General features: G+C 47.7%; 6 protein-coding genes across 18 annotated transcripts; 1 reads left to right on the top strand and 5 right to left on the bottom strand.

The window, feature by feature from the left end:
- Positions 1-1,226: 1,226 nt before the first annotated feature.
- Ubox5 (U-box domain containing 5) lies at positions 1,227-42,723 on the bottom strand. The gene is made up of 6 exons (NM_001033997.1): positions 42,633-42,723; positions 14,844-15,014; positions 12,907-13,001; positions 10,192-11,389; positions 7,350-7,508; positions 1,227-3,170 (listed from the first exon to the last, which is right to left on the bottom strand). Exons 3-6 carry the CDS (start codon positions 12,958-12,960, stop codon positions 2,965-2,967), a joined length of 1,617 nt encoding a protein of 538 aa, NP_001029169.1. The 5' UTR covers positions 12,961-13,001; positions 14,844-15,014; positions 42,633-42,723; the 3' UTR covers positions 1,227-2,964.
- On the bottom strand, positions 25,231-42,719 carry Fastkd5 (FAST kinase domains 5). Of its 4 annotated transcripts, none has more exons than NM_001399368.1 (3): positions 42,633-42,719; positions 41,387-41,533; positions 25,231-28,096 (listed from the first exon to the last, which is right to left on the bottom strand). In NM_001399368.1, the coding sequence occupies exon 3, from the start codon at positions 27,934-27,936 to the stop codon at positions 25,642-25,644; it is 2,295 nt and encodes a 764-aa protein (NP_001386297.1). In that variant the 5' UTR covers positions 27,937-28,096; positions 41,387-41,533; positions 42,633-42,719; the 3' UTR covers positions 25,231-25,641. The 4 variants fall into 4 exon arrangements, with proteins under 4 accessions (NP_001386297.1, NP_001386296.1, NP_001386299.1 ...); NM_001399367.1 differs by having other exon boundaries at positions 25,231-28,133; NM_001399370.1 differs by lacking the exon at positions 41,387-41,533.
- Positions 42,724-45,293: 2,570 nt separating the features above from the next.
- Positions 45,294-55,561, bottom strand: Lzts3 (leucine zipper tumor suppressor family member 3). Of its 7 annotated transcripts, none has more exons than XM_006235009.5 (6): positions 55,404-55,561; positions 50,423-50,585; positions 50,262-50,309; positions 49,346-49,828; positions 48,164-49,021; positions 45,294-47,871 (listed from the first exon to the last, which is right to left on the bottom strand). In XM_006235009.5, exons 2-6 carry the CDS (start codon positions 50,492-50,494, stop codon positions 47,173-47,175), a joined length of 2,160 nt encoding a protein of 719 aa, XP_006235071.1. In that variant the 5' UTR covers positions 50,495-50,585; positions 55,404-55,561; the 3' UTR covers positions 45,294-47,172. The 7 variants fall into 7 exon arrangements, with proteins under 7 accessions (XP_006235071.1, XP_008760371.1, NP_742019.3 ...); XM_008762149.4 differs by lacking the exon at positions 55,404-55,561 and adding an exon at positions 54,335-55,189 and having other exon boundaries at positions 48,227-49,021; NM_172022.3 differs by lacking the exon at positions 50,262-50,309 and having other exon boundaries at positions 55,404-55,527.
- Positions 55,562-56,921: 1,360 nt separating this feature from the next.
- On the bottom strand, positions 56,922-78,607 carry Ddrgk1 (DDRGK domain containing 1). Of its 2 annotated transcripts, none has more exons than XM_039104581.2 (9): positions 77,162-78,607; positions 75,988-76,194; positions 74,557-74,669; positions 74,218-74,319; positions 71,036-71,158; positions 70,694-70,732; positions 67,615-67,671; positions 67,150-67,198; positions 56,922-58,302 (listed from the first exon to the last, which is right to left on the bottom strand). In XM_039104581.2, the coding sequence occupies exons 1-9, from the start codon at positions 77,322-77,324 to the stop codon at positions 58,199-58,201; spliced, it is 957 nt and encodes a 318-aa protein (XP_038960509.1). In that variant the 5' UTR covers positions 77,325-78,607; the 3' UTR covers positions 56,922-58,198. The 2 variants fall into 2 exon arrangements, with proteins under 2 accessions (XP_038960509.1, NP_001099982.1); NM_001106512.1 differs by lacking the exon at positions 56,922-58,302 and adding an exon at positions 66,430-66,791 and having other exon boundaries at positions 77,162-77,682.
- Positions 78,608-80,464: 1,857 nt separating this feature from the next.
- Positions 80,465-92,245, top strand: Itpa (inosine triphosphatase). Its single transcript, NM_001107774.1, has 8 exons — positions 80,465-80,593; positions 83,269-83,326; positions 83,423-83,487; positions 83,962-84,035; positions 86,598-86,629; positions 87,585-87,700; positions 89,775-89,851; positions 91,613-92,245. The coding sequence occupies exons 1-8, from the start codon at positions 80,528-80,530 to the stop codon at positions 91,719-91,721; spliced, it is 597 nt and encodes a 198-aa protein (NP_001101244.1). The 5' UTR covers positions 80,465-80,527; the 3' UTR covers positions 91,722-92,245.
- A 2,975-nt stretch (positions 92,246-95,220) lies between these two features.
- Positions 95,221-107,899, bottom strand: Slc4a11 (solute carrier family 4 member 11). 3 transcript variants are annotated; one of them, NM_001107775.1, is given in 19 exon segments: positions 95,221-95,607; positions 95,716-95,885; positions 95,962-96,157; positions 96,336-96,509; positions 96,598-96,766; positions 96,852-96,958; positions 97,143-97,401; positions 97,953-98,026; positions 98,244-98,376; positions 98,452-98,565; positions 98,648-98,773; positions 98,868-98,961; positions 99,038-99,241; positions 101,481-101,604; positions 102,588-102,901; positions 103,154-103,203; positions 103,289-103,453; positions 106,188-106,250; positions 107,555-107,670. In NM_001107775.1, coding segments are annotated over 18 exon segments (2,589 nt in total). In that variant the 5' UTR covers positions 106,234-106,250; positions 107,555-107,670; the 3' UTR covers positions 95,221-95,537.
- Between the last annotated feature and the right edge of the window lie 1,867 nt (positions 107,900-109,766).

The raw sequence follows: 109,766 nt of genomic DNA on the forward strand, positions 1-109,766 counted from the left end.
CTTCTCTCCTAGGGAAGGTTTCCATGGGTGCAGCTACCTCACATTCGAACCTTGGCCTCCAATTGTGATCACGCTTAAGTGTGACAGTAAAGTTGGTCTGTACCTCACCTGTCCAGTCTAGTGGCCTCTATGAGATGTGGCTGGCTGGTGACAGTAGGAATGTAAATCTATGTACTTAATTTTGAGACAATACTTCTCTCTGTAGCCCAGGCTGGCCTCAAATGCATAAGGGTTGGAAGTACAATCACAAGACACGACACCCAGCTTTTGTTTTAATAGAATCACCTGGGAATGACTGTTTTGAACAGTATGGCTTTGGCTAGTTCCCAACCTGGCTCTCCCCTTTCCACTCAGAAACAGAGACGCTGCTGCACGTGCAAGTGGCCTGGAGGCCAGGTGAGACGACAGTGGGCCTGAATAGGGAGCAGAGTGGGGGAAGCTGTGGGCTAAGTCGTCCTTCAAGAATGCACAAGGGAGCTCTGTGGGAGAGGGCCAGCCCACAGGAACCCACTCCACCCCAGTGGCCATCACAATGGAATTCAGGTCTGCGTCACAATGCCACTGGCAGTGGGAGGCTGGTCTCTTTGTTTGGAGACCTAGTTACAGGAACTCTGCGTCAGAGGTCCCTGTTTCCTGGGGTATGGGAAGGGGCCCAGCTGCTGAGCGGCCTCAAAATGGAGAACTGTAGGAAGAGCAGGTGTGAGGTTGGGCAGTCCCACTCAGCCCCCGGACCTAGCGGCTGCAGGGCCCAGGTGACAGTCGGCAGGGAGCAGGGATTCTCCGTCAACAGTGAGCAGCTGCTGGTCTTCTTCCTGGCTATCTGGTTCTTCTATTTCTTCTACCTCCAGGACTAATTCTGACAGAGCCTCCTCTCCAGCAGCTCAGGGAGTGGCTGAGGGTCAGAGCCTTGGTCCTGTCAGGCCTCACTCACTCATTAACCTAGGGAATGAAGACCCAGAGCCTGGAGCTGCTGTGGACCTCTTGCCTCAAGCCATCATCTGTTCTCAGAAGACCCCAGTGCTACACGTCTTCAGTCTTGTGCCTCCATTGAGTACATGACCCACCACCAGGCAAAGGACACGTCACCTCTGGACGGCTGCCGGGTGGAGGCAAAGCTGTAGCTGCATCCTCTTGGTCAACAGTGTTGAGCTCTGCACATTTACTAGGAAGCTGTTTTGTGCCTGGCCCCAGGCCCTGTCTCTGATGAGAAATAAAATGTCCATGGGGCCAAATACATTTTTATTTCAGTGTCTTTGAGACAAGTGTTTGCTATGTAGCCCAGGCTGACCTTGAACTCACAGCAGTCCTTCAGATGTTACACCACACCCAGCTTTCACTCATGTATGCTAGGGAAAATCACAATGTTTCTGGTAGGGATGGAGAAAGAGCACTTCCATGCGGCTAGGGGTCTGATCTTTAAGAGAAAACGTAATCACATTTACGGTGAGGGGATGGCTCCCTGCCCCAGCCCCCAGGGCTTCTCCAGCCCACACCAGGGGCTCCCAGGCCTAGTTTTCCAGCAGAGTAGGCCAGGCACCTCTGGTAGAGCTGCAGAGAGGTAACTTGGGGGCTCTTGGGAGTGGAGGGCAGGGATGGCTCCCAGTACTCACACAGAGGAAAGTAGGCTACTCGGAGACCATGGCTGGCTATTCTGGACACCATGGCAGGTTATGGGTAGGGGCTGAGCCACAAACCACGCCCTCTGTAGTTGCACAAGCTAAGAACACACACCTAGAAGGGAGGCTGAGGCGTAGAGTGGGATGTGCAGGAGCCACCAGGCAAGGCGGGGTGGTCTGTCCATACAGACCCTGGTGTCACACAAAGCTGAAGAACAACAGGCACTGGTGGTGTGTAGGAGAGAGGAGTTGATGTCCCCACCGGCTACCTCTATGGACACATCTCCTGACATCTGAAAGCACATTCCCTAAATCTCAGGACTGAGTTCTGGGCAACCAGAGGAGACAACAAACATGTGGCTCAAGGGCTGAGTCACCTCAGAAACAGAGCAGACTGCCTGAAAGGGAGTGGGCCAGTGTGAGGACCACACAGGTGCCCTCCTCCTGGCTGGAAGCTCTTGACAGGGCCAACAGAGCTATATGCAGTCTATTTCTTTGAGACTCCATAAGGTTTAATTTTGAAAGGAAAAAACGTAGCCTAGGGATCCCAGGAGATGGTTCAGACAGTAGTCACAGCCACATCACTGATGTCCTGAGGTTTTGGGAGCCATACAGTTGGAAAGGGAGCTGATTCCTGGAGCACTGACTTCCATAGGCACACCATGTGTGCCCACACAGACAGACTTCATTAAAGACACTTCCCATTTTCCTCCCGCAGGCTCCATATGGAACAGGGATTCTCTCCCTTGGAGCAACTCTGGCACCTGGTCTGAAGGAAGCTACTTGCCCTCCACTGGCACTGACGCACCCACACTGGATAAATCTGAACCTCTGCCTACCCAGTGGCTGCAACTGCATGTGGCTGTCCTGTCCTGTGTCCAGGAGGAATCCTTGAACGTCAACTGTCACTTTATTAAGGCTGCAAGTGTCTGCAGGGGTGGGGGTACACACGGCTAAGTCATGTGCTTAACAGCCGCTACCATGGTCCACTTCTGAGTGACCCTGAGGCAGAGAAGGCTGTGTGAGGTCCCAAGTCACAAAACTCCATTAGAAGGTTGTATGCAGAAAACATGGGGACATCAGGGAGTGCTCCTGAACAGTTGGGGCTGGCTCTGGTTGGGTAGTGGCAAGGTAGGCCAAGGAGAAGAGGGTGTTTTCCCCAGCCCAGCCCTATGGCTTTGTCATCCTGTTGTTGCCTAAGCAGGAGTAGGGTGTCCCTACCCAGTCCCCATAACACACCATGAGGTATTCAAGCCCAGGAGAGAACAGAGGCACTGGGACCCTGTTCCTGCTTCCTTCATCTTCAGTCTCCCTCCCAAATGGGGTTTAATCAGTTGAGGCTCATCACTCAAAAATGGACCCGCAGCACATCCTGGCTGGTGACCGGCTGCTGGCAGGCTGTGCACATCATGGGCTGGGAACGTTGCTTCTCACTCAGGCAGGGTCGGCACAGAAGGTGGCCACAGGGCAGCTGGTACACAGGCTCATTGGTGGTGTAGGAAGAAAACACTCGTCTGCAGGAGGCACACTCTGGGCCAGCACTCCTTGGAAGCTCTAGTGAGTCAGAAAAGTGAGGCAGGGTTAAGTGAAGTTGTTCCTTGGCGTAAGCTTTGGTCCTGGAAGCTGGAACAAAGCAAGCCTCCCACCCGCCATCTTTATCTTGGTGCTGTGTTTAAGAACTGGCTTCTGAATGCAATGCACAGAACCAGGCTTGTGCCCCCCAGTCTCCAAAACAGTGTACAATCGCCCTGTCAAAGCTAGCACAGGGTATAAGCTTACCCTGCCAAGAGAACCTGTCAGGAAAGGGAAAAGCAGGATGTGGGCCAACTGCCAGGACAGTCAGAACAGTTGGGATGCAGGGATCATCAGAGAGACAACTTCCTCTCTCAGTGGCTGCCTTCAAACCCCTTGATCCCTTGAACTGCCCTGGCCTTGGGCAACCCCTCCACCCCACTACCAGATTCACTACAAGATTCCCTCAAGGCCTCTAAGTGAGGGCAGCTCTGATCCTGACCCCTGTGGCTCTTCCTTCCAGGTGGTTTTAGTTTGAAAAAGCTGTTCCTTCTCTCCAACTCTAGGAAATACAGAGGCCAGGCTGGCCTGATTTTAAAGCTCACTTGGGGGACCCCAAGTTACTTTACTATGCAAAAATTCCTTGTTTTTGTCTTTTTTTCAAGTTGATCCTGAACTAAGGATCTTCTTGCCTTAGCCCCTGTGCACCTGGGACTACAGCTGCAAGTCACTATTCCCGGCTTGGAAATTCTTTTTTTTTGGTTCTTTTTTTCGGAGCTGGGGATCGAACCCAGGGCCTTGCGCTTCCTAGGCAAGCGCTCTACCACTGAGCTAAAATCCCCAACCCCACTGGCTTGGAAATTCTTAACTCCAGCCTTGCTTTCTTTAAAAAACTTTTGGTTTTATGTGTAAGCTTTGGTCCTGGAAGCTGGAACAAAGCAAGCCTCCCACCTGAGTAAACACATATATTGCCTACATATATGTATTTGTACTATGTGAGTGCCTGATGCCCACAGAAGGCAGAAGGGGTATCAGATCCCCTGGAACCGGATGTACAGAAAGTTGTGAGCCATCATTCAGATGCTAGGACTTGAACTCAGGCTCTCTGCAAGAACAAGTACTCTTAACCACTGAACATCTCTCCAGCTCATCTTGATCTTTGAAATCTTTGTATGTGAGTCCTGGTATATGTGTGCCTTGGCAGGAGTGTGGAAGTCAGAGGACAACCTCAAGTGTTAGTCCTAGCCCTTCAACCTTTGACGCATGGTCTCCTGTTTGCCCCTGCATACATCAGGGTGTAAGTTCCCAAGGATCTCTGGGAATCGGGGTAGGTAGGCTGAAGTAGGAGGATTGCCTTTAAAGACAAGGACTACACAACACGTAACATACATACAGAGCTATGTAGTAAGACCCTGTCTCTGCTGCAAGACATGATAGGACATGTCTATCATCCTAGCACATGGGAAGCTGAGGCAGAAAAATCACTGCAAGTCCATAGTGAGACCCTGTGATGGTTTGAATATGCTTGGCCCAGGGAGTGGCACTATTAGGAAGTGTGGCCTTGTTGGAGTGGGTGTGTCACTGTGGATGTGGGTTTTAAAACCCTCATTCTAGCTCCCTGAGCTCCCTGGAAGTCAGTCTCCTATTTGCCTTTGAAATAAACTCTCAGCTCCTCCAGCACCAAGCCTGCCTGAATACTACAATACCCAACCACCCACACACCCCCCCACGCCTTGATAATGGACTGAACCTGTAAGCCAGCCCCAATTAAATGTTGTCTTTTCTAAAAGTTGTCTTGGTCATAGTGACTGTTCACAGCAGTAAAATCCTAACTAAGACAGATCCTGTCTCAAAAAAAAAAAAAAAAAAGGCTGGTTAAAAAATGAATTCTCGGGGTTGGGGATTTAGCTCAGCGGTAGAGCGCTTGCCTAAGAAGCGCAAGGCCCTGGGTTCGGTCCCCAGCTCTGAAAAAAAGAACCAAAAAAAAAAGAAAATGAATTCTCATGGTACCGATGACCTCAGAAGCATCCAGCATAGAGACTGCACAGGGGACAGGGTCATCTGTAAACAACAGGGTCTCCATTGGTGCTAGGACTGCAGGAATGGACCTCTTTGTCCATCTGTCTGTCTCTCTATCCCTCCCCTCCCTCCCTCCCTTCCCCTCCTCCTGGACTTAAGTATCTCAGGCTAATTTTAATGCCTGTACCAAGTGCTTATAGACACAAAGTGTCAAGTCTAGGTCAAGTGGTGCTAGACATTGAGCCTAGGGCTTTGTACACAGTGGGCAAGCACTCCATAAACTGAAGTACTTCCCTAGTCCTAACACATACCTGGACAGCACAGAAGGTCTGAGCAGAGGTGGTGCGTGCCTTTAATCACAAAACTTGGGAAGAAGAGGCATGGTGATCTCTGTGAGTTCGAGGCCTGCCTGGTCTACAGAGCTAGGTCAAGCACAACCCAGGCTACACAGAGAAATACACAAGGCTCCAACTGCCTTTACCACCAACAATAAACCCCATTAATAGGTCTCAGAGATCTAAAGGCTTGAACAATTTCAGAGACAGAAAACAAAGATCATTAAAGCAAACTAAATAATACATAAATAGCAGAAATGCTGGTGTGATCAAGAGGAAAGGAGATATGGGGCAGTGGGGCTTGGACTCGTGCCATGTGGATCTCAAGTGGGACAACATGCTCTATAACTGTAAAAGAACCTGACTCTGGAAGGTCAATGAGGCCATGGACAATGGGGATGGTGAGCAAGGTGGCTATGAGGAGCTGACAAGAGCATTGCATGGCTGGGAAAGGCTGCAGAGCTGGTAGCAGGGTGTCTCTCAGAACCACAGCAAAGAAAGCACAAAAGGGGCTGAAGAGCTGGCTCGGCCTGACAGCTGAGCTCCATCCCTGGAGTCCACAGGGACCAACTCCTTAAGGCTGCCTCTGACCTCCACATGTGTGTAAGAAGGACCAATAATGAATGCTGTCACAAAGAGGACAGTGAAGGACAAACTGACTACTTCCATGCTGAAGGCTGGACAAGTAGAGACGAGTCTCTTTACCAACATGGGCTGAGGGAGTGCTGGGGAGGAGAGCTCTGAAAGGCACTGCACAGTTCAGAGTTAGAGCAGGTGCTGGAGGTGCCAATGAGAGGGTCCCGGCAGCTGCCAGGGAGGGTGGGGTCTGAGTTCTGAATGGGAAGTGAGAAGAAAGGACTGAAGGCAGGAAAGGCTGGCCAATCACATCCCTGGACGCTGAGCTGCATTCTACTGGGCACTTTGAAAGACACGTTCTGGGAAATATGAAGAAACAGCCAGCATGGGCAGGAGTGAAATGGAGACCCAGAGGACAAAAGGAGGGACAGGCTTTGTGTCAGCAGGAGAGTCAAGTGCTTGCCCATCAGCCTCATAGCTCCGCCTTGTCCTTGGTTTAAAAGGTCATAGGGGAGGGACAGACGACTGGAGAGATGGCTCAGTGATTGACATCACTGGCTGTTCTTGCAAAGGACCTGGGTTTCGTTCCCAGCACCTACATGGTGGCTCACAACTACCTGTAACTCCAGTTCCAGGATTTGTTGAACTTTCTTTGGAACTCTACCTGGCACGGACATGGTGCACAGACATACACATAGCTAAAACATTCAGACACATAAAATAAAACAAATGAAAAAAGAGGAAAAGAAACCCAGTCAGTTCCTCACTTTGTATCTACCACACAAGTACAATACAACCCTAGGTTATTATGTTTTGAGGGGCAGGGAAGGCTGTTTCTCAGGAATTACTGCTGTGCTTGTCCAGTATAATGGACGATGACATCTGAGACCTCAACCTTTCCTCACATGTACATACAATACCCAGACATCAGATGAGGTTAGGAAACAGAAAAGGAGCATCCGTGTCCCAGGAGAGAACTATGCAGACCAGTGCAGCCAGGGGTGGTGGGCACCTCTGTAATCCCAGCACTAGGGAACTGGAAAGTTCAAGACTAGCAAAGATCCCATGTCAAAATAATCCAAACAAAAACCTGTAGCAAAGATGGCCAGGCCAGAGTGCACAGAATGACAGGGCTAACTAAAGGGCTTGTCCATGATGAGTCCGAGGCAGCCCTTCACCTCCTTGTGGAGAAGACAAGAGAGACCGGGAACTGGCTATGCAGGCCCACAGACCCTGAAAAGACTAGGTCTAGCACCGTTCACAGGCAGATGCTAGAGGCCCTGAGGATTACCGGAGCTGGTGGCTGGCCTCCTGCAAGCACTGCTCCCTCTTGTGCCCAGCTGGAGCTGCCCCTTGGTGAGCCGGGCAGTGAAGGAAGGCATGGAGCCAAGGGTGGAAGTCAGGGCAATTTCCAGACTTTGCGACAGCTTCTGCTCATGGGACACGGGACCTGTTGAGAGATACACACGCCATAATATCCAGGAAGACTCAGCAAAAGAGAAATTGCCACAAGTCCTTGGAGGCAGAAAATGACCCTTCCAAGTTCAGACAATGTCCCCAGGATGGTAATGACAGAACAAGGGAGTCAAGCCCTGGGAGCTTGACAACTCCTTTCCATCTCTGATGCAAAAGCTCGGGGCTTCTCTCGCAGCTCCCCAAAGTGCTGTGCAGGAGAGAGCCATCTTGAGGTTTCAAACAGAACTGCACCTGCCTCCTTTCTTCCCTCATTTATTTTGTGTGTGTGTTTGGGGGGTGAGGGGGTGGAGCCTCTTGTGCCTAGAAACTTGTGCCTTCTAGACAGTCACTCTACCACTCGCTCAGCTATACACCCCAAAGCCCAAGGAAACGACGAGACAAGCAGAGAGCAGCTCTGGACAGCCCTATCACACTCTATCCTCTGCCTCAGCTGACTTCTCTCCTGTTTTCCTCTTGGCTTTCTGAGATAAAGTTCTCACTACGCAGCTTAAGATGGCCTCAGACTCATGTTCACTCTTCAGCCTCCTACTCTCAAGTTCAAATGCTGGAATCACAAGCCTTTGCTACCATACCTTTCTTATTTAAAAAACAAAAGGCTCAAGTGCTGGGGAATTGGCTGTCAGTAAAGTACTTAGGGCAAAAGCATGCGGACCTGAGTTCACTGCCCAGAATCTGTGCCAAACCCCAGGTGCAGTGGAACCACCTCAACCCGGGCGCTGAGGAGGAGAGAAAGGCAGATGCCTTGAGCTCGCTAGCTGTAGTCCTCACAACCCAAGTTCAATCTTCAGAACCCACAGAGGAAGAGAATAACTAACCCTGAAAGCTGTGCTTTGGCCTACACACATGTGCATGACACATGAGTACACACAGAATAACACCAATAATAACAGTAATAATAAAATGTATAAAACCTTTTAAAAAGTGGAAAGTAGCTAAGAAAAAATTGTAAGGACTCTAACTTGCAGCCAGCAGACTGATGAAAGGAGGAGCATGTGTTTTACCCTCTATGGTAGCACATGCCCCTGATCCTAGTACTTGGGAGGTGGAGGGAGGAGGATTGGAGTGATACAAAGGCATCCTAGCAATACAGAGTTCCAGGCCAGCTTGGGTTGCACAAGACCTAGCTTAAAAGAAAGAAGTAATCTTCAAACTCTCAAGAGGGGCAGCACTGCTGCACATCTTTAATCCCAGCACCCAGGAGGCAGTGGATCTCCAAGTCTAAAGTAAACCTGGTCTACAGAACAAGTTCCAGGACAGCCAGAGTTACACAGAGAAACCCTGTCTCAAAGCCAAAACTCAACCAACAAACTAACCAACCAAATAAAAGTTTTGTTTTGTCGTCTTAAAAAGTGACATGGTTTGCCAGACATTTCCAAAGCAAGCCAGGGCTGCTCTGTTCACGTAGTGGTGGGGATGCTGATCCCAGAAGCCCCTGTGATGTCAGCAAGAAGAGGCAGGAAGCCAAGCAGCTAAAATCTCATACTCTGCTACAATACAGCTCACTCTCACATTTACCAACCATGTTTTCTTCCTGAGAGTCAGTTCTCCAACCTCACACTTTTCCACTTTCTTGTTGTTAGGTCTCCTCATGGATAAGTGAGGCAGGGGGAAGCACAATGCACTTCCACCCATCTCCTCTGGGAAGACAAGACATAGTACCCCAAAGGCATCCAGACACAAGAAATATAGACAGTTCCAGAAAAGAGGACATGGTCTGCTTTAAGGAATCTGTATTTCTCCTCCCAGCAGGTTTGAATGGAGGATTCAAGGCAGAGAAAAGCATCGCTCTTTCCAGAGCACAAAGGGATAACAAAGCAGGCAAGTTCACCATTAAGACAATCGATCACAAAACATGGTAACAAAACTCAGAATCAGTCAGGTATGGGGTCTTGACAGGAGCCTCAACACAGTTAACACAGTCAGGACTACACAGTTAACACAGTCAGGACTACACAGTTCAACTGAGTCAGGACTACACAGTTCAACAGAGTCAGGACTACACAGTTAACACAGTCAGGACTACACAGTTCAACACAGTCAGGACTACACAGTTAACACAGTCAGGACTACACAGTTCAACACAGTCAGGACTACACAGTTCAACACAGTCAGGACTACACAGTTCAACACAGTCAGGACTACACAGTTCAACACAGTCAGGACTACAGTGAGCTTCAGCCTGAGCTACAGGGCAGAGCCTTCTTTCCAAACAAACAAACAACAACAATAAAGAAACCTCAGAATAATAAGACAACACATGTATTCCTTTGGGGCTTCCAGGTTATCTATGGGCTGAAGACAAAACTGAGATGTCTTGGGGCCGGAGAGATGGCTCAAAGGTTTAGAACACTGGCTGCTCTTCCAGAAGTCTTGGGCTCAGTTCCCAGAACCAACATGGTAGCTCACAACTATATTTAATGGGATCTGATGCCGTCTTCTACTGTGTAGGTGTGCATGCAGCCAAAACACTCGTACTCATAAAATACATAAATAAATATATCTTAAAACAAAACTCATTTTCCCTACAAAAATGAGAAGGAAGGGGCATGGTTCTCAGCCTCCTAAATCTGACTAGTAAAACATGAAGTGGAGGACCGTGGCATTGTATCTGCAGGATGGGTAGGGATGACAGCCCTGACCACAGAAGAGTGAGTTACCTGCTGAACAGTCCATGTCTGTCAGGCCCAGTTCGCTGGCACCTTTCATCTTCTTGGCAGTCGGCTCTGAGGTAGTAGGTGAGAGTAAAGGGCTTGTGGCAGAGGAAGAAGCCTTCATGCCAAGACTATAGTCTGAGCTGTGCTCAGCCTGCCCTGTCTTCCTTTTCCTTGAGGGCAGAGTGATGATAGAAGGGGTCATTGCTGATGCAGTCTGTGCTCTCCCAAGCAGGTGGCAGCCTGAAATAGAGTGTTGGAGTAGGAAACGGTCGATCCGGGCCTTTAAGGAAGGATGAGGTAGGGGCTGGGACTGTGGAGTAAAGGCTAACCCTGTGAAAGGGTCACTGGGCACTCGGCCCCAAGCAGCTTCACTGAGGTTACACTTCTCCAGAGTGCTCTGGTCAATGACCTTGCCCGAGGGCAGAAGCATGGGGCACGGCATGATCTCCAGGGTGATAGGATCCAGGAACTCCTCTGGCACGTCTTGAACGACCTCAGACATGTCCTGTAAGGTACAGGGAGACTGCTGGCCCTCAGATTGACCCCCAGGGTCATAGTCACTCTCCATGGGCAAGGCTGGAGTGTGCAGACCCAAGTCCTGAGAAGGGCTTTCTGAGGCTGTCGACAAGATGCTATTTATCACCTCCTGAGAGCAGGTCCTGGCTGGCTGACCCCACACCTCTAAACGCTTGATGCAAGAGATGCCACTGCCTGTCACATGGGTGATGCCGATCTTGAGGTGGGCCACATGGCTGAGGGAAAAAGCCCCTTTATTCCAGAGATCCTGCGCTACAACAGCAGGAGAGAGGAGTGTGACTTCCATTGGACTGAAAGGTGGCCTGGCCTTGAAGCCCCTGTGACTGAACACTACATGGTTCTGGTTTTTCAGTAAGACTTTGCCTACCAAGGTGAAGGCCTCCTTGTCTGGGACAGATGTCTCGCTCAGACCTGTAGTCCAGCAGTCCTGTGCATCCTGAGGGGCTCTGCTAGATAAGGCAGAAGTATATAATTCCAGGCCAGTGACATTCTGACATCCCCCAGCTGTGAGATCTATGTTAACCCTACAGATCTCCACATTAAAGGGAAAGGAAACTGTCACGTAGATTGGAGGTCTAATGAAATATTCTGTCCTAAAGCCATGGCTTCTCTTTATGAGGTCTTCAGAGATGAGATTTTCTACTTCATAACCATCAGCTGACACCTAGATATAAAGACAAACAGGAGACACACTGATCCAAATGAAGACAACTGGCTTTCAAAACTTGTCACTTACAAAAATACATTCTTATGCATATTGGTATTTTCTCTGCTTGAAAGTTTATGCACTACATGCATGCATACCCACAGAGACCAGAAAGGGTGTCAGATCCCCTGGAACTTAAGTCCCAGATGGTTTTGAGTCTCCATGTGTGTGCTAAAAACTCATCTGGGTCCCCTGGAAGAATGGTTAGCACTCTTTAACTACTGAGCCGTCTTTCCAGCCCTGCAAAACTTGATTTTAAAGAAAACTTTAAATTCTTAAATTTTAAATTTTATCAGTTAAACTGAATTATCTCAAGTTTTTTGTTTTTTTTTTTTTTTTTGGTTCTTTTTTTCGGAGCTGGGGACCGAACCCAGGGCCTTGCGCTTCCTAGGAATCTCAAGTTTTTGAGTCATTCAATAATATCATGTCAAAGCCTGAAGGTAAATATCCCTGAGCACCACCCCCATTATTAAAAATATGAGCACAGAGCAAGACATCACGGTACATATTCATAATCCAGCTCTTGATAAAGCAGGATGACCAGGAATTCAAGATCTTTTGTCCCTTTACCTTCTTTCTCTGTGTAGTCCTGGCTGTCCTGGAACTCATTCTGTAGCCTAGGCTAGCCATAAAAAACTCAAGAGATCTGCCTGCCTCTGCCTCCATAGTGCTGTGTTTATGGGATTAAAGGCATAAACACCACCACTACTCAGCTCAAAATCATCTTATGCAACATGGCAAATCAGAGAGCAGCCAAGGTTACATCAAGTCCTTGACTCAAACAAGCAAAAACAACCAAAAACTACACTACATGATACAGTGTGTGGTGGTTCACACTGGTGAGTCCCACACTGGGGAGGGTGAGGAAGAAGGACCAGTTAAAGTCATCCTTGGTTACATAGTGATTTATAGGTGAGCCTGGGCTCTGCAGGTCAGCATGAGCCTCTGTCATAAAAACCAAAAACCAAAAACCAGGTCTGGAGGATTATCTAGTGGTTAAGAGCACTTGTGGTTCTTTCAGACAGAGCCCAGGTTCAGTTTCCAGCACCTGGCTGGCCTAGAACTCAGAGATTCTCCTGCCTTTCTGTCTCCCTCTTGCTAAGATTAAAGGTATGCACCACAACACCTGGAAAAAGCAAATGAATCTTAAAACAAAACAAAAACAAGTCAAGAACAACAAAACAACAAAAACAGAGAGGAAAGGGGAAAGGGAGGCAGGAGGGAGGGAAGAGTGCTCCTGAGTCATTAATTCTGCTGTGTGCCAACATGACATTACTCAGCCCAGAGGAAAGGGCGTGACTGAATGGTCTTCACAGACGAGTCACAGAGTGACAGTGCGGAGACTCTTGGGGACTGTCAATACCTGCCTGGATGCTGTGTAGTGGGATCTACAGGGGAGAGCACACAAGCCAGGAAATGGGGAAAAGTCTAAGGAATATATTATATTTTATATTTTATGTATTTGTCTGGCTTACCTTGTTGCAGTGAATTCTTGGTCTGAACTGAGGGAGGCAAAGATTTATTACCATCTTTGTGGATGAAAGAACAGCTTCCGAGCATCAGAAACAGCCTTTTAAAAAAGCGAAACTTAATATTAGCCAGACACATTAAAATTCAGTTTTAAACTGTCAGGAGTCGAATCTAGGAGAAGAGCAAATAGGCAGTTGCAGAACTTCTGGTACATTCCTGCAGTCTATACCACCTCCCTGTGTCCTACTGACGCTGGGAGAATTACTCACTGAAAAGCTAAGAAGGGAATTTTCTTTAAAAACAAACAAAAAACCCAAAACTTGTGTGTGTGTGTGTGTGTGTGTGTGTGTGTGTGTGTGTGTGTGTGTGTGCGTGCCTGAGTGTATGTCTGTGCACCAGGGGTATCAGGAAAAGCTTCAAGTACTAGACTAGAGTCACAGGTTTCGAGCCACCATGTAGGTGCTGATAATTAAACCCATGTCCCTTTAACTGCTGATCCGTGTCTCCAAACTTGAGAAGGTAAATTTCTAAAGTAAGTTCTACAGGTTGGCAAAGGCTGACAGGCTTCTAGCGGATGGCAAAACATGTCAGTTCTACAGCGTGTTCCCATCAAAGGAGACAGATACAAGCAACAGAACACAATAAAATGAAGGTGGGGTGCAGTTTGAACGGACAGGGTCACAGAAAACAATCACAGCAGTACTAGGTACTCTTGACCCTTGTCAGTGTAATTGTTTCCTTAAACAAAGCACCTGCAAGAGTCAAACTATCTTTGAGAAGGCTGTGGTACTTTTCTTGGCTTATAGAATCCGTGTAACGGCTGAGGCACCCTCATGGCATGAGAGCCTTCTGAGCATGGCACATATGCCCATTTATCTACGTATACCAGATTCCCTTTTCTAACTTCACTTTTAACAGTTGTTACTGTGTATGTATGCATATGGTGTGTGTGAGGTCACGTGTGCCACAGGCATGTGGAGGTTGGAGGACCACCCAGGACAGCCCTTTTCTCCTTTTACCTTTACATCAGTTCCAGGCATTTAACTCAGGTCACCAGAGTCTGTCACGTAAAGAACTTTTGTAAATTACATTTATGTGTGTATGTATGTATGTATGTATGTATGTATGTATGTATGTATGTATGTACTATGTGTGTACATGTGTGGCTCATGTATGCCACAGTATGTGAGGGAAAGACAGGACAACTTGGCAGGAGCTGGTTCTCTCATTCCTAGTACCCACATGATGGCTTTCAACCAACTGCAACTCAATCTGATGCCTTCTTCTGGCCTCTTTGGGCACCAAACATGCACGTGGTACAAAGACATACCATTCGGGCAAGAAAACCATACACATAAAATTGAAGGTCAGTGTATGATATAAAAATGTGGAAGTCCTTTTTTGTTTGTTTTATGTGTTTGAGATAAGGTCTCTAAGAGCCCAGGCTCCTCCTACCTCTACTTTCTAAGAGGTACTCGCCACCACACTCAGTTTATGTGATAATGAAGGTTAAATCAAGGATCTCCTACATGCCAGGCAAGCATTCTACCAAATGAGCTACACCCCTAGTCCCCAAACCAGGGCAGTCTTTTTTTTTTTTTTTTTTCTTTTTTTTTTTCTTTTTTTTTTTTCGGAGCTGGGGACCGAACCCAAGGCCTTGCGCTTGCTAGGCAAGCGCTCTACCACTGAGCCAAATCCCCAGCCCCCCAGGCAGTCTTAATTACCCTTTCCAACATCTCACATCGAGTCTCAAGGAAAACCTTACTGGGTCTGCCCATTGTCAGTGCCTTTTTAGACCCGTGTAAGGCCCTTCTCATCAAAAGTCTCCCTCAGCTCATAAACCTGCTCCAACTTGATCAGTGGTGGCCAATTCCATGAGTATATTACTGAAGCATGGGAGCCTAGAACAGGCAGACACAGACAACTCCCACCAAGCACTTACTGAGTTGAAAGGAATACATAGAGACTATTCACTTCATCTGCATTAAATTATCTTTGTCATCAGCCTCAGCGTCATTTCTTGCCTTCCATCTGGTATCTTTGGGGACTGCGGCAGGTCCTATCCCATACTACTACCCGATAGCTTTCTCAGAAGAGTAGATGGGATCCTCACCTGGAAGCAAAACAAGTGAAACACATTAATACAACTTTAGTGCTGCAGGTATAACGCATGGGTAGAACATTTGCCTAGCTAGCATGAGTGGGACTCTGGATTCAATCCAAAGCACCACAAATAACTTTAAAAAATACAAAATAGGGCTGGAAATATAGTTCAGTATTAGAGAGATTGACTAGTATTTGTAAAACTCTAGGTTCAATTCCCAGCACTAGGAAATTTAAAAAATATAATTTAGTTACTATATATAGTGGTTTGAATGAGAATGGCTCCCAAGGGCTCATTCATATGTTTGAACGATTGGTCCCCAGTTATTGGAACTGTTTAGGAAAAATTAGGTGTGGCCTTGGAGGTTTCAAAAGCTGACACCAGGCCCAGTCTGTCTCTACCTCTCTGCCTATAACTTGAACATCAGATGTGAACTCTTAGCTACTTCACTGCCATGCTCCCTTCTGTGATGACCACAGATGAGCCTCCCACCCCCTGCAATAGACCAGTGACTAGGACACTTTATTAGTGTGTGTTTTGTTGTTGGAGAAAAGTTTATTTGTCTTTACTTCCACACTGTGAGAAGTCAGGGCAGAAACTAAGCAGCAACCCAGAGGCAGGAACTGAAGCTGAGACCACAGCATAATGTAGCTTCCTAGAGTTCTCTTTAGGGCTTACTCTCCTAACATTTATTATATCCTCTAAGACAACATGCCCAGGGCTGGTACTGTCCACAGTGGGCTACACCCTCTCACATAATTATCAGTCAAGAAAATGATCCACAGACCCGATGGAGGCTTATTTTGTTTTTGTTTTTTGAGACAAGGTCTCTCTATGAAGGCTGTTCTGGAACTCCCTGTGTAGACCAGACTAGCCTAGAGTTCACAGAGATCTGCCTGCCTTTGCCTTTCAGTGCTGGGATTAAAGGTGTGTGCTACCACAACTGGCTAAAGATAGTTTTTGTTTTGTTTTGCCTATATGCATAACTGTGTGTGTGTATATGAATGTATGTATGTATGTATGTATGTATGTATGTATGTATGTATGCATGCATGCATGTCTGATGCCTATGAAAGCCAGAAGGTATGTCAGAGCCCCTGAGACTGGAGTTATAGATGGTTACAACCTGCCATATGGTAGGTTCTCTGGAAGAGCAGCTGGTACTGAGCCATTTCCCCAGCCCCCAGTTTTTTTCCCAAGTGAAGGTCTCCTCTCTTTCCAGATTACTCTGGCTTGTGTGAAGTTGACCAAAAACTAACCAGCACAGTGGGACGAGGTGGGACAGCACATTAGCTCACACCACAACACTTCTAAGATGTCTCTTTTCTCACGCTGACTCTCCGTCCAGATAGTGTCCTGCCCTGTCCTCAGACAGACCAGCCACTGTCAAGGCTGTGCTCCTTGCCATACAGCACACATGCACACACCTAACTGTTCTGTTAGAGACCAGTCTGTAAGGTGGGATGCTGCAGCTTTCCTAAGTTGTTAAATTGATTATTCTCTACTCTACCTGGAATGCCTTTTGAGACCCATGAGAAATTTTCCCTTTGTTCTCAATATTAAAATCAGTATTTCTCCCAAGCAGCTTGATGTCATTAAGGCACAACCAGGATTCTCTGCGTCTGCTGCTATAAATGGGAAATAAACCACCACATATGGTGATAGTGGCCCAGGCCTTTGATCTCAGAACTAGAGGCAGAGGCAAGCAGATCTCTGAGTTCCAAGGCAGCAAGTACTGTCTATGTAGGGAGACCATGCCTCAAAAAACATAAAAAGAAAGGAAGGAAGGAAGGAAGGAAGGAAGGAAGGAAGGAAGGAAGGGGGAAAGAAAGAGTGAGCAAGCAAGAGGTAATAAAAATCTCTAGTCTAGCACTTAAGTTTATTCGTCTAAAATATTTATGTCATAAAGTTGCTGTGAAATCATTTTCAAATAAGATGAGTAAAGCACAATTCAATAGTAAATAATCTAATTTTGTTGTCGGCCACAAGATCACTACACAGCGAAGGTACACCTGACTCCTGATCCTCCTGCCTCCAATTTCCAAACGCTGGGGTTACCCATGGCGCTGCCCCAGCAGTCCTGAGACCGACAGGCTGATTAGATTTGTCTTCCTTTCCCTTAGTCTTACTTCAGTTTACATTTTCAAATGAAATCTACATGTTTTTTTAAAGATTTCAATGAATAATAAATTAGATTTTCTTATTACATTAATTTTTGTTATTGTTTGAAGCAGGTTGGCAAGAACCCTAGGCTAGCTTTGAACTTATGACACAACCGAGGTTAACTGATCCTTCAGTCTCCATCTCCCTAGTGCTAAAGTTACAGGCATGTACTGACATACTGACTCGCATTAATTTTTGAGCCAGTTAATTCTACAAATAGGAAAATGCACATCTCGGGACCTTTACATGCAATGCTTGTTTATTTTTGGATTTTTGTTTTGGTGGTGCTAGTTGAGCTTTATGCATATTAAGCAATCTACTACTGACTTTAGGCTTGAACTCACTGACTTTAATAGATGTTGGGTTGGTTTTCTTGGATTTTATATCAGTAACAGTAAGCTTTCTGAAATGATACTTCTTATTGTCTTTTGTTTTAGTATATTAGCTAGAACTTTCAGATCTCTGTAACAGAATATCTGTCCTTATTTATTCTCATCAGAAAACACCTCTTTGGAAGAAATGAAAAAAAAAAAAAGATGCCTGTGAGATGCTCAGTGGATAAAGACAGGCACTTACTTTCTGCCAAGCCTGAGGAGCACAGGGTAGAAGCAGAGACCCTCACACATGCACTGTAGCAGGCACCTCCCAGGAAAGGCAGCACAATTGTTTTATTTTGTCTTTTCATGACAGGGTTTCTCTGTGTAACCCTGGCTGTCTTGGAACTTTGTAGACCAGGCTGGCCTCAAACTCGAGATCCACCTGCCTCTGCCTTAGTGGGTACATCTTCATTAGCTGCCTGCCTAGTTTCAGCACACTGATCTTTCAAGGTCAAGAGCCTCCCTCCTGTCCTTAATGCTTTACCCAGGAGAGAAGCAGGTGGGGCTCAACATAAAGAAAAGACAAAGCCTGGGGACGCAGCTTTCTAGCCCTGCCAAGAAAACGCCATTCAACCTAAAGTCACTGTAAATTCTGTCCGTAAAATGCTTACAAACCTAGACTCCTTTTCCAAATGTGGTGACAAGGTAAAAATTGGGGATCTCAGATCACAGCCAAAGTAATTGGCTGCTCAAAGAAAGTGCTTGAAGTCAGATGGCAGTGGAAGCCTGAGACTTGAGTTCAATCCCTGTGACCCAAATCATCCAAGAAGATACCTTCTATAAGTTGTCCTCTGATTTCCACACATGCACCATGGCATGTGTGCAAACCCTGCCCCCATGTTTAAAAAAGTAAAGATAACTGGAAGAAAAAAACAAAATCCTAGAAAATGGTTATGATGTCATAATGTGCCTCAAATCTGTGCAAATATAGTTAATACAGATACTTGCCAAACAAAACAAATTTCTTGTTGTGGCTCTGGATTTAAAAATAACAAACCTCTGGCCAAGTAGGGGATAGTGGTAATTCCAGCACTTAGAAGGTCGGGATAGACGGATCAGTAAGTAGTTCGAGGTTAGAACTTGGCAATCAGTGAGACTGAGGTTAGCCCAGACAATGAAACTCTGCAGTCTAATGTTTACTTGTTAAAAACAAATAAACAAAAATATAATTCTTGGGCAGTGAACATCTTTGGCCAGCTGGGGCTACATACTGAGATCTTGTCTCACCTATATGCATATACCCCGGAAAAAGAGAAAAAGAAGAGGAGGGAATATGGTCAGAACACTGAATAGAATTCTCAAAGAACTAGTAAAAACTGAAAAAGAGCCAGGCGCGACAGTGGTATGTGCATTTAATCCTAGCACTTGGGAGGCAGAAGCAGGTGGTTCTCTGTGAGTTCGAGGACAGCCTGGTCTACAGATGAGTTCTAGGACAGCCATGGTTATATAGTAAGACCCTGTGTCAAGCAAACAAACAAAACAGCAAGGCTTGAAGGTGGTGGTGGGGTGGCTAGAGAGATGATGGCTCAGTGGTTAAGAACACTGATTCTTTCTTTTAGAGCATGGTGATTTGATTCCCAGCATCCATATTAAGTGACTCAAAACCTTATGTAATTTCAGTTCCATGGTATCCAATGTCCCAGACACCAGTCATACACGTGGTCCATATTCACACATGTGCACTAAACACTCATACACATAAAAATAAAAAAATCTTTAAAGGGGCTAGAACACTGGCTCAGCAGTTTAGAGAATTTATTGCTTTTGCAAAGAACCTGGGTTTGATTCTTAGCACACACACAACCATTCTTAATTCCAGTTCCAGGGGATCCAACACCTTCTGACCTTTACAAGCACCAGACACACATGTGATTCACATACATATATGATGCAACATACATGCATAAATCATTCTTAAAAATAAAACCAAAAAACAAAACAAGAACCAAGAACAACACTCACTGAGTCAGAGTCAGTGTGCTGTACTAATTTAAACAAGGTCTCCCTCTACAGCCCAGGCCTCTATAGCCTCAATTTTATGGCCTCCTCCTTCTTCAGCCTCTTCAGTGCTAGGATTACAAATGCAGGCCACCACATCAGTGTTTCTTTTTAATTAGTTTAAAAATGAAACACCAGAATGTACCACATACAAGGGTAAACAGTGTTTTGTGAAACTTGTTTCAGATATGGTTATGTGTGTGTACATGTGTGTAAATATACAGACTTGAGTTAGGGAATGTAGTTCAGTTGGTAAAGTGCTTGCTTCACATGTATGAAGCCCTGGGTTTGATTACTAGCAACTGGCATAAACTGAACAGGTGGTACATACCTATAATCCTAGCATTGGAGAGACAGACAGGAGTTTCAAGAGTCAAAGATCCTATTTGTCTGCACAAAGAGTTTGAGGTCTTTTTTTTTTTTTTCTTTTTTTTCGGAGCTAGGGACCGAACCCAGGGCCTTGCGCTTGCTAGGCAAGCGCTCTACCGCTAAGCTAAATCCCCAACCTGAGTTTGAGGTCTTATGGATATGTAAGACTGTTTCAAGCCAACAAATACACAAGGCAGGTGAGGTGTCCCAGTGGGTAAAAGTATTTGCTATGCAAATCTTATAAACTGAGTTTGATTTATGGAATGGAAAGAGGGAGGAAAGAACTGACTCCCAAGAGTTGTTCTCTGACCTCTACATGTGCACTGTTGTAGGTGCACTCTAAACTCACACATACATATCACATATACACACTATATACAGTATAGTAATAAATGAAATTAAAAAAATTTAAAACCACATAACTCATCCATCCATCTACCCACTCCCCACCCTCCCATCCACCCACCCATCCACCTATCTATCCATTGTTTGTATATGAAAGTGATTGCTTCCTAAGGGCTGTGGTATGAACAATGGGCTGAGAAGTTGCTTAGTTGCTAAAGTGAGTCCAGCTCTTTAGTACACACATAAAAGGTGCGTAGCTATGTGCACCTGTAACACAGCCTTGTGCTGAGAAAGCAGATACAGGAGGTCTTGGGACATGCTAGCCAGCTAGTCTCATCAACTGGTGAGCTCCAGGTTCAGTGAGAGATACTGTCTTAAAAATAAAAGCGAGTGACTGAAGAAAACATCCTCGACCTTCTAGCCTTCACATACACCTAAAGTGCATCCATCTACATGTGCACATGTAGACACAGATACACAAAGCACTGGGAGTGTAACTCAGTTGTAAAGTGGGTAGCCTATCACTTACAAGGCTCTGTGATCCCTTTCCCTACATAAACCTGCAGTGGTGATGCACGCCTGTAATTCCAGTACTCAAGAGGCGAAGACAGGAATACCAGTACTTCAAAATCAGCCCTGGCTATAATTGTTCAAAGCCAGCCTAGACAACCTGTCTGTGATGGCCTATCTCAAAAAAAAGTTTGAAAGCTACTGGTCATAGGTAAGTCATTGAAGGCTTATAACAGAGAAAAATGACATTAATGAGGTTGTCCATTAACTTCCTAGATGACAAAGGCAATTCTGAACCACTTAGAAGCAATTCACCCTTCAAAGGGCCCCTTCTTCTTCTGGCTGAAGAGTTCTCACACTGTTCTACAGAAGGGGCTTGAAGACAGCAAAGATGCACACTAGGGTACAACTACTCAGAGAGAAAGCCTCGATTTTCAGGTTTCCCTTTGAATTTTTCTCCCTCTTGATTTTTTTGACAGAGGAATATTATTCAAAAGAGAAACAAGGAAAATGAACTGTGTCCCATGTGTTACTGAGTACACTGAAAAAACCTCAAAGCTTCTAAATTGGTTGGTTTTATTATTTTGCTTCCCCCCCACCCCCCAGACAGGGTCTTATTCTGCAGCTCAGACTGGCCTAGAACTATGTAGCTGAGGGTGGCCTGGAACACAAGGCAACCCTCCTAATTGCACCTACAGATTGCTACTACTACAGTATCCTCTACTATGGCTGTTACCGACTTTAAAATACTTATAGGCAGTCACACAACACACCAATACAGGTGTGGAGGTTCAAGGACAACTTGGGAAGCTGAAGCAGGGTACTTTAGAGTTCAAGGCCAGAATGGCTAGCACAGCTAGGCTGCCTCAAAAAAGTTAGGGATTGGAGAAAAGTGTTGAACATCTGCCTCAAATCTATAGACCTTGGGTTAGATGCCCAGCACCACAGTAACAAAACCCCTCCATCTAGGAATGCACATGCAGTCTAGAAAGTTATGGTGGGCAAGCAGACGTTAAAATTGACTACACTGGGGGTTGGGGATTTAGCTCAGTGGTAGAGCGCTTGCCTAGAAAGCGCAAGGCCCTGGGTTCGGTCCCCAGCTCCGAAAAAAAAGAACAAAAAAAAAAAAAATTGACTACACTGGACAGTCATGTTGGGGATTTTTTTTTCCTTTTTTGTGTTTAAAGTTGAGGTAACTGCCCGGATTCCTCAAGGCTCAGAGGCATAAGCAAGGATTAGCATCCACAGCCACACTCTGGGGAGGGATACATTTTTTTCTTCTGTGCTCAAGCTTAGGAAGAATCAAGAGGAATTATCTACTAGGTTCTAGTCTACCCAAGATTGAGGGACTTCCCAGAACACAAGACTTTGAATACTAAAGTGGACAAAGTCCTAGGCAAATGGGAGGAATTATCTTTTCTAAAAGGTAGCTGGCTGTGTGCTCCAGAGCTTGAAGCAACCAAGCTGACATTTTGTTGTTGAGATTCGAAATGTAGAGGTGGGGAGGTACAGAGAGCTACTTTGGAAGAGAATAGGGTGACCATGACACTCTGGGCATCAGCACCCATTTGGGGCATATCAAGAAGTTGTCATAGCTGAGTTACACAATCTGACTCTGAGTTTCACAAGAACATAATGGAAAGTAATTCTGGAAGATACATACATTCTAAAGAGTAGGTTCAAACAGGCTACTGGGGAGGTGGGGATTACCTGTCAAATACTGGAAAAGCATTTAACTTTAAAGAGGGGAGGAACAGCAATGCAGTGAGCAATTTTAGGAATTGGATACTTCAGCTTTTAAAACACATAGTACTTCTTATAATCTCTAAATAGAGTCACCTGTCCATCCAAGAAAAAATGTGCCTCGCAGCATTTTTCAGAGCTAGTTAAAACGAAAGACAGCTCTCCCAGCGATTTCCATGTGTGGTCACTGACACAAGAGGATTAAACACACGTGTGGGTCCAAGATGCCGGTAACATGATGCTGTGTGCAGGAAGTCACAGGTTCAGTGTCTGAGGCACTGTACAAGGCACATGTGAACAGTTTCATCTGCAGTGCTGTGGATCAAACCCAGCACCTCATACATGTGAGGCAGTCACACTGTAACTGACTCACATCCTTAGCCTTGCTTTTGCTCTAGTAAAAAAAGAGTGAATGGTTTTTTCCTTCAAGATGACTAAGATGTACCCAGTGCTTAGTAATGCTGTCTGAAAGTGTGTGGGATCCTGACCTTGTCCCTTTTCTTCAGAGCCTTCTTCTACCTGCTTTTCAGTTTCTCCTGGAATTCCAACTTAAATCTCTAACTACTGAACCTAACTCAACACAAACTCATTTGGATCTCTTCTGTGGCCCTAAAGCCCAAGATACTATCTATTGGCTGCCAGATTTACCAACTAGAGCTTACTTAAACTGCTTAAGCTAAACAATGAATTGTTTTTTCGGATATAAGACTGTCCTGGGCTGGAGAGATGGCTCAGTGGTTCAGAGCACTGACTGCTCTTCCAGAGGTCCTGAGTTCAAATCCCAGTAACCACATGGTGGCTCACAACCATCTGTAATGGGATCTAATGCCTCTTCAGCTACAGTATATCCATCATATATATAAAATAAATAAATTAAAAAAAAAAAGACTGTCCTATTTGGCTAAGTGTTATGGCACTGGCCTTTTAATTACAGTACTCAGGAGACAGCAGAAGGAAGGTATCTGTAACCAAGGCCAGCCTGGTCTACATAAAGAATTCCAAGATAACCAGGGCTACCTAGAGAGATCCTGTCTCAAAAACAAGAACAACAGAATAGTTATTGAGTATTTAATGAACTAGGAGCAAAAAGAAACTCCCTCAATGGTAAAGTGTATATGAAGACCCACAGCTGGCATCACACTCAATGGCACAAGGCCACAGTATCCCCCATAAGATCAGAAGACAAGGATGCTGACTTTCATCACTTCTCATCATACTTTACTAGAATTCTTGCCAGAGCTGATTAGGAAAGAGAAATAAAGAAAGCCAAAGTTGAAGGGAAACTAAAAGTTCTATGTACAGATATCTGAGCTAATATACAGAAAATCCTAAAGAATCCACATTACAACTAAAACCAGAGAGGAATTAAACACAATGACAGGTTTTGACAGATCATGATCAAAGACCAAAGGAGTAGTTTGAGTTGGCATGATCAGAAAAAGTTCAACACAGAAATGATCTTTAAAAGAAAATTCTGGGGGTTGGGGATTTAGCTCAGTGGTAGAGCGCTTGCCTAGCGAGCGCAAGGCCCTGGGTTTGGTCCCCAGCTCCGAAAAAAAGAAAAAAAAAAGAGAGAGAGAGAGAGAGAGAGAGAGAACAGAATGATGATGAGAGGTATTCCTTGTAGAATAAATTCTAACACCAAGTGTTTACCAGTGATTTGTTACTTACATGCACATAATCTCCCTATGTGGTTGGCTTTAACAACCAAACTCGAATCAGGCACATCACAAACTCACTGGACTGCGAAGCTTAAGAGCGAACACATCTCCTTCTCATCTGAGCTACTTGTCATATTTGGCAACCAGTTGCCCCAACCAGGACTTTCAAACCGTGTGTGAAAGAGTGCAGGTTCCTACAGAGGCCAGAAGATGGCGCTGGCTCCTCCAGAGCTGGAACGACAGAGGGATACTGAGACCTGAACTCCTGGTCCTCTGGAAGAGCAGTGCAAGCTGAGTTGTCTCTCCAGCCCTCTAACAAAGGGGCTTAGTAATTCTATACCATGTCTAAGGCTGTTTAGTTTGTTTGGGTTTTTTTTTTGTTTTTTTTTTAAAGATTTATTTATTTATTATATAGAGGGCATCAGATCCCATTACAGATGGTTGTGAGCCACCGTGTGGTTGCTGGGATTTGAACTCAGGACCTTGAGAAGAGCAGTCAGTGCTCTTAACCACTGAGCCATCTCTCCAGCCCCTTGTTTGGGTTTTTAATTCATTAACTAACTTTGGCTTTTTATTGATGTATTCGATTTTTTTTTTGGGGGGGGGGGGGAACAGGGCCTTACTATGTAGCCCTAACTAGGCTGGAATTCACTATCTAAACCAAGCTGGCCTCCATCTGATAGAGATCCACCTATCTTAACCTCCTGAGTGCTGAGATTAAAGGCTTGTAGCACAACACTAGACTATTCTTCTGGGTCTAGTTTTATGATGACGCTGATGATGAGCTCAGCGGTTAAGAGTGCTTGCTACGGGGTTGGGGATTTAGCTCAGTGGTAGAGCGCTTGCCTAGGAAGCACAAGGCCCTGGGTTCGGTCCCCAGCTCCGAAAAAAAGAACCAAAAAAAAAAAAAAAAAAAAAGAGTGCTTGCTACTCTTGCAGAAAACCCAAGTTTAGTTCCCAGCACACACATTAACAGTTATTTAAAAAACAAAACACCACCTCAAAATAACTGTAACGAGGCCAAGGCTAACAGATACAGAAAAAAAAATGCACTAAGACTTTGTGGATCAACCTCATTTTGAAGAAGCTTATTTATTCTGAGCAAAACATACAACTAGAGTATATAACACAACCTGCAGTAACATACAATTGCTACTGGCTCTGCAACAGAAGAGTACACCCATGGCTACTCAACAGATGGTTTTATTACCCACCTGCACTCTGGCTTTTAGAATTACTTGAAAGACAGCTTGAGCATCCCTGTATCAAATACTTGAGACTAGAGGTGTTTGAGATTTGAAGTCCAGGGTATCTGCATAGACTACCACTTGAATGTCCCTGATCTGAGATCAGTACTCAGTTCCAGATTTTAGGACATTTGACTTTGATTTTCTGGTTAAGGATCCTTAACCTACAGATATAGGGTATGCACCTGTTCCTTTTATGAGCATAAATGCCCATGAGTGCCCTTCAGAGAGCAGAGGTGAACACTTTCTCATGGAGGTATGCTAGCTTCTCTAAGCGAGTTCTTTTCAGTAATGGAAGCCATTCCCAGTGGGGTAATTCTACCACACGGTACCCAATTTGAACCAGCTGCCTTCTCTTCATATTGTGCAATCCAAGAAGATCCCTGGAACCATAGCAGTATTGGTTCTTGTTTGTAAACTGGATAGCTAGCTTTACTAGTGGGGTCTGCATGTGGGTGAGAGGGCACAAGCCAGCTATTCCCGTATCCCCCAATCTATCTGCTCCATTGCAATCAGAGTCCACCAAGGGTACAGTTGTCTTCTTTCTTAACTCGATGGATAGCTGGCCAGTCTCTAACTCAGTTTCCCCCTGGAAATACCTCTTGGCTTTTCCCTTTAGCAACTGATTCATCAAATCATCTGTAAGGCTGACTCCCACTTGCTTAAGTCGTAATTGGGCTACATCTTCAGTTGGTGTTGCTTCACTATTAAATGGTAATGGCTTCATGTTAGCATCAAGCTGAACCTCTAAGTCAGAAGATCGAGTATGAGGTAAAATCATATGGTGCTTGATGTACTGTGGGCCACCCAACATGGTCTCAAGTAAGTAGAGAGTTTCTAGGAATTCAGGCTTTGATCTCATGTCCTTGTTTGCTAAACTCCACAGATTTGCAGATGCTTCTTGCTGAAGGTGAGAATTAAGGCGGTTGCCCTTGTAATCTGGACATTCAATGGCAACTGTACCATCAAGAGTAAACAGTTCCTTAGTGAGTTCAAACTTACTTCTCATTTGAGCTAACTTGACAAACCCTGGGCTCAGAGCAACATTTATGAATTCAGCTGGAAAGTACTCAGAAAATGCCAAGCCAATCAGGCAGGTGAGAAGGTGCTCTGGGTACTGGTTGAATTCAGGCATCTTTCTGTGGATTTCATTTATCAGACTGGAATAAAATTCTTCTGTGTTCGGTGGCTTATAATTCAGAGTTCCAAACGACCACAGAATTTTGGCAACATCTTTACTTCGACAGTGTGCTACCCTTGGAGGCAAAGAGGCAGCTACTGCATTCATTACTCTTTCATCCAGGATACGTAAGGCTGAGCAGGCAAGGGTAAGGTGCATAACACCCTGAACCCCCAAGGAAGGAATTCTCTGAGGAGCAATTTCTCCAAACTGCCTCATGAAATTTACATGATCTACGTGAGTGAAGCGGAACATTTTAAGAATATGAACTAAGGTGTGGCTACGCACATCCTGCATATTAGCACAAGCTAGATCTCCAATTTTCCGCATGACAAATTCAGAGAGGCTAGTACTTGATTTAAAAAAACCCAAACAGATGGTACCAACTTCCTCTAAATTGACTGAATCTATATACTTAAGGATCAGTGATTCTAGTTTTTGCATCAGGTCCTGTGGTACTTGACGATTTTCACCTATAATATAAATTAAGTGAATTAGCTGAGACAAAGATAGCTCTCTCCAGTGCAAATTAAGGTAGCTAAAAAAAATTTTTAAAAATCGAGGCACTCTGCGGCCTAAGTTCCGCCAAAGATCAGCCACGAGGAGAAGCTGATCCAGGTTCATCCCCCATACCTGATGGCAAAACCTGGTTTCATACACATCTAGCATCGAGGCGGAGAAGGGGATTCTTAGGTCGACAAAGGCTTTCAGAATACTGACCAGGTCTGAGGTGTTAAAGAGCTGTATGTTTCTCACACTCTGATGACAGAGCAAAGCAAAGCTGTTACTGCACAGCAAAACGGAACTCTGTTCTGCTGGCAAAGAGCTGAGCTTACAAAAATAATTAGTTATGACTTCTGGCTGGAGTTTATCTTCATAAAATGTGACTTTGTGCAAAATTAGTTCACCTTCTGAGGCAGATAAGGGTTGGCGAGTCTCACTTCTGTTATAGCTGTGAAGCTGGTACTCTGGCCTTAGCTTTAAGAAAACTCGGGTTCCTTCGAAGGAATCAAAGACCTCTACATCCTCTTCGCCTCTTCTGGCACTGGGTGAGTCTGGATGCAATGCACTGGCCTTGAGCGCAGAAGCTTTGTTGAATTCCAAACCCAGGTGGGCACTGCTGGTTGTGAAGGCTCTCTGAGACAGGGTGGTATCACCAATGTTCTTAACTTTTCTGGCAAGATGGCAGGAGCTATTATGTTTAGGGAGATTCTGTCCCCCATGCTGTGCGATGTTTTCCATAGGCCAATATGCCATGCTTTGGGCTGCATGGTAAGCAGAAGGATTACAAGATGCTTTGTATTTTAAAAGTTTTAATAGCTTGAGAGTGGCTGACATTCTGGAGTCTGTGCTGATCTTTTTGGCAGTCAGAGAAAAGTCACACGTTCTTGTTTATATGGTGCTTCATTAGAGATGTTCCACAGAAACTGCCTGTAACTCTTCGGCATACCACAAGAGCCATGGGCCACAAATGATGGGCCAGTATTGGTGCCAGATACTGAAAAAAGGGTAGATGAAAAATGAGTGGCTTCTACCTATAACACAAAATGTACACATTATAAGAATTAGGTACAGCCAGGTGTGGTGGCACACACCCTTTAAATCCAGTACTTATGAGGTTGAGGCAACAGGATCTATGCCAAGACTATCTTGTGAAGCCCTGTCTCAAAAGACATAAGAAAAAAAAGAGAAAGATGCAAACTATACTACTATCCATGCATGTATGTTCAGTGTTAGTGAAAGCCCAGAGCACAAGCCATTAAGTGTGAAGGAGAAACTCTGCATGCATTGCAAACACCCAAGACACGATTAGGTGATTTCTAGACTGCTGTTTGATATAAATTCACTTCCTTGGAGGGAAGGACAGATTTCCAAAAGAAAGCTGAGGGTAAAAAGTGGGCAACTCATTTCTTTACAATCAACACATAATAGTACCTGGAGAATACAAGCAATTAATAAAAGTTGCCACGCTAACAGTATAAAGGAAAAAGTAGGATTTGCTTTTTCAATTTTGTTTATTTTTTTTTTTAAGATTTACTTATTTCATGTATGCGAGTACACTGTCTCTGTCACACCAGAAGAGGGCATCAGATCCCATTACAAATGGTTGTCAGCCACCATGATGTGGGTGCTGGGAATTGAACTCAGGACCTCTGGAAGAGCAGCCCAGGCTCTTAATCACTGAGCCATCTCTCCAGCCCCAATTTTGTTTATTTTTATTTGATGTGTATAGATGTTCTGTCTGCATGTATGTGTCTACCACTTGTGTGATTGGTGTCTGAGGAGGTCAGAAGAGGGGGTTGGACCCCCTGAGCTGGAGTTACAAGCAGTTGCAAGCCACAGGACTTGGGTGCTAGAAACTAAGTTCAGGTTCTCTGAAAGCGCAAGAAATATATATTTTAAGGCTTTTTTTCTATTTATTTATATATTTGTGTATATATGAGTTTATTTAAGTTTGTTTGTTTATCTAATGTGTATGAGTGTTTTGCACACCAGAAAAGGGCAACAGATCCAATGGAACTACAGTTATAAACCAGTGGGCAGTAAGAATTGAACCCAGGTCCCCCGGAAAGGCAGCTAGTGCTCTTAACCACTGAGCTGTCTCTCTAGCTCATAACAGGCATTTGCTCATTCTATTCTCTTAGGTCCATTTTTTTTTTCTTTGAAACAGGGTCTCACTGTGTAGCATTAGCTGGCCTCTACAGAACTTATTCTGTAGATCAGGCTGGCCTCAAACCCACAGAGATCTTCTTGTCTCTGTCTTCCAAGGGCTGAGGTGAAAGATACACATCATCACACTTGGCTTAGGTTAGGTTTTAAAATGAAAACATGGGAGGTTCAGAAAGGATTATACAGGAGTAGAAGTGTGAATGACAGAACTAAAGCAGATTTCTAACTCTGAAATGACTCTCTACAGTAGGCGAATCAGAAATTAAGAATGCCCAACAAATGTAAATAATAAAAACTTTCATTTTAGCAGACATAAAAATAAAAGCACAGAAGAAATTAAAATCCAGGTGCTGTTTTGAGAAGCGTGGTTTAATGCTGGTGTGAAGGAGGACTATAATATCAGCTATTCAGAAGGCTGAGCCATCTCTCCTGACCCTTAGTGTCCTTTAAAATGGGTGTAAGCTTTAACTAATTATAACCGCAGTAACCCTCTGAGTTACTGTGCAAACTTAATTATAGAATCCTGTCATTTTCAATGCTAATGCTCTTAGAAAAAGGCTAACCGTCCTTTTTAGGCTGCTCTGTTTTCTGAGTGGTCTTATTGTGTAGCTTAGGCTGGCCTCATATTCATGACATTCTTGCCTCCATCTACTTAAAAAAATGCTCGGATTACAGGTGGGTGCCACCACACCCAGCTTCAAGATGCTAATAACAGAGTTTGAATCACTAGTGCAGGCCATCAGGAGCTGGGATGCACACTCAGTGGTGAGTGGGAAGCAAAGCTCAGAAGCTGGTTTACTGCTGATGCACAGGAAGAAAAAAAGCCTACTCAAACCTGTCCTTCAATAGACAAGCAACACCAGCTCACATGACTGTCCTGCCAGCAAGCCCAGGGAGCAGCACATCTCTCCTGGAGGAGGCAGAATGGAGATGATGCCAGAGTCAGGGACTTAATTACGTCCTTACTTGACTGGAAGCAGTACAATTTCCATTTTCCTCCCATGTAAAAGAATGAGCAACCCATGAAAATGGCTCTCCCATATTCCTCCTCCTCTTTTTAAAAAAAGATTTAGGGGTTGGGGATTTAGCTCAGCGGTAGAGCGCTTGCCTAGCGAGCGCAAGGCCCTGGGTTCGGTCCCCAGCCCCGGAAAAAAAAAAAAAAAAAGAAAAAAGAAAAAAAAAAGATTTATTTATTTTCCTACCAAGCGTGATGCACATGACTTGAATCCCATCACCCAGGAACCGGAGGCAGAGACATCTCTGAGTTTATCAGCAGCCTGGTCTACAGTGAGGCCTTGTTTCAAAAATGAACAAAACAGAACAACAGCAAAAAATTACTTCTTCATTTCATGTTACATGGGTGTTTTGCCTACTTGTATGTCTAGGCACCACATGTATGCAGTACCATGGAGCCAAGGTGTTGGATCCTCTGGAACTGGAGTCTTATGTTAGCCAACACCTGGTGCTGGGAACTGAACTGTGTTCTCTGTAAGAGTAACAAGTGCTCTTAACCACAGACATCTTTCCAGACCACATTTTTTTCTTCATTGCTCATTCTTTTTCCTCCCAGTATTTACTTGCAAACCCCAAGAAGATATGAGTGGCCAATCAATGGACCATAGAACCATAGAAGGTTGTTGCTGCAAAATATCCATGAGTAATTTTCTGAAAGGTCTATTTTTTTTGAGATTTATTTATTTAATATGAAAAAAAGGCATCAGATCCCATTACAGATGGTTGTGAGCCACCATGTGGTTGGTGGGATTTGAACTCAGGACCTCTGGAAGAGCAGTCAGTACTCTTAACCACTGAGCCATCTCTCCAGCCCCTGAAGTGTTTTTCTTTTTTTTTTTTTTTTTTTTTTGGTTCTTTTTTTCGGAGCTTGGGGACCGAACCCAGGGCCTTGCGCTTCCTAGGCAAGCGCTCTACCACTAAGCTAAATCCCCAACCCCCTGAAGTGTTTTTCTAACTCACCTTTTGGCCTCCTTTTTCCAGAATCCACAAAGAGCCATGGCTGTATGGCAGGCCAAAGGCTTTGTTCTATTTACCAAGCTTCTTTCTCTGGGTTATAGGAAAGTATGTTCCAATTCCACAGGAAATCTTTATACACTAGGTTCTTTTTTTGAGACAGTATCTCACTATGTGGCCCTGGCACTCACTAGGTAGACTAGGCTGAACTTTGCACGAACTCATAGAGATCCATCTGCCTCTACCTCCCTAATGCTGGGATAAAAAGGTGACCATCATGCCTGGTGCTACACCTGGTGTTTTACCTGCCCAGCTTCAACTGTTTAGGTGGTCATACGCTACATCCTGGGCCCCAAATTGAGCCTTGTACCTGGTTTTTGTAAGTACATTTTATCTGGACATATCTAATATCTGTGTTGGCTTTCCCAACACAAGAACTGAGGAACAATTTTAGAAATGATATGCCTGAAAAGTATTTATTTAGCTCTTTGTAGAAAAAGTACACAGTCCCATGCTACAGACCACTAGTAAGTTGTGATTAAAACTGTCAATATGAGGGCTGGGGAGATGGCTCAGTGGTTAAGAACCCCGACTGCTCTTCCAGAGGTTCTGAGTTCAATTCCCAGCAACCACATGGTGGCTCACAACCATCTGTAAAGAGATCTGATGCCCTCTTCTGGTGTGTCTGAAGATAGTTATAGTGTACTTACATATAATAAATAAATATTTAAAAAAAACTGTCAATATGAAAGACTGAATTAATTAACAACAAATCCTCTGTTTACTTTTAAATTACCTCTGTAGTCATTTTTGTTTGTCTGTATTTGTTTTTTTTTTCCGGACAGTTTCATAAAATCCACACTGGTCTTGAGCTCATGATCTTCCTATCTCTACCCCTGTACCAGCTGGTTTTGTGTGTCAACTTGACACAAGCTAAAGTCATCACTGAGAAAGGAACCTCGGGTGAGGAAATGCCTCCATGAGACCGAGCTGTAAGGCATTTTCTCAACTATTGATCAAGTGTGGAGGACCCAGCCCTGTGTGGGTTCCATAAGAGAGCAAGCCAGGGGAAGCAAGCCAGTAAGTAACATCCCTCCATGACCTCTGCATCAGCTCCTGCTCCCTGACCTGCTTGAATTCCAGTCCTGACTTCTTCGGTGATGAACAGCAATGTGGAAGTGTAAACTGAATAAATCTTCGCCCCCCAACTTGCTTCTTGGTCATGATGTTTGTGCAGGAATATGAACCCTGATTAAGACAACCCTCTAATGTCTGATGTGCTGCCATATCTAGTTTATAGATAGTCATTTTAGGTGGCTTTGCTTGTTTGTTTGTTTGTGTATTTTGAGAATGGGTGATGCAGTCCAGGCTAGCATCAAATTCACTTGGTAGTTAAAGGTGGCCTTGACTGTCTGAGCCTCCTGCCTCCCACTCCTAGAGCTTACAGGTATGTGCTACCACTCCTGTTTTATGAGGTATTGGGGACTGAACCCAGAACCTCTTCATCTACACAAGTACTTTACCAAGTGAGCTGTATCCCTAAGCCTATAAGCAATAATTTTAAAAAATCATCTCTAAATGAGATAGAGACATCTCAGTGGTTAGGAGCATTTGCTGCTCTTATTGGGGACCCAGGTTCAGTTATTAACACAAACATGGTGGCTCACAACAAACTGTAACTCTAGTTCCAGGGAATCTATGCCCTCTTCTGGCTTTTGTGGACATTAGACATGGATATAGTACACATACATTCAAGCAAAACATTCATACTCATGAAATAATCTAGAAAACATTTCTTAAAAATTACCTTTATAAACCAGGCATGATGGTGCATACCTTTTTTTTTTTAAAGATTTATTTATTTATTATAAGTACACCATCCAGGGGTTGGGGATTTAGCTCAGTGGTAGAGCGCTTGCCTAGGAAGCACAAGGCCCTGAGTTCGGTCCCCAGCTCTGAAAAAAAGAACCAAAAAAAAAAAAAGTACACCATCCGTAGCTGTCTTCAGACACACCAGAAGAGGGCATCAGATCTCATTACAGATGGTTGTGAGCCACCATGTGGTTGCTGGGATTTGAACTCAGGGCCTCTGGTAGAGCAATCAGTGCTCTTAACCACTGAGCCATCTCTCCAACCCTGGTGCATACCTCTAATCTCAGAACTTGGATGGCAGAGACAGATGGATCTCTGTGAGTTTGAGGCCAGCCTGGTCTACATAGAATTCTAGGACAGCCAGAGTTATATAAAAAGAACTTGTCTTTAAAAAAAAAAAAAAAAAAAAAAAAGGAAGGAAGGAGAAAGTAAAGAAAATGAACTTTATAGCTGGACACAGCACACACACTGTAATCTCAGCACTCAGGAGGTAGAGGCAGAAGGCGCTCTACGAGCTGGAGCAAACATATCCATATAGCTCAGGTTATGACTTCATGCTGAGACTTTTAAAAGAGAAAGCTGTGCTGGAGAGATGGTTCATTGGTTAAGAACACTGGCTGCACTTGCAGAAGATTTGAGGTTCAAATCTTCACCCACATGGTGGCTAATGACCATCTATAACCCTAGTCCTGGGGGAGCCAATACCCTCTTCTAGCCTCTGTAGGTACATGGTGTGCAGACATACATGCAAACAAAACACCCACAAACAGAAAATAAATGGAAGGCTGAAGTTACCTGAGACCCTGCCTCAAAAGAAAACAAATCCGCAGATTAAGTTCTAAGAGGGAAGATGCTATCTTTTTCTTTTCCTAATTAAAAATTTGTGGGGGTTGGGGATTTGGCTCAGTGGTAGAGCACTTGCCTAGCAAGCGCAAGGCCCTGGGTTCGGTCCTCAGCTCCAAAAAAAAGAAAAAAAAAAGACAAAATAAAATTTGTGTTAGTGAACAATAGGTTTTTAAAATAATTTACTTAGTGTATTTGTGTCTGTGTATGAATGTGGAGTCATACATGTCAGAGAACACGTGTGAAGGTCAGAAGACAGTATGCAGGGATTGGTTTTGTTCTTCCCTCACATGGTTCCTAAGGACTGAACTCAAGTTCCCAGGACTAGTGACAAGTGCCTTTATGCCACCTCAATGACCCAAAATAAAGGGTTTTATTTCTACCATGTTTGTACATGCACATCACCATACACTTCTCAGGTTCACACATCTCCATTATCCTCCTCCTCCCTTCTGCTTTACTACTGTGTATGATGTACACATGTGGAGACAAGAGGTCAGTCCAGTGTCCTCCTCTGTGGTTCACCACTTTGAGACAGGATCTGTCACTGAACCTGAAGGTCACAAATGGGTAGACTGGCCAATGAGCCTGGAGATCCCCCTGCCTCCACTGCTAGAACTACAGGCACATGACACACCATATCCAGTTTTTTTGTGAAGGTTCTGGGGAGACAAACTTGGCCCTCAGGCTTATAGGTCAAGCACTTAACCCACTGAGCTATCTCCCAAGTACTACCTCTGCTTTTATGTATAGTCTAGATTCTACACACGAGACAACATACAATCTGTCTTTTTCCCCACCATTACCCTTTCTTGTTCCCTCCTCTCCTCTGGTTAGTCTCCATTCAAGGCTCAAAGTCCTAAATGAACTACTAAGCACCAACCTGGACCCTAAGCCCCCACCTGCTTCAGTTTTTTGAGACAGGGTCCCATTATGTAGCCCTAACAGATCTAAAACTTGGAGAGATCCACCTGTCTCTGTCTCCCTAGTGCTGGAATTAAAGGTGTGCACCGCGTTAAGTCTCATTCTAACAGTCCTTTTGTAAGGTAGGTTTATTAGTTCTGTATCAGTTATGAGGGAAGAGACTTTGCCAGATAAATTTCTCACAAGGGAAAAAAGAAAAATCTTTCACATGGTACTGAGTGGAGCCTGATTCCAAAGACTGCCACACTACTGGTAGACAGAGAGACAGCCACATGGTTCAGGAAGGTCAGGTCCAGACTCCAGAGAAGAGCTGAAGAAGCCACTTCTTCCACATTTTCCAGATGCCAGGAGCTACCATACTTCTCAGCTCAAGGGCATGTCCTGCCTACCACACTCTAGTGTTCTACAGTCAATTCACCCTACTTTTAAAAAGAATAAAGAGAAGGCTCAAGAACTGACATCTATATGAAAGAATGGATTTTCAGGATATTCTACAATCAAAATAAAGAGTACCACAACCAAAGACCTAAAAGTTGGCAGATGTATGAGATGGAAAAATTAAGAGTTTTAGGAATTGAGGGACGAGAGAGATAGCTCAGCGATGCAGACCTGAGTTGATTCCCAGCATCCCCATGGTGGATTTCCACCTGTAATTCCAGTTCCGGAGATCTAATGTCCTCTTCTCAGATCTGTGTAACATGGTACACAGATACACAGGCAGGCAAAATGTGTAGACATTGAAATAAAATCACTCTAAGAAAGAGTAAAGGTGGTATACACCTCTAAAGCCAGCACTCGGGAGGCAGGGGCAATCTTTGAGTTCAAGGCCAGGCTGGTTTACAGAGTAAGTTCCAGGATAACAAAAAATAGTTTTAGGGGCTGAAAAGATGGCTCAGTGGCTAAGAACACTTGCTTTTGTAAAGGACCCTAGTTCATTTCCCACCACCCACATAACTAACAGCTCTAGTTCCCGGGCATGATACCGTTTTCTGAACAGTGAGGATACCAGGCATGCACATGGTACACATACACATATGTAGGCAAAACATTTATATATGTAAAGTAAAATAAATCTAAATTTTAAAAAAGAAAAATGAAAAGTTTTAAACACTAGGCATAAGTAACACCTGCCTCTGTATTGGTGATGGAGAGGCAGGTAGATCAATGCAAATTTAAAGTCAGCCTAGTCTACACAGCAAATTCTAGACTAGCCAGTGCTATGTAACGAGACCCCTGTCTCAGGAGGGAAAGTGAGTCAGTTTTAAATTAGTTGAAGTAGCATTTAATCTATATATACCTCTAACCTCAATGCTTTTGAGACTGGGGCAGGAGGATCAACCCATGTCCAAAGCTAGCTTAAACTAAGCCGAGAAACTTTTTCTAAAATAACAAAACTGACAAACTTCTAATAAACAATCTAGGGGTGGACGGACAGGCAAAGAAGCCAATAATAACATTAACAAAAACTACTCCAGGTGCACACGTATACACTGCAGGTGTAGTGGTGCTTATACTCCCAGCACTTACAAGACTAAAGCAGGAAGGTCATGAGTTTGACACCAACACAGGATATACCGAGAGCTCATTTCCAACTTAAAAAAGAAGAAAGGGACAGAGAGGGGCTGAATAGATGGCTCCACCATTAAGAAAACTTCCTGGTTTTCCAAAGGACCTGAGTTAGTTCAGCTCAGAAACATCTGTAACTGTACCTCCAAGGAAAATAATGCCCTTCCTGGCCTTCGAAAGCACACTCACACACAGCACTCACTCACATATACATAAACATAAATAAAAATAAAATAAAGACAAAAAGTTATACTAGAAAGAAACAATTATATTCCCTGCTCATTAATACTCCCTATTCCTATGTGGACAATGATTACACGATTTCATTACAATAAACCTTGAATATGACCAACTAAAAATTATGAGAAAACAGTGTTGGGGATTTAGCTCAGTGGTAGAGCTCTTGCCTAGCAAGCGCAAGGCCCTGGGTTCGGTCCTCAGCTCCGAAAAAAAAAAAATTATGAGAAAACCATATTGATGTGGCACAGTTGACTTTTCAGCTTTGGAGGCCAGAGATCTAGAAGGAAAGTACTGTCATATGGTGACGGTCCTCTGGTTGGTCATCCACAGTGGAATGCATAACATACACAGGTATGTATATGTATAAAAGACAAAGACAGAACTGGCGTGCGGAGGGGGTGGGAGGTGTTGAAGACCAGCCCAGGAAACAGGAATGAGTCTCAAAACCAAACCAAAGAGAGGGAAGAAAGAGGGGTGAGCAACACTAGCTATACGGGGGCTCATACCTGTAATCCAAGGTACTTGGGAAGCTGGCATGGGATAAAAAGTTCTACCTGGGCAACTTAGTCCCAGCCTCAAAACAATAATGTTGTTAAGAGCACTTGCTGCTCTTTCTGAGGACCAGGGTTCAACTCCCAGCACCTTCAAAGTAGCCGACAACTATCTATCACTCAGTTCCAAGGATGCCTTCTTCTGACCTACACAGGCACCAGGTGAGCGAGCAATGCACATACATTCATTTAGGCACAATGCTCATCATGCACAAGATAACTCTAAAAAGAAAAACAATAGAAAGGACCCGGGGATGTGACTCAGTAGTTGCTTGTTACCTACCACACAGAGGCCCTGAGTAGCATATGAAAGCAAGCAACCGGCCCAACCAATAGAAATGTTACAGGAGAGCAGCAGCTCTACAATGCTGTAACACTAAATCAAACCCCAAAGGAAAAGAAGTAAACCAACAGATACCAAACAACAGACTATCCAAAATGCTTTGGGGAACTAAAATGGAGGAAGAAGTGAAGAAAACTGACAGCATTATAAGCATCATTGAACTATTTAAATCACAAACAAGCATAACTTAAACAAAAATTAAATTACAAAATACATGTGCTAGAGGTGTGGTAGTATATGCCTGTAATCCAGCATTTTTGAGATGGAGGCCGGAGTTCATGGCCATCCCTAACTATATACTACGTTTGAAGCCAGGCTAGAATATATGTGACCCAGTCTCAAAAACAAAATAAGACAAACAAACCAAGGCAGATCAAACCCAGCCAGGCATGGTGAGAAACACCTTTAGCCCCAACACTTGGGAGGCAGAGTCAGGCATGAGTTTGAGGCCAGCCTGTTTTCTATTTTTTTTTTTTTTTCCGGAGCTGGGGACCAAACCCAGGGCCTTGTGCTTGCTAGGCAAGCGCTCTACCACTGAGCTAAATCCCCAACCCCCCTGTTTTCTATTTTACAGAGTGAGTTCTAGGACAACCAAGGCTACACAGAAAAATCCTGTCTCTGGATGGGAGGATGGAAGGGGAGGTAAGCCAAACCTTTTGCTGTACATCTTTAATTCCAGTACTAAGAAAGCAGAGGCAGATTTCTCTGTGTGCTTAAGTCCATTCAGGTCTATACAGGAAGCTCCTGGCTAGCCAGGGCTACACAGTAAGATCCCCTGTCTTAAAGAAAAGAGAAAGAAAGAGACAGACAGACAGAAAGACAAGGGAAGAAGAGAAGATGCGGAATAAGGCAGTAGGGAGGAAGACCACTGCAAAGGAGACTTGTTTACCACATAGAGAAAATAGTTAACTCTTCTTTCCTCAAGGTTTCCCAGAGCACATACAAGAAAGCTGGGAAGAGAACACTATGATGTTCAATTAATTCCTGGCTCCTTTCTTTCTTTTTTAAAAAATAAGTATTTACTTTTATTTACTTATTTATTTTTAAGATTTATTTATTTATTTATTATATATGAGTACACTGTAGCTGTCTTCAGACACACCAGAAGAGGGCATCAGATCTCATTACAGATGGTTGTGTGCTACCATGTGTTTGCTGGGAATTGAACTCAGGACCTCTAGAAGAGCAGTCAGTGCTCTTAACCGCTGAGCCATCTCTCCAGCCTCCAGACTCCTTTCTTAAAGGATGATCTGATGTCACTGTACAAAACTGCCTGCCTAGTGTAAATTCTCTACATACAGCCTACTCTCTGTCTCCTCTGCAGATCCTACCAGACCACAGTACAGTCTCAGAGTGTTGGCATTCCCAAAACTGCTCAACCACCCTGAAGAATGTGCTATCACAGAAGCCAGAAATCTTACCTTTCTATCTTCCAGATACATGCCTCTACAAGGCCATTTTAAATCTAGCTCAGAAGTTAGAAAAACTAGAACAGGGCAGAAAAGGTTAGCCATAACTATTAATCAATCGTGTATACAATACACTCAATATATATATAAATTATCAATTACTGAATCTCATATTGTCTTTTTTTTCTTTTTTGCAATGCTAATAATCAAATTCTGGGCTCATACATGCTAGGCTTACTACAGCCTTAGCCTCTAACTTTTTCTAGGGGCTAAAGTCTCTTGCTAGGAGTCTACCAGAATTTAAAACCATAAAGGCTTAGAAAGTGACAGTAAGAGCCCTGTCAATGAGAACATTAACTAGGCTGTTTCTTCCCTTCTGTTTCTGCACAGGAGCAGAGCACACCAAAGTAGTCTAGGACGGTTAAGCATACATGTAGAAGTGTATAGGTCAAAATAGTGAGTGCCCATGAACTGAGCCAAAACAAAATAATATCTAGCACAAACCAACCCTCTTTCTTTTCCCCTTTCCCTTCCTCTTCTATTTTTTTTTAAGATAAGACCTCAAACTACATAGCTGAATGAAAAAAAATGAGGACGTAATGGTTCCTAGGTATAGTTGAGGAGTTTTATTGTACGCATGAGGGAGAGAACAGCCAGAGGCATCTGGAAGAGTCTGGAATGAGCATGGCCAACAGATTAAACTGGGTCATGTGGAAGGGGGGATAGCCAGAGGCCAAGAGGCCAAAGGGTAAAAGGGCTGGTAGCCAAAATGGCTGAGGCTATATAGAATTCAGAGAAGCCAGAAGAAGGGAAACAGCCTGTAGGTGGAGACTTAGGGTAGGAGGGGAGTCTGTGCCTGTAGTGATACTGAGAAGAGCTGGAACATGTGATGGTCACCACTGTTAGTTAAACAGGCACCTCAGTTAGCCATCTGTCCTGGGTTGGAGAACTTAACACTAGCCATAGAGGCAGGCCTTGAATTGTGTGCTAAGAGTAGACATATGTCACCATGCCACCCTTCACTTTAGAAAATGCAAGCAGGTGGAAATAAATGTAAACACCCACATAATCATGAAAGAAAATTCTCCACAATAGTTCCAGTCACATGGCAACCAAACACTTGGAGTTTATCTTTTTTTTTTTTTTTTTTTTTTTTTTTTGTCAATTTGCAAGGTTTTAAAGTAAGAAACTTCAGAATTCTCTTTCTAAGAGGGATAGGGAGAGGGGTTGGGGATTTAGCTCAGTGGTAGAGCGCTTGCCTAGGAAGCGCAAGGCCCTGGGTTCGGTCCCCAGCTCCGGGAAAAAAAAAAAAAAAAAAAAAAAAAAAAGAACCAAAAAGAGGGATAGGGAGAGTACAGGGTCTTACCATAGCCCAGTCTGGCCTCAAACTCCTAAATGCTGGCATTAAAAATGTGCACCACGGGATTGGAGAGATAGCTCAGTGGTTAAGAGCACTGACTGCTCTTCCAGAGGTTCTGAGTTTGATTCCCAGGAACCACATGGTGGCTCACAACCATCTGTAATGGGATCCAATGTCCTCTTCTGCTGTGTCTGAAGACAACAGCAAGTATCCTCATGTACATGAAATAAATACATCTTTAAAAAAAAAAAATGTGCACCATCAGCTGGGGAAGGTCTCACACGCCTTTAGTCCAGTACTCTGGCAGTCTGAGCCCGTGAGTTAGAGTACAGGATAGCCTGTACACTGAGACACCCTGTCTTTGGTGGTAGGGGTGGGCGTGGGGGGGTTAGTGAATGCACTACTGTGGCTGTACAGAATTCTTTTATATGCAAGTTGTCTTATGGGGCTGGAGAGATGGCTCAGCGGTTAAGAGCATTGACTGCTCTTCCAGAGGTCCTGAGTTCAATCCCCAGCAACCACATGGTGGCTCACAACCATCTGTAATGGGATCCGATGCCCTCTTCTGGTGTGTCTGAAGACAGTTACAGTGTACTCACATAAACTAAATAAAATAAGTCTTAAAAAAAAAATTCTGGGCTGGAGAGATGGCTCAGCGGTTAAAAGCACTGACTGCTCTCCCAGAGGTCCTGAGTTCAATTCCCAGCAACCACATGGTGGCTCACAACCATCTGTAATGAGATCTGATGCCCTCTTCTGGTGTGTCTGAAGACAGTTACAGTGTACTTATACATAATAAGTGAATACATCTTTAAAACAAAGACCAGTGGTAGCAGAGCTAGTTTTAAATCCTAGCACTTGGGAGGCAGAGGCAGGTGGATATCTGTGAATTCAAGGCCAGTCTGGTCTACAGGGCAAGTTCCAGGACAGCTAGAGCTACAGAGAAACCCTGTCTTCAAAACAAAACAAAACAAAACACAAAAAACAAACAAAACAAACAAACAAAAAAAAAAAAAAACAAAGAGAGAAAAGGTTAACTTACTGGCTGGAGAAACTGCTCAATGTTTAAGAGTCCTGGCTGCTCTTCCAGTGGATGGGGGCTTGATCCCCAATGCCCACACTATGGCTCACAATCAACTTTAATTCAAGTCCCAGGAGATCCAGCGCCCTCTTCTGGCCTCCTCCAGCACTGCATACAAATGGTGTAGACATGCATAAATGCAAACCACCCATACACATACAATAAAAACAAAGAAAAAAATAATAAATTGACTTTTTTACACGATAAACGCCAAGGCTTCGTTAGGGGGTCAAAAAAACCAACAACAAATGAGGAGGACACACAGGCACATCAGTTCCACATAATTCTCAGCTATATGAAACAAACAGCAGCCTTCAGATTTTATTTTAGTCTACCAAGCAGGACTAAATCCCCCTGGGGCTAGCGTGAAGCAACTGAGGGCATAAGCCTCAGAATCTTACTCAGGCACTGTTCTGAGTACTCAAACTGTGGGCGAAGTGCAGAAAACATAAGTAGAAAATATCAGTTAACTTTGACGTTTGAGTACCTAGATATGAGCTCCACAGGATGGAGCAATGCCCAGATGCCTACACTGAGTGAGCAGTGAAGCCTCTGAGAAGACTCATGAATGTATGTAGTACAAAGGCTCCTGTCCAAAGTTCCTGAGTCAACGTAAAGAGATGTCACGATCTTAACAGAAAAGGAGCAATCTTTCCCTATCTCTGGAGAGAGAAAGAGAATGGAGAAACACTACTGGCTGGAGTTGGGCTTGTACAACCAGAAACCGCTTAAAATGAAGAAAAGGTGTATGTCCTATTACCTCAACCCGTCCTAAGCCCTAAACCAAACGCTGCTTAAAGTGCTGGCGAGAAGCTGGTCAAAATATCGACTTGGGCCCCGCCCAAGACCCGCTAAGTCACTTTGCAATGGCTTCACGAGCACACTAGAATGTCAAGAGGGGCCGGATAGACTGTTATCACAACAGACCTGTGATATACATACAGACACGACCTCCGCTTCACAGGGGGTCAAAAGCAACGTTCGAAGAAGACTTTTGCCCAGAGTCACAGTAATCCGGTGTGACAAGGTAGTACTAAGTGCTGAGAGGTGCTCTGGAGTCGGCGCAAGGGTAGCAGGCCGGGAAGCACCGCCTTGGCGCACGCAGCAGGCCCGGGAGAACCAGGATGGCGGAGCGCGCGGCCCGGGCCTGGCGGGATCAGAGTGAAGGCAGCAAGCCGAGCCACCTCCTTTCCGGCCGTCCACTCACCTGAAACCCACGAGGGTAGCGCCCTAACTCCAGTCCCTGGCCGCACCAGGTAAGTCAATATACAGACTCCCGCATCAACCGCTCCACAACCTACTTCCGGCCAGCGGCCCTCTCCTTCCGCTGGCGTTGGTACTGGAGCCGCCGAGGCGCAAAAGACTACAGTCAGCGTTTTCATGAGCATTTTCTAGATTCTGATCTTGAGAGGTAGCTTAGTACATGTAGAAGGAAAAATATTATCCTGGATGGATCTCTTTGAAAGTAATGAACAGAAGTAATTGGCGCATGTTCTAATTGCCGTCTAGGTTTTATGACTTTGGAGAAGTCACACAAACTTTTCAAGCCTAGTTTGTTATCTATACAAAGAGGATAATGATGCATTCCTAATAGTGAAAATGCTTTCAGAAGAGGATCTAGCAATGGATAGATGAAAAATGGATGCAAGGAGACGGACATGGCAATGCATACCTTTAATCCCAGAACTAAAGAGGCAGAGACAGGTGAATCTTTATAAATTCAAAGCCAGCCTGATTGACATAGTTCCAGGACAACCATGGTTATATAAAGAGACCTTGTCTGAGAGAGAGAGAGAGAGAGAGAGAGAGAGAGAGAGAGAGAGAGAGAGAGAGAGAGAGAGAGAGAGAGAGAGAGAGAGAGAGAGGAAAGAAAGAAAGAAAGGAAAGAAAGAAAGAAAGAAAGAAAGCAAGCAAGAAAGGGGGGAAGGAAGGAAGATGGAGCTGGATCTGAAGTTGCATAGGTCAGGATGGTCTTCTACCTCTCATAGGAGGGCCTCACACTGGCCTGGTTTGGCTGTCAAGGCAAAAGAGATTCTACCAAGTCCTGTGTAGCAGAAGTGCCTGGTCCTGGGCCTGTTGGTGTCTATTCAGTCTTCAGACTTGTCAGTGCCATCTTTTTGAAAAGCTGTGAAGGAAAACTGAGAGAGACATCATATTCTCTCCAAGGAACTGGTGGGGAGACAGGCTATGAAAGAGGTTGTGACAAAGAGATTTGAGACCAGCATCCCAGCTTCTGAGTTCTATATAAGGCAGTCTGCCTGGGTGTGAACATTTGAATATTTATGTCCCCCAAGCCATTAGTAATGTGGCTTACACTGACTCAGGACTTCTTACCTGATTACAACCTGCTCACAAACCCAGAGTGAAAAATCCCACCCCCAGGAGACAAACTTTGATTGCTCCTAGACAGCCAGGACAGTCGAGTTTCTCTTTGCGAAATGCTGTTTCCTAGTCTCCCATGAACTGGGAGGAGCTTATAGCCCACCTCTAGTCAACAGAACTGAAAAGGAAGAATTATTGCTTCTAGGACTTTTTTGGCTTGTGCTTATGGAGGCCATTGGTCAACGCCAGGTGACTCCTCAGTCACTGTCCCCCTTACTTTTTGAGACAGTGTCTGTCACTGAAACTGGAACTCACAGATTCTGACTGGATGATTAATGAACTCCAGGAATCCACCTAGTGGCTCCTGTGCTGGGCTTACAGACAGACCATGCCTCGGGGCCTGCTCTTACGTCAGTGCTGGGGACACAAACTCAGGTTTACATACATTTATGGCAGGTACTTTGTTGATTCATTTCCCCAACCCCCAGAAAAACTTTTTTTAAAGTATCTGTAATTTTTTTTATCGGTTTAATTTGAGACAGTGTTGTCTCACTGGGTAGCCCTAGATGTTCTAGAACTCACTATGTAGACCAGGCTGCCTCCAACAGAGATGTGCCGGTCTCTGCATCCTGAGTACTGGAATTAAAGATTTATGCTACCACACCCAGCCTCAGAAAAACTTCCAATATCATGATAAAGTGGTGTAAATCATTCTTATCAAAGATCTGTGATGCTCTGTGGCAAAGAGGAGACAAGGTTGGGTGAATGAGTGGGAAGATGAAAAAGCTAGACTCTAGCTCAGTGGTTCTCAACCTTCTCATGTAATAACCCTTTAACGTAGTTCCTCCTGTGGTGGTGAAAATAAAATTATTTTTGTTTCTACTTCATAACTGTAATTTTGCTACCGTTAGAAGTCATAATGCAATGTAGGATAGCAGGATATCCAGTACACAACCCCTATAAAAAGGTTGTTTGACTCAGGGGTCAAACTCATGGGGGTCAAGACCCACACATTGAGAACCATTGCTTTAGATCTGTGGTACCTATTATTAGACGTGTCCGGTAAAGGGAAAAGAAATCACTTTGTAAAAGTGGCTAGATGTGATGTTTACAGAACACTCCATTGTTGTTACTCTGAGACTTTGTGGGGAGGACTGAAGGAAATCCTGCAAAGGACAGGTCACCATTTTCAGGGTCTTTTGTCATTAATTGAAAACCCTTTCTGTGATTCCATGCTAATCACTGAAGTGTTCAAGTGACTGTGGGCTGCACACAGCTGTCCACATCACCTTCTGGAGAGCAGCCGAGTGTAGAGCTCCTAAGCTAGAGTCAGCTGGTAACATTGTTAACAGCCTGAACTGAAGAGAAAACACTCCCATGACTCCTGGACAAACATGGAGGACTTGGACTTTGAGCCAATCTCCTTGCATAGCACAATGAGTAACTCTGGTCCCATGCCTCCTATGGAGAAATAACTGTCCCAGCTTCGTCTTACACCCTCCAACTTTACCTCCCATACTTGCAAAGATTCAAGTTGGCCACAGAATTGCCATCCAAGGGGCTTTCTCCATTTTATTTCTTTGGGAAAGGAAAAATGAAAAGTCTTTCCATCACATATGGTAGATATATATATATATATATTTATATATTTATATATAATTTATTTTGTGGTTGGACATTCCAAAGCTGTTCATATTTTTCTCTCCCCCCCATCTCTTTTGTTTTGTATTAATGCCTTTTCCCAGCCCCTGTGGACCAGGCTTAGGGTCTGGATCAGGTATAGTGAGGGATTAGAGGGATGGGCAGTGGTTGCCAGAGTAGCCTCCAATCAAGGTCATAAACCTGTTGAGGACCACCCAGAAGGAGCTGTGCAGAGAGTTGGAGGCTACAAATAGGACACTCCTATTTTTGTGGGGGTGTGCACAGTTTGTTAAACAGTCACCAGTCATGGGAGGAGGCTGGTCAGGGCTTGGGGGGGGGGGGGACTTGCTCACAGTAGTTACCCACCCTCTCAATCCTGACCCCAGGATTCTATCTTGGGGTGGAAGAGAGAGTGAAAAAGAGAAATACGAGGGCTGAGGGCCAAGTCTCCTCTGATTGTTATTGCTGGTGAATTGGAAATTTACTTTCTTAAAAGAGAAATTAGAATTTCCCTGCCTTTCTTGGGGAGATAGAATCTGAGAGATCCTAGAGAAGGAAGTGACACTGACGGTCACGACCCACACTGATGACCATACCAGCCAACCCTGCTGGGACAAATGAGCCAACTCAGGAGTCTGGCGAGCAACCCAAGGGTCAGTAGTCCTCACACGTTAGCCTTGTTCTTCAAGGGCAGTCCTATCCAACTGACTGGCCCCTCAGAACAAGGGCCCCAAGCTCAGACTTGGGCCAGTGGAGCTGGGAGTGAGCAGTGCACCAAAAATCAAGCAGAGCTTTCTGCTGGGAGAAAAGGTGAGACTTGGAAGAAAAGGCAGCCTGGGAAAATGTAAGCGTGAAAGGAGGCGGAGGAGAGAGATGGCAGGGAAACACAGGAAGACATCAGACATCCATCTGACCTCAGAAATGGGGCAAACAGAATAGCTAAGAGGCAGGTATAGCTATAATCAGAGCTGAGCAGCGACCCTGGGTTTGGGGGGGTCAACCAAGCAGCAGGGGATGTGTAGCCTTGTAGGATCCTGGCCAGAGGGTGAGGGTGGGGCTGAGAAGCCTCTAGGTGACCCTTCCCAAGGATAGGAAGGCAGATCTCCCCTGGGCACTGAGCTTCCAGCCTCAGCTCTCACCTCCCTCAATAAACACAGAGGGACACATGCTCAGGACTAGTCCAGGCTCTGAGGCTTGAGCCCAAGATACCTTGGTGGGGGAGGGGTTGGGCAGGTAGCCCTCTCAACCACAGGCAGGCCATCTGCTCCCGCTTCCCCTGCCAATCTGCCTGGGGAAGGAGAGCAGCACACGAAGGAGAGAGACCAGGAGCCTAGGGTCTGTCAACACTGGTAGACCTACGCAGGCTTCCTCAGGCTGTGTGGCCTAGAAGGAGGCACAGACAGTAGCACTGGACACAAGGTTGCGGCGGCGGCGGCAGCAGCCCAATAAGGGAAAGGGGTGCTCCCTGGCAATACAAGCCTGCTGCCTCCATCTCCAAGAGGCTTTCCCCAAAAGGGAGCATGCTCCCTGTGCCTGGGACCTCACCCCATTGCACTCTGCCCTCCCCCATGCTCTCCTTGGCAGGAGGGTCTGGAGTGGTTACCCACAAAGGCAGTGCTGGAGCTGCATGGACTGGGGGACAAGGGGGCTGGTCACAGCTGCTTCGAGAACCTCTTTGGTCTGGGGATGTGCAGCACACGTGGGAAGGGAGATGAATGGAAGGGGACATTGGTGACTCCGACCTTCAGACAGGGCACTTGTCAGAAGGTTGTGCACGCAGATAATCAGATTTCTGTGGACTCGATGCGCTCCAGGCGGGAGGGGGTCCAGGCTTTCTTCTCCTCTCCATGCTGGGGAGTAGGCGTGCTGGAACCCCCTGCTGCCCCACGCTCCCGAAGTCGCCGCTCCAGCTGCTGGTTGCGCTGGTACATCTCCACGTAACTCAGCTGGAGCTGCTTCTGGTACTCAATGACCTTCTCCTTCTCCTCCAACCACACCCGGCGCTCCTCTGCAAAGCTGGCACCCTGGCGCTCACGGGCACGTCGCTCAGCAGCCAGCTCAGCCTGCAGTCTCCCCACCTCCCTGCGTAGGGCCCGTGTCCCACCCTCTCCCCCAGCATCTACCTCCCCATCAACAGAAACCAGGGAAGCAGCAGCCGCCACCCCAGCCTGCCGGCGCATCTTGGCCTCGTCACTCTCACAGGAGGCCAGTGCCTCCTGTGGCTCAACCAGGTCCACAGGGGTCAGTGCAGGCTTGAGGCAGGCAGGGGGCAGCTCGCCTTCACTCAGCTCCAGGCTGGCCTGTTTGCTGCCGAAGGAGTCCCTCAAGCTGAGCAGCTGTTCCTCCTTCTCCCGGAGCGAGGCCCTACCCTCCCGGAGCTGTGAGCGCAGTCCCACGATCTCACTCAACTTCTGCGACACATCAGCCTGTGAGTCCTTCAGTTGTTGCTTCAGGAGGGAAATCTCACCGGCCTTCTGGCACACCTGGACAAGGGCAGATGGAAGCAGAAGCCGGGGTAAAGGCAGAGCCGAGGTAGCAAAGGCTCGTCACAACCCAGCTCTCAGATCTAGCTCCAAAGGCACTAAGCACCTGAACTCAGCCCGACAGGGGGCTCTCTGCCAGATTCATCTCTATTGAATTGGTCCTACTCCTTTCATACTCCTCCCCGCACCCCCACCCGCCCTACACAGTAGTAAGTTTCTGCTCTGGGGTCTCCAGAGGAAAAAAAGACGAAAAGGAGTCAGAGAGGGAAAATCTAAGCCCCCCAGCCCGCACCTCCCACTTAGTTTCCTCCATCCGGGGCAGGAAGTCGGCCTGCTCCTTCTGGCAGGCGGCCACCTTGTCCTCTAGCTCTTCCCGCTGCCTTATCAGCTGGGCTGCCTCCTCCTGCAGCTGTTTCTTGTCCTGCTGTAACCGCAGCACCTGCAGCTGTAGGCCCTGCTGGGCACGCTGGGCACGGCGGGCCACCTGCTGCAGCTTTCCACTGCAGCCCTGCCGGAGCTCGGCTAGCTCCCGCTCCCATGCCTTCTGCCGCTCCTCCAACACCTGGGCCACTGCTGCCTCGCTCTGTTCTAGGCTGCGCCGCAGAGCTGCCACCTCCTGCTCCTTCTCCCACAGCCGTTCCTCCAGCTCCTGGATCAGCGCACTGGGCGAGGGTGGTGAACAGGCTGCAAATGGCAGGCCTCCATTTCCGCCCTCCCCAGATCCCAGGTGGCCTGACCGCCCCATGGATGATGACGACCCGCTCTTACTGGAAGCCCGCCCACTGTCAGAGGTCCCCAGGTCCTGGTAGCCTGACCCCCCACCGCCGCCGCCACTACTATAGCCCGGAGTGCCAATGCGGTTGATATGGCTGGTGGAAGCACTGAGGGGTGCCAGATGCTGGCTATAGCTGGAGCTATAGGTGGGCAAGCTTGTGAGTGAGTTCCGGCCTGAGTCTGAGAGGCCGCCGCCCCCACTCCCACCAGCTGGAGTCATGGTCCGAGACTTCTCCAGTCCGCCTTTGAGGCCTGCAGGGCCCTGTCGTCCTTCAGGGGTCCCATTGGTCTGTGGAGGACACAGGTTCTGCATGGAATGGAAGTTCTTGGGTACAACAGGCTTGAAGGCTGATGGCCGAACTAGTGGCTCTGAGCACTACACAAAAGGAAACAGGGAAGAGACATCAGATTGAGATCCTTGGCCCCTCCTCTTCCTTGTGTCCAAGACTTGTTCAAGAACCACCTTCCTGCCCTCTGTTAGATCTCCCCATCTGGAGCTCCACCTCAAGTCTCCCACAACCCATCTCTGTTCTGAATCCACAAGTGAGACTTAGCCCCAGGGTTACACTCCATTGCCTCCCATGATGGTTCCCATCCTGCCTCCCATGATTCCCTCTAAGAGCTCCCACCTTAACCTACTTTCTTGGTTACCTCCCACCCTAAACAAGACTGTGAGGCTCTCCTGGTCCTGGGGACTAACCTGGTCTAGCTTGCCAGAGGTGGTCAGGAGCTTGGGTGGGTGATTGGGTTCACGATACTGGGGGGGAGCCTTGTCGCTGCCCCCACTGCTGCTGCTGCCCCCACTGCTGCCCACCACATTACCACAGACATCTGTGTGGTCACTGCCTCGCAGCTCGCCATTGAGGTAGAGAGAGTTGGCGAGAACCTTGTCCTCTGATGGGTAGCGGCCAGGGCCAGGTCTCTCCCTGTTGGTCCCACTACCACTGCTTCTTGGACCAGGGAAACTGCCCTGGCTGCCCCCACCCCCTGTTCGAGTGCCCACGCTTTTCATAGGAAACTCCTGAGCATGGGTCACCCCACCACCCACACTGCCCATAGTCAGGCGGGGATCTGGGGGTCCAAGCTCAGCAGGCCGGGGAGCAAAGGCCAGGAGAGGATCCCTCCCTGGGTCAGCGCGCACAGGTAATGTCTCCAGCTTCGCCATGATTAAGCCAGAAGGGCACTGTGGGCACAAGTAGTAAGGTAGAGAAGTCAAAATCCGTCCCACTTCCACCCCCAAGCAAGTCAACTGGGGCCCCACTTTGTCTCTCTTTGTTCCTTACAATGGACACTGGAGTTATCAGGCTTCCAAGATGAAGATGTATATACCCTCAGCTGGGCTCACTCCTTAGCCCCACTCCACCCATGAGCCTACCAGACCCAGCGATCATCTTAACTGTGCTGCACCTCCCAGAATTTAGTCTTTTTTTTTTTTTTTTCTTTTTTTTCCGGAGCTGGGGACCGAACCCAGGGCCTTGCGCTTGCTAGGCAAGCGCTCTACCACTGAGCTAAATCCCCAACCCCCAGAATTTAGTTTTCATTAAATTTACCCGGGGTCACTCCTATATTTCAGCTTCCTGGGCTGGAGAGAATGGACTGATTGAGAAAAGCAGTACCTGAATCCAATAGTGGATCTCAGAGGTTAAAGGAGAGACACAATAACCCTATACAAAAAAAAAAAAAAAAAAAGCCGACAGCGCGGGTCTTTCCCAGCCCCCTGAACCAAGATGGTAAACCATCAAGGTGAAAGCCAACTAGAGAGTAGACGACTTCTTACCTTTCCAAAGAGGTGGGGGGCCGGCGGGTCCTCAAGCTTGGGACCCTCCGAGGCCAGGTCTGCAGGGGCCATATGGCTCTCTCTCGAAGTCCGGGCTCGGCCAGAACCAGCTGTGCGACCTTGGACTAGCCGACCAAGCCATCCCGAACTACAGTTTTCTTCTCTGTGAAATGGGAGGAATTAAAAACCGTGCTGCCGCGCGCCAGGCGCCCGGAGGCGGCAGGCAAAGGAAAGAACCCAGGTCTTGGAGTTGGGTGGGCGGAGCTGCCGCTGCGGCCTGCGCCAAGGTCACGGGTAGGAGCAACCATGGTTCTGCAGACGGACGCACCCGGGCTATGGCTGCAGCAGGTAGCGAGAGTCTTCCCAGAGATTCCCTCTAGCTTGGCCTCATGGGGGCCTGGTCCCAAAGTGCCCTATTCTCTGAGATTAGTACTTTGAAGTAGTCCCGAAGCAGACAGGCTGGGGCAGGGCTGCAGCAGCACTAGAACACCAGCAGCCACTCCTCCCTCCTGGCTTTTCCCACAGGTGGGTGAAGGAGGGGCGGGGCTTGTGCAACCAGTGTTGACCCCTGAGGATGCCATGCCTGCTGAACCTTGCTAAGAATGCAGTACCACCAGGAAGAGTTCTTGGATTAGCCATTTCTCCACATACACACACCCCTTTTGGACCTTGATCCCGCTCAGGTGACCATGAAGTCTGCTGAACCAATTCTGTTGGGTGCGCTTTCAAAGCTGTCCCACAGAAGGGGGAGCAAGGCCTCATATTACTCGTGCTCAAAGAGGCCTAATTTGCTTCCTGGTTCTTTTGTCTCAAGTCAGCTCCTCAGAACGCCTGTCCTAGAGATCTGTATAATACAGGTAGGCAGGGACACCAGGCAAGTCCCCACCACTGGCTAGAAGCTCTAATAGCTAAAATGTTATGAAAGAAGAGTGCTCTTCAGGTCTGTAAGCCTCGGAAACCAAGCAGGGCACCTTTCTTCCCTCTTAAAGTTGGGTCCATATAGCATCCCCTTGAATGCTCTGCAAACCTCCTCCTGCTGAGATGCCTAATTCTAACGTTGTGTCCTTCCTGTCGGGACCCACACCTGGGAGGCTGCCAGCACACACACCCTTCAATTTCTCCTGGCCACACTAGACATCTGGCTCTAGGGAGCAGTAAACTCACTAGCAAGCTGGCCATCGCTATCCACTCAGTGCATGTCCCCCCATGATGTCTCCCCACAGATGTGGAGACCAGCACAGTTGCCATCACCCTCCTCCTTTTGGCCAGTCTGTGCCCACATGTAGGCTGACACTAGTCTTGGGCACAAGAAGCACCCAGGGAAGCATCTAAGTGCAGGATGCACAGGTGTGCGGCCCCAAGGAGAGGCCTCTTTGCATTCTGTGACCTCAGATTTTTTTTTTTTTGCCTCCCCCTAGCTCTTGCTATCTCTGGGCATACAGAGATACAGAGACTGGCGGAATGAATGTTGGATGGCCTGAGGCTTGAAGCCAACAGGGAAGCCTGGGCATGGTTACAAGAAGAGCTGTGCTCCTCATGTAGCTGGAGCTCAGGTGGAGAGAACATGAGAAGAGGCTAGGATACTGGTGTGGGTGTGACATCATTAACGTGACAGGCAGAGATTGCCTAGGAGAAGACCAAAGATACCTTTTCCAGGGTGGAAAGATGGATGGTTAGCATCCGAGAGTGTCATGGGTGGGCCTAGCATCGAGTAAGGGCGGTAGAGCCCCATAAGTCTTGGGGGGTGTAGTGTGTGAGCAGCAAGAAGTCCAAGAGAAGCTGTGCCCCGAAAGACAAAGTGGGAAGTGGATTCAAAACAGGGGCACCAGCCATCCTGGAGACACGGGACCCAATCCCTGCTACTCAGGATTTGGAAGCAAAAGATTGCAAGTTCAAGGCCATCCTGACAACATAGTGAGACCCTGCTTTACAAAATAAAAAAGGCTCAGAGGTTGACTATTTCCCTAGCAAGTGCAAGTTCCTAGATTCAATCCCTAGTACAAAAAATATATCAGGAAGGAGAGGATGACGAGAAGGAAGACAGGCAGGCAGGAGGAGCAGCCCCAGCAGCCTGGTCCACTTGAGGGGGATCGCTGGAGCCCAGAAGTTTGATGCAACAATGAGAACCAGATGAGATTCCATCTCAAAAAAGAAAAAGAAAGGGGTTGGGGATTTAGCTCAGTGGTAGAGCGCTTGCTTAGCAAACGCAAGGCCCTGGGTTCGGTCCCCAGCTCCGAAAAAAAGAAAAAGAAAAAAAAAGAAAAAGAAAGAAAGAAAGAAAGAAAGAAAGAAAGAAAGAACAAAAACAAAGTGAGAAGGAGGAGGGAAGGAAGGAAGGGAGAAAGGAAGGAAGGAAAAGAACACAAGGATAGTTTCCAGTGCTGAAAAGAAATATTGCAGAAGGTAAAAGTGGAGTTGAAGAACATGGCCTGAATTTAGCAGCTGAGAACATCATTGATGTCTATATCAAAATGGTTTCAGAAAAGCCGTGTAAAGCAAAAGCAGATGGAGCAAAGGGATAACAAGGCGCTGGGAAGAGACAGCAGAGGCCTCTGTTAAAAGAGGACGGAGGAAGCCTTCACTGAAGAAAGTTTGGAATCAAAGGCCTTCCTTTTTTTTTTATTTTTTTATTTTAAAAGTAACCCTGAAAGCTGGATGTGGTGGCGTGCAGGCAAAGATGGATCAAGAGTTCGAAACCCACCTTGAGTGTAAACTGAGTTGGAATCCAGGATAGGCTGCATGAGATTGTGCCTCCAAAAACATACAGAGAAACATAGAATAACTAATCAACAGGCTGGAGAGATGGCTTGATAAGACTGCCTGCTGCAAGAGCATGGTTACCTGAGTCTGAATCCCCAGAAGCCACCTAAGAAGCCAGTTATGCTAGGGTCTGTAGCCACAGCGCTATGAAGGGCAGAGACCGGAGGACCTCAGAGAGTTGCCTGCTGCCAGCCAAGCTCTAGGTTCAGTGAGAGACTCTCAAGGGGATGAAGCAGAGAGAGCTTGAGCAGGGCGCCCCGATCCCTCTCTGTGTGCACACACATACATTTCACCAAAAAACAAACAGCATTTTGATAGGAATTAAAAACTAGATAGAAACACTGAAGGCCGGCACCCCCAGTGAGGCAAGGCAGACGCTAGCAAAGGAGCTGCACCAGAGGCTGAGGCGGAAGGAACAGCCTCAGGAGAGAGCATGCTAGCTGAGTGACAGGGGTAGCATGGTGAGTGTTTGGGGAGATCTCTATAAACTGCAACGTGCACAGTCTTTCTGAGCTCCAAGGAGTGAGCATCAGAGTTGGGAGGTGGTCATTCTGCTTCACACTCCCTCTACAGGGGCTCCTTCTCAGATTCTTAGGGTCCTAGACATTGCCCTGAGCCTCCCTTCTCAGGCTCTACGTGAGGATGGCTTTGTAGTAAACCCACAGGCAATTCCCATAGAGTTCCTTGCCATAGTTCTAAACTGTCATACTCAACACCTTATAACTGCTCCCTGCCCCTTGCCTCTTCCAACCCTGGGATCCTGCAAATTCTTTTCTCAAAACCCTGGTAGAGTGGGAAGGACAAGGAGTGGAGTACATTCCCTGGCAAATAGGAACTGAGGGGAGAGGAAGGGCTGAGCTCCCTCTGTAGGACAGTCTCCTCATGGACTGGCCTAGGTAGCTGTGATCTGCAAGGGCATCACTCTGGGATGATAACCTGTTGCCTGAGCCTGCCTCTGCTTCTGTTCTGTCAACCCTCAGTGCCTGTGACATTACAATATTAGTAGTCAAAGGGACCAAATGGACTCTGGCTAAACCCTTCCGTGAGCAGGTTGAGTGCCTTAGAATTAGTGCAGCATCATCTCCAGGTGTAAATCACAGCGCAGCTATGGAACCTCATGCAGACTGTTCCACCTCAGACTCTCACACCTACCTGACAGCGATTTTAAGGAGGAAACGGATTATGTGTAAAACGCCTGGCATTCTTTCTGGCACCCACAGTCAAGTAGAGCTTGTCTCTGAGGCCTTTCTTGATATTCATCCTGTATTTCTCCTGAAAACGGCTCTTCGCTCCACACATGGCCTCTTCTCAGCTCTCTGCCCAACCTATATTCTTCTGGAACCAGTCCAAATACCCCTCAGCATAGCATCCTTGATACCCAAGGGGTCTTGGAGCACTTAGCTCCGGATGCCCCAGGGAGATTTCACTGTGAGGCTTCTCCACTGGAAGTCTGTGTTACCCCAGGGCGCAAACGATATCTTTAGCGGGTCTCTGGACCCTGGCATTAAGAAAATGCAAGGCCAATGCTTGTGGGAATGTTGGTTATGACCATGTAAATAGGAAATGAATTCAGACATAGAGACAAGGAAAAGCTTCCAGGAAGGATTAAGGGAAAGGATTCAGGGAGCAGAACTTCTTGGTTGGGATGTGTGAGGAGAGATTCATCTTCCCTTGGAAACGTGGGCACCTGCAGGGGAAGAGGCCCATCCCCTAGATCCTGACTCTGATGAAGCCAGTGCTTCAGTGCTGAAGGTACCGACAGCACACCCCCACCCACCCGCTCACACAGGAGCCTGCCTCAGCTGTGCATGTGTGTGTCGGAGTCGGGGTTGGGGGGGGGGTCGCTATTCACTAATACATAAACCCCAGCCACAAATTCTCTGCAAAGGTGTCACAGAGGTCTCTGCGGTTGGAGAAATTCCACCCATACCTCCTTCGGTTCTCCACCAACGCGCGTGGCCCCCGGGGGGGGGCGGGGTGCAGAGAGAAGAGGTGACATAATCCGGGCCGCACCCCCTCCGGCCGCCACCTCCCCCCCACCCCCTGCGCCGGTTGAAGCGTCCATGACATCATCGGCCTCATCCCCCAGCTCCCGGTACCCTAGCAGCGGGACGCGCCCCCTCCCCAGCTTCCCACCCGCCAGAAGCAGAAAGCGCTGCAACGGACATGGTGACCAGAGGAAGAACCTAGAGGGGCACCCCGGCAGGCCTGTATCACTTACTCACTGCCTCAGAGTCCGGCGCAGAAGCTCAGACACCGGCGCTAGCTGTCCCGCTCTCTGGCGCAGCCCGAAGCCCGCCCCACAGGGCGCGCAGCGCGGCCCGGCTCTGCTCTTGGCCCCTCCCGCCCCGCGCCCGGCCCGCCCACCAGCGGCTGCGGCAAACGCGGGCCCGCCCTCCGGCCACGCCCCCGGGACCCGCCAATCCTGGACGTGGGTGGGACTCGGTGCCTTAACCCCTTTGGTCGCTGAGCGCTGGCCCGCCTGCCCAGCAGGCTGGGTAGCAGACACTCGGCCTCAGTCCCCGTTAACCACAGTACCAAATTCTTAGGGTCAGCCCCCAATTTCTGTCCTCCAACAAACCCAACAAGTCCCTACTCTCTTTGAACTCCATATCTGAATGTATGAGCCCTGTGGTTTACGGACAACCCGGCTTGGACTCTAGATTCAACTCCTGCACCAGCTATTCCCGGTGCAGCAGACTTCCTAATTCCTTCAAATCTGGAGCTGGACAGATGGCTCAGTGGTCAAGAGCACTGGCTGTTCTTCCACAGAACCCGGGTTTAATTCGCAGCATCCATATGCTGACTAGTTCCGAAGGATCCGACATCTTCTGCCCTCCACGGGTGCTGCACAAATATATGGTCCAAACAACCATAAACGGAATTAAAAAAAAAAATTAAGGGGGAAAATAAAGCAAAAAACCCTGAAGAGTCTTCAAACCTACAAGATGTGGGAGTGTGAAGGCACCTTTAGCTATGATCTCGCTGGAAGCAAGAGCCAATAAATTGACCAATTTAAAACTTGTCGCTACAGGAAATTTGTACTTTATACCTTGTGCCCCATGCCTGCTGTAAAACTAACAATCCCCACCCCAGAAAGAGATTGGGTTAAAGACTTCATCTTGACTCAGATCCACACCTTGGCAAGTGCATGTGGCATGCACTACAGGGGTTGCCAACCATCCAGAAAAACTTCCTGAAGGAAGCAGTCAGTCTTCAACTGTGACCTTGGTCTGATCAGTTTGAGAGAGCAAGGTAGGCCCACGCTTCAGCCTTAGCAAATGGCTGGCGGTTTTTTTTTTTTTTTCTTTTTTCTTTTCTTTTTTTTTCGGAGTTGGGGACTGAACCCAGGGCCTTGCACTTGTTAAGCAAGCGCTCTATCACTGAGCTAAATCCCCAACCCCAGCTGGCGGTTTTAATACCTGAAGAGTTTAGCCTTCCTATGACATAGGATAGATTTTCAATTTTTTTTTTTTTGCTTTTTTCCACAACTGTTTTTATTTTCTGTAGTGATTTTAATAAATTCTGTTTCCAGTTCTAATGATTGCCTTTAAATGTATTAAGTAAATGCCTTTAATCCCAGAACTTGAAAGGCAGAGGCAGGATCTCTGAGATGGAGGTCAGCCTGGTCTACAGATTGAGTTCCAGGATAGCCAGGGTTACACAGAGAAATACTGTCTCAAAAAACAAAAACCAAACCAACCAACCAAACAACCCCCCCCAAAAAAAACCAACCAAAGAATCCAAATGAAGTATATTAAATAAACTAAGAACTTATTTTGACAAATCATTTATATATTCTAGAAATCTGTGAACGGAGTGTCATGGAACTTGTGGTGATCACCCTGGTTTGTGGCCACCATATCACAAGATAAATTCCTTTCCTTAAGTCAGAGAGGTAATGTGTCAGCCTTGCTTTAAACAGGTAAGTCCAGCTTTGCTACTCTTTTAAGTGAGAAGAGAGAATGGGATATGGGAAGAATCCTCGAGACATTTTCTTTCTCCTCTTCCTCTTCTTTTCTGAGGCAGGTCTCTCCACAGAGCCCTGGCTGTATGGGACCTCACCATCTAGACCGGGTTTGCCTCCTACTTAGAGAGACCTGACAGCTTCTGCCTCCTGAGTACTGGGGTTAGAGATCCATGCTACTATGCCAGGCCAGAGAAAGTTTTGATTGGCCCACAACAGCATGTCATTCAAGGAGTTATTGTGAGGGGTTTTGTTTGTTTAAAGACTGGGTCTCACTAGGTAGCTCTGGATGGCTGGCTGTCCTTGGAGTTCTCTGTGTACTACTTACCGTGGGCCTGAGATCACAGATCCCTTGTCTCTGCCTGGGGAGTGCTGGGTGAGGAGGGCGTAGATCAGGGCAGAGTGTAAACCTAGCATGAGTGAGACCCTGGGCTCCATCCAGCACTATGCACATCCATTTAGGCTGGCTTTGGCTTCTGCCGACTGTTTACCTGGTCTCGTGTTAGTGCCAGGATTTCCACTCTGCTTTTTCTATTCCTTCTTTGGCCCCTTCTGTCACATGACTGGCTTCTGACAGTTCTCAGCATCTGACCTAAGTGAAATGCTTTCAGACTGTGTTCACAGAACTCTTCCTATCTTCCATCTTTAGCCCCTTGTCCTCTCACTGGACATGGCAGCAGAGCTGGGCTTCTCTGTGGAAAGCAGACACTTTACTACTTTTAGAAAGTAGCACTATTTGTTAATTTTCTAGAAACAAAGGATGCCTTTTCAAAGCCACAATACATTCCTGTCACTTTGTGAATAGATTTTAGGGTCCCACCAAAACTGTTGCATTCAGTGACTGTTGTCAAAAGTGCCTGTATCCTGAGGAAGCAGGTGAAGCTTTTCTTAGCCATCACAGATTCAATCTTCTTCAGCGTCTCCACAAAGACATTTACTCTGCTCATTTCATCCCTGTTGGCCCGTTCTATTACTCCTCTGTCTTCAATTTAAATTATTCTCCTTACAGTTCTCTGTTCCCATTTCATGGGGAATGTGGTTTTGTCTCTTCAGAGTAATACTGTCAAGGAAATGGGGTTATCCCAGCACTCAGGTGGTTGACGCATGAAGATTGCTGAGAGTTTGAGGCCAGCCTGGGCTACAGCATAAAAACCTGCTTCAAAAGAAAGAAGAAAAGGAGAAAAAGAAGTCATTCATAGCTGTGTGGTAGCATATGCTTGTCCCAGATATTCTGGGGCTGAAGAGATGGCAGTTAGGAGAACCAGCCAGCTACTCTTCCAGGAGACTCTCGAGGTTCAAGCCCCTGCACCTACGGGGCAGCTCACAGCCACCTAGAACTTCCATCGTAGGTCCAACACCCTCTCTGGCCTCCCAAGGCACAAGTAGCACATGCAGTGCATAGACATACATGCAAGCCAAACACCCATCCACTTTAGAAAAACAAAAAAACCCCAAACCACAAAAGGAATCACATATCTGTAACCCCAGCACCGGGCACTGGGGAAAGAGAGGCAAGAAAACTGCCACAATGCCAGCCTGGGGTACATAATGAGTGTCAGATGAGCTACACAGAGAAATGGTAGCTAAAAAAGTAATAAAACAAAAGAAAACCCAACACCTAATGTTTGTGTAGGGGTGCTCTTCAAGTGTATACCTGGCACTTGGAGCTGAGACAGGCAGACCAAAGTTCAAGGGTATCATAGGTTATAGAATGAGTTCTAGCTTAGCCTGGGCTACAAGGTGAGATACTGTTTCCAAACAAACAAATTGCCTTTAAATTACCCAAGCCAGGCATGGTAGTTCAGACCTGTAACCCCAGCTCTTGTGAAGCTGAAGCAGGATTACTGTGTGTTCAAGGCCAAGGTGGGATTCTTCATTAGGGTTTTACTGCTGTGAACAGACACCATGACCAAGGCAACTCTTATAAGGACAGCATTTAATTGGAGCTGGCTTACAGGTTCAGAGGTTCAGTCCATTATCAAGGCAGGAACATGGCAGCATCCAGGCAAGCAGGCATAGTGCAGGAGGAGCTGAGAGTACCACCTCTTGTTCTGAAGGCAGCTAGAAGACTGGCTTCCAGTCAACTAAGATGAGGGTCTTAAGGCCCATGCCCACAGTGACACGCCTACTCCAATAAGGCCACACCTCCTAATAGTGCCGCTCCCTGGGCCAAGCATATTCAAACCATCACACTGGGATACATACTTTCAGGCCAGCCTGAACTAGAGAGTGAGATCCTAGGAAGGGTGGAGAGGAACTCTTAATTTATCACAGCTTATACTAAGACTCCAGATTATGTACTACCTTGGCTTTGGTAAAATCACAGCTTACATGGTCTAAGCACAAGTTGCCCTCCTACTTTGAATGTGTGAATAAATCCCTCAAGCTTTGTACCAAGTAGAGCAGGTGCAACTCCAGTGCAGCTTTGCCTGGCTTGTACTTCTTCCACTGAACTGTGGTCATATTTAATAAACACATGCTATCAACCTCAGTTGTCTAGAGCCAGGTGGCCTGTTTGGCAGCTCCTGTAACTGTAGGCTTGGGGATCCCTCTCTTAGCAATGGGATAAAGAAGAGTCATTAAAAACAAACATCGAAAGTGACTGAAAAAGAACAGAATGAAGAAAGAATAAAGAAAGGAAGGGAGACAGAGGAAGAAGGAGGATAGAAGAAAGGGAGGAAGGGTAGAATGAAGGAGAGAAGGGAGGGAGGGAGGGAGGGAGGGAGGGAGGGAGGAAGGAAGGAAGGAAGGAAGGAAGGAAGGAAGGAGAAAAGACTGATGATATTGGCCTTTATCCCAGCACTCTTTGGAGGCAGAGGCAGGTGGATTTCTCTGAGTTCTATTCATGGAGTTTCAGGCCAGCCAGGGCTATGCAGTGAGATCTTTAAAAAACAAAACAAAACAAAACAAAAAAACCCAAAAAAAACCCACCACCACCACCACCAACAAAAAACAACACTGATATGTCCAGGCAGTGTCAGAGTAAGGCAGATAGATTTCTGAGTTGAAAGCCAGCGTGGTCTACAGATCTAGTTCTAGGATAGCCAGGACTAAACATAGAAAACCCAGTCTACAACAAAGTTAACAAGCAAAGAGAGAAAAATAGGAGGGAAACTAACTAGACTACAGAAATTGGCTAGAGAATGACATAAGTGGTTTTGCAGATGTAGGTGGACAACCAGAAGACTAGTTCTTGAAAGGAACTGAGTCCTACCCTGTAAACCCTATACTGGAATTCTAATAAATCTGTTGGGCTGATAACTCAGTGCTTACATGGAAGTCCTGGGTTTGAGCTCTCCCATGATATAAAACTGAGCAGATGGTACACACCTGTACTTGTGAGTTAAGCAAGAGGATCAGAAGTTCAGTATCATCCTCGCTTACAGACAGAACTCAAGGTTAGCCTGAGATTCAAGAGAACCTGTATCAAAGTAACTATACACATAACTATACACTGTATTGTATATTGTACAGTGTAACTATACACTGTGTTGTTCCTCAGTACTAGGCTCTGTAAGATGTTACGGCAGCACTGGAAAGCAGACACAGAAGGATGATCATTGAAGAATCGTGAATAAAATCACAACCCAAATGTCCCGTGGAGCAGAAAACTTTCAGCTTCAAAGAGGAATGTGGGGCTGCTTTTGTGGGAGAACTGTGCCTCTGAACACCAAACTGTGGTGGATGATGACCTTAACGCACTTTTAGTTTCGATGTTTGTATAAAGCTGGAGTTTGTATGTGTGGTTTGTATGTGTGGATGTCTGGCAAACATCAGACCTTCCCTGACTGCCTTCCACCTTGCTCACTCTCCACCTTGTGTTTTGAAACAAGGTCTTTCCCTAAAGCTGTAGCTCATGGGCCAGACTTACCGGCCAGCGCCTTACGCCAGGGTCTGTGCAGGCCATCTTCCTCGCACACACATCCCGATTACAGACATACTCTGGTGCTCGGCATTGATATTGGTGCCCACTGTGTACTTTACCCATTGAGTCACCTTCCCAGCTCCTGTTTTAAAACACTTTAAGACAGGGTTTCTCTGTGTAGCCTGAATGTCCTTGAAATTGCTTTGTAGACCAGGCTGGCCTTGAACTCAGAGATCTACTGCCTCTGCTTGAAAGTGCTGGGATTAAAGAGATGTGCCAAAACTTTTTTTTTTAAACAGCAGTGTTTACTTAATAAGGAAAGCCCTTTGAAATTGGACCAAATACTTATGGAAATGACCTGTAAAGGTCCTTAAGATGACAGAGACCAATATAAAAAATATAACTGAAATGGTTATGATCCAAGTATGATGAGATTGTTATATAACTGATTCCATGTCCACACAGTCTATGAAAACCAAGAGGTAAAGAAAAATGTAAAACTATATTCATGACTGTATTCTTATCACTTTTTAACTAATTGCATGCCTCACCCAAAGAAGATAGTTTACATTGGTGTTTTGCCTCCATATATGTCTGTGTGAGGGTGTCAGATCCCCTTAATTACAAACAGTTGTCAACTGCCATGTGGGCACTGAGATTTGAGCCTGGGTTATTAGGAAACCCAGTCAGTGCTCTTAACCACTAAGCCATTTCTCCAGCCCCCAAAGTAGACAGTCTGTTTATACTTGGGAACATAAAAGTATAACATTCGATGTTGGTTTTGTTTTGGGAGCGATGGCTCACACCTCTGATCTCGAGCACTGGCAGACACAAGTAGGTTCTCTGTGAGCTCCAAGCCAGCCTAGTCTACATAGAGAGTTCTAGGTTTGCCAAGGCTACGCAGTGAGACTTTGTCTCTAAATAAATAATAAAACAATAAAATAGTCGATGAGTTCGATCATAATAATAAGGAGCCACCTATACTGAATTACTGTAAACTTCCTTCAAGATACAAAGTAAAAAGAAATATTGATATTGATATTGATCACTACCCTAAGTAAACTGTCTGTACTCCTGTTTGTGAAGTAGAGGTTTTTCTGTCTTGTGTTGAAGAAAAGTCTCTAGTTCCCGCACTGGCTAGAGCCTGCTGGGTAGCCAAGGAGAGCTGTGAGCTCCTCGCTATGGGGCTCCTCCCATGTGCTGGGGTTACAGAGACTCAACTGATCTCATGGAAGTATGCAGACTTAAAAAACAAAAACAAAACAACAACAACAACAACAAAAACCCAGCTCTTATTTTTGTAATAGCAAGAACAACTAATCCAGCTCAGAGTTTCCAAACACTTGTTTCACATACTTAATACACATACTTGGTGATGACCCAATGAAACTTTTATTATCTGCCTCTGTCTCTCACTTTGCCATGCCAGTGTCTCTTCTCCTGAGCTGTCGCCACCCAGCAGGGACAGTTACTGAGTTGTGGAAACAACTTCCTGATGATTATGGGCAGTATGCTCAACATCTCACTTATGGATTTGTATTTGTTACTCCAGCCTATTTTGATATGAGATAATATACACCAAATAGAAGGACATTAAGGCAGCCAGGCAGGACAGGCAAGATCAACATGGCCACTGTGTTGTTTTGAATAAAATCAGCTCTGACAGGATCATATATTTGTAATATCAGCGATTAGGCATGGCCTTGTTGGAGGAGGTATGTTACCCCAGGCCCAGTGTCTGCCTGCCTGTCTGCCTGCCTGTCTGCCTGCCTGCCTGCCTGTCTCTGCCTGTCTCTGACTGATGACTACCATTAAGGATGTGGAGTTCTCAACTACTCCTCCAGTGCCTTCCTGCCTGTTACCATGCTCCACACCGTGATGATAAGGGACTAAATCTCTGAACCTGTGAGCCAGCCCCCAGTGAAATGCTTTCCTTTACACAAGTTGTCTTGGTCATGGTGTCTCTTCACACAGCAATATAAAAGTTAACTAAGGCAGCCAGTTTACATAGTGATTCCAGGGATAGGAAGACTAGACAGACAGAATGAACAAGCATAAAGGGCTAGGATGGACCTAAGCACAGTGCTTGCCTGCATGCACAAGGCTTTGGGTTCAATCCCTAGCACCACATAAACTAGACATGGTAGCACATGCCTCTAATCCCAGCACTTTCATGGAAATAGAAGGATCAAGGTCATCCTAAGTTATACAGTAAGTTCAGAGCCTGCCTAGGACATGAGTGATCCTGTTTCAAAAAACAGACAGGGCTGAAGAAATGGCTCAGTAGTTAAGAGCACTTCCTGCTCTTCTGGAGGACCTGGGTTTAGTTCCTAGCACTCACTGGGTGGTTCACAATCGCTTATAACTCTAGCTCCTATGATCTGACACCTTCATGGATACTTACAACCAGATGTTCCCCCACCCCCCCACACACTATAGCTTTAAACAAACAAGTAATAGGGCCGGAGAGATTGCTTGGTGATTAGGAGCACTGCTATTTTTGAAGAAGCCCTAAGTTCAGTTCCCAGCACCCATATCTGGCAACTCACAAATGCCTCATACCCCAAGGGATATCACTGGCCTCCTTAAGTATGACAGACAGACAGATAGACAGGCAGGCAGGCAGACAGACAGACACACCCACCACACAACATGGCCAATATAGTGGCTCAAACCTTCAATCCTAACACCCAGGAGGCTGAGTACTGCATTTGGTCACACTGGCAAAGTACCTGTTTAGTATACTGAAGGCATCAAGTTTGATATCCATCATCAAATGAAAAGCAACCAATGAAGCATACACACTCACACCATTTATGTACAACACATAACACTTACCTAGGTACTCATTCTTGGCCCTGTACTTGATATGAAAGGAACAAGGCTCTTTAGAACACCTTTTATCTCTTCTCTCTCAATTTAGGTGTTGGAGATAAAATGCAGGGCCTCACATTGAAGTACTCTAATACTGAATTACACTTTCACATCTATAGGTCAAAGATCTGTTCGTGGGGCCAGGTATAGTAGTGTACAATGTTCCAGTGTTTGGAAGTCAGAGACAGGAACTTTGAGAGTTCAAGGCCAGCTTAGGCTGGATCTTAGTAAGATCCTGCTTTTAAAAAGACAATAATTAGATTTGTTGATTGACTGTAAGATCAAGCCACCATTGGGGTGCTGAAACCCTAACTACCATTGGACCAGCCCTGAAATACAATAGACAAAAAGCACTACACACCAGAACGTGGTAAGTAATGTACTGTGAAATGTTTGCTTCAGCTGCTTTTAAGATTTGCTTGAGTTACGTGATAACCTATCCAGAAACAGAAGCAAGTGTTTAAAATATTTCTATATTAACTTTGTGTGTGGTGCTAGAAATCAAACATGAGACTCGATATGAGCTGTACTCACAGCCCTGAGAATTTTTAATTAAATACTTACAAATCTTAAATGTTTAATATTTAAAAATTAGTAGCTTGCTTAGCCTGACTATTCTGGAACTCAGTATTATAGACCAGGCTGGCCTCAAACTCAGAGATCCTTGGCTCTGCCTCCTGAGTGTGGGAATCAAGGTGTGAGTCACCAGACCACTTTATCTTCATGTTTTAGCTGACTAGTTGTGAAAGCAATTTGTACATGTTTAGTAAACTGCTAGCTACTTACTATCTAATGAACTGTTCGTTTAATATGTTTATTACATTAACAGATTAAGTACTAATAATGTACATAATGTACAAAAGATTATATGCCGTGGTTAGTGGGTCTGGAGAGATGGTTCAGTGGGGGAAAGCACTGGATGCTCTTCCAGACAGATTGAGTTTGATTCCTAGAATCCAAATGGCAGATCATAATTGTTTGGATGGAATTCTAGCTCCAGGGGATTCAGTGGTTTCCACGGGCATTACATGTTTGTGGTACAAAAAAACCATGCGCGCACGCACACACACATGCAGGTTATAGGTCTTTTCTTTCACATCAAGCCTTTGAGACATCACCAATCACTGAAGGCTGGGACCAGGAGCATGGCAGCATATACCTATAAACCTGGCACTGGACAGGCAGAGTCCAGAGCACTGAACTTGAGGGCTGTGCGACTACCACCTTACTGCAGGAGCCCTGGGACTACAGATGCATGACAACATTCCTGGCTTTAGAGGTGGGGTCAATAGGTTTGCATGGCTAGTGCTTTTACCTGGTGAACCATCTCCCTGGGCTTCATGAGTCCATGGGCTTTCAGCCTTGCTGTCCTTGGCAATCTCCTGCCGATGTACTCTGATGGTACCAAGATTCTGCCTAAACTAGCTTGTGTGTAGTCAGGCAGGGAAGTACTAAGAACCCCAAGGTGGATCTAATGTAACTAAGTAACCACTGATAGGGGACTCTATTGTCAACTATGCCTCTCCTACTGTCTCTTACTGTGGTCATCTGCTTTTCCTCCTGTCTTACAAAGACAAGGCTATAAATGGCCTTACCAACAATGCATGCAGTCCTTTTATTTTCCTTAGTCGCTGACTACAGTGGTGACTGTCTCAAAAAACAAACAAAGGAGGCTGTACATGGTAGCACATGCTTTTAAGTCTAGCACTTGGGAATCAGACATATCTCTGAGTTCAAGCCAGCTAGTGACATGTTGCCTCAACACACATACATATACCAAAGTAACAATCAAGGGGCTAGAGATATAGCTCAGGCAAGCCAGAGCACTTGGAAACCTCCTGGCGGTTTATAACCCTCTGTAACCCCAGTACCATGGGATCTCATGCCCTCTTCTGGACTCTGGAGGCATGCACATGGTGCACACAAATCCAAACAGGCAGAAACCCCACTCACATAAAATAATTTAAAAATGTGTCTCGTCCTCAGTACAGTATGATGCCCACAGCATGCACAGCCCACAGTAACTAGAGCAAATGACCCTACAAGAGTCACACATCTTCCGTCCCACACCCACTTCTGAGCATATGTTCCTCATATCCTGCAGTGGGTAGAATCACCCACACCAGCTAGAACTTTTCTTCATCTAGGATTCAGGACTGAGTTCATGTGATGTGCTGTCAGAACTGTAACAACCAGCCCACGTGGGCCATTTCCCTCTCCCTGGCTCATAAGCAGCTGGCCAGTCTTTCTTCCAGGGGCCTTCCTTTCAGAGGGACCTTTGTTTCCTGGTCTCTATCCTTGGCATTTCTCATTAACTCTTCTCCCCAGGGTTCTTAGCTCTACTTAGACTCCTGGGTCTATAAATAAGATGGTGAGATTTCCTTCACCAACTGGAGGAGATATGGCCTGAGAGACTCTCCAATATGCACTTTTCTCTACCGAAGAGAAGGGACTCATCTAAGGAGATGGGCTTGCAGGGCACAAATACATTAATGTGTTAAACGGTTTCTTGTGGAAACATGAATGGGACTTCTGGCACCTCTAAGATAAAGCGAGGTCTAGATTTTATCTGTTTATCTGAGGCCCCAGGTGAGGCCTTCTACACACAAGAGGCTGAGCAGTATTCACAGGCCTTTAATGCACAACTTCCTGGTCATACTCCATCCCTGCCCCAAGCTGGCAGGGAAGGATGAAGACGCATGTAGGCCACAGGATACACTCAAGGAGGGACTGGAGTCAGACTGAAGCCTGGGCAGGGAGGTCCTGGCCCCAGGAGATGAGGGAGTTGCTGGCTTGGGCAAGCTCAGTGATGGACACCCGGCCCCGCTGTCGGATGAAACTGGCCACAGCAGCCAGTTCCTCTGGGGTTATGTAGATGAACTTGCCCCGGTCGTCAATCACACCTGTGGGGATATGCGCGTAGTAGGACTGAGTCCTCCCCGGCTTTCCCTAACTAACCTGAAAATTCCCCTCAATTCCTTTATAACTGATTTAGAGCCTTTCAGTTCTCCTGTCGGCCTTCCTGGGTACATCAAAGCCCATGTGGGTGAGTCATACAAATCCTTTCTTCCCATTCCTCACTCCAAAGCTAGGTGGAGGCGTCTGTTTCCCTTGTGACCAAGTTCAATTCCTCGGTGTCCCTCACTGCATATCCCTCCCAACTGGAGAAGTCAGGCTACGTTTGGAACAAGTCTGCAGTCTCTGCGCTCTCTCAGCCCCATAGGCCAGGGCTGTCTGTAGGCTTGGCCCTCATTCTCTCACCTGTTAGAGTCCCCTCCGTCAGCAGGTCCTGGATGCGGTTTATGGCATCCTGTGAGGAAAGCAAGTCTCTGAGTTTGTTTTGTGGTTCCCACGCCCACAGACCCACCACCTCTCCTCTCCCTAGCATGTTGTTCCTGCCATGACTGCTCCACCTAGGAGGGAGTCTTGACTGAAGGGGCTCTGATCGTGGGATCTGCCAACCCCCTGATGGAAACTCTCTTCCAGCCAGAAAAGGAACAATGGAGATGCCTCATTGCAAAACAATCTTTTACAAGAGTAACTAGATTTGGGCTGCGCTGGGCACAGGGCAGGCTAAAATATGGCACTTGACTTTCCTTTTTCTTTCCTGTTCTTTTCATCTCTGTAGAGATGCTGGATTCCTGGAGTGCAAAGAAATCCCTACGGTTTGTTCACTCTTGGCTGGGGACTGTGAAGGGTGTCATGACTTACTGTCTTCAGGTTTACCTGAGTCCTTAGGCCCATCTGGAAAGCCAGGTCTTCCAAAAGCACAACCTTGGACTGCTATAGATAAAAGGAAGAGGAGGGAAGGAGGCTGAGACCACTTGGCCAGCTCTGTGCTGGTGAGCTATCTTTAAAAACAAGGTGGATGGCACCTAAGAAATGGCACGCAAAGCTGCCTTCTAGCTTCTACATTCATGCACACACACATACACCATTTCTTTAAACTAACATTTTCTAATTTGTGTGTGTGTGTGTGTGTGTGTGTGTGTGTGTGTGTGTGTGCGCGCGCGCACATGTGCAACCACACTCATGTAGAGAGGTCAGAGGACAACCCAATCACCATGTGAATCCTAGGGATTGAACTCAGTGCTTAAGGTTTGACGACAAGCACCACCTACACCTGCTGAGCCATCTTGCCAGCCCAAAAGTTGATCTTTTGTTTTTAAGCTTTATAATATAGAAAATGGTAACCTAAGCCAGGAGTTGTGGTACATATCTGTAACCTCAGTATTTGGCAGGTAGAGACAGAAAGGTCAGGAGTTCAAGACCATACATTCGCTCACAGGAAAGGTAAAGAAGAGCCAGTTCCTACCTCTGAGCTAAAACACAGTAACTCAGACCCGATGATAACAGGCCAGGGGTCTTTCACAAGGCCCAGAGACTTATTCCTCTCTTGTATTTGCTTCCCCACTTCAGCCTAGATCTGCACAGTCTTGATAGGGGTACATCTCTTTTCCCTCAGCCTCGTCACACTGTCTGAGGCACACCCCTCTTCACCTGGAAGGGCCAAATAATTATCACTAGGGCTGGCAACATGACTGTCAGTCAAGTGCTTGTGTGCATCAAGGACTTGAGTCAAATCCCCAGAACTCACAAGATGATGGGTATGGCTAGAAGTGGCAGTGCCCACACTAAGGAGGTGGAGGCAAATGGATCGCTGAGAGCTCAAGACTAGCCTGGTCTACAGAGTGAGACCTTGTCTCAAAAACGAGCAACCACACAAGCAGGCAGCTGGGTGTAGTAGCATCGTGCACTTAGAACCTCACTGCTGGAAAGGCAAACAAGTAGTTTATTAGGGCTCACTGGCCAGCTAGGGTAGCCTACATGGTTGAGTTCCAGGCCAGTGAGACAAAGTACATCACTCTCCTCTTTGGAAGAAAAAAAAAAGGTGGGCAGTACCCGAAACAAACGATACCTGAAGTCCCCTAAACATGTATGTATCTCCATACACAAGCCAGCTCACAGGAGCACCCACACAGACACAAACACACACAAAGTAGCTCCACGAACAGTGAAAAGTGCTTTCTCTATGCAGTCCTGGGCTGTGTTTCATGAGCTGCTCTTGCACCCTCAGTTGAAACTTTAGCTCCCGGCAGCTCAAGGAGTCACAGCTGGGTCCACGCATGCATCTGCCCCCACCTTTGCCACATATAGCATACGATTTGAGAGAAGGCGGTCCTTTGCATTTCTGTGAATCTTCCACAGCAAATGAGCTGGGGGAGTAATGACATGGTGACACCTCCTCAGCTACATATGGCATGTGACTTGTTGGAATGCCAAACCGTATGTGCAAGCAGGGGTGCGGGTTGGGGTGGGAGGGTTGGGAAGGAAACAATCAAGAGGCAGTTGGGCCAGCGAGTGGGCAAGCGCAAAATGATCTGGCCAGCAGCTTCTACCTGTGAAACAAACCAGGCGCTACGTTCTTAGCAGTCCCTCTCAGAGCAGAACCAGAGTCACTTCCTGTGCTACTCGGTTCCTGAGGATCTGGCCTGAGTCACTGCTAGAGTCAGAGTGTATTTGCACAGACAGACACACCTAGCTATGGTAGAAAGTGGAACAGACATCCTTACTGCTCATATGACCTGAGTTGTGTGCAGAAACCTTCCTCTGGTTCTGAAATTGTGTCTAAAAGGTCAGATCCCTTGGGGTGAGGAAGGTGGATAATGTAAGTTTCAGAAGTCCTCTTCCTTCCTCCAAGATGGTAGCTTCAAGAGTTTGGAAAACACCAAGAATAGAATCTCCAGGGAGCCCCCAAAAGCAATAGCTAGAACTACCTGGGAACTTTCTTGTGGCCCTGTAGAAATGAGGACAACACTGAAGCTGACGCTAAACTCCACCTGGGAGGCCTCATGAAGGAAGTATTTTAGACCCATGCTGCTTTCCACTGTGTAGTAGGGACAGCAAGTCAACAACAGGACGTGTGAAAAATTCTGCTCAGAGCAGTGTGCCAGGGTGGAGTGTGGGCTTCATCAAAGGGGAACGCTCAGAACCTAAGGGAAAAGGACCCTTGGAAGATGCTATGGCTTCTCCCTCTTAGGGATTCTGGGCCCCAAACACGAGCCCAGCCCCTCACTGCTGCTGGGAGATATCTAAGCCCTGCTCTCTTTTAGGAGAGGTGGGGGAGGATTATGCAAGCCCCAGCTTCTTGGCAGCCCCTGATACCACCCCCAGTATCGCCCCCGCTCCCTCTGCACTCCTTCCCTCAGCTGCCTCTGCACCTCTGAGCTGCACTTGAAAACCTCTCCCCTTCTCCCATCCTTTGTGGGAGACAAGTTGCTTAGCAGCAAAGCGGATCAGGATGTGCTTATGCAACCCAGAGCAGCATCAGGGCAGCCTGTGGAGTGGCTGTGGATGGAGGGACACTGCTGACTGCTCAGGGGTACAACGGAAACACCATCCTACTTCTTCTCAAAGGCCCAAGCTCACAGTCAGGACCACAGAGCACGGGACACTGTTCCAATTCAGTGGAACCTCAGCGTGACAGAACTGATAGAAAACACATGTGAATTGACTTCAAAACATGATGACTCACTGAGCGTGGGGTCTGAAGAGCAGAGGGACTGTCAATCATGTATTAGGAAGCCATTGGAGGCTTGAGCCTCCCACACAGACCTCTGTCCTTTTCTACCTTCTAGGTCTGAAGAAAAGAGAATTTCTGGGCCAACCTTCTGGAACCCATGCCCACACTGAGCAAGACTGAATGAGACACCCTTGCTTGGACCTGAGAACATATACAAAATATACATAGACACGGGTGTACTCACGTGGCAGGAAAGATACCAGGATTCTCTCAGCCTCTTACCTTAATATAGTTGATGAATTCTGTCAGGAAGCTGTGAGACTAAATGGCAGAGAAAGCAGTGAGCACCACCCCTGGATAGAGACCTGCTCACCAGCAGGCTGCCTGCCTGCTGACTGTCTTGTGTTCCCACCCAAGGACCTGCTTTCACGAGAGGTGAAACCTCCCAGACTAAGGGATGACAGGACAAGGTTCTCTGCTGAGACCAAGGCTACAGTCACAAGGGCCTACATTTACTGGCACCCAACGAGCTTCTCAGTACACAGCCCCAAGTGTCTGAGGTGGTGTGGGTGGCCTAACACACACTACCCTCATGACATCGGCTTCCCCGGAGTATGGGCCCACCTGCTCCTCAGTCATGGTTTCACTAACACCTTCTTCTTCTACCACAAAGGCCTCCTTCAGTTTCAGGTACTCCTCGTGCTCCCGCCGGGCCTGCTCCTCCCGAGCCTTTCTCTCTTCCTCTTCCTGTGGACACAGAGAAAGAAGAGGCAGGTATTAGGGGCAGCTGCCCACTCACATGTGTTCTCATGTCTGCAGGACGCAAGATCATACAATCCAGAGACAGCGCTTCTTCAAGACTTTCACCCTTTTAAAGGCGGAGGCTCTCCTTACTGGCCCCATCATCACCCAGACCACACTGCCCTGACCCTTCCCCGTCCTCTTGCTCAGGAGATTAACTTAGGAAAAAGCCTTGAAAACCTTGCCACAACTTCTTCCTGGTCATGTCCAGGCAAGAACAAGCAGCTGATTCTACTCCCTCCCAGCTGGCATGTAGTCAGGCACTGTTACAGCCAGCCCACTGCAGTCTGGTTCCCAAGTCACCTGGGTAGAGTCTCACTGAAGACCTGTTCTGACTGTCTTGCTTGATGTGGGAGGATCTACCTTCTGGTAGCAGTTCAGATCAAAAGGGCAGGTCAGAAGGAGATTGTCCTGCTTTTTGTTCAACCAGTCTCTCTACTCACCTACCTCTCCCCATGGAGGCCAAAAGTGAATACCAGATCTGGAGCTGGGGTTGCAGTGTTTGAGTGCCACTTGATAAGGGTGCTGGGATGCAAACTCTGGTCCTCCAATGGAGCGGTGAGCCCTTACCCACTGACCCACCTCTCCACTTCCTAACTGTGACTTATTTCCACACAAGTGTGAGGAGATACATATGACATATTACATATTACACATACAGTAATAGTTAATAGTGAGCACTTTCCTGGAACTCTCTGACTCTGTATTCAATACTCAGTCCTGGGGGTAAACCCGGGACTAGCTCCAGATGAACACACGTTCATCCCAGGACTCCAAATGCAGGATAAGCAAAGCACAAGTTCAAGGCCAGCCTGTGATAGAGAGATATTTTGGCCTATTTCCACATAGTAAGACTTTGTCTCAAAAAATTAAATTAATTCAAAGTAAAAATCATAACACGGTGTGGTGGTCCCTTTGTCCTTGCACTTGGAAGTCAGAGGCAGGAGGATCTCTTTTGAGAGTGAGTTCTAGGACAGCCAAGGCTATACAAAGAAGCCCTGTCTAAAATAAAACAGAAACAACAACAACAACAAAAATAAATAAATAAATAAATAAATAAATAAATAAATAAATAAATAAATATCAGGGCTGGAGAGATGGCTCAATAGTTAAGAGCATTGGCTGTCCTTACATAGGACCCAGTTTGGTTGTCAGCACCCAAATGATGGTCCCTATTTTTTTAATCTAAAAGACAAATAAAATAAAAAATAAATAAAAACTAGCCAACCCAAATCAAGTTACAATCTACAAAGTAGTTTTCCAATATCCTTCAAAGCTAGTAAGGTGATAAACAAGGAAAACCTGACAATCAAACCCCACAGAGGCCAGGGAAGACATGACAAGTAACCAAAACACAGTACGTTAGATAAGACCCTGCAAAAGAAAAACACCTAGGCTGGACGGATAGTTAGAAGCACTGACTGCTCTTCCAGAGGACCTGGGTTTAATTCCCAGCACCACATGGGGGCTCACAACAGTCTCTAACAACAGCTGAAGGGGATCTGACACCTTCTTCTGGCCTCTGAGCATGTTTGCAGGTGAAGTAACCATACACACACAATAAAATTAAATTAAAAAATGTACTAGGGCTGGTGGGGATGCATGTAGCTCAGTTGGCAGGATTTTTGCCCATGAAGGTCTGGGTTCAATTCTTATCTAAACCAGGCATAGTGATGCACGCCTCTCCTCTCAGGACCTGGGACGTAGAATCAGGAGGAAAGGACATCACTGGCTACAGCAGTTCAAGTCCAATTTGCTGTCTCAATAAAAACGGAAGGAAGGAAGGGAGGAAGGAAGGAAGGATGGAAGGAGGGAGGGAGGGAGGGAGGGAGGGAGCTGAATAAAGTGTGTCACTTGATTTAAGGATGTGCTATCATTCTTGTGAGAACTGTACCAATATCTAAAAAGCCTAAAGCAGGGAGAAAGCCAGAACACTGAAGGTAAATTAGGCATGATGGCTCCTCAAAGGTGAAGAATGTTCTCTGTTCATGCCTCCTCTGCCATTTCTACAGTGCCCATCGTCAGGCTTTCTCCAGACATACAGAGTCCTTGTGTTTCATGTACCCTACATGTTTGCACTTCCCTTTTCCTGGAAACTTGGTTCCAGAACAAGCTGGCAAATAAGAATTCATTAACCATTTCTCGATGGTGGCTCCAGTTCTCTAGCACTGGTCCTATGCCAGGTCCCAGTGGAGTCACTATCTCCTAAGACTGCTGACGATCTCAGGGTCCCCAGGATCTAGAACTACCATACTTCTCTGTCTACTTTGCTCCTTGTTGCTTCCCTCAGGTCTGGATACCCTGACGACGCTCAAGAATCCTCAAATGTCTAGGTACCTGCAGCTCACGCTCACAAGAATCCCCAGCTCTGGGCTAGAAGAAACTCAGCACTTGAGAGCATTGGCCGCTCTCCAGAGGACTGGGGTTCTAATCCAGAACCCACCGGCAGCTCACAGCTGTTTGTAATTCCAGTTCTGATGACATCTTCCGGCCTCTATAGGCACCAGACACATACACAGTGCATAGACTACATGCAGGCAAAACACCCAGACACATAAAAGGCTTGTTTTGTCTTTTGAAGACAGGATCCCTTTACATAGGACTCGGAGATCGGCCTGCCTCTGACTCCCAAAGTGCTGGGATTAAAAGCCTGTACCTGGCTTTTTTTTACCCCCATACACATAAAATTGTGGGAAAAGAGAGAAAGAAAATCCTCAGTTCAAAGCCATGCTGCTTCTGCAGGTGATGTTTGAGGCAGGCCCTTGTGCTGGGTCCATGGCCCATCCTTTAGTTTTGGAGACAGGAGTTAGCTAGTTAGACCAGGCTGTCCTCCTGCCTCAGCTTCTCAAGTGCTGATTATAGCACCACACCCAGTGCCATGGTCTACCCTGTAACACTGAGGCCCTGGGAGCAAAGCTAGACAATGATGGGCCGGCCAACGTGTGTGTGTGTGTGTGTGTGTGTGTGTGTGTGTGTGTGTGTGTGTGTGTGTGTGTGTATCTTACCTTCTGTTCTTCCTTCAGGCGAAGCCGCTCCTCCTCCTTCTTCCATTCTGCCTCTCGTTGGGACTCTAGGCGTTTCCGCTCTTCACGTTCAGCCTCTTCTGCCTGCAGAGAGGTTTCTATAGCTCATTTCCCCTTCCTCTAGCTAGTCTGCCCAACCCCTATAGAGGCCAAAGAAAGCCATTGCCTGCGCAAGGACATGGGCTAAGACTGCAGGACACAAAGCCAGGGAGACAGCAAATACCAGCTCAGCACAAAAGGAACCCCAAGGGCCGTCTGTTGTGGGAACTAGAGACTGGGTCCTTTCCCACCCCCTGGAGCTATGCCCAGCCTCCTGCTTGCCTCACGCTGAGCCTTCCGAGCCTGTTTTTCCTCTAGCTTCCGTAGTTTCTTGGCTCCAATTTTCCCTGTTGGGTGAACTTCTGCCGGCTTCTCAACGCCTTCTTCCTCCTGGGCTGGGTATGGTCAGACAAAGACAATTTAAGTCCTAGGCAGAGAAGACTCATCCCACCCTGCACCTTGTCACCTTCTTCAAGGGGTAGGTGGGTGGGTAAGGGTGGTTTCTACCTGCCTCTGCTTTCCAGAAGCATCTACCATAAATGTGCATACACATACCAGTGTGAGAACATACACAATTATGTACTTGTGGGGTGGGAGTGTCGATTGGAAGGCCAAGGGGACAAATGAGACTTTAGATACTGCACAGCTGTAAGAAGATGTCAACACCTGAATGTTTGAGGCTCACAGGTGTCTAAACGTGCAGAAGTTCCTAATTTCGTCTCTGTACCAAACCTCCAGGGAAATTTATTCCTGCTATAAATCCAACATCCTGTATGTTCTAGTCAAGAAATGATGTGTGTCTTGGATTCTTCCTTAACAGAGCCAGACAGAAAAACTAACCCTAACCTCAGGACCACTCCAGGGCCAGCTGAAAATAACCCATATGCTGATGCCTGAGCCTTACTCAGAGTGTATCTGAGACAGGGCGGATGGTGGAGAGAGAGCCTCTTTGTTGTTGCTGGGTGCTGCTTTTGAAACAGCTCTATAAGCTGGGCTGGCCTGAAACTTCCCATGTCCTGCCTCTGCCTTCTGAGTGCGGGAATTATAAGCATGCACACATATCCACTAAAGGTCTGTTTTTAAGCCAAAGGGGCTATAATGATCCCAAGGGCTCAAGGCAAAAGCCCAATTTCCCCTGAATTCTCTTCTTCATACTGAAGCCAGATTTCAAGTACTAGAGAAGACACATTCTTGGGCTGGAGAGATGGCTCAACGGTTAAGAGCACCCGACTACTCTTCCAGAGGTCCTGAGTTCAATTCCCAGCAACCACATGGTGGCTCACAACCATCTGTAAAGAGATCTAATGCCCTCTTCTGGTGTATCTGAAGACAGCTACAGTGTACTTATATATAATAAATGAATAAATCTTAAAAAAAAAAAAGAAGACACATTCTTTCCCACAATCATAAGGACTTTGTAAGACTCCCTGTATCTGGTGCGGAGGTAAAGATCAACAGAAATGTCTCTATTTCTAAGCACTTATTCTACGGTTACAGCTAATCCCACTGAACCAAGATGAGGGAAGAGGTGCCCAATAGGATAGGGATTGGGCTAAGACATGCTGATTTCGGGGACCAAAGCCCAGGCCCAAGACCCCAGGCGCACACTAAATGCCCTTCCTACACTGGCTTCATGCTCCATGCTTGTATCTAGCCTGGGGGACCTCTAAACCCCTTTAATCCAGCCCCCTCCTGCAGGCTGGGCCCTCTCACCTGGAACAGCAGCTTCACCCTCGTTCTCATCCACTTCTTCCCAGGTCACTCGCTGGGCTCGACGCTGGGCCTGCAGACGGCTGCCCAGGTCCCTCCGACGCCGGGGCCTGCCTCCAGTTCTCTGCTCTTCAGACTCCTGGGGCCAAGACCGGGCTACCTGGCCTGCTCCTGTTCTCTCTTCCTCATTGTGCAGAGGTTCTCCATCAGCTTTGGGGAGGCAGGAACCACAACACTGTCAAGCAGCCCCTCCTCCCGATAGTGGAAGAACAGCATCTTGGGAGTCTCAACCTCCCCTGCTCACCCTCCTTCAGACTAGCGCTGCTCACGGCGCAAAGTCCCTGCCTAGGCTTGTCAAGGCATTCTTTTCACTCACACCTTGGTCTGATGCTCATTTCTCATTTCCTGCCTCCTTTAATACCTTCATCTTCTTGAACTCAACCCACTTTCTGGTGACCTCTTAGGATACTCTCACCCTGAGGTTTACAGATCTCACTCAACGCCCACTGCAAGATTACATTTACTTCTTGCCTAACGCTATGCTATGATCTTTATAGGGTACTCCAACCAGAGACTACATGTCACAGTCGGGGCTGAATCTTCCCTCCCTGGAAGACTTGTTGGCGATGAGCTTTACCTCAGCTTCTGTCTCCTCTGCCCCTGAGACACAGAGGTGCTCTGAAGTAGCTTATGGGGTCAGGCATCAGAGAGATATATAGAAACTCCTATGCATACATTAAACGTTAGTAAGGGGGGCTGTCAGGTTATCTGTTTGTGCCAGGCCAATGACCTGGCCTTCTAATCCTGGTGGAGGCGAGGCAAAGCAGCATGGGTACCATCTTTGGCGGGAGGGAGATGACTTCAGAGTTTCCTGGGTTGCCTAGCCTGTTAACTCCTGCTAAGCAGAACACATTGGGCAGGATTAGAAAACGGGCAGCCTCTCCTATTGGTGAGAGTAGAAAGGCAGGCTTGGTTCCTAGGTTGTGTCCCCAGCACTAATTCTGAATGTGTCCCTAGGCGCGTGCGCAAAGCTGTCACCGGCTAGCGCACGAGCTCCTCGTAAGCACAGGAAAAGGACGTCAGTGCATGCGCACAAGTCGCGATGCGACGGCCTACCAAAGCCCAGGAACTCTGAAAAAACGCATTCCTCCGACCCTGGGACGGCGGCACCTCCTACCTGCTGCTGCCCGACCCCGGCTGCGAGTCAGGAAGAGGATCAGGCCGATGAGCAAAACCGCCGCCACCAGATACACCCAGGGCCCCACCATGACAACAGACAGCCTAGCAGCAACGCCAGCGCGCCTGCGGGAACCGGATCGCCAGGCCCCGCCCACTACCATCTGCCCTGCCCAGCCGCTCGCTCGCTGAGTTCCGCCCCCACCCGGGGCTTGACTTAGGCCTCTGTGAACTCTGGAGACCCTGCTGACCCAAAGTGCCAGAGCTCGGGAAGTGGAAACCCGGAGACCAGCATTTCGAGGTCGTCTCTGGCTATAATGGCGACATGGAGGCTAGTCTGCAGTTGAGACTGCTGGCTGCTCTTCCAGTGGGTCAGGGTTCAGTTCTCAGCACCCACATAGTGGTTTACAACCTTCTGTGACTTCAATTCCAGGGGACTCCAAACCTTCTTCAGAACTCCTTGTACACCAAGCACGCACGTTGTACACAGATATGCGTGCCCGCAAAAACACTCATAGCTGTAAATTAAGTGTTTAAAGAGAAAAAGAAAGAAAAAAAAGAAGAAAAGAGTGGATGGATAAGTAAGGGTTTAAGCTGGGGTGGTAGTTTAGTAGTAGAACACTCATGGCCAAGGGCCTTAGTTTGATTAGAGCACTGAAAAATAACGTGTGTGCGAACATCTTAATACTTCAGCTTAGGTATTTATCACATTACTTTCTGTAGATTTCGAATATTTTGTAATTTGTGTCAGGCAGATGCTGTTCCAGTAAGCTTTATCTCTAGCACCTATGTTCTTCTGTATATTTGGAGATTTAATCCCATGTTCACTTGCAGACTAAGGCTTTGCTGGAATTTTGTCTCCACCCAGGTCCCTACTTTAGTTGTTGTTTGGTTTTGTTCTGAGACAGGGTCTCTGGTAGCCTACACTGGCTACCAGACTGAACATGGGTCTAAACCTCCATAAACATATGCGGACCAAGTACTAGAGGAGGTCAGAAGAGGAACCAACTTGGGTCCTCGGCAAGAGCAGTAAGCACTCAACCACAGAACCATCACTCCACCCGACACTAAAATTAAATCTAAAAAAGCAAAAATGGCAGGATGGATATAATAAAAACAGGTGTTAATAGTTACTGAAAGTTGGTTTGTGCATATTAAGGATTCATAATAACTTCCTAGGTTTTTTGTAAGTTTGAAAGGCAAAGCCTGGCGTGATGGTACGTGCCTTTACGAAGTGATCTTGAGTTCAAGACCAGCCTGGTCTACAGGGAGAGTTCCAGGACAGCCAGGACTATACCTATCTCAAAACAAACAAACAAACAAACAAAAAAAAAAAACAAAAACAAAAAGAAAGGAAAAAAGACCCAAGTATTTTGGCACATATTTTTATATTTCTGTCTATAACCACTGAAAAATACTTATTTTCCTAAATACTGATTTCAAATAATAAACCAATGATTTGTTCCTTACTAATACAAAGTTACCATTTGCAGATCAAACAATGCTGAGGTTCTGGGTAGAGGTAGCAGAGAACCCCAACAACTGCTTCCAGCTTCGTTGTGTGTGTGTCTGTCTATTCTTCAATCCTTCAATCCGCCCTAACCTGGGTTCTAGGAACCCAACCTCTCAGGATGTAGGATCTGGGGAATCATTGACTTAACTGCCCACTACATGGTATCTGTCAGTGCTTATATCCAAATCCGTGACAAGCTCCCCCTAGGGAGAGACTGGAGCTGAGACATGACATCCAAGAAGTCACCTTTGCTTTAAAAACCTCCTCTACCTCTTCTTTCTGAATTTCCCTTTAACTTTATGCGCCGTGCAGGAAGGGCCATGCCCCTCCGCCCAGCCTTTCCCAGTCAACTCTAATGAACCACAAGTCCTCAAAAAATAACAACACTGAGGGGCAGAGAAGGGCAAACTATCTCCAAAAGACACAATATACAGTAAAGCTTCCGAATTGCGTGACACACAATATTAAGGTCACTGAGCAAAGATTTGTGGAGAATATAAGCTCTGTGAGGACAGTTGTAGAGTTTAAAAAAAATTCATTAGTGGGCTGGGTATGTGGCCCAGTGTTTGCCTAAGTTCTATAAGTCCCTAAGTTGCATCTATATAACAATACCCAAGGCTATAAGAGGTCAATAACACTAAGCTAAACAACCAGGCTTGATTAGGATTCCACTGTGTGTGTGATTTGTGTGATTCCGGGGTCCAAGCCCAGGACCTTGGCCATACTATGCAAATGTTCTACCATCAAGCTGCATCCCTGTAATCATCCTGCTTTAGTCTCAGTGCTGGGATTACAAATGGCCACCATTTCTAGCTAGTACCCCGTACTTTTTAAAAAAAGATTTGTTTTTTTTTTTTTTTTTGGTTCTTTTTTTCGGAGCTGGGGACCGAACCCAGGGCCTTGCGCTTCCTAGGTAAGCGCTCTACCACTGAGCTAAATCCCCAGCCCCAAGATTTGTTTTTATATGTATGAATGTTTAGCTGCACGTGTGTGCACTGCATTCATTATATATGCCTGGTGCCTTCGGAGACCAGAAGAGGGCAATGTATTTCCAGGAACTAGAGTGACAGACAACTGAAAGCCATCATGTGGGTGCTGGGAACACAACTCTGGAAGAGCAGTCAGTGCACTTTAACCGCTGAGCCCTCTCTGCAGCTTGAGCTTACAACTTTGAGAGAACTTAAGTTTGGTTCCCAATATCCACACCAGGCAGCTCAAAAACACCGGTAACTCTAGTTCTAAGGGATGTGACGCCCTCTTCTTGCTTTAGCGGGCTCATGCACACACAGGGTAGGGCTAATAGGGTCACTCCAATCTTCCTTGTTATATTCCCAATGCAGATACTGAGAAGGAATGGAGAAGGGATAGGGTTAACTGGGCAAGAGAAAAGGAGTGGAAACACTAGCTCCCAGGGCTAACAGATAACGGATGGCTTGGTCGTGCTGTTTTAAGTTCCGCAATGAGGTTAGGATAGACACTCAGGCTTCGAGCCCTGTCTAGAAGATAGTCTTTGTTGACAAAGTTTGAGGTTCCCGAGGGGCGCACACCACACCCGACACGGGTCTGCAATTGGTCAGGGTGCGGCTTCTTGGCTCTCCGAGGGTTGTAGCAGAGGATCCGCGCGCTGAGAGACCTCTCCACTCCTCTGCGCGCGTCCCTAGAGCCTCAGGCAGCAGTCGCAGTGATTGGGCGTCTGCAGCGGCTTCCACCTCCGGGTTGAAGACAGCCGCGGCCTTAGCCGAGCTTCAGGTTTCAGACAGGGCCGGAAACCGAGCTACCTACTTCCGCCTCCAGCCGGAAGTGCCTTCCCGGCAAAGCGTTTCTGGGCATTCTGGACCGTAACCCGCGCTTGCAATGGCCGCGTCTTTGGTTGGGAAGAAGATAGTGTTTGTGACGGGAAACGCAAAGAAGCTGGAGGAGGTGTTGTGGGGATGGGAACTGTCTCGGAGGCGGGTGGAGATTGGGTTGCTGGGCTTTCCTCACTAGGGAAACATCGGGAGTTGGATCCTCGGGGAATGTGGATTAGCCCCTGGCTGTGTTGAAGGACTGAGCTTGGGGTGTTTGACCGTGGAGTGTGACTCCTTGAGGGTCAGAGAATTTTTTTTTATATATATAATTATTATTTTTGAGATAACGGCTCGTGTGGTCCTGGCTAGCATGACCCTGCTGTGTAGTCAGGATTAGCTTTATTCTCTGTTTTCCGAATTCTGGGTCTGCACGCGTGCTCCACCTCACATGTTTTTAGATGAGCTGGTAAAGTCAGTGGGCTATGGAAGCCGGAATAGTGGCATCTGGAACAGAGATAGATCACCCCTTACCCCCTAGATTTCAAACGTGATTCAGACACCTCCCCATCTCAAAAGTAAAGGCAGCGTGTGTGTTTGTGTGGGTGGGTGGGGGTTGATCCAAACTGAGTAATTCACACCTCGCTATGATCCATCTACCCTTGGGCACTTTCCATATTCTGAGATGTGTAATACCTCATAAGAATCGTGACCACAGTATAACAAAAGGCAGGTTAACAAAAGAAAATTGTGACAAGTTTGTCAAAACTTTACGTGCTACAACTTTTAGAACGAAGACCCAGAGATTTATTTAACTTGGATCTAATCCAGGATTTACAGATTGCCAATGAGTGTATTCCTCTGTATTCTCTTATGGCAGAGTTTCAGTAAACCCAGAGTGTGCTATTTGGTGGTGTAGTGAGCTCAAGCAATTCTTCTGTGTCTGTCTCCGCCTCTTCTGTACTAAGGTTACAGGTAGCATGACTGCCCCAGAGTTTTATGTGGTGCAGGGGACCAGAACTCAGGTCACTGTGCTTGTGTTGCAAGCGCTCTTCCCATAGAAGCATAGCGCAGCACAACATCCCCAGTTAAAAAGTCACTGAGTTTTCATATGTCTGTGCACCGCATGCATGTGTGGAGACCAGGAGAGGGCATTGGATTCACTGAGCCTGGAGTTACAGATTGTTGTGAGCCATACTGTGGGTGTTAGGAACCAAATTAGGGTCCTCTGCAAGAGCAAGAGATGCCCCTAACCACTGAGCCATCTTTCTAGCCCCTTGTGTCCCCTCCCCATTTTTTTGAAATTGGGACTCTGTAGCTGAGTTGACCTTGAACTTCTGATCTTCCCCCTTTAACCTGCCTGGGGACAGGATTTGGAATGACCGGTGTGAGTTGCCATACTCACCTGACTGGATACTCAGGAGAAGTTTCTTTCCACCTCTCTGCCTTAAAAACAATATATTTTAAGAGTGTGTGTGTGTGTGTGTGTGTGTGTGTGTGTGTGTGTGTGTTGGGGGAGGGGCATGAGGTCAGAGGATAACTCTGAGGAGTTGGGTCTCTTCTTACACCATGGCTTGCTTGACAAGCTCAGGCTTTCAGGCCTGTGGATGCAGTGAATCCTTTCCTTTTAAAGGTTTATTTATTATATATGAGTACACTGTAGTTGTCCTCAGAAGAGGACACCAGAAGAGAACATTGGATCCCATTACAGATGGTTGTGAGCCACAATGTGGTTGCTGGGATTAGAGCTCAGGACCTCTGGAAGAGCAGTCCGTGCTCTTAACCACTGAACTATCTGTCCAGCCCCGCTTCTTTCCTTCTAAGATAGGAAGGATATAGCCTTGGCTGGCCTCGAACATACAATTTTCCTATCGAAATAGAAATAATAGTCTAATGTACAGAAAGGGGACATGGTGGTACATGCTTCTAATTTTAGCATTCTGGAAGCTGAAATAGGAGGACCTTGAGTTACATAGTGAAAGCTGGTCTCATAAAAACGTGTGTGCGTACGTGCGTACATGCGTGTGTGTGTGTGTGTGTGTGTGTGTGTTGGGGTGGGGCAGAGTGATAAAGTATATGCCTAGCACCACAGAAATACTAAGAAAATAAACTGTATTAAGTTATAATTCTCAAAACAGTAGCTACGCATACCTGGTGGCTCACACCACTCTGGCCCCTGATTTCAACAGGGTTAAAAGTCACTGGGAAGCTAGGGGGCTGGCGCATTCCTGTAATACTAGTACTGAGTTGAGGGGTGACTAGTGAGGGCAGGAAATTGTCCAGGCCAGCCAGTGCTATACTGTGAACTGCAGGTGGAGCGCTTGCTGTACAGTGAATTCCAGGCCAGCCAAGGCTACACAGTTAAAGAAGAAGGATCAGTCGTGGGAGCTGCTGGTCCAGCCTGGCTTGCTATTCTAAGCCGGAAAGCGGTGAATGTCAACTAGGGGGTTAGTGAAAGCACACAGCAGCTTTCTTTGCTGTTGGCTATTCTTGCTAAGCCTTGGTAGAGAATTTGGGACTAGGAGGCCAAGTGCCTTTTTAGAGTACTGAAGGGGAAAAAGTATTCTAGATAAAAGGGTAAACAGGGAAAAAACAAAACCAGAGGTTGGAAAGGATGGGGTAAGAAGAAGGCATGCTAATTCAGTGGGCCTCTGAAAGTTGAGGTGAGGCTTTATGGGTCCAACTTGATAAGCTTTAGAGGACTGATAGGACCCATACCTGATGAGACAGGTGGGTGACACCTCATACAGTAACCGGGAAATGAGGAATTGTTAGCAAATGGTGTGACAAATGTCTTTCATTTTGGAACAGGTCATTCAGATTCTAGGAGATAAGTTTCCATGCACTTTGGTGGCGCAGAAAATTGACCGTATGTTTCTGTTTTGTTCATTTTAAAAAGTGGTTTGATTTGTCTGTCTTCCTATGTCCTGACTGTGTACATCTGTCTGTCTGTTTTCCTGATAAGTGCCTGAGTATCAGGGAGAACCGGATGAAATTTCCATACAGAAGTGTCAGGAGGCAGCTCGACAGGTAGGTAGCATTTGTGGACCACCCCCCACCCCCATCCTGCCTTCCTGTGGCTCCTGGGGCCTGTGCCTTGTGGGAACCGGCAGAGAATAAAATAGTTGTGGCTTGTCCAGCTAGGCTGCTTCAGTGGTAGCTTGGAACACTGCCTGTTCCAGCTCTCACCCTTCTGATTCTTACATCCATACATTCCAACCATATGTTTTCCTTCCACCTAGCCAACCCCACACCCTTGCACTCACACAGAACTGGGAGGAGCACATTATGGAGTCAACCTCCCTAGCTGATTTCCAGCCCTTCACTGTTCTTTGTTGAACACAGTTTTATCTGTCCAGTGCTCTGACGTCCATACCTCTAAACTGAAGACAGAGAAAGCTGAGTTGTATGGCTCTTGATGGACCTATAGCTGCAGATCTCACCCTCATGTAGCTGTAGGCTAGGCCCCAGCCTACGTGACTCAGGGCCGTCTTTGTGTTACAGGTGCAGGGCCCTGTTCTGGTGGAGGATACCTGTTTGTGCTTTAATGCACTTGGGGGACTGCCTGGCCCCTACATGTGAGTACTCCTACAATCACCTCTACCCCTTGTGATGGTTTGTATAGGCTTGGCCCCGGGGACTGGTACTGTTAGGAGGTGTGGCCCTGTTGGAGTAGGTGTGCCACTGTGGGCGTGGGCTTAAGACCCTCACCTTAGCTGCCTGGAAGTCAGTCTTCCACTAGCAACCTTCAGGTGAATTTGTAGAACTCTCAACTTCTCCAGTACCATGCCTGCCTGGATGCTGCCATGTTCCCGCCTGGATTGAACCTGTGAACGTGTAAGCCAGCTCCAATTAAATATTGTCCCTTATAAGTCTTGCCTTGGTCATGGTGTCTGTTCATAGCAGTAAAACCCTAACTATGACACCCTTTAGGAGCCCATCCACCAAAGTCCCAGAATAGTAAGAAGATTAGTTAGCTGACATTATGGGCCATTCACTGTCTTGACATCACCACCAAGGAAGAATCGAGACGACCAAAGATAGGGCTGGAGAAGTGGCTCAGTGGTTGGGAGTTCTTGCTGGTCTTCCGCTGGACCCAGGTGTGATTCTTAGCCCTAAATCAGCTTATGGAAGGAATCTCATGCTTCTGGCTTTCTTGGGCCACCTGTATCACCCCCTCCCTCCTCCCCCTCTCTCCTCCCTCCCCCCCCCCTCTCCTCCCTCCCTCCCCCTCCCCCCCCCCTCTCTCTCTCTCTCTCTCTCTCTCTTGCTTGCTGTCACACACACACACACACACACACACACACACACAATTTAAATATAACATAAATCTTAAAATCAAGAAAACAAGGGGGGTGGGGTGGGAAAAAAAACAAACAAAGAAGAAAAGAGCAGTGTGTACTGGTGCACACCTTTAATCCCAGGAGGCAAGAGACAGGCAGCTGTCTGAGGTTGAGGCCAGCCTGGTTTGCATAGTGAGTTCTGAGCCAGCTAGAGCTACACAGTGAGACTCTGTCTCAAAGAATATCAGAGACAGGGTCCTGGAGGGATACCTCAGTCTTGAAGAGTGTCCGTTGGTCAGTCCTGAGGACTGGAGTCCAGCATCCACATCCAGCTTACACACTCCTGTAACTCCAGCGTCAAGGGATGCAGCACCCTTTGCTGGCCTCCACAGGTACCTGTACATTTGTGTGCACATGCAACCACATACACATGTACACATGCACACACACACATAAGTAAATCTTAAAGAGGGGCTGGAGAGATGCTTCAGCTGTTAGGAGCATTGGCTGCTCTTGTAAAGGACTGGGTTTAATTTCCATCACCCACATGGCAGCTCACAACCATCTGAAGCTTCCTCAACATCCATTTCTGCCTCTGCACGCACCAGGTACACATGTGGTGCGTACACATATATGTAGGCAAAACACTGACGTATATACAAAATAATAAAGGGTATCAGAGGTGGCTGAGGATGTAACTCGGTTGGTAGTGCTTGCCTTTGTTGTGTAGTAAAGGTCTGCGTTCAGCCCCTGGCCCTGCATTACTCACCTGCTGAGCCTGTGTGGTAGTGCAAAATTCCAGCACTTGCAAGATTAGGGACAAGTAGGTCAAAAGTTTTGGGTCATCCTGGGCTACATAGAGAGTTATAGGCCAGTCTAGGCTACATGGGAGTCTATCATAAACTAAGCAAGCAATCAGAGCGATAGAGTTTTCTTTAACTATGAGAATGTGGTTATGTAAGTGAGATTAAAAAGTGGTGTCTGGGACTGGAGAGATGGCTCAGTGGTTAAGAGCACTGACTGCTCTTCTAAAGGTCCTGAGTTCAAATCCCAGCAACCACATGGTGGCTCACAACCATCCGTAAGGGAATCCCATGCACTCTTCTGGTGTGTCAAGACAACAACATTGTACTCACATACATAAAATAAATTTTAAAAAAAAATATAAAAAAAACAAGTGGTGTCTGCTTATTTCAGAGATGAGCTGACATCCTGTTTCGGGAAAATAAAGAGTAAGACTTACAATAAAGACTGCTTACTGCCTGTTTTGTCAGAGCTACAGCGCACACATTTAACGTAGTCTGCGTGCCCCACTGTCCCACCAGCACTACTGTGACTCTAGTATTTTGCAGTTTAGGGAATGTGAAGTGTTTTACCACTTGCTTCCTTGATTTGGCTTTAGTTTGTTTTCTTGAGAGCCTCACTTGAGAGCCTCACTCTAGCCCAGTCTGGCCCGAAACTTGCCCAGGTTTGCCCAGCACTTGTGGTAGTCTTCCTGCTTTAGCCTAGGTGTTTCCTAGTTGCCATGGAGGGTCTTGCCTTCCTTTGCATGTTGAGCCGCCTCTGTGCTGCCTGTCTGGCTCCGTTGTTCTTCTTTTATTAGATACATTTTCTCTCTTTCTCTTCCCTTTCCTTCAGTTTCCCTGGCTCCCCTGTAGCCCCCTGCCCTTCCCTCTTGTCTCCTTTCCTACACTGCCGAGCTATACCCCCAGACTTGTGTTATTTTCTTAGTTTTGACTTGAGACATGCCTTTTCATTCTCTTACGTCTGGGGATCCAATCCCTGTCAGATGTAGGGCAGAGCAGTCGATAGGAGATCCTGCTCTTTGTACCTGACTCTCTGTTCTGTCTTTTGCAGAAAATGGTTTCTGCAGAAGCTGAAGCCTGAAGGTACGTATCCCCGTTGTTCCATCCCAGGGATCTTTTGGGGCTGAGTTTGGGTGTAGTCCCCACTAAGTAATCAGTTTAAACAAAATAAAACAAAAAAACAACAAAAGCAGGCTGGAGCGACGGCTCAGTGGCTAAGTGTACTTGTTGCTCTTGCAGAGGACCTGGGTTCGGTTCCCAGAACTTACAAGTCTGCTTACAACTGCCTATAACTTTAGTTCTAAACAGCCTGGCATCTTCTTCTGGCCTCTGGATGCCAATGGACACCAGTACACACATAAACAACCGAAACACTTATATACATAAAAACAAATTCTTAAAAACAAAACCATTTTGTTTTGGAACAATCTAATGATAGCAAAATATGGAGGCACGTTCCAGTACTAGGGAGCGTCTCACATTTCAGACTGGGCTACAAAGCAAGAATTTTTTTATTTTTTTAAACAAAAATAGAGCCATGCACGGTAATCTAAGGCTGTATCCTCAGAGCTGTAACTCTGAACTATAGGTCATCCTCAGATGTTAAAGGCTAGCCTGGACTACCTGAGACCCTGGCTCAACAACAAAGGCTTGGGAGGAAGCTCTGTTGTCAGAATACTTGCCTGACATGTATAAAGTTCTGGATTCCTTCCCTAGTGCCGTGTAATCCAAGTGCCATGTTGTGTACTTGCTATCCCAGCATTTACAGGGTTGTGGCAGAGGATCTTATGCTCCAATACAGCCTGGGCTACAAAGGCCAAGTTGGGCTACTCAAGACCCCGATCTCCACAAAGAACCTTGTTTTAGTTTGTTTCAGAGCCTGAAGAGAGGCTCCAGCTCCCCATTGAGGCCCAGAATGCAGCCTTTTCAGCCTCCCAACACAGTGCAGTTTGGAGAATCCCTCCACACCCCTGAGTTTCTGCGGTAAGGGCAGGGACTAGACAGTGTGGATTCACTGAGCCTCACTATGTGCCTGCAGGTCTCTACCAGCTCCTGGCCGGCTTTGAAGACAAATCAGCCTATGCACTCTGCACATTCGCTCTCAGCACTGGGGACCCCAGCCAGCCAGTGCTCCTGTTCAGAGGCAAGACCCCGGTGAGTACCCACCTGAAGAGCTGTGCAGGTCACCACAGGAGGCTGTGGCTTAAGCACGTGGCTCATGATCTTCTTCAGGAACAAAACAAGAAGACACTAGAGTTAGCAGTGGCTTTTGTGTACTGTGCTTGCTGTGAGACAAACCTGAACACCACAATTAGAAAAATGTTAGTCCCCAGATCTATTTGACCCCTAACCTTATATGTTTAGATCATGCCACTGTAGGTCCCAGTAAGATGCAGATGCATAAATGGGAGGAATGGCTCTCAAAACCAAAGCTATGGGGGGTTGGGGATTTAGCTCAGTGGTAGAGCGCTTACCTAGGAAGCGCAAGGCCCTGGGTTCGGTCCCCAGCTCCGAAAAAAAGAACCCCCCCCCCCAAAAAAAAAAAAAAAGAACCAAAGCTATGGGCCAGCTGCTAAGACTTGAGACTGCCTTGTTCCTCTGCCAGGGCCTGTCTCCTCCCCACTCGGGTTTTTGAGATAGTCTCAGGTGTTTGAGGTTGGCCTTGAACTTGTGTGGCCGAGGTGGACCTTGAACTTCAGAGCCTATTCCTCTTACCTCCCAGTGGGGAGGGTAGTTCTGTGCCATTTTGACCACTCTGCAATACTCTCATCCCCTGCTACTCCCATTTTTGCTTTGAGGCAAGGTCTGTATTATGTAAGTCTCGATGTCCCGGAACTCACTATGTAGATTAGGCTGGCCTCAACTCAGAGACCACTTAAGCCTCCCAAGTAGGTGTGTGCCCCGTGCCTGGCCTACAGCTAATCTTGATTGTCTCCCAGCCTTTCCAATTTGTTTATTTATTTATTTTGGTTTTTATAGACAGGGTTTCTCTGTAACCCTGGATGTCCTAGAACTTACTCTGTAGACCAGGCTGGCTTTCACCTGAGAGCTGTCTGCCTCTGACTCCTGAGTACTGGGATGAGAGGTGTGTGCCACCACCACGGGGCTCTTCGTGAGCGTTTTCGTTAACACAGAATTGTAAAGTTTTATGGTGTGGAGGTGGAGCCTTTGCATGCTGTGCAGATGTCCAACCACTGAGCCAGCATTTCAGTCCCTCACTTACGCTCACTTGGCCAGTGGCCATTCAGCCACCCCCAGTGTTGCCTATCAAACCTCAGGTGTAGTCGCTTTTCTTGGGGTCCACCAAACCACCAGTAGAGCTAGTCAGGCCAGTGCCCCGTCTGCCTTCCAGTTTGCTCCGTGTCCCTTCAGCCAAGATAAAACCTAGTTCCCCAGTTGGGGCCGTATAGACACTTTGTATTACTCTGTTGGGTTAAAATTCTGAATAGTATTAACAAAAGAAAGCACACAGAGAACACAAAGCAATCTCTTTTCTTTTAACTGTGTGCAGGTGTGTGTGTGTCTATCTGTCTGTCTGTCTCTGTGTGTGTCTGTGTGTCTGTGTGTCTGCCTGCTTGTGGTTATGTGCACATGAGAGCAGGTGCCCAAGGAGGCCAGAGCTATCCCATCCCCTGGAGCTGGAGTTACAGCTAATGTGAGCTGTCAGTGGTCCTTGGGGACAACCTCGGGTTGCTGTCCTTTTGTGGCATTGGTTCTTTGCACGTTCTCACTGTGTAAACCAGGCTAACCTTGAACTCATAGAAAGCCACCTGCCTCTGCCTCCTGCCATCTTGGGTTTTTTTTTTTTTTTTTTTTTTTTTTGAGATAGGGTTTCTTTGTGTAGCCCTAGCTGTCCAGGACTCACTTTGTGGACCAGGCTGGCCTTGAACTCACAAGAATCTGCCTGCCTCCTGAGTGCTTGGATTAAAGGTGTGTGCCATCATGCCTGGCTTCTGATTTTTTTAAAGATAAAATCTTGCTATGTAGTCCTGACTGGCCTGGTAATTGAGCAATCCTCCTGCTTCAGCTTCCTGAGTGCTCTGACTACAGGCTTGCCCCATGTCGCCCAGTTACTGCTCCACACCTTACTAATGTGTCTGACGAATTTATAGGCACTGTGGCTCCTTTGAACTACACTTTGAATAATTGAGGTTCATTCAGATTCACAAACTAGAGAAACGCACTCTAGTCCAGCACATCCAGTTACACCCTTCCTTCCCTTTTCCAGGGACAGATTGTGATGCCTCGAGGTAGCCGGGACTTCGGCTGGGATCCCTGCTTTCAGCCTGATGGATATGAGCAAACGTAAGAAGCCCAAATTTCTTCTCTGGTTCATAGGCTTGGGTCTGTTGCCTGTGTGCAGTCACGTGTACATAGGTCATGCAGACTTCTCTTCCAGCTGACCTGTTTGCACTGGAGTGCACACAGGAATGCAGGTTACCTAGTCCATGGCAGGGCAACACAGATAGCTGGGTTCTGCTCCCAGCTCCCATTTTGTGGCCGGCTGACTCCCATTCTCTGGCCCTGCCTATTGAGATGTATAAGCCTTGTGGTTTTATGGGATGACACTAGCCCCATCTGGGCTGGGAAAATGCACACCTTTGTAGCTCCAGGTAGACACATGAGACCCATACAGTAGAGCATGCTCTCACCACTTCACATTTACCGCGTACTTACACAGAGCCATAACAGGACCAGCTTCCCAGACTGGCTCCCTTGCCAGCACCTCACAGGGTGAGAACACTGCCGCAGCCTTGCTCGGCATTCCTTGGGTGTGAGCAATTTCCTCTGCTTGGATGGTCACAGAGCCCTTGGAATCTAGTTAGATGAGGAACTGAGTTTATTCTTATCTGTTTGTTTATTTTACGTTCATGGGCGTTTTGTCAGTATGCATGCATGTCTGTATACCAGAGGAGCATACTGACCAGAGGTCAGAAGACACTGTGGACCTCAGGGACTGACATTACAGTGTGAGCCAGTTCTGAAGCCTACAGGCAGGATGTGACCTCTCCCCTCTGTGGCAGTGTCTTCACAGTGCTCTGAGGCTGCTGTTTGATCTGCCAGGCTCCATCACTTACCTCATCTTGTCCCCAGAACCTCGGACCCAGCAGAGCAATTTCATCTTCTCTCCAAGCCCATTACTGTGGGTGTCTGTCTTATGGAGGGTTTAAACTGTCTGACTTAATGGGCTGATAAGCTGTAGTCTGTGGCAGCTTTCCTAGCTTTCTCCTGGTGAAAGGCCGTGTGCTGGGGCTCAAACATGGTGTGCTGGGGCTCAAACATGGTGTGCTGGGGCCCGCCTGCTCTTTGCTTGTTCACGGGTTCTGTGTACAGTTTTTACCTTCAGGGGAACTCCCACCCCCAGCCCACAAATAAAATCATTAAGATTTGGGCTCCATTGCAGGGAATCCTAGGGAGGAAGGGGAGGAAGGATTGATTGTAGGAGCCAGAGGGGACAGGAATACCACAAGGAAAAACACAGAATCAATAACCAGGGTTCACGGGGGCACACAGAAACTGTAGCAACACACATAGACTGTCTGGGTCTGAGCTGGGTCTCTGCATATATGTCATGGTTGTGCAGCTAGAGTCTGAGCTGGGTCCCTGCATATATGTCATGGTTGTGCAGCTAGAGTCTGAGCTGGGTCTCTGCATATATGTCATGGTTGTGCAGCTTGGTGTTATTGTGGGATCACAACAGCGGGAGTGGGGTCGCCTCTGACCCTGTTGCCTGCTTTGGGGATCCTTTTCCTCCTACTGGGTTGCCTCATCCAGCCTTAATACAAGGGGATATGCCTCGTCTTACTGAAACTTGATATGCTGTGCTTGGTTGATATCCCTGGGAGACCTGCCCTTTTCTGAAAGAAGAGTGGATTTGGGGGTGGATGGGGGAAGGTCTGGGAGGAGAGGAGGGAGGGGAAACTTCAGTTGAGATGTAATATGACAGAAGAATAACTTTTTAAAAATTGGATTAAAAAAAGATTTGGACTCCAGGGTGGCAGTTGGGTGCCTATCCTCCCAATATCTGGGTTCCCTATTTCCTGAGTGGCTTCTCTTTCCCGTTAGGTATGCAGAGATGCCGAAGGCTGAGAAGAACACCATTTCCCATCGCTTCCGGGCTCTGTTCAAGCTCCAAGAGTACTTTGGTGTGACTGATGGGGCTGGGGACCACTAGGGCCATGGGTGTGGGGGGCCTAGTGCAGGACACCCTGGGAGGCAGGCACTCCTCTGGGTTCCCCCTGCCGGGGATCCGGGCAGCTTCAGCAGCCAGTTCTTGGAGGAGCGGCTGGCTCTACACCAGAGAACTCAGGGCCAGGTGACACTAAACTCCTGCCCTTTGAGATTCAAGAGTTCCCTTTGACCAGGCATGGTGGTGCACACTTTTAATCCCAGAATTCGGGAGGAAGAGGCGAACAGATCTTTGTGAGTTCAAAGCCAGCCTGGTTTACATATTGAATTTCTGGACAGCCAAAGCTATATAGTGAGACACTGTCTCAAAAACAAAATAGAAAAACCAAAACAACAAACAGTTGTTGTTGCAGCCTCTGACTCTGGGATTCTGAGAAAATTTTGGGTGTTCACATGTCTTACCTGGTTGAGGGTTTGGCAAAGCAACACACAACTTTTGATTTTAGAGTGTAACAAATGTAAATTCTGGAAGACATTTTTGTTTCCTAAATAAATGGTGTGTCTGTTTTGAGCTCTGTCTGTCCTTTTAGTTTCCTTTGATGGTGGGAAACCATCTTGAGCGGTGATTGGAGGGTCGGCGGTGTGTAGGACGCTCACCTGCTTGCATAGCTGGCGTTCTCTCTCTCTCTTGAGTTCTGAGAGTTGTCATGGGCTGGCCTCTTTTCTATGTCAGATTCCTGCTGGGGTGCGGGTGGAGGTGTTACAGTGTAGAGTGGTTTCCCCGATCTCTTGGGTTGGCAAATGACCTGAGTTCAATCCCCAGAGCCCATGTGAAGAGGGAGAGAACTGTTCTCTGACCTCCATGTGTATGCCATACAGTGTACCCTGCCCCACCTGTACAAGTAAATGATAAAAGACCCTTCTGTCAGCAGAAGCCCTACAGGAATCCTGCTCAAGCCACCTTGTACCATGATGTGTACTCCCTCTCCCCAAACCATTCCCTGGGAGGAACTTCAAGGGCCAGTGCCTGCCCTGTTGTTTCTTGGTGGGGAAGGGTGTCTTAGTCAGGGTTTCTATTCCTGCACAAACATGTTCAAGAAGCAAACTGTGGAGGAAAAAGTTTATTCAGGTTACTGAATGTTGCTGTTCATCACCAAAGAAGGTCAGGACTGGCACTCACATAGGGCAGGAAGCAGGAGCTGATGCAGAGGCCATGGAGAGATGTTTCCTTGCTTCCCCTGGTTTGCTCAGCTTGCTCTCTTATAGAACCCAAGCCCAGGCATGACACCACCCACAAGGGGCTGAGCCCTTGTCCCTTGATCACTAATTGAGAAAATGCCTTGCAGCTGGGTCTCATGGAGGCATTTCCTCAAGGGAGGTTCCTTTCTCTGCAGTAACTCCAGCTTGTATCAAGTTGACACACAAAACCAGCCAGTACAAAGGGTATACTCAGGAAAGGTGAGGAAAGAAAGCAGGTTCCTGGGTCCCAGGCAGTTCTGTAGCCTTTTCCTTTAGATTTAGGCTCTCAAACTTGGCAAGGTGGCCCTGGGTTTAGCCATGTGGTGAAGGCCTTTCTCCTGACGTCAGACGGGAATGTGGATGAGTGTAGAACACCAATCTTCCCCTCCTGTCCCCTACTGCTTGCCTGTCCCTGCAGTCTGCCTGGTTCTAGTGAGTATGGGGGCCTCTCTGCTCCATGCTTGATTCTGGACACGGCTTTCCCTTCAGGGAATGCCCACGCTGCTGAGGAAATCCAGCCTCCTGCCTTAAATTTAGGGTCACATAGGCAGGAGGGGGTGAGTACACAGGCAATGTGTTTCCTTCCTGCTCAGTCCTTCCCGAATCTCCCCTATGTTACCTGACCCATCCCTATAAACAGCCACGGAGAACATACTGTACCTGATCCCCTAGTGCAGAATTGTATGTAGGCCCACACCCTGCATCTATGGACAGTCCTACCAGTCATCCTAGTGTGTTTGAGTGCCTTTGCCAGCTCAAGTCTAAAGTGGAATTCCTTTGGCTTACATTTCTGATTTTGTTTTCCCAGTACAGTGGGCAAACTCAGTGCCTCCTGTACTCGAGGCATTCTGTATGACCACACCCCCAGCTCTGCCAAGGGCTTTGAGCATTCCTGCCATCCCTGCATCCTTTCCTCTTCTTGCTAGTGTGCAGGGCCGGTGTCCTAATAGTTTGTCTGTAGTACTGTCTGGCATTTACTTTTTATTTTGTGGTGCTGGGAACCCACACAAGTCAGAAAACCGACACTGAGCTGCTGCAGCTACAGCCCTGGGTTGTTACTCTTCAGAGTTGAGCCCATACCCACTTTTGGAAGTGACAACACATTAGATGGATTGGCAGTTGAGGACATTGCAATCATTGTCCTGTCTGTCATCAGAATAAAGGGTTTATTACACAGAGGTAACAACTCACTGAGTGTATCCAAAGAAGCCACCGTGGGGAGTTAGTTCCTGAAGGGTGCAAATGTCACCCTTGCTGTGGAATTTGTGGGTGGGGAGCTGTATGGTTGGGTAAGGCAATTATTACCCACCAAGGTGACTGGGAAGGGTTTACAATCACCTGTGTCTCAAAATGTTATAGAGCACATGAAAGGCAAAACCAGACATTCCTGGCAGCCATGGGTGGTTAATTGGGAATGCCAATGCTAGGAGCGGGTAAACCACACGGACTCTTGAGGCTCCTAAAACAATAAAGGCTTTTGCCACAGTTGCTAACTGTCTTCCAGAACTTAATGCCAAGACCCTTTTGCAGAAGAGGTTGCTGCTTTGGCTGTCTGATTGGAAAAATAAAGCTAGGATTGGGCAGGAATTGTCCCCTCCCTGAGAGTCAGCTCTTGTGGTGTCAGAGGCTGCTGCCAAGGCTGCTAAGAATGGAGCCGCTGCTCAGCTACTGATCCTGCATCACAATGGAGTGCCAGGTGGGATACGCTGGTGGGTATAGTGCACAAGTGGTTGTGAGGAGAACCGACTCTCTGATTGGACTGGAGGCCTGCTTTGCAGGGAGGAAGGTCACATGGCATGGGGAACTTAGATGACCTGTGACTAGGGAGGTCATAGGTTCCAGTGGAGAAGCGAGTGACTGCTAAGGTGCTTACCCACATGGGTTTACTACCACAGGTTACTACAGTGTCTATCCATTTGGGTTTTCTTCTGTTCTGTTTGTCAAGACTCGTCAACAGTTGTGTTCCAGAGACAGGAATGACCAAAGGCATGAGGGTTCAGTAATTCACTGGAACTGGAGGACAGTCAACATCCAGGTCTCCAGATCACATCACCGGCTGTGCAGGGCACTCTTGTTCTCATCCTTAGCCAGATCCTGCACCTACGTTCTTCATACACTGCACAGCACCTCGCTCTACCCAAACCCTGTCCTGGGTCTTTGTACCCAGAATGCATCCTTTGCAGTGGCCTCTCAATGGGGTGACAGCATATACAGGGTACTCAACACTGGTCCCTTTTATTCTCCCCGCAGTGGGTTTGATTCCTGTTCTCCAGTCCTGGGGGAGTACCAAGGAGGATGGCAGCATGTTAAAGCATAGAAACAAGACTTTTATTCACTAATGTGCACAATCGAGTTCCTTATACAATCAAGGAAATGGGCTCTCTCCTGGGCATCAACTCTTTTATCAAAAGAATATCCACTCTTCTCAGCCCCACGCCGACAGTGTTTCTGACCCCAAACTAAATGTTGATGGGGCGAGAGGTGATCACACACCTCTGAAAACCACAACGCCAAGGGGCTTTAGGCCACAAGACAGCAATGAGGACGGGCTGGAGCCACAGCAGATCATACTCCCCACACATTGCCACGGAGCAGGCCTGAAGGATGGGGAGGCTGGTGCAGGTCAGGGCCTGTGCTCGGCATCCATGACATCCAAGTACTTGGCTTCAATGATTCGGGGTAGCAGATTATAGCTGCAGAGCAGAGGGAGAGGTACACTGAGTGGTGGGCAGTTATAGTAGGCACTCATCGAGTCCAGCCCTGGGCTGAGCCCTCCTGACAGCTGCCCAGTCTGGTCCTACCGGATTGGGATCATGGCAATCATGATGAGCGGAAAGACCATCTTCATGTAGGGCAGGGAGCTCATGCCGAACGCACAGAGCAGAAGCAGCTGCAGAATCTGCAGGCCCGTGAAGTAGTGAATCTTCCTTTGGGGCACTCTCCGGATGTAGTGTGTGGGTGGGTATGACGTCTGTGGGCAGCAGCAACCAGGCAGTCGGGCGGGTGTCTTCCCACCCCCAACCCCCTCCCTGTGTCCAGGCACCCACTTGCTCCTTGAGCAGCAGAGCTACACGTGAGAAGAGCTGGTTGCCGTCCAGGGAGGTCAGCGCAATGTAGAGGAAGAGTCCATAGAGCACGGGCTTGGGGATCCACTGCAGCGGGAATGGAAGCAGCAGCAGGGACAGACCCACCAGGACACTGGCACCCAGCGCAGTCAGCCGAGTCTCCTTAACATTCACAATCCTGTGGGGGCCCAGAGTATGGGGCCGCATGCGGGTGTAGCTAGGGCTGCAGTGCCTCTGAGCCCCTGTCTCTAAGCCACAATCCTACCTTAGGTCACCTGTAGGCCAAGGTTGTCCCCCTCTGACCTTCCGATACACCTGGCTCTTGCCCTAGGACTCTAGGGACCATTCATACTCACGTTTCATAAATGTGCCCATTCTCCACACGTTCCTCCACTAAGGCCAGTGCCCGCACATGCAGAGGGGAATGGGGATAGGCGGCGTGGATCCAGGGTAGCCCAAACAGAGACAGCCCCGTATTGATGATGGCAAGCAGCAGGAGGTCCCAGTGATAGGCAGTGCCCTTCACCAGCCTGAGGTAGGCACACACACACACACACAGAGTCCCATTGGCTGTCAGAAGTCTGGGACCTGGTCCCACCCTCCCACAGCCCCCAGTACCTGTTCTCTGGTGCATTGACCAGGGCGGCCACCAGGTTCTGCTCAATGAAGAAAAGCAAGGAGAGCAGGAAGCCAAGACCCATGGCACTGCTGATGGCCTTGAAGGACAGAGAGTGGATCTGTGCCACCTCAAAAAGGCTCTCGCTGGGGTTGTACCGGAACTTGCTCACTGCAACAGGGGACAGGCTTGGCCCACAGTTCCCAGGGGAGCAAAGCCATACCACCCCCAGCTCATGCCTCCCATCCCAACTCACTCTCAATTTCCTGGAAGCCATAGGAGCTGATGAGGGAGAAGGAGAGCACGGCGATAGGCAGGGCACAGTCAGACAGGGTCTCACGCACACATGGGTGCAGGTAGGGGCTGGAGACAATGGGTGTGTCAGCATGGCTTGGGGCTGGCCGGCCCTTACCCCACCCCGTGCGTGAGCCCCCTCGTTTCTTTTGAGGAAATCTTGAACTAGAGTCTATATAGCTTAGGCTGGCTTTGAACTTGAGATCCTCCTGCCTCCACCCCCTCAGTACTGGGATTAAGGGTGTGGCCTTACCTTTTCTTGAACTGGTAGAGGGTGTAGCCCAGCCAGAGTGTGCCCAGCATGATGAGGAGGCTGAGCACTGCAGTAGCCTGGTTGGAGTGTGTACTGATGGGGCTGCTGGCTGTAGTCATCTCTATGGGGCTGGCCAAGAAGCTGGTGTTGAGTGCAGTGTGGAGACTGGTGTTGGGGCTTCTGCTAATGCCCAACAGGCTTGCCAAGGAGGAAGTCCTTTTTGTGTGGTAGTGGTGACCATAGTAGTACTTCCAGAAGACTGTGGGACAGGTCAACAGGCCTAAGCCATCTGGGAGGCTGTGGCTTAGCTTCTATACAGATATAGGATGGAGGGGTGTCCCAAGGGAGGTCGGGATGCTGAAGGGGAGGGGAGGGGCCATAAAGGGAGAGAGGGCTTCTAAGAGAGGACAGAAGGAATAGGAGAGAGCTCTGCCCCTCCAAGGAGCTACCGCTTGTCCATCTATCTTTTGTCTCCCAAGTCTCGCTGACACCCAACACCCCCTCATGCCTGGCCCAGTGTCTCTGCCCCACCTCTGGTTTTGCCTGGAGAAACTATCTCCCCTTCAGCAGCACACAGGGCTGCTGCGTGCCGGTCATAGCTTCTACAGCATCTCTGCCGTGGGAAGAACAACCTTAGCTTCATACCTTCTCCTCTGCCCCAGTAGGCCACAGCTGAGAGCGCCCATCCCACAAGCAGGTCCCCCGCTGGGCATGGACTCACTTAGCTGTCTCAAACTCAGAGATCCTCCTGCCTCTGCTTCCCAAATGATAGGGTTAAAGGAGTGTCCAGCACACCTGACTCGTACTCACTTTTGACCATGCCCTTGACAGCGTCCAGCACAAACGTGATGGAAATGAACAGAGCAATGATCTCCTCTGTTGACCTGCAAGGAGGTGAATTGCCTCGAGATGTGTGTGGGTAACTAGTGAAGGCCTCCCCAAATCCCTGCATAGACCCTCCCCATGGAAGGACCACTCCCCAGTGGGGCCACTCCTAAGAAGCCCACCTCAACCTCTTGGAGAACACGCTATCCTGGGGTTACAGAGCTTTGTCATGAGGCTGACTCACATCTCCGGACCCTGCAGCCCAGGACAAATCACCTCTTAAAGAGATTCATAAGCAGGCTGAGGTTGAGGAAGGCATAAAGCGCAAGGAAGAAGCTGTTCCACAGGCCTGTCCACGCATAGAAGGCGTTGAAGTCCAGGTTGTAGTCATCACAGATGACCCGGATCACTGTAAACAGGGCAGGAAGGACAGTCAGGGCTGAGGTGGGTTCCGGGACCGTTTACCATTTTAACCCCACTGTACCCTGGGTGTAGATGGCCAGGGGTGCGGTTGTCAACAGGATCACCAGGGGCTGCCCAGAGAACAGTGCATACAAGAGGCCTCCGATGCTCTGTCCTGCTATGGTCTTCTGCACATCTGTGGAGGCGGTAAGGTCAGAGGTCACCACTGACTGCCCAGAGTCCTGCCTGGCACATCCCGACCACCGCCAGCCCCTCACCGATGGCTCCGTTTGTGTTCTCATCGTTGAGGGATCCAAAAGCAATGGTCGGTAAGAGGCAGGCGAAGTAGAGGAAGAGCGTGGTGGTGACATATTTGCCGACAGTCTTGCCTTTCCCAATGATGCCTGGGAACGCAAGACAGACGGCATTTGCGGAGGATGCGCGGCAGGCGCACGTGGCCTCGTGGCCTGAAAGGCTGAGTTCTGGCTGGGCGCATACCGTCCGTGAAGTCCAGCGGGTACACAGGGAACCTGCGCATGATGTCCACCCAGATGCCTTTCCCAAACGGGAAAAAGTCCTTGCATTTCGGGGGCTGGGAGAAAAGACAGGATGAGTTGGCCCTGGATGGCCCATGCTCCTCCCACCACACCCCCCCCCCTCTGCTGTACCCGAGGGTGTCTGTGAGTATGGAGGGAGCTCATGCTGTGCCCGGCTGCTCTTGGCATCATCATGGTGAGCAGCTGTCTCTGGTGCACCAAAGCCTCCTTGAACTCTTCCTCTGTGCGGGTCTTCAGGAGCTTCTGGCGGAAGGTGATGTCGGAGAACATGGTGGCGAATGTGCGTGCCACCTCCATCGCAGTCTTGGTGCTTTTCTGGAGGCAGAGGATAGCACCTCGAGCTCCCGCAGCAGAGGAAACCCTGCCTTTGCCCAGTGCGGTCAGGCACAGACAACTGGCAGTAGGTCCCGAAAGCTCAGGCATGCATGCACCTTGCCACTATTCCCCTAGGCCAGCAGGTCCCCTGAACCACCATGGATCTGGTGGTTTCTTTCCTTTTGGTTCGTTTGACATAGGCTCACACTCTGGTCTAGAACTATGGTGTCCTCAGCTACCCAAGAGTAGGGATTATAGGCAATGAGCCACCAGGCTTTGCTTAATTTTTTTTTTTTTTAAATAACTCAGACACTAGCATTGTCCGAAGCAAGAAGGTTTGAGCACTGACCAGAAGTCACATCCCTAACACATTTCAGTAGGTCTGGGTGTCTTCTGGTTTGTCTGGCTCTGAAAGAGGTTCAGGCCCGTCGGACCTTATTCTCTTACCTGACGTCCTGACACGGTCAAGTGTTAAGGTCTGGATATGAAACTTCCCCTAATGACTCATGCATTGAAAGGCTTGACCCCTTAACTGGGTTCTGAGGACTCTGACCTCATCATGGAATCACACCCTGACACAGTTACAATTTCATGGCATTGCCGAGAAGTTGTGGAAGAGGCTATGTGGTCTAAGGAAGTAGGCTATTGGGAGTACTCCTTAGAAGGGTATATCCTGTCACGGGACCATTCCCCTACTTTTTGTGAGGTGCTGGGATTCAAACTCAGAGCATCAGATATGCTATGCCAGCCTGCTGCCACAGAGCCAGAGCCAGCCTCTAGTGAGGGCACCAGTTCTGTTCCTCCAGAACAGCACTTGCCATCCCGATATTCTGCTCCAAGACCACGAAGCCAGCCGGCCAAGGGGTGGAGCCCCAAGCTGAAGTAGGCCTTCCCTCCTTCAAGTTGATTCTCACAGTGACAGCTGACACATGGCTTGTTCGCTCCCTCACTCATGTCTCCGGAGGCCCCTCTGTCAGACTTGGAGTGACAGTTGGCTGTGCTGGGGTGGGAGCCTAACTTCCTCAAGGCGACTGTTCTGGCCACACTTCCAGCGCCATTCCCTCTAACTCAGGAGGTGTTCTCTTGTCTTCTAGCACAGGGATATTATAGGCAGCACATCTATAGGACTGCTGGTGGAGCAGCCCCCCTCCTGGTACCCAGAAAATCCAGAGAAAGCAGCTTGCACCAGAGTCATCCAAAAGCTAATGAAGGGCTGGAGAGATGGCTTAGCTTTTTTTTTTTTTTTTTTTTTTTTTTTTTTGGTTCTTTTTTTCGGAGCTGGGGACCGAACCCAGGGCCTTGCGCTTCCTAGGCAAGCGCTCTACCACTGAGCTAAATCCCCAACCCGATGGCTTAGCTTTTAAGGGCACTGACTGCTCTTTGAGGGGATCTGGGCTCAGTTTCCAGCACCCACATGGTGGCTCATGGCTGTCTGTGACTACATTTCCAGGGGATCGGACACCCTCACATAGATAGGAGTGCAGACAAAACACCAATGCACATAAAATAAAAAGAAAGAAAGAAAAGAAAGTGGATGTCCTAGGAGAAGGCCAGCACTGGGAAGGCAAGAGGATGTGGAGTTTAAGGCCAGCCTCCAGCCTGCTTCAAAATAACTAAGGAAGGGTAGAGGTGTGGGTCGGTGACAGAGCAGGTGTCCAGCTATGTGTGTGTGAGGTCCATCCCCAGCAGGGAAGAATGAAGAACAGAGAGAGCAGTTGCTAATCAAAGTTTAAATATTAAGGCCGTCTATGGCTTTGGGCAGAGGGCTTACAGTTCCCTATTCAGGATTTTAAACCTTTTCCTTATTAGGAGAACTCCCAGACTAGACCAGTTTCAGCCCCAGCAAAGGCAGGGTCCAAGGAGTGAAGGTCCTGTTGAGCAAACCCTAAAGGAAGAAGGCTGCTGAGAAGCCAGCCAAAGAATGGTCCAAATGCACACAGTCATTATGCTGGGACTTGACTCCAGGGCCTTGTGCATACTGATCACGTGCCTTGCCACCAAGCTACACTGCCAGCCACCTGAGTCAGTAACTGTCAGAAGCATTTCTCTTCAGTGGGAAAGCCAACCTTCTGGGCATTTCCAGGGAAATTCTGATGCAACAGAGACTTTGCAAGAACACCTCTAATATGCATCAAACAGACCGGAAGAGCGGGTCTGAGGCGACCTGTAGGGATGTTCCCAAGGAATGGGCAGAGCAGCCTGGGACCTGCCTCACAAGGCACCCAACATTGAAACTCACCATCTTGGGTGGGGCCAGCACCAGGATGACAAAGCGAACCTCACAGGAGTTTTCCCCCCAGTTCTGTGGCCGAACCAGGCGGCTGATACACACATGCCGCTTCTGTAGGGACTTCATGGTACAGCTGCTCGGAAGAGAAGAGCCAAAGAACAGTTGCCACCCTCAGGAGCACAGGCTCCTGCCACCCTGCCAAGCCTGTGATAGAGGTTACCAGGGGAGACAAATAGACAACGGGAGGGCTGGAGAGACGGCCTAGCAGTAAGGAGCACTGGCTGCTCTTACAAAGGAGCGGCGTTCAATTCCCTGTACCCACACAGCTGCTTACAATGCACCGGGAACTCTGGCATCTGTGACAGGCATACGGTGCACACACAACACCCAAACAAACAAACACATTAAGGGAAGAAGAGGAGGAGGAAGAACAAGGGGAGGAAGAGGAGGGGGAGAAGAGGAAGAAGAGGAGGAAGAGGGGGAAGAGGAGGATGAGGAGGAGGAAGAGGGGGAAGAGGAGGAGAAAGAAGAGGAAGAGGAAGAAGAGGAGGAAGAGGAAGAAGAGGAGGAGGAAGAAGAGGATGAGGAAGAGGAGGAGGAAGAGGGGAAGAGGAGGAAGAGAGGGAAGAGGAGGAGGAAGAAGAGGAGGAAGAGGAAGAAGAGGAGGAGGAAGAAGAGAAGGAAGAGGAAGAAGAGGAGGAGGAAGAAGAGGAAGAGGAGGAGGAAGAGGGGGGAGAGGAGAAAGAAGAGGAGGAAGAGGAAGAAGAGGAGGAGGAAGAAGAGAAGGAAGAGGAAGAAGAGGAGGAGGAAGAAGAGGATGAGGAAGAGGAGGAGGAAGAGGGGGGAGAGGAGGAAGAGGAGGAAGAAGAGGGGGAAGAAGATGGCAAAGAGGGGGGAGAGGAGGAAGAGGAGGAGGAGGAAGAAGAGAAAGAAGATGAGGAAGAGGAGGAAGAGGGGGAAGAGGAAGAAGATGATCAGGTGGGACAGAGGGCTCATCATATCCTGGGACAGACATCACACTTCTGTCCCTTGTGTGGAGGACGGTTTCTCCAGGGACATGAGATACCCAGATAACAGTAGGGGACCAGGCATGGTGGTTGTAGGATGGCAACTCACACGATGCAGAGCCATGACTGCTCGTACTGCAGTCCTCTGACAGTGGCGGTCACTCCCTGGATGGTATCTGACAGCAGGTGGACTTTACTCTCCATGGGGCCCCCAGCATCTGTAAAGAGCTTAGCCATGAGCAGGTCCAGGTCACAATCAGGCTCTGCATGGTTGGGGTCCTGGGCAAAGCGGTTTAGCATAGTTCGGAGCACATCATCCAGTGAGGTAGCTGTCTCATTCAGGATGATGCTGGCCTGGGCCAGGAAGCCATCCAGGTCACGGTGTGCACGGACCTCTTCCTCGAAGTTCTTTAATTTCAGATACTGTAGGGACCCCAGGTACAGAAACCACACAGGCTGTTAGACACTTGTCCTGATTGCCACTACCTGCCCTCCGCAGTGGTCTATGACTATCCCTGCCCACCAGGAACCAGGTGGGAAACTCAGGCTTGGGCTAGTTTGACATCCCTGTTTAGGAAGGCCAGAGAACATGGGGACAACATAGCAGATACAAGGGAATCAGGTCTCCTGAGCCCCAACTGGAGATCCAGCACAGCCCTGGAGGATGGGCCTCACCTTGCGGGAGGTGTGTAAGAGCACGCAGCCTCCAGTTGCAGCTTCTATGTCTGGAGGAGTAGGAAGAGAGCTCAGTATGCTGTCCCACCCTCTCAGGACTCCTTAGCAGAGTGGGGCCACCTACCATCCCCATACCAGATTTGGAAGGCTGCACTTCAAGGTTGACATTGACAAAAAAACGGATGCTCTCGCCAGACACAATGGAGGAGTTGACGGTGTCAAAGACCTCATCCCCCAGGCTGTCCTCCCGGACGTCAGGGTTATCATCTGTGTCATTCTTGAAGTATCCCAGAGTGGCGGCTGTCACCAGGAGAGACCATCTATCAGTGATACCACGAGAAGGGACTCTCAACCCAAGACGTGGGTACCCATGCTCCGTCTCCCGTGTGTATCCTCTGATGATCCCACCAGTCAAGGAGGGAGCTTTGGCTTAGGGAGGCAGAATGGCTGGTTCTGCCTGTCCCTACTCAGAGTCTGGCAGCTGACACCCAGAGCTGAAGCCCCAGCTGGGTGATCTTTTGTACCCTTGTTTTCAACTTTAAGAACCAAGGCTCTGTACTATTCTGACCCTTCAGCTTAGAAACAGTAGTGCTAGGCCAGGTCAGGTGGCACATTTAATCCTAGCATTTGAGAAGCAGAGGCAGACAGATCTGTATGAGTTCAAGGCCAGCCTGGTCTACATATAGAGTTACGTGCCTAGAATGTAAAGCTCAGGAATTTAAGGCGAGCATGGGCTACACAATTAGTCTTAGTCAAAGAAAAAAAACAAAACCAAAAGGCAAACAAACACTTTGTACAGGAGGCTCATTCCTGTAAAGCCCAGCACTCAGGAGGCTGAGGCAGGAGGATTATATGAGTTCCAAGCCAACCTGAGCTTTAGTGTGACTCTATTTCAAAATATAAAAAAGTGGTGCTGGGGTGGGGGATTTAGCTCAGTGGTAGAACGCTTGCCTAGCAAGCGCAAGGCCCTGGGTTCGGTCCCCAGCTCTGAAAAAAGGAAAAAAAAGTGGTGCTGGTGAGATGGCTCAGTGGTTATGATAAGCATGGATTGCTTGCTTAATCACGAGGACAGGAATTCAGATCCCACGCAGCACCAATGCTGGGCAGCTCGCACATGCTCCTAACTGTAGCTCCAAGGGAGAAGGTGCCCTCTTCTGGCCTTATACACATATGCACTTACACAAACACATGCTCAATAGTCTGTGTTGTCTGAGTGTGTGTGTGCGTGCGTGTGCGTATTTCCCCAGGGAAGGTGAAGCTGCTGCAGCTCCGAGTGCCCCCCCCCACCTCATTGACCTCATTGGTGCAGGGCTTAGAGCCCTCCTCCCAGGGAGGACGGGTGAGACTGAGAGCAGAACAGCAAGGCTGAGACTCAGTTCAGCAGTTGGTAAGAAAGCCTGTGGAACAGCCGGAAGATGGAAGGCCTCCTCAGTCCGGCTCCCACCAAGCCCTTTCCTCGATGCAGAAGGATCTATATAACATGAAAACATCCCTTTTCCCTGTAGCTCTGGAAAAATCACAGCCTGAGTCAGCCTGGTATAACGGCCTCTGGTCAGTCAGACTCTCTCCATCTCTCCTTCGGCCAGATAGCTAGGCCACAGGCATGCCCACTCTTGTCCTATAAGCCAGCAGAGAGTGTCTCCCCCTCCAGGGTTGTCTTCGAGCTCATTTGACTCCCCCTTCCTAGAGTTCTCTTTTCAGACTGTCCTATAGCCCCACACCTGTGGGGACTTTCAGGAAAGAGGCCATTAAATCCAGAGCCCCCCAGTGACTGACGAACACCTGCACGGGGACAGGGACAGGGACGGGGACAGGTCAGTGGCATGCCCACACCTGCCACACAGTGACTCACCCTGACTCATTTCCAGTCCTGCCCTTTAGCTTCCTCTGAACACCCCAGGCCGTGTACCTCGATATCCTGAGCTCAGGCCCTGGTAATCACCCCACCCCCAGGCCTGGAGAATCACTGTGCCAAAAGAAGTCTATCTCCCTACCCCTACCCCCACACCTTTATTGTGGAGGACATGGCAACCACCCTCTTTAATGTAGGCCTAACTTATTTAAAACTACTTGGGCTGGGAGGGGAACCAGGGAGCCCAGGCTTGTTGAAGGGGCAAGAGGTTCAGATGTTCAAAGTTATCCTTAGCTACACAGTGATCTAGAGGCTAGCCTAGGCTACCCAAGACCCCGCCTAAATAATTAAGTAAGCCCACTTGGTTCCTCCAGCAGCCAGGCTCAGTCTGACTTCCGCTGCCACTCCCAGCCGGGTACATCTTTCTCTTCCTGGGCCCTACCTTTTCTTAGCCTTGGCTCTCAGACCTCTTAGGTCTCCCACCGTGCCACTCTGAGTAGCATAGCCATAAAGCTAAGCTTCCAGCCTGACACAAAGAGCCCTGGAGATCTGGGTAAAAAAACGCAACACCAAGACACCTAAACACTGGGCTACTAAACAACCTGGGAAAGCAAGGACTGCAGCTCAGTGTGTAGCATTTGTGCCTAATATGTGTGGCACAAACTGGTAATCTTAGTATTTGGATATAATTGGAAATTCAAGTTCATATTTGGCTACATGGGGAGTTTTAGGCTACATGATGTGGTTTTTTTTCTCAAACAAAATCAAATGAAACAAACAAACAAACAAACAAACAAACAAAAGGGTAGGCAGATTAGCAGCATGGGGCCAAACACAAGGAAGAAGCTAGCCAGTTGAAGCAGGGACAACTGTAGCTTCTCTCTCCAGAACCGAGTGGGGACTGAGCAATCAAGGCATACAGAGCATGGAGCTGGTCAGATATGAAGGGCACAGTGAGCCACAGGAGAAAACTGCAAGCGGTGCTGGTAGCCATCTGCCCTCCCAGGACCTCAGCACCCGGGGTTGCCTTTCAGACCCATCAGCTGCCGACTTGGCAAGCCACATGGCCTTCAGATAGGTGGGAGCTAACCACTCCAGCACTGGGCTACGGACAAGTGACTCTGCCAAGCGTTCATTGGTAGGTACACGGGGCTGAGTTCCCCAGATTTTCTAGATACACACCTGAGAAGTATTCACCGGAGTCCTGACAGTGTTCATTCTGTGACATGGCTCAAGCACAGTTTTCTACAAGAGAAGCCAAAGAATAGTTACCAACCCTGTGGACCAGCCCTGGACAGCTCCTGGGCCTTAGCTCACCCCATGCCTGCTGACTCTTCATCCTTCCAAGGAACACATACGAGCTCACTTCAAGAGTCAGCATACTACAAAGGGGAGCCTGCAGTGCCTGGGGAGACCATCCTTACTCTAGGGTATTAAATCTCTTAGTCCGTCTACTATGGGCTGCCTATGCACGCAAGGGAAATGAAGGGTACTTTCTCAGGTCATGTCATCACAAAATTATCATCAGTACTCAGCTCATTAGCCAAAGCGTCTCTCTCTGACTGAGCCTCTCTGACTGAGCGCTATCCAGCTCCGGAGGAAGGCAATTGGAAATCGCCTCCTCCCTGGATCCAGCCCAGCCTGGCCAGCACTTTGAGGTAGGGGTGTGTCCATGAACCTCTCCTCAGATCTGCCCTGGTTGCCAGGGGCCACACACACCCATCTCAATCGCAGATCTTCCAAACCTCTTCAATGGCCTAGGGGGTCACCCAGGGGACCAATCCAGCAACTGCCTCTATCCCCGGGTTGCACCGTGTCCCGCGATTTCGGAAAGAAGGAGCCATTGGCCCAGAAAGAAGGGGTGGAGTGGTTATGCAGAACACACTAAAATTGGAGATACTATCCGGGATGTTTGTGCAAGGAAGAACACACGGGAGGGAGGGGCGTGCAGAATAAAGGGATGTAGTCTACACTCGCAGCACTCAGAGTGAGTGGATGGGCAGGATTCAGAGGCGCTCCGGGCGGTAGCGAAGGAGAACAGACCACACCCACGTGCAGGTGAATGGCCGGATACACCCGGCTCAGATGGATTCTAACTCTAGGCGGCGGCAGGCAATCCGGTGCTGAGGACACTGAAGCGCCACCTTGCCCATTTCCGAGCTCCCCACCCTCCTCTCCGCCGGTTACGTTACATCTTTCGTTCAATTGCGGAGAGTGTGTCAAGACGACGAACGCAAAACAAACACCGACAGGATGCCCACGGTGTCCCCGGCCGCCCTTTAACGCGCGCGCGCGCGCGTGAACTAGCATTCGGACCTCTTTTGGTCGAACCCCTCCGGAGGCGCGAAATCCGCACAGCCTCTCGCCCACCCAGGCCTGAGAGGCCGGTGCTGGCGTACACCCCTGGCGTGGCCGTGGCCCAGGCTTCTCACTCAGGACTCTGCTGTTCCAGGCGGGCTCGCAGCAGGAGTCGGTGACACTCCTGAGAGCCGCGCCGCGCTCCTAACCGTGCGGCGTGAGGCCGCTTGCAACCAAAGTCGCGCCCTCACCCGGGAGATCTGTTCTGGATCCGCGGCTGCTCGCGTGCGCAGGCCTGAGAGTCGTGGGGTGCCGGCCTGGAAGTTTCGGAACAGTTCCACAGTGCAGGGCCACTCACCAGAGCCCGGAGGGCACGGGCGCGCCTGCTTTAAAAGCTTGGAGGAACTCCGCCCCCACCTTAGCTGAGCACCACTACCAGCCACGCCCTCGGGCTGCTGAGTCGCCCCCAAACCGCCCTTGCCGCGCCCCTTTGCCCTCGCCACGCCCCCGACCGCCAGGGCGGTCCCCAACCTCCGCCCACGCCGCTTTCTGCACTTGCCCGTGGGCTAGCGCTCTAAGCCGCCCACGTTCGCGCGTGTTCACCCGCTGGCGCCCGCCCTCGGCGCATCCCTCTCCCAGGTTAGGAGGTGGCCGGGTCTCTGGAGAGCGGCTCGTGGTGAGTTCTGATAAGCGATGAGCACCTCTTTCCTCAACCCTACCCCAATCCCCGGCCCAACCCTCCGTGGTTTCTCAGTAATTGATTCTACAGACCTTGAGCCTCCTATTGTCCCTGGAGCACAAACTTAAGCAAAGTACTGTTCTCCAGCTATTCCTTCCCACTCAATGATAGCTTCCACACAGTTCTCTCCACTGTCGCTCAACCGTGAAAGGGGGTGGTGAGCTGGACAGGCATTTGGAGTGTTGCGGGAATTTGTATATAAATAGGTATGAAGAACCAAGTTGGCGTTCGGATTGAAGGTATGGAGGGTCCTGAGGTTTACACACACACACACACACACACACACACACACACACACACACACACACACACACACTGATTACTCAGGGATAGCCACACGCTGCCTTTGTCGGGTAAGCAGGCCCTGGGAGGAGAGGCTACCTGCCATGTTGTTCCACCTAGCTCTTAGGAACTCCTCTCAGTATCTTCTAGAATCCTATCCCTGTACAGGCTCGTGAAGTGGCAGTGTGGAGAAAGAGCCAGGCAGGATGTGAGACTCAGGGTCCGGATCCTTCTTTCACCCCAGTCTCTCATGTCTGTGAACATTTTGTCGTCAGTGAACCTTTTGTTTTCTGCATCCTAACAGCACCCTGATATCTGGTTGGTCCAACCCCTCCTATTTCAGAAAATTTCTGGAGACTCAAGGAACAACTTCCCCAACTCTTGCCTTATTGAGGAGAAAGAAGCCCAGAGTACCCACACCCCACCCCAGAGAGTGACTATGGACTTCCACACCATTGTCTGTCTCACAGGGAGTGACCTTTCCCCCTTCAGCCCTTTAGGCAGTATTTAAGGAACAGTTTCCTTCATTTTCCCACCTGCCCCGTGTTGTGCAGACCAGAGGCTGAAGGGGCAAACAGACAGTGAAGTCCTCCTCCTGCCTTTGCCTTGATGAGTGATGACTTGAGCAGGCAGGCCAAGCGACCCCACCTATGCGAACACCTCCCCTCCTGTTCCAGGAACTGTCTAATGACTTTCCAAGTACCTTTAAGTTCTGCCTACCCCTTGCTATGTCTCTTAGAATCTGGGGTGAGAAGCAACCGTATCTCATTTAAAAATCTAAAACAAGGCGGATGTGGCAGTGCATGCTGGAGGCAGAGGCAGGCAGATCTCCAAGTTTGAGGCCAGCCAGCTCTACAGAGCAAGTTCCAGGCCAGCCAGAGCTACTTAGACCTTTTCTCAAAAAAATGAAGCAAAGCAAAACCAACCAACCAACCAACCAACCAACCAACCAACCAACCAAACAAACAAACACAATAAAACATAAGAGGAGAGTTCAGTGGTCAAGACCACTTACTGCTCTTGAAGAGGACCTGGGTTTGGTTCTCAGCACCCACGTGATGGCTCAGAACCACATGAACTAAACTTCTGGCCTCAACAGGCACCTATACCTATGGTGTACATATGTAATAAGTAGGCAAAACTCTCATACACAGAATATAAAAATAAGTTGATCTAAAAACATTAAGAACTTTTAAAATGGTTTTTTTCAAAGGGGAGGGGTTGACAAGATGACTCAGCAGGTACTTGCCCTTGAGCCTAACTACCTGAGTTCAATACCAGGGACCCACACTGTGGAAGGAGGGGGCCTACTCTCACAAACTGTCCTCTACCCTTAACCTTCCACATGACCCATGGGACATGTGTCTCCTCCCCAAAGAGAGCTTTAATTAAAAAGGGGGGGGGTGGTCTTCAAGATGGCTCAGTGGGTAAAGGCACTTACC

This window comes from Rattus norvegicus, chromosome 3, assembly GCF_036323735.1.
Source record: "Rattus norvegicus strain BN/NHsdMcwi chromosome 3, GRCr8, whole genome shotgun sequence".
Lineage (NCBI taxonomy): Eukaryota > Metazoa > Chordata > Mammalia > Rodentia > Muridae > Rattus > Rattus norvegicus.

Excerpts from the sequence above, each read along its gene's own strand:
- Ubox5 (NM_001033997.1), bottom strand. The coding sequence starts at position 12,960 with ATGGTAATAAATCTTTGCCTCCCTCAGTTCAGACCAAGAATTCACTGC. Across the intron at positions 11,390-12,906 it reads CAAGAATTCACTGCAACAAG|GTGTCAGCTGATGGTTATGA; the intron begins GTAAGCCAGACA and ends CTTTATATCTAG. Across the intron at positions 7,509-10,191 it reads AGACATGGACTGTTCAGCAG|GTCCCGTGTCCCATGAGCAG; the intron begins GTAACTCACTCT and ends ATCTCTCAACAG.
- Fastkd5 (NM_001399370.1), bottom strand. The coding sequence starts at position 27,936 with ATGTCAGCCACTCTCAAGCTATTAAAACTTTTAAAATACAAAGCATCT.
- Lzts3 (XM_008762148.4), bottom strand. The coding sequence starts at position 54,384 with ATGCCAGGCGTTTTACACATAATCCGTTTCCTCCTTAAAATCGCTGTC. Across the intron at positions 50,586-54,334 it reads CTCCTTAAAATCGCTGTCAG|AGAAGAAAACTGTAGTTCGG; the intron begins GTAGGTGTGAGA and ends CCCATTTCACAG. Across the intron at positions 49,829-50,422 it reads CCCCCCACCTCTTTGGAAAG|TGCCCTTCTGGCTTAATCAT; the intron begins GTAAGAAGTCGT and ends TTGTGCCCACAG.
- Ddrgk1 (NM_001106512.1), bottom strand. The coding sequence starts at position 77,324 with ATGGTAGTGGGCGGGGCCTGGCGATCCGGTTCCCGCAGGCGCGCTGGC. Across the intron at positions 76,195-77,161 it reads CCGGGGTCGGGCAGCAGCAG|CTGATGGAGAACCTCTGCAC; the intron begins GTAGGAGGTGCC and ends GCCTCCCCAAAG. Across the intron at positions 67,672-70,693 it reads AATTCATCAACTATATTAAG|CAGTCCAAGGTTGTGCTTTT; the intron begins GTAAGAGGCTGA and ends TTTTATCTATAG.
- Itpa (NM_001107774.1), top strand. The coding sequence starts at position 80,528 with ATGGCCGCGTCTTTGGTTGGGAAGAAGATAGTGTTTGTGACGGGAAAC. Across the intron at positions 83,327-83,422 it reads GGTGGCGCAGAAAATTGACC|TGCCTGAGTATCAGGGAGAA; the intron begins GTATGTTTCTGT and ends TTTCCTGATAAG. Across the intron at positions 89,852-91,612 it reads CCTGATGGATATGAGCAAAC|GTATGCAGAGATGCCGAAGG; the intron begins GTAAGAAGCCCA and ends CTTTCCCGTTAG.
- Slc4a11 (XM_063283763.1), bottom strand. The coding sequence starts at position 106,233 with ATGTCACAGAATGAACACTGTCAGGACTCCGGTGAATACTTCTCAG. Across the intron at positions 98,962-99,037 it reads ATACTCACAGACACCCTCGG|CCCCCGAAATGCAAGGACTT; the intron begins GTACAGCAGAGG and ends CTTTTCTCCCAG. Across the intron at positions 96,158-96,335 it reads AATGGGCACATTTATGAAAC|GATTGTGAATGTTAAGGAGA; the intron begins GTGAGTATGAAT and ends GGGCCCCCACAG.